This window comes from Pan paniscus, chromosome 6 (genome assembly GCF_029289425.2).
Source record: "Pan paniscus chromosome 6, NHGRI_mPanPan1-v2.0_pri, whole genome shotgun sequence".
Classification (NCBI taxonomy): Eukaryota; Metazoa; Chordata; class Mammalia; order Primates; family Hominidae; genus Pan; species Pan paniscus.
Window position 1 is genome coordinate 185776333 of NC_073255.2, and position 140927 is coordinate 185917259.

The window sequence follows — 140927 nt, forward strand, 5'->3', positions numbered from 1 at the left end:
GGGAGACGGAGGTTGCAGTGAGCCGAGATTGAGCCACTGCATTCCATCCTGGGTGACAGAGTGAGACTCTGTCTCAAAAATAAATAAAATAAAATAAAATAAAATATTGCAAGTACAATGAAGCCTGTGCATTTAAATTGTTTGAGTTGAGTAGCTTTGCTCATATATCTCTTTTTTTTTTTTGAGACGGAGTCTTGCTCTGTCGCCAGGCTGCAGTACAGTGGCAGGATCTCGGTTCACTGCAACTTCCACCTCCTGGGCTCAAGCGACTCTTCTGCCTCAGCCTCCGGAGTAGCTGGGACTACAGGCGCACACCACCACGCCTGGCTAAGTTTTGTATTTTTAGTAGAGATGGGGTTTCACCATATTGGCCAGGCTGGTCTCAAACTCCTGACCTCATGATTTGCCCGCCTCGGCCTCCCAAAGTACTGGGATCATCTTAGCAATGAATGGGACCTCTAGCTCTGAGCAACTACTCTGGTCACAAAGGGTGAAAGTGTTGATGGCTGCATGAAAATCCACCCTCTGTGAAGGAGAAATGTGAAGTAGACACACTACAGCGATGTCTTACTATGTAACAAAGGACATCGTTATAACTAGTTAAGTGCTTAGGAAGGGAAGTCATTTTAAAGGCTTTATACAGAAAAGATAGCATAAATGTTTGGGACTAACCTAGTCCTGCCTTTATCACCTCTAGGAAAGAGAAAAGATAGTTGATAATCTACAGTGCAGAAGACGTGTTCTGAAATGTGGCTCGCTGGTGGAAATGAATTTGCCTAGAGCTTTTCAGACTTAACTTGCCTGGTTCCTCTAATAAAAGTGGACGTGATGTTTACAGTCAGGGCCAGGAAGCAGGGAAGGAAATCACTGACTTCTGGGAGCATGGACTTTACTGGCCTATAAGCTCCTTGAGGATAATCTTAAGTCTGTGAAGTACTCATTTCTGTATCCTGGAAGTGTGCCTAGCAGAGAAAGTACTTGGTAACTGTTCTTCTGAATATGGCCTTCTAAGCACATGTCTCACATAGGCCAATAATGTCCTTTATTTTATGAAGTGCAGTGGAACTTAAAGGTACTAGCAGGTCTGCTTCCACACAAGGTGATGAGCCTCAGCGATCTCTTCCTTAACAAGACAGGGACTAGTCCTTTAGGAAAACAAAGTAAATACTATTTTGAGAATAATGACAGAAACACCTTTTGGGGGTAACTATCTTTGCAGAATACTCGCTATGTGCCAGGCACAATTCTCATCTAATTTTACAACATTAAAATAGAGTTGCCATTATTTTCTTCATTTATATATGAAGAGAATGAGGCTCAGAGAAGTTAAATAAGTTGCTCAAAGTCATAGCTAGTGAGTGGTGATTTTGGGATTTAAACTCAGGTGTATGCAACTGCAAAGCTCACCCTCTTCCTAAACAGTACCTGGCACACAGTAGGTGTTCAATAAATACATTTGGAATGACTGAATTTTCCCCTCCTCCATCTTCATCAGCTTATACTGGCCTCTCCCTGGTTCCTCCTCTGACCTGGCCTGATGTTTCAAAGTGACACTGACCTGCCTTTAAAGGGTTTTATTTGTAGAGAAGGGATCTCGCTGTGTCACCCAGGCTGGTCTTGAACTCCTGGCCTCAGCCTTGGCCTCCAAAGTGTTGGGATTACAGGTGTGAGCCACCATGACTGCCCGATTTAAAGGTTTATTTATTTATTTATTTGACACAGGATCTTTGCTATGCCGCCCAAGTTGGAGTGCAACGGCACAATCACAGCTCACTGCAACCTCCAACTCCTGAGTTCAAGCAATCCTACAGCCTTAGCCTCCTGAGTAACTAGGAGTACAGGCATTAGCCATCATGCCCGGGTAATTTTTATTTTTTATTTTATTATTATTATTATTATTATTATTATTTTTGAGACGGAGTCTTGCTCTGTCGCCCAGGCTAGAGTGCAGTGGCGCGATCTCGGCTCACTGCAAGCTCCGCCTCCCGGGTTCACGCCATTCTCCTGCCTCAGCCTCCCGAGTAGCTGGGACTACAGGCGCCGCCACCACGCCCGGCTAATTTTTTTGTATTTTTAGTAGAGACAGGGTTTCACCGTGTTAGCCAGGATGGTCTCAATCTCCTGACCTCGTGATCCGCCCGTCTTGGCCTCCCAAAGTGCTGGGATTACAGGCGTGAGCCACGGCGCCCGGCCTTATTATTATTTTTTGAGATGGAGTCTCGCTCTGTTGCCCAGGCTGGAGCGCACTGGCGCGATCTTGGCTCACTGTAACCTCCGCTTCCGAGGTTGAAGCGATTCTCCTGCCTCAGCCTCCCGAGTAGCTAGGATTATAGGCCCACGCCACCACGCCCGGCTAATCTTTTTGTATTTTTAGTAGAGACGGGGTTTCACCATGTTGGCCAGGCTGGTCTCGAACTCCTGACCTCAGGTGATCCGCCTGCCTCAGCCTCCCAATGTGCTGGGATTACAGATGTGAGCCACCGCGCTCGGCTAATTTTTATTTTTTATAGGGATGGGGTGTCAATATGTTGCTCAGTCTGGTCTCGAACTCCTGGGCTCAAGTCGTTCTCCTGCTTCAGCCTCTCAGAGTGCTGAGATTACAGGTGTGAGGCACCACGCCCAACCCAATTTCAAGGTGTTTGAAGAGGCCACTGTTAAAATGCACTGCACCTTACCTGGGAGAAAGAGCTCAGCCCTCTTTTGACACCTTAACATGAATCACTTCTCTATCATCCATAACAGTGCAAAAGCTCTGGGATGGGTCCAGGTAAATCTGGATTGGGAAGAAGGGGAGTGGGAGGTAAAGTCTGCAAAGGAGTGAGGGAAGGCAGAAGGCCAGAAGAAAGTGTCTGAAGACAGAATTACTCCTGCAAAATTTTCACAAGGGTCAGGCACTATTTTCTCCCGGGATGCCCAATACATTTGCAGAATTAACAGTAATCAAGCCCACAGTCCAGGTCCTCGCATAGTTTGGGCCTTTAAAGTCGGCCATCCCAGATTGAGGGGGCCTGACCCCTGGGCGAGGCCGCCGCCTCTCAGTTTTGGGGCGGTGGCGACCCCAGTCCGGGAGTGGCCCCGGTAGGTCCCCGCAGGCGGGCAGGAGCTCCGAGGCCATTGGCTGGCGCGCGGGCTGCCAAGGGGCGGGGAGCGCCGCCGAAGGGGACTGTTTGCTCCTACGGGCTGTAGATGGAGCTGTCCGGCCCCGGAGAGGGGGAAGGCGCCTGGAAAACGTTCTTCTTCTCCCTGGCCGGCCCGAGCGGGGAACAGCACTCCCAGGATGCAGTTTGTGTCAACACGGCCGCAGCCTCAGCAGCTGGGCATCCAGGGCCTGGGGCTGGACAGCGGGAGCTGGAGCTGGGCCCAGGCTCTGCCCCCGGAGGAGGTCTGCCACCAGGAGCCGGCGCTGCGCGGGGAAATGGCCGAGGGAATGCCGCCCATGCAGGTGGGAGAACCCCGCCGGCGCCATGGCCGCGCTGCCGTGGGGGCGGGGCGCGGGCTGGGCCGCGGGACCGGGCCGCGCCGTCCTCCGGTAGCCTTGCGGCGCCCTCCCAGCTTCCGCGCCCAGGCGAGGCCCGAGGCGGGCGGGGCACGGCCGGGCTGCGCGGCGGGCAGGACGGAGCGGGCCCGACGCAGGCCCGGAAGGGCAGGCCTGGCCCGCGCGGCGCGGAGCAGCGATCGCCGGGCCCAAGTGCGGAGGCCCCGCGGGGCGGGGGCCGGGACCGTCCTTTCCGGGACCTGGCGGAGCTCTGACCCTATGGCTGAGCCCCGGCTTGGGGCTCCCTTTGCGCCCGGCCGGCGGAGAGCTTCGCGGGCAGTGCTTCCGCCCGGACGCAGAAGTGAATGCCTCGTTCGTGTTTACACGGTGGCCAATTTGACGGGGATATTTTTAAAATGTTTGATTACCACCTTTCGCCAAGTGTAATGAGTAATTCACTCTCCCCCTGCACCGGGTGTGATCCGGGGAGGGGGCCATGGAGAGGTGACTTCGGGGTCTTTCCTGCGGTTGACAAACTTGGCCGCATGTTGGAATGGCCTGGGCAGCTTTTAAGACTCCTGAGCCCTTGCCTCGTCCCAGAGCTCAGGGTCTCTGCCGGGTGAGAGTAGCACCAGGCATTTCTTCAGGCTCCATCGATGATCTCCGTGGGCAGAACCGGTGCTCCAGAATTGGGTATAAAACCAGGGGAGGTGGATCCTCAGAGAGGCCTGAAAGCTTGCCCAGGGAAGAGTCTCTGGGCCCACCCTGGGGCTGGGCTGCTCAGGGGCCCCTCTGCTCACCACCCGGCTCTCAGCCAGGTGCTAACGAGGGAGCCAGGGGCTGCTGTGTTGTGTTTGATCATTTTCAGGGTTAGGGCTTCAAACCCGAGAAAACTAAACTGGGCTCCGGGACTTTCTTAACTTCTACTGTGGACTCTGTCCCCTTCTGTGGGCTAGGGCGGAGTGGAGCCTCTGTGATGGAGGAATGGGTGCTTTCGATGGAAACACCAGCACCTCTTACTGGTATTACAGGGCCTGGCAGTCCTAGGGCCCTGCTCTCCACTCTGCTGTGTCCCGGAGCAGGTCTGCCCTGGAGCAGGGCTGCTCTGAGTCAGAGAGTGGGGCTGGTCTGCCCAGATCACCCCAAGCAGCAGGCCTCCCCTTTTCCTAGCCTGAGAGCCTTTTCTGCAGCCATCGGGAGGACAGAAAATGACACCTCTTCCTGTCCCAGGTGTGAAGGAGAGTCGGCTGCCAGCCCATGTGGTCCAGTGAGCCCTGAGTCTGACACCAGGTCCCAGATGACCAGTGAACTGTCACCAGCCTCAACCAGCCCCCCTTAGCCATAGGTCTCAGCTCTCAATTGCACCAATTAGTTTACCCTTCTGGGGTGAGGGCTCTGTGCTGGAAGATAAAAGGGGGAGTCCCCGGGCCATGGGGCACCCCTTCCCCAGGAAGCAAGGAGGGGTCCCAGAGGAGTTTTTCTTTCTCTTGGTCCTCTTGGGTGTGAGGGACATCCCCTCTTCACCTCTAATGAGTGACCTTTTTTAGTGAACCTATTTTCAATTTGGAAAATGTTTATGAAACAGTAGTTGTATATGGGGGGAAGCTGCTTTTCTGCCCTAGCTTGGGCTCTCCGGTCTTTTCCTTGACTGCAGCCCTGGTAGGAATGTGGTGGGTTTTTTTGTTGTTTATTTGTTTGTTCCGAGACGGAGTCTTGCTCTGTTGCCCAGGCTGGAGTGCAGTGGCACCATCTCGGCTCACTGCAACCTCCGCTTCCCAGGTTCAAGTGATTCTTCTGCCTCAGCCTCCCAAGTAGCTGGGATTACAGGAGCCCACCACCACACCCGGCTAATTTTTGTGTTTTTAGTAGAGGCAGGATTTCGCCATGTTGGCCAGGCTGGTCTTGAACTCCTGACCTCAAGTGAGCTGCCTGCCTTGGCCTCCCAAAGTGCTGGGAAGGTGTGAGCCACTGCACCTGGCCAGGAATGTGTTTTTTGTTACCTGCAGCATCTAGAGCTGCCCCAGCTGGCAGTGCAGGGAGGCGCTGCGGAGTGACCAGCTGTCTCCCTGTGCTTCAGTTTCATCATCTTTAAGGCAGAGATCATCATTCTTGCCCTAACCTGCTGAGAGATTGCTGGGAAGATTAGCGTCAGGTAACTCATCAAAGTTCTCGGAAACATAAAACACTAGGCAAATACAAAGTTCATCATTAAGGCTAGCCCTTGAAGAAATCAGTTGGTCTATTCAAAGAAAGTGGCCTGTGACATTTTAGGCAGGGGTCGCAGCCTTAACTTGCTAAGGGTCTATGTGGGTGAACTAGTGACCAGCCTGACTCACCTAGGCAGGAGATGGGAGAGTGTTGAGTTGGGTGGGTGGGTGAGTGGGTAGCTGTTGCTGGGGGTGTTAGTGTATCCTGAGTTACGGGGGCCTGGCAGAAGAAAGACAACATGTAGCATCTGATTAGTTGACCCCTGTTCCCAGCTGACTTCCCTGGCTCACACAAGGTCTCATCCTGGGTTGTCGCTTTCTCCCTCTGCATACAGGCTCAAGAATGGGACATGGACGCCCGGCGGCCGATGCCTTTTCAGTTCCCACCCTTTCCAGATAGGGCACCTGTCTTCCCCGACCGCATGATGCGAGAGCCCCAGTTGCCCACAGCAGAGATCTCACTCTGGACTGTGGTGGCTGCCATTCAGGCTGTGGAGAGGAAGGTGGATGCCCAGGCCAGCCAGCTGCTGAACCTGGAGGGGCGCACGGGGACAGCCGAGAAGAAGCTGGCCGACTGCGAAAAGACGGCCGTGGAATTTGGGAACCACATGGAGAGCAAGTGGGCCGTGCTGGGGACCCTGCTGCAGGAGTACGGGCTGCTGCAGAGGCGGCTGGAGAACTTGGAGAACTTGCTGCGCAACAGGAACTTCTGGGTCCTGCGGCTGCCCCCGGGCAGCAAGGGGGAGGCCCCCAAGGTATGTGGTGGTCCCTGGGGCAGGGATAGAGGTGAGGAACAGCACAGGTGCATAAAATTCTTGATTTCATTTTGTCAGCCCTTCTCATAAACTTCTCTGGCTCCCCGTTATCCAATTTCAGTGCCTTCTTAAAGCCTGTCTCCACTGAAACAACCTGGTCTTGGACGTTCTACCCCAGCAAGGCTCACTCCATTCATTCCCCACAGTCTGCATTTCTGTCTGGGAGCCTTTGCTCTCGCTGTTCCTAGACCCCTCTGAGTTGTCTGGTTGTCTGCAAGTTCTTGCAGCTCTTCACTCCTTGGTTTTCCCACTTGACACCTACCAGCGACCATGTGTCATTGGCTGTCTTGGTATATGCTCACCGGAATGTGGCTGGAGTCGCACATCAAACCAGGCTGCCTGGAGTTGCTTTCAAGTCGTGGTCACTGACCTCAGGGGGGCCCTTCTTAAAGTTCAGAATGCACACTCCGTATCTTACTCCGTTCCCTCTCCTGCTTTCCTCCCGGATCCTCAACGCTGCTTTTCAGTTCACTGAGAGAACGGAGTCACCCAGAAGAGGCGTCCACATGCAGCCAGCTTGTTCTTCCATCTGCTGCTCGGTGGCCACAGGCTCTGCTTTCCCTTGTTCCTGTGGCTTGACGTCCCCTGCCCACCCCAGGAGGTCACCCCAGCATCTCTCTCCTTTTCCTCTGAGTCATCAGCTCTCCCCCCTCTGCTGGGCTATTCCCACCAGCATGTGACTGTTCTGTCCTGCTGTCCGTCTTTAACAGAAAAGCTGCCTGGGCCCTGCATCTACCTGCATTGGTGCCTCATTTCTCCACTCCTCTTTAGAGCAGAACCCCTTGAAAGAGTTGTCTATACTTGTTATCTCCAATTCTTTCTTCCCCATTTTCTCTCCTTCCCTCCCTTTTCCCCGTCTCTTTATTATAGAATATTCAAATAAAAGTAGACAGAATAGTATAATGGGTCCCCATGTATCCAAATTCCAGCTGCATTAGCTGCTAACTCTTGGCCAGTCTTGTTTCACCTAAATCCCTGCCCACTTCCCCACTCCCATTTTATTTTGAAGCAAACCCCAGACATTAGTCATTTCCTTTGCAAATATGTCAGTATTAGCTCAAAAGGTAAAGACTCTTTTTTTTTAAGTGATAATCTCAATGTTATTACCACCACCACCATAGTAAAAGTTTCAGCCTAGATCACTATCTAGCCAGTGATTAGATTTTCAGTTGTTTCAATTTTTAAAAACATTTTTTTAGTTTGAATTAGGATTCAAGTAATGTCCACACATTATGTTTGAGATGTCTCTTAAGTCTTTTTTAATCTGCGGGCATCTCTTCCATCTATTATTTTTCCTTTCAGTTTATCTGGAAGGAATTGGGCCATCTGTCCTGTTTTGCATCTCGCTGTCTGGATTCCACTGATTACGTCCCCTGTGGTCTCATTTAACATGTTCCTCTATTCTCAGTATTCCAGTTGATTGGTAACTGGATCTTTCTCTCTGGAACGCACTCTGATCAGGCCTTTGCTCACTAATGATGTCCGTGGTGTTACAGCCAGTGGCTGCTTCTCAGTCTTCATCCTCCCTGTCCTGTCAGCAGCATTGTGTGTAGGTGACCACTCTCTCCTTGAAACCCCTTGCCGTGGCTTCTGGGACACCTCTCTCTGTTGAGTCTTTTCCTACCTCACCAGCTGCAGTGTCTCATTGTTTGCCAGTTTTGCCTCCTTTGGCCAGCTTTCTAATGCATGGAGTGGGCCAGACCTCTGTCCTGGCCTTTTGCTCTTTATTTACTCTCCTCCCTCATGACTGCATCCCGTCTCACAGTCTTTATTATTTATTTATTTTTTTGAGACAGAGTCCTGCTCTGTTGCCCAGACTGGAGTGCAGTGACGTGATCTTGGCTCACTGCAACCTCTGCCTCCAGGGTTCAAGTGATTCTCCTGCCTCAGCCGCCCTAGTAGGTGGGATTACAGGCATCTGCCACCATGCCCACCTAATTTTTTGTATTTTTAGGGGAGACGGGGTTTCACCATGTTGGCCAGGCTGGTCTCGAACTCCTGACCTCAGGTGATCCACCTGCCTCGGCCTCCCAAAGTGCTGAGATTACAGGCGTGAGCCACCGCGCCCAGCTAGTCTCACATTATTAAAAGCAATCTGTATGCTGTCACCTCCCAAATAGATGCTTTCTCTCCCCTGCTCCCTTTCTATATGTTGCCCAGCTTTCTTTCTGGAATGCCAGATTCACATTCCTACCTATTAATTCATTTGGATGTCAGTAAATCTTAGATTTAACATGTCCAAAGTGAACTGCGGGTCGCCTGCCTGAGACCTGTTCTACCTGAAGTTGTCCTCATCTCTGTTGATGACGGATGGTTCCATCCTTTCAAGTGCTCAGGCCAAAGCCTTGGAGTCATACTTGTCTCCTCTCTTTCTCACACCCTACTTCCAATCTATTAGTAAATACCCTGATTTTTCTTCAGAATATATCCACAACCTGGCCACTCCTCACCACCTCCACTCCCATCGCCATCGTCTGGTCCCAGGCACCATGGTCTTTCATCTGATTTTTGCCATGGCCTCCTGGTGGGTCTCATTGTCTTCATCCTTGTCCCCCCACCCATACAGTCTATCTCAACACAGCAGCCAGAGTGATCCTTTGAAAATGTGAAGCAGTCACATCACACCTCTGCTTAAACCTCCCAAATGGCTGGGCACGGTGGCTCACGCCCATAATCCCAGCACTTTGGAAGGCCGGGACAGGTGGGTCACGTGAGATCAGGAGTTCAAGACAAGCCTGGCCAACATGGTGAAACCCCATCTCTACTAAAAATACAAAAATTAGCTGGGCATGGTGGCAGGCACCTGTAATCCCAGCTACTCAGGAGGCTGAGGCAGGAGAATTGCTTGAACCTGGGAGGCAGAGGCTGCAGTGAGCTGAGATCTTACCACTGCACTCCAGCCTGGGTGACAGAGTGAGAATCTGTCTCAAAAAAAACCCAAAAAAACACCTCCCAAATGGCTTCCCATCTGATTAGAATAAAAGCCCATGTCTGTTTATGGCCCACGCTCTCTTCCCCTGCCTCTCTGACCTCCTCTGCATCCACTCCCTCCTGCTCACTCCCATCTGTGCTGTTCTGCCAGCATACCACGTGCGCCCTCAGCTCAGGGACTCTCCACTGAGAAGCTCCTGCCCTGAATATCTGCATGGCCGTCCTCGCCTCCTCTTCCATCAGGGTCTGCTGAGGTGCCACTTCATCAGCATGCCCTTCTACAACCATCCTATATGAAAGAACCACGTCCCCCAAGCACACTCGTCTCCCTGCCCTTACTCGAATTTTCTACAAAGCACTTTTGCCATTGACATCTTAAATATTTAAGATATGCTTCTTTTTTTTTTTTTTTTTTGAGACAGAGTCTTGCCCAGGCTGGAGTGCAGTGGCACAATCTTGGCTCACTGCAACTTCTGCCTCCCAGGTTCAAGCGATTCTCCTGCCTCAGCCTCCCGAGTAGCTGGAATAACAGGCATGTGCCACCATGCCCGGCTAATTTTTCTTTTTTTTTTTGAGACGGAGTCTTGCTCTATTGCCCAAGCTGGAGTGCAGTGGTGCAAACTCGGCTCACTGTAAGCTCTGCCTCCCGGGTTCACACCATTCTCCTGCCTCAGCCTCCCAAGTAGCTGGGATTACAGGCACACATCACCACGCCCGGCTAATTTTTCTATTTTTTTTTTTAGTAGAGACGGGGTTTCACTATGTTGGTCAGGCTGGTTTCGAACTCCTGACCTCGTGATCTGCCCGCCTTGGCTTCCCAGAGTGCTGGGATTACAGGTGTGAGCCACCATGCCTGGCCTAATTTTTGTATTTTTTAGTAGAGACGGGGTTTCACCGTGTTGTCCAGGCTGGTCTCAGACTCCTGACCTCAAGTGATCCATCCGCCTCAGCCTCCCAAAGTGCTGGGATTACAGGCGTGAACCACTGCACCTGGCCTTATGATATTATTCTTAAGTTTAGTATTGCTTTTTTTGTCTTCTTGGTTGGTTTTCCCCAACCAGAGTGTAAATTCTGCTCGGTTGCCTGCTGTATCCCTGTGCCTGGAATGGTACCTGGCTTAGACTGGTATGCAAAAAATGTTTGTGGAGTGCCTCTCTCCAGCTGGAGAGCTAACAGCTTCCTGGCAGGGACTGGGTCTTGTATGTCTCCGTGTCTGCTGAGGCAACCACCCCAATGACTTTGCCAGAGGAGTTGTTTGACGTTACTCATTGAGGCTTCACAGAACTGAGTTGTAATCGTGGCTCTGGTTCCTCGGCAAAACATTTCCTGGCACTGCAGCCACAGAGGCTGGTTTTTAGTATGGTTTTGCATATGTCGCTTGTCTAGCACAATCAGCATTTACGTACACACTGCCCTTTTCTTTTGTCTGTTCTGTGTGTCTCAGCGCATATCCTCGTGTGGCACTGTGGCGTGTTCTGTGCGCTGCATTAGGCATTAGAGGAGACTTGACTTGACAAGGGCTCTTACAGAATAATGAAATGGCTTTGGGGTCTGGAATCAGAGGACTTGGGTTTAAATCCTGACTTTGCCACTTACTGGTTTTTTGTTTTTTTGGGACGGTCTCACATTGTCATCCAGGCTGGAGTACAGTTATATAATCATAGCTCACGCAGCTTTGAACTCCTGGGCTCAAGCAATCCTTCCACCTCAGTCTCTCAATTAATTAGGACTACAGGCACATGCCACCACACCCAGTTAAGTTTTTTATTTATTTTTATTCTTTGTAGTGATAGGGTCTTGCTATGTTGCCGAGGCTGGTCTTGAACTTCTGGGCTCAAGCAGTCTTCCTGCCTTGGCTTCCCAAAGTGCTGGGATTATAGGCTTGAGCCACTGCGTGAGGCCTGCTTGTACTGATTTTCCTATCATTGGTCAAATGTATTTTTTGTCGTTTCTGAGCCTCCTTAATTCCTCTTTTGAAGGAAGTGAAGTATAAACAATTCAGTAAATTCCCAGCTGGTTTCTCTGAGTTTCAGGGTTATTATCAATAAAACGAAGATGATAATATCCTTACTTCATGGAGTTGTGAGGATTAATTAATTTTATTTGTAGGAAGACACTATGTAGATTATTGTGTTAGTTACCTATTGCTGTATAACAGATTACCTCAAAATGTAGCAGCCCAGCCTAAAAAATAATTATTTATCATCTCACCATTTCTGTGGGTCAGGAACTGGGGAGCAGCTTAGGTGAGTGGGTCTGGCTCAGAGTCCCATGAGGTTACCGTCAAGCTGTTGAATGGGGCAGCAGTTATCTGAAGGTTTGACTGGGGCTGGAGGGCCTGATTCCGGCATGGCTCGCTCACTTACCTGTTGGTGGGAGGCACGTGGTCTTGGGGGAGGAAGAGGAAAAAGTAAAAAAGACACGTGCCAGATGGACGGGAGGCAACATAATTACAGGAACCAAGCAGGATAAAATTCTAGAAAGATGATTTGACCTTTCGAAGAGGTCAGAATTGTTGAGGATTTCAACAGAAGGTCACTGATGATATTCCAGAGTGTGGTTTCAGAGAATGGAGGGTACAGAGGCAGAATCTAAGGGGGTAAAGAATGCATAGATGGTGAAGAGGAAAAAACAGAATGTGTCTCTTGGGATGTTCCCAGTGAATGGGGAGGGCAGAGTGACCTGAGGGAGCAGCGTGTTGAGGGAAGGTTTTTCTGAGGTTGGAATGACCCTGAAGGACGGAGCCAGTAGAGAGGGAGAAACTGATGACTTAGATTAAGCTTCACAGGCAGGAGGTGGAGGAAGAGGTGAAGGGCACATACCGGCGGCCTTGGATTTGCAAGGAGAGGGGCAAGAAAGGAGCTTGCCGGCGTCTACCTGAGATCAAAGACAGACAGATGTGGGAGGTCACTTAAAGGTCTGGGAGAATGAAATGTTTGAAACAAGCCTCCCGGAGAACATAGCAAGGTGTCAGCAAGAGACAAACAAGAAGCTTCTGAAGCAGCTGTGAGACAGCGGTATGAATTGGTGGTGGATGTCATCTGCGGAGTTCTAGTAACAGAGAATTAAAATGAAGAAAGGGGGCTGGGCGCGGTGGCTCACGCCTGTAATACCAACACTTGGGGAGGCCAAGGCAGGCGGATCACGAGGTCAGGAGATCTAGACCATCCTGGCTAACATGGTGAAACCCTGTCTCTACTAAAATAACAACAACAACAACAACAAAATTAGCCAGGCGTGGTGGCACACACCTATAGTCCCAGCTACTGGGGAGGCTGAGGCAGGGGAATCGCTTGAACCTGGGAGGCGGAGGTTGCAGTGAGCCAAGACTGTGCCACTGCACTCCAGCCTGGAGACAGAGCGAGACTCCGTTTCAAAAAAATAAAAATAAAAAACAAAATGAAGAGGCCAGGTGCAGTGGCTCACCCCTGTAATCCCAGCAATTTGGGAGGCTGAGGTGGGTGGATTACAAGGTCAGGAGTTTGAGACCAGCCTGGCCAATATGGCGAAACCCTGTCTCTACTAAAAATACAAAAATTAGCCGGGCGTGGTGGCAAGCGCCTGTAATCCCAGCTACTCGGGAGGCTGAGGCAGGAGAATCACTTGAACTTGGGAAGCAGAGGTTGCAGTGAGCTGGTATCGCGTCACTGCACTCCAGTCTGGGTGACAGCGAGACTCCGTCTCAAAAAATAAATAAATAAAAATAAAAATAAAAATAAAATGAAGAAAGGGATCTGTATTACTTTTCCCAGGTTGGGGCTTTTCCTGCATCTGGTGGAACGTCCAGTAGTTAAAGATTCTAGTTCTGATTGTAAAGATGGACAGTGAGTTGTCAGTCCATAGGGGTGGGGCCGTGGCACTGAGGTGTAGACATCGCACCTGCGCATGGCATTCTCAGAGTTACAAGCACCTGGTAAAAGGGCTGACATTTCTAACTTACATAAAGGTGCTGCCCACTCACCATGCTGAGTAGTGGTAGCTGTGCTCCTGACTTTGCTTTTTCTAACTCACCCCAAGGTGCCATACAAGCCAGCTTTGGCCCTGTAAATGCAGATACGTAGATGAATGGACTGTAATCACGGGATGGGGGAGGATTGAGGGGTCGGATTTCAGACCGAGAGTGAAAGGCTGGTTCAGTCGGAATGTGAAAGTGGTAAGAGGGAAGGCTGTGTGTCCAGAGGAGGAAGTTCAGTTATCAAAGTCATGGAAGTGAAATTATTTTGGACAATTTGGTCCAAGTTGAGGTCGTGCTGGTGAGTGGCTGAAGTGAGTGATTGCAAACTGAAATCGGCTTTCTGTAACAGATCCGAACACACTTGTCATCAGTCTGACAAGTGACTGACACCACGCGACGACTCGGGCCGCAGTGGAGCTTCCTGGTGTTGGCACTCGCTGCGCAGCACACTCAAGTATTTATTGATTCCCTACTGTATGCTCCTTGATGATCAAGATAGAGTAGTGAACGAAGTGGACCAAGGTCCTGAACCTTAGCACAGGCCTTAGATTTTAAATGCTTTGCTGACAAAGAGGTAACTGTGTGCACAGAGGTGACCTGACCTGAAATACAGGTTTGGTAACCAGGTTTTACTCTACTTGGCTCACGGATACCCACTCTGAGAACCCATTACCCCTCTGTCACCCTGAATACCAAAAGAAGCATATTGACTACTCTTTACCCTCAGGTATCCAGTTGACCTAAAAGTGAAATAACAATGGATGTGGCTAAATGCTTTTTCTAAAAAGGCAGGGTTGACCATCCGTGTTATTGAAAGCATGAGAGGGTCCGGGACAGAGAGGACTGACTCCACTGAGATGGACATTGGGGACTGGGGAGCCACGGAGAGCAAAGGCCGGGCTTTGGTGGGGAGTGGGTCTTGTGGCCCGCAGGAGAAGGGGAGGTGATGGGGAGGAACAGGCAGGAGGCGCTAGATTAACCGCTTGTTGGCTTAGGTTCCAGTGACTTTTGTCGACATTGCTGTGTACTTCTCCGAAGACGAGTGGAAGAACTTGGACGAATGGCAGAAGGAGCTTTATAACAACCTTGTTAAGGAGAACTACAAAACCCTCATGTCCCTGGGTAAGGACGCCTTCTCTCCTCTTTGGTGAGCCATCTCTGCAGAGGGTTGTGAAATGCTTATTCGTCCACGTTAGCACCGCCTAGGCAGGTTGTTTCATATTTTTATGTAATGGAAACTCAGGAAACCATTTGCTTATAATGCTAGTAGGATAGAACAGTTTACAATAGGATAAAAATTTAAAACCCAGTAACAGGGCCCATTACCATAGAACTCAACGTTACACCACTACCACGTTGGATTACAGTAAAACAGCACCATTCGCACCTCACCACGCACCACATCCCAGCAGCCCGCGGTAAGTCATAGCTGGTCTGATGTTGGCTTTCAGAGACCAGCTCTTCCTACAGTAGAAATTTGGGCATCTATCGACTCGTTTTCAAGGTTCTTCATAAGAGATTACCCACCTAACTCGCGTAACTGCTGCCAAAGAGGGACACCCAGGTGGAGAGGGGGAGATGGGGTAGGGGAGAGTTCTCCCTTCCCCTTGCTGGATGCGTTGGTCAACTTCACTCAGCCTTTCCCTCCCTCCTCCTCACTTCCAGACGCGGAGGGCTCAGTCCCCAAGCCAGATGCTCCAGTCCAGGCTGAGCCCAGGGAAGAACCTTGTGTGTGGGAGCAGCGCCACCCCGAAGAGAGAGAAATCCCAATGGATCCCGAAGCAGGTGATGGCAGCAGAAGAGAGTGCGGGGTCCAGGGAAGGGCGAGAGAGGACAGCCGGCTTCCCGCACACTGCTGCCACGGGGCGCCACTGTGTGTGCACCATGGGGCGAGGGTCTTGGGTGGCTCCCAGGGGCCAGTTCTGCCAGAGTCGAAATTTGGTGATCACTTACAGGAAGAGATCTCAGGGCTCAAAATAGCACCCTGGATATTTGTGGTGTGGTTTGTTAAACCCGCGTAGCTCTGGACTCTCAAGTAAGCTGGGTGGAGAGACGAGGAAGGGCTTAGGCTTATGCTACCGCCCCAGGCCCGGGCTCAGAGAGGCTGACAGAGGAGGGAAAAAGGAGTCTGCGGCGCATGCGGGGTTTCGCCCCGGCCCGTCGCCTATTGCTTGGCCTAACGTACAGCGTCATCACCTCATTCTTCGGCCGACACATGCGGCTCACCTGCAGGCTCGCCCTGCAAGCCGCTTGCCTCACTCAAGAAGGAATCTTAAGCCTGAGGAAATCGGGCCCCCCGAGCACATCACACTTGATGAGCTCTTGCTGGGGTGGAAAGGGTGGAAGGCCCTAGGGTTCTAGGCCTGCCTCTGCCTTGGAAATCTTTCCTCAGGGTCAGCTTTCCTGAGCATTGTTGGATTAGGTGAAGTCTGGTGCTCAAACTGTGTTCTCTACCTCATTGGAGGAACTTTTGCCTGTCTGGGCCCTCTGTCCTCCCTTGTTTTTTTGTTTTTTGTTTCTTTGAGACAGAGTCTCACTCTGTGGTTCAGGCTGGAATGCAGCGGTGCAATCTCAGCTCACTGCAACCTCCGTCTCCCAGATTCAAGTCTGCAACCTCAGCCTCACTGCAACCTCAGCCTCCCGAGTAGCTGGGACTACAGGCATACACCACCGCGCCCAGCTAATTTTTGTATTTTTAGTAGGGACGGGGTTTCACCATGTTGGCCAGGCTGGTCTTGAACTCCTGACCTCAAGTGATCCACCCGCCTCGGCCTCCCAAAGTGCTGGGATTACAGGCGTGAGCCACCATGCCCTCCCTTGTTTTTAAGCGGAGAACATTTTCCTGAAACTCATCTTAGAATGCAGCTCTCAAGGCCACACTCTCTCCTCCTCCCATTCCCAGTCTTTCCTTTTTTTGAGATGTGATTTACAGACCATAACATTTACTGTTTTAAAGAATGCAATTCAGTGGCTCACAAAGTCATGCAACCAAAATCATTATCTAATTCCAGAACATTTCTACCATAAGAAACCCCGCACCCGGCAGGGCACGGTGGCTCACGCCTGTAATCCTAGCACTTTGGGAGGCCGAGGTGGGCGGATTAGCTGAGGTCAGGAGTTCAAGACCATCCTGGCCAACAAGGAGAAACCCCGTCCCTACTAAAAAATACAAAAAATTAGCCAGGTGCAGTGGTGTGCACCTGTAATTCCAGCTACTCGGGAGGCTGAGGCAGGAGAATCGCTGGAACCCGGGAGGTGGAGGTTGCAGTGAGCCAAGATTGTGTCACTGCACTCCAGCCTGGGCTACAGAGGGAGACTTCATCTCAAAAAAAAAAAAAAAAAAAAGGCCGGGCGCGGTGGCTCACGCCTGTAATCCCAGCACTTTGAAAGGCCGAGGAGGGCGAATCACGAGGTCAGGAGATCGAGACCAGTCTGGCTAACATGGTGAAACCCTGTCTCTACTAAAAACACAAAAAATTAGCCGGGCATGGTGGTGGGCGCCTGTAGTCAGTCCCAGCTGCTTGGGAGGCTGAGGCAGGAGGATGGCGTGAACCCGGGAGGCGGAGCTTGCAGTGAGCCGAGATTGCACCACTGCACTCCAGCCTGGGAGACAGACTCCGTCTCAAAAAAAAAAAAAGAAACCCCACAGCCACAAGCAGTCCTTCCCTGCTCTCTTTTACTCCCCCCCCCGCCCACCCCGCCCCTGGGAACCACTAATCGACTGTCCGTATCTATGAATTTGCCTGTCCTGAGCATTTCCTCTAAATGGCTCCTTCCCTGTCTTCATCAAGGACTGCAGAAGTTTAAGGTCAGCAGCGGTAGTAACAGCACCTAGTCTTATGGGGTAGCTTTTTACATTTGAAGCACTGTAATCTCAACAGTTTCAGTTGGTTATCAAACCATCACTGAGCATGAGATAGAACAGGGATCACTGTGTCCTTTTTGTAGATGAAAAGGGTAGACCGGAACCCAGAGAGGCTAGACTCATCCACTGAGTTGGTGCAGAGTTGAAGCCAGGATCCCAGTCTTCAGATTCTTTGTCTTCTCTCTTTCCTGGTGCCTGAGCCTCCTCTTGCAGCAGGGGGCGCCATCAGAAGAAAAGGCCCTGTTTGCTGCATGCTGGGCTTCTGTGTAGAGGCTATGTCCTTGTCTTTTATGCACAGTGAGTCCTCAATTAATGTCATTGATAGGGTCTCGGAAACTGTGGCTTTAAAGTGACATATAACACAACCAATTTTTCTTTCTCATCAATGTTATAACTAAACATCATAGAAGGAAATGACGTTATTCGAGGATCTGCTATGTGTCATTTCACTTGAACTCACTGTTTCCAAGAACCTGCTGACTACAGTGAGACTGGCTGTATAAGGAGGTTCTGCACTATCTGTCCAACAATAGAGCTTAGTTGTGCCTTTTTGCCCATCACGGCTTCTCACAAATCATATATATACACGTGTGTGTGCATCTGGCCTCAACCTGGCCAGCTCTTTCTGACTGGGGTGACAAACAAGGACTAATGACTCCCACAGAGAGGTCCAACTTGTGGCCCAGTCCTGATTAGGACCCAGCCAGTTACACAGCTCTAGGTTGTTTCTGAATTCTCTCTTCAGTGTCATCACCCCTCATTTTGCTGCTTGCCTAGCCCTTTTTCTTGAATGTCGGCTTCCTCTCTGCTCCTGAGACCTTCTGCTCCTCAGGGTCCCCCATGGCTCCAATAGGAACCCGAGACCCCTGTCTTCTCCCCTGGCAAGTGCTGTCAGCCATGCTTCTGAGCCCAGAATGTCCTGGTGACCAGCATGCAGAAAAAAAGACACAAAGCAACGTCATTCTCTGTTCCCAGGAGCAGAGCTCCTAGTGCCTGCAGAAAAAAAGACACAAAGCAATGTCATTCTCTGTCCTCAGGAGCAGAGCTCCTAGTGCCTGCAGAAAAAAAGACACAAAGCAATGTCATTCTCTGTCCCCAGGAGCAGAGCCCCTGGTGCCTGCGCAGGATGCGTCCTCCCAGGTGAAGCGTGAGGACACCCTGTGTGTCCGGGGTCAGCGGGGCCTGGAGGAAAGAGCCATCCCCACGGAATCCATTACCGGTGAGTGAGCCAAGCAGCCGTCCACACCAGGGAGGGGAGGGGAGGGGAGAGGGTTAGCATGGTCTGCCAGCCCCCAGAGTTAGCTGTCACATGTGCCAGGCCAGAGGGCTGAGCTCGAAATGGAAGGGCTGTGCATCCAGGGCTGGGCTGAGCCAGGATTCCTCCAGGAGACACAGACGTGGCAAACAGCATTGACAATTTGCTGGTACACCTGGGCTCAGCGTGTTCTGTTCCCTCTCTTCCTCATATTATCCGTTTGTAACTATTCCATCTTTCCCTTTAGAAACAATATCCTGGCAGAAGTACTAAGTGTAAGGCTTCATGGGTGGGGGAACAGGGAGGTCAGGAAGACCTGTTGTTCCCTGACCAGGAAGGCCTTTCATTGTTTTAAACAAGTATTTATGGGCTGCTACCTCTGTGCCAGGCACCCACATACCTGCGGTCCTGTGAGGACCTCCTCTTAGCTGGCATTGCAGCTGGACCCTGTCGTAGGTGAGAACTCTGTCACAGCAGATGTATGTATCAATCAGAGTTCTCCAGAGAAACAGGACCTGTGAGGGTGTGTGTGTAAAAGAGAGATTTATTTTATTTTAAGGAATTGGCTTGTGATTGTGGAGGCCGGCAAGTCCAACATTTACAGGGCAGACCAGCAGGTTAGAGCCCCAGGGAGTCGCTGATGTGGCTGCTCGAGCCTGCAGGCAGAATTCCCTTTTCCTTGGGGGAGGTCTGTCTTTTCCCTTAGGCCTTCAGCTGGTTGATGAGGCCCGCCCACATCATAGAGGGCAATCTGCTTGACTCAAGTCTACTGACTTACATGTTCAAATCTCATCTAAAAATATACCTTCATAGAAACAGCTAAATAATGTTTGACCAAATATCTGGGTACCGTGGCTGAGCCAAGTTGACACATAAAATCAACAATCATGAGACATATTAACATACTGTAGCCCTTTACTTATCCACAGGTTAGAGCTCCACAAACCTCATCCCCCCCTTAGTCAGAGCCTCACACCCATAGGTAAGTGCTTATAGTGTCTGGGTAGAGGAAAGCCCGTTCACTTGTCATCAGGCATGACCCTTGAAAGCATCACAGTATTAGGATCTTTAAGGAGATCTTTAAGAGATAAGAAGACAATAAGGGGTAAATTAGGTTTCAGAGACTCTGTAGAAGAAAGAGAATATAGGGTATTTTTCTTACATCTTAGAAAAATCCCATTCAAAAGATTTAAAGACTTCTTGTAACATTACTTTATACCCCATAAATATATACAACTATAATTTGTCAATATATAATTTAAAAAAAGAGGCTTTCTGGAAGTTTTCATCTTTCCAGAGGAAATACCTCTTTCTGTGGTGGTCTCAGCACCAGAATGGGAACCTCGTTCTAAGGAGATTTAAGTTCCTGCAGCACAGAAAGGCTCTTTCTTAAAGACTGTAATGTTACTCCCCTGCAGCATCCTCTTATTTGCAGCAAAAGCTCCGTTAATTGGGGCCAAGCTGACTTCAACCTTTAGTTAATGAGACTTATGTGATTGTACCTGATGTTTAGGGGAAAGAGATAATTGCATGAAATCAGAGATTTACTCAAAACACAAACTTGCAGGAGATTTCGCATCTTCTAACACCTTTGCCGCTCTTGTTCCCGCGAGTAGACTCCCCAATTTCTGCCCAGGACCTCTTGTCCCGGATTAAACAGGAGGAGCATCAGTGCGTGTGGGATCAGCAGGATTTGGCAGACAGAGATATTCCCACGGATCCCAATTCAGGTGAGAACAAGGTCAGAATGAATATTGAGAGCAACAAGTGTTTTTCAAAAGGAATCATTAAATTAATAATTTGTTGTGTTTATGCAGCTGATACTAAAATTACTTCAGCACTGATTTTTTGTTTTTTGAGACGGAGTCTTGCTCTGTTGTTCAGGCTGGAGTGCAGTGGTGTGATCTCAGCTCACCGCAACCTCCGTTTCCCGGGTTTAAGCGATTCTCCTGCCTCAGCCTCCTGAGTAGCTGAGATTACAGGCATGTGCCACCACACCTGGCTCATTTTTTGTATTTTTAGTAGAGATGGGGTTTCACCATGTTGGTCAGGCTGGTTCTGAACTCCTGGCCTCAAATGATCTGCCCGCCTCAGCCTCCCAAAGTGCTGGGATTACAGGCAGGAGCCACCGCGTCCGGCCATTCAGCACTGATTTTTGAACAATAAAAACAACCAAAAAGCGTCTAAAAGCTGCATATATTTCTGTGTCAGAAAATCATTTACATTTTCTGGAATTTCTCTTGAGTGAATACTAGTTAGAAGTTTCCCAAGAAACTTGTAGGGAGGGTCTAGGCATTCAGGGAGGCATAAAAGAACAATGGAAGCCCCACCTGCCCACGACCTATGTGTGTGTCCATGTGATTGCAGAGCTGAGAAGTCCAGTGTCATTGCCTGGTAGTTAGGACACAAGTCTCATCCTACCCACCATACCAGGGAGAGAGGATGAGAAGTTGAATCTAGGATTCCTCGTACTTTGTCAACTTCACCACAGAGAAATTGAGGGGACCCAGGGCAGAGGGAAAGCGGGGCCTTCCTGCTTCACTGTGGTTCTTATCAGTGACCTCTGGTTGCGGCCTCTGCCATCGCTGGTTTCTAAATCATACCTGTTAGCCATGGCCCTGAGGGCCGTTATCTGGGGCTTTCTTCTGGCCTGTCCTGGCCCCATGGGTTCCTCTGGGGCTAAGTGGCAGAGCTGGGAGATCTGGGTTTTAATCCCGGCCCTGCCACTGCACAGACCTTGGGCTAAGCCTCCTTCTGGCCAACTTGAAATGCAGCGAGCAGTGAGAGTCCATTTAGGAAGGGGCTTATGAGGGTAAGGAGGATGGCCTGGAAATGCAACACCGATACCAAAACATGCCCTGCAGGTTGCAGCCACCGCATGGGATGGTTTTCAAACCTTTGATGGGAGGGCCGAGTGGAACTGAACAAAATCTAAGACTGCCTTCTTTCCATGACAACAGAGTCTCTCATCTCAGCACATGACATTTTGTCATGGATCAAGCAGGAGGAGCAGCCATACCCATGGGGACCACGCGACTCAATGGACGGAGAGCTTGGATTAGACTCTGGCCCTAGTGAGTAACGTCCCCACCTAGACCCTGGGGTTTCTTCTCTGGAGCTGTACAGCTGAGGCGTGGACGAGGGCTGGTCCTCTTCTCAGCTCACCCCTCGTAGGGTGATGTTCTGTTGATGGCAGCGTTTCAAAGTTCTGCACCAAAGCACTCCCATTCTTTTTGGAGTGTGATATTGTATTAGCTCCCCGGGACTGTCATAACAGGGTACCACAGGCTGGGCAGCTTCAACAATAGAAATTTATTCTCTCACAGTTCCACAGGTTGAAAGTCCAAAATCAAGGGGTGGGCTGGGCCTTGCTCCAGACTTCCTCTGAAGTCTGTATGGGATTCCTCCCTCGCCTCTCCCAGCTTCTGCTGGGTGCCGGGAACCTCTGGCACTCCTTGGCTTGTAGATGCGTTGCCGCAAGCCTCTGTTGTCACATGGTGTTCCCTTGTGTCTGTCCTCACATGCCATCTTATAAAGACACCAGTCATATTGGATCAGGGCCTCCCTACTCTAGTATGACCTCATCTTAACTAACTACGTCTGCAATGACCCCGTTTCCAAATAAGGTCACATTCTGAAGTCCTGGGGGTTAGGACTTCAACATATTTGGTGGGGGAGGGGGGAGGGCACAATTTAACCCTTTATGGCAGGGAGGGGAGGAAGGGAGAGGGGCCGGGAGATTGCTGAGCCAGTGTGCCCGAGGCAGTTGACAGCAGCAGGTGGCTCACATGCTGGAAGACACTAGCCAGGCTGCACACGGTGGCTCACACCCATGATCCCAGCACTTTGGGAGGCTGAGGTGGAAGGATCTCTTGAGCTCAGGAGTTTGAAACTAGCCTGGGTAACATAGTGAGACCCACAGGGTCTACAAAAAAATTAACAAATTAGCCAGGCGTGGTGACTTATGCCTGTGGTCCCAGCTACTCTGGAGGCTGAGGTGAGAGGATCGCTTGAGCCTGGGAGGTCATGGCTGCAATGAGCCATGCTTGCACCACTGCACTCCAGCCTGGGCGAGAGCGAGATCCTGTCTCAAAAAAACCTGAAAGAAAAACAAAAAACACTAGAAGAAGTACCCCAGGCATCCCTGAGCTACCATCCCAGAGTCACTGATGAACACACTGAAGCTCAAAGAGAAAGGGAGGATTGTTTTCCCAACAGGTATGGAACCAAATGTCTCACCAGACTTGGGTCTCTTGGGTCTTTCTGAAGCTCCGTTATTGACCTATGACCCTAGGCATATGTTTATGGATTGTTGAACATTCTTAGCTCAGGCTAATATTCCTCGCTAAAACCCAGTACCATCCCCTTGCCCTCAACATGGCTGACCTAGTGTCTTCTGGCTGGTCAAAGGGTTAACAGAATAGCTGCATGTGTGTTCCCTGTCCATATTTCCTGACTTTTTTTTTTTTTTTTTTTTTTTGAGACAGAGTCTCACTCTGCCACCCAGGCTGGAGTGCAGTGGTGCGATCTAGGCTTACCACAACCTCCGCCTACTGGGTTCCAGCAATTCTTCCACCTCAGCCTCCCGAGTAGCTGGGATTACAGGCGCGTGCCACCATGCCTGGCTAATTTTTGAATTTTTAGTAGAGACGAGGTTGCACCATGTTGGCCAGGCTGGTCTCGAACTCCTGACCTCAGGTGATCTGCCCACCTTGGCCTCTCAAAGTGCTGGGATTACAGGCATGAGCCATAGTGCCCAGTGCTGACATCTTGAAGGAGCTTAAACTTCACGTAAGAGCGGAGGACATGGGTTGTTTCTGGTTCTGAACAGCCATTTCAAACTCAGGCAAGCGGATCACACTCTCTATAAGACAACTTAGTTCTAGAAGAGCCAGTGTGGGCCTGGAGGAATTGTCAGGAACGAGATAGGAACAACGTATGTCCTTATTTCAAGTAGAACTGAAAGCGGTCCTCTGTGTAACTGCTGGCTTGGTGGGATGAGATGGGGGAAGCCAGGAAACTGGCGGTGAGCACCGGAAGAAAGCCAGCTCCATCTCTTCCTCCACAGCTGGTAGGCTGCCATTGCTAGCCCTGGCCCGAAGGCATAGGAACTAGTGCATCTGACCTGGGGCCAGGAAATTCTGCCCAAACCCTTCCTTATCCCTCAATGCTGTCTTCTGATTCTTCCCAGTTGGCTAGGAGCATGTGGGCCTAGAGGAGCCTGTTCTTGGGGACTTGTGCTGTGTGGAAAGCAGTCTAGGAAGGCCCATAGAGAACTTGCAAGGATTTGCAAAGGACCCCACCATTTTCCTACTTAAGTTTGGATATCATAGAATGATTTGCCTCATGTTGTTTTATCTTTTTTTTGTTTGTTTAAAGACAGGGTCTCACTCTGCCGCTCAGGCTGGAGTGCAGTGGTGTGATCCTGGCTCACTGCAGCCTCCATCTCCTAGGTTCAAGTGATGCTCCTGCCTCAGCCTCCCAAATAGCTGGGACTACAGGCATGCACCACTGTGCCTCAGTAATTTTTAAAAATGTTTTGTAGAGATAGGGTCTTGCTATATTACCCACGCTGGTCTGAACTTCTGGCCTCAAGCAATCCTCCCACCTGGGCCTCCCAAAGCTCTGGGATTACAGGCAGGAGCCACCAGGCCCAGCCCATGTTATTTTATATTTGAAGGACCTTTGAACCCTAGCATTTGGGAGGAAATGCACAGAATTTAGGAGATAGGAGTATCTGGAAATGGTTCTCTTGCCTGCCCAGTCACGACAGCCTCTTATCAGAACCTCTGTTCTTTCTCCCAAAGTGAGCCTGCTTCCTATTTATCAGTGTTGGAATTTGACACTGGCCTGTCATCTGTGGTTTCTTTGATGTTTAAAACCAACCTAGTATTGTGGTTGCCAGGGACAGCCAGATGGTAGACATGCTATTATGTGGAAGAGTCTTCTGGAAAGGGGATGGAGGGGAGAAGAGTCAGGGTAGAGAACACAGTGCAGACACGGGATACCTGTCCCTGCCAACTTCATTCTCCAGCCCTGGGATATGTAAGAGGGAAATAACTGGTATCCGTTTGACTCAAAGGCAGACCTCAACCCAATTGGATATTACAGTCTTGTAAAAGGGACTCCTGAATTTATTTATTAATGAGTGTATACTGAGTCTCTGCTCTCAGCATGTTAGTGTAAGACAAGAAGAAGATTCAGTTTGCCCAAAGTTAATGTACATCAGTGCCTCCACTGAAGCAGGAAGCGTAGCTAGGACTCTGGAGTGCAGTGGCTAAAAGGTGCTTCCGGAGTGAGAGGTGGTAAAGATCCTGAAGCTGGGCCACCATTCCCAGATGCCAACACCCACAGAATATGACGTGAAAGCACCCTCTTGAAATTCCCACATTATTCACTACAGTGGGTTAAAACAGTGGTTCCAACCTTTCATAGTTGATATTTTTTTAGCAGGTATTTACTTAATGCCTGCTATGTGTTACACAGTATTGTAAGCACTTAGAATAAGCAGTGAAGGGCCAGGTGTGGTAGCTCAGGCCTGTAATCCCGGCACTTTGGGAGGCCAAGGCAGTTGGATCACCTGAGGTCAGGAGTTCCAGACCAGCCTGGCCAACATGGTGAAACTCCGTCTCTACTAAAAATACAAAAAACAAACAAACAGACAAACAAAAAACAACTAGCCAGGAGTGGTGGTGGGCACCTGTAACTCCAGCTACTTGGGAGGCTAAGGCAGGAGAATTGCTTGAATCCGGGAGGCGGAGGTTGCAGTGAGCCAAGATTGCGCCCCTGCACTACAGCCTGGGTGGCAGAGTAAGGCTCTGTCTCAAAAAAAAAAAATTGGCAGTGAAGAAAGACCTTTTCTTTTGTGGGAAGAGGATGAATAAGCAGGCCAGCAAGCAGGCAAGGTAAAGCCAGGATGCAGCAATGCTCTGAGAACAATGGCAGGGAGAACAGGAAGGAGTGTGGACATGAGGCAGAGCAAGGGCAGAGTGGTCAGGAAAGGCCTCCAAGGGGAAGCGGTGCCTGACTGAGTGTGCCCTTGGCAGTGGGAAGGAGCCGGCCGTGGGGTTGCAGGGGGAAGAGAAGACCAAGAAGAGGGAAGTGAAGGCAGGGCCATGGAGGCTTTGGGGAGGAGGATGGAGCCGTAGACTGAGGCACCTGAGCATGTATGACCTATGGGCCCAGTTAGAGTTTGGATTTTATTCTTACAAGAAAGGAGACTAGGCCGGGTGTCATGGCGGGCACCTGTAATCCCAGCTGCTCGGGAGGCTGAGGCATGAGAATCCCTTGAACCCAGGAGGCGAAAGTTGCAGTGAGATCATGCCACTGCATCCAGCCTGGGTAACAAAGCGAGACCCTGTCTCAGAACAAAAAAAAAAAAAAAGAGAGAGAGAGAGACTAATAAAGGGTATGAAATCGGACATGATCTGGTTTACGTTTTTATAGGATTTCAGGAGTGGATTGGCGGGGGGTGCGGAGCCATGTCTGAGGCTCATGCATTTGATGCAGACTAGGTGGAGAGATGCTGGTGGTCAGAGCTGGGGTAGCAGCAGTGCACAGGGAGAGAAAGGACAGATTCAGATGCACTTTGAGAGTGTCACTCATGGGTTGCCTATGGGGGCTGTGGAATCAAGACTGACTCCTGGGTCTGGGTCCTACAGAAGTGGGTGAACGGTAGTACTGTTTGCTGAAGTGCCAAGCCCTGGAAAAGAACCTGTGTTGCTGGTTCTAGTTTGGACCTATTAAAATTTGAGGTGACACTCAAGTAGCAGATCAAGTAGGTGAATATAGGAGTCTGAAGTTCAAGAGAGAGCTTGGGGATAGACTGATTTGGGAGTTACAGGTTGCAGTGACTTCCAACATCAGCGACCTGGAATTGGCCAAACCTCACAGGTTGAGGGCTCATGCCTCCACAGGACCGTTCTCTCTTCAGACACCAGCCGCAAATTTGGGGGTTCTAGGCCACCCTCACTTCTGACCAGCTGGCTACAAATTCTGGGCTTCCCATCACCCTGTCATAATTTGCTAGAATGACTCATAGAACTCAGGAAAGTGCTATATATATCATTACAGTTTTATCACAGCAAAAGGATTCAAATCAGAGCTAGCCAAAAGGAGACCCATAAGGCTAGGTCTGGGACGGTCCTAAGCCTGAAATTTCCATTGTTCCCTCCCTGTGGAGTCAGGATGTGTCACCCTCCCAGCATGTCAACGTGTGAAAATATGCAGAGCATTGCCAACCAGGGAAGTTCGCTGAGCTTTGGCGTTCCGAGTTTCTGTTGGGGCTTCTTTATATAGATATGATTGATTGAATCATTAGCCACGAGGTTCAGCTCAGTCTCCAGCCCCTTTCCCTCCCTGGAGGTTGGGCCTCAAACCCTAAACCTTTAGTCACGTGCTTGGTCTTTTCAGCATGGCAGCCCCATCCTTTGTCATCTCCTTAGCTTAAACTCTCTAAGATCCCACCATAAATAACAAAGGCACCCCTGTCACTCGGGAAATCCAGAGATTTAGAGGCTCCTTCCCAGGAACCAGGGACAAAGGCCAGTCAAGTTATTACACTTAGGTTGTTGAGGACTATATGAGTTCTAGGGACAGTGTAAACAAAGAATTAAAGAGATCTTAGCTCTGAGCATGGCAGAAAACCAGAGGAGCAAGGTGTTACAGAGGCTGGGAGAAGAGAATCTCTTGGGGAGGGTTAACTATGTCAGACACCCATGAGTGGTTGCATATGCAGGACAGGGAAGAGGCTAGGGGATTTGGCAGGTTGGATATTGTTGGTGATCTCGACAAAAGTTTTTCAATGGAGGTTGGGTGTGGTGGCTCACACCTGTAATCTCAGCACTTTGGGAGGCCGAGGCAGGTGGATCATTTGAGGTTGGGAGTTCGAGACCAGCCTGGCCAACATGGAGAGACCCTGTCTCTACTAAAAATACAAAAATTAGCCAGGCATGGTGGCAGGCACCTGTAATCCCAGATACTTGGGAGGCTGAGGCAAGAGAATCGCTTGAACCTGGGAGGTGGAGGTTGCAGTGAGCAGAGATTGTGTCACTGCACTCCAGCCTGGGCAACAGAGCAAGACTTGGTCTCAAAAACGAAAAAGTTTTTTAGTGGAATGGCAAGGGTGCATGCCTGATTGGAATCATCTAAAAAGAATGGGAGGTGAAGAAGTGGTAAGGGCAAGCGCAGTGACTCTTGATGAGTCTTACTATGAAAAGGAACAGAAATGACATGTGAGGAGCTGGGGCAGGGGCCACATGGGCCTAGGGAGGGGGTTCTTTTAAGGTCGGAGATAACTAGACCATTGTCTCGGGTCAGATGCTCCCAACTACTTTAGAACCCTGATTCAAACTGCCTTAAAGAATAAAGAAGCCGGGCACGGTGGCTCACGCCTGTAATCCCAGCACTTTGGGAGGCCGAGACGGGCGGATCATGAGGTCAGGAGATCGAGACCATCCTGGCTAACATGGTGAAACCCTGTCTCTACTAAAAATACAAAAAAATTAGCCTGGCGTAGTCGTGGTGGGCGCCTGTAGTCCCAGCTACTCGGGAAGCTGAGGCAGGAGAATGGCGTGAACCCAGGAGGCGGAGCTTGCAGTGAGCTGAGATCGCGCCACTGCACTCCAGCCTGCGCAACTGAGCCAGACTCCGTCTCCAAAAGAAAAAAAAGAATAAAGAAATTTCTTCTCTTACATAACTGGAAGTCCTAAGGTAGGTCAGGTTCAGGCTTAGTTGATTCAAAGACTCAGCATGTTTTCAAGGACCCAGGTTCTTTCCAGTTCCTTGCCTGACCATCCTCGGTGTGGCTTCATCCCCAGGCTGATAGCACAGCAGCTGCAGCTGTCCCAAGCGTCGCATCCAGACATGAGTGTACAGGAAAGCCTATCTTTTCCTGCACATTCTAAGGAGTGAGGAAATCTTTCCAGAAGCCTCCCAGCAAACTTCCCATACCCTACTGACCATAACTAGGTTACATGCTTGCATGTGAATCACTTACCAGCCAGTGACTGGAAAGGAAAAGCCCTCAGGGCCATGCATGGGTCCGGGGGCGGGTGGGAGGGGCGTAGGATAGAGGAGGAAGGATGCCGTAATCATTCCAGAGTGGAAAAGTAAAACCCACTGGAGATGTGGGCCAGGATGCCAGGCTGTGTGGAGGCCCCTGGAAGGTTTTTTTTTTTTTTTTTTTTTTGAGATAAGGTTTCACTCTGTCACCCAGGCTGGAGTACAGTGGCGCGATCACGGCTCACCGCAGCCTCAACCTCCCAGGTTTAAATAATCCTCTCGCATCAGTCTTCTGAGTAGCTGGGACCACAGGCGTGTGTCACCATACCTAATTTTTAAATGTTTTTTTGTAGAGATGGGGTCTCCCTAGGTTGCCTAGGCTGGTCTCAAACTCCTGGGCTCAAGCAATCCTTCTGCCTTGGCCTCCCAATGTGCCAGGATTACAGGCATGAGCCACTGTGCCTGGCCAGCTTGTGCAGTTTTTCAGCTGCCTGAGTGCAGTCACAGGACTGGAGTTCTCCAGGCAAGCACAACGGCGGAGCAAAGGCAATCACCGTGCCCTAGCAAGTGCCTGGGCTGCCGGGCCTGGAGAGCCAAGTTGGGTCAGGAAGGCAGAAAAAGGTTGGAGGTGGAGGGCATAGCGGGATGGTGAGAACGTGGATTGAGGTTCACACTGGGTTGGAAGACGGTCAGAGTAGGACTGTCTTAGGTGGGCTTCCCGGGAGACAGCCCCTGGAAGTTTATGTGCATATAGTTTCTTTGCAAGTCCTCTGTGAATAACACCTGGGAAGGAGTGAGAGTAGCAGGACTGGGTAGACAGAGAAGCAAACACCCTCAGTGCCGTGGCCACAGAGGCCACAGCGATCTCCCGGGATTCTCTGGAGCTGGGATGACCCTTCCCAGGCATCCTGCACTGATGTGAAGAGAATTCTTTTGGCCTCTGCACCTGGCCAGTGTCCTGCAGAGATGGTTCTCTGCCAGGTCAATTTTGATTGAGACAGAGAGGGAGGGCAGGCCCAGTCTATTTAAAAGTATCATATAAGGACAGACCTCAGTCAAACACCAACGAATATAGGAGGGCTGGGTGGAAACATGGCAGATGTGGCCTGGGAAGTGGCCTCCGGGGAGCAGTTGGGTCCTAGGCAGAGGGGTGTGAGCACGGAGAAAAGGATGCCGAGAAGAGGTGGGAGGCCGTCTCTTTCTTCAGAGCTCTTCCACAGGCTTCCCCTAAATTGGGGAGCAGGACTCCTCTAGGGAGAAAGGAATTCAAACTGAAAACCAGGGAGGTGATGGAGCGTGAGGCATGAGAACCACTGGGCTAGGGGACAGGGTGGGTGGGAGGGGGAAGGACTGGGCCTGACGTCACCATTCTGATGCTCAGAGCCTGGGCTTTGTCTCCCACTGCCCCCCAAGGTGGTGGAGAACTGTGCACTTGGAGGAAAGGGGGCAAGAACCGCATTTCCTGGGGTGGTAAGTTGGGCGGCCACTGCCACGAGTGCAAGGAGGGCCTGTTATGGTGCTGCCAAGGTCCAGGTGGGTCAGGTGCCAGGGTGGGACTCACATGTCCCAGCTGCCCACACCTGCCCAAGTCAGATGCCCCACATGCTTAGTGGAAACATGACTGCCAACCCGTCTGATGCTTATGTTTCCAGCTCCCTGCATTCCATTCCTGAGGGCCTCTAGATGGTTTTCACCTTGGATAAAATTCTTTCCTTCCCATTGAGAGACTGTCCTGAGATAAAAGTGAGCATTGTCAGTGTGTGTGCTGGCTCACATCTGTAATCCCAGCACTTTGGGAGGCCAAGGTGGGAGGATTGCTTGATCCCAGGAGTTGGAGACCAGCCTGGGCAACATAGTGAGACCCTGTCTCAACAAAAATTTATTTTTTATTTTTTATTTTTATTTATTTATTTTTTGAGTCAGAGTCTCGCTCTGTCACCAGGCTGGAGTGCAGTGGCAGGATCTCAGCTCACTGCAACCTCCGCCTCCCAGGTTCAAGTGATTCTCCTGCCTCAGCCTCCCAAGTAGCTGGGACTACAGGTGCGTGCCACCATGCCCAGCTAATTTCCGTATTTTTAGTAGAGATGGGGTTTCACCATGTTGGGCAGGATGGTCTCAATCTCTTGACCTCGTGATCCACCCACCTCGGCCTCCCATAGTGCTGGGATTACAGGCGTGAGCCACTGCGCCTGGCCTTTTTAAATTGTATTTTATTTATTTACTTTTTTGAGAGGCAGAGTTTCGCTCTTGTTGCCCAGGCTGGATGCCTGGGCCAGTGCAATGGCAAGATCTCGGTTCACTGCAACCTCCGCCTCCCCGGTTCAAGTGATTCTCCTGCCTCAGCCTCCTGAGTAGCTGGGATTACATGCATGGGCCACCACTCCCGGCGAATTTTGTATTTTTAGTAGAGACGGGGTTTTTCCATGTTGGTCAGGCTGGTCTCCAACTCCTGAACTAAGGTGATCCGCCCACCTCGGTCTCCCAAAATGCTGGGATTACAGGCGTGAGCCACTGCCACCGGCCGAAAAGATTTGTTTTTTTTAATTAGCTGGGCCTGGTGGCGCATGCTTATGGTCCCAGCTACTTGGCAGGCTGAGGTGGGAGGATCACTTGAGCCCAGGAAGTCAAGGCTGCAGTGAGCCATGATCTCACCAGTGCACTACAGCCTGGGAGACAGAGCCAGACCCTGTCTGGAAAAACAAACAAACAAAAAGCATTGTCCATCAGACTGCAAGTAAGTCTTGTTGTTTCTGGGAAATTCTGCCTTCCAAAATGACTTCTGGACAGCAGGTCCCCTACCCCTTAGCCCTCAGCGTTCTGGAGGGACTTCCTGTCCTTGCCGCGTGCCACCTGCTTGACCCGTTTCTGGGCTCCACAGCAGGGTGGCTTCGAACAGGTCGAAGGGCCATGTAGATCGTGGCCCAGCACCTTGTGCAATCCCTCGTAGTTAGTGGAACTGAGGCTCAGATAGCATGCTCCCTGGGCCCCCCTTCGGGAGCAGTGTGGGGTCCTGGCCGAGAACCCCTGTCAGCATGTCACTTCTTCCTATCTCCCCAGGTGACAGCCTGCTGATGGTGAAGAACCCACCCCCGGCCCCGCCACAGCCCCAGCCCCAGCCCCAGCCACCGCAGCCGCAGCTGCAGTCGCAGCCCCAGCCCCAGAGCCTGCCCCCGATCGCGGTGGCCGAGAACCCGGGCGGCCCCCCGAGCCGAGGGCTGCTGGACGACGGTTTCCAGGTGCTGCCCGGGGAGCGTGGCTCCGGCGAGGCGCCGCCGGGTGGGGACCGCAGCACCGGGGGCGGCGGGGGCGATGGGGGCGGTGGGGGCGGCGGCGCGGAGGCGGGGACTGGGGCAGGCGGCGGCTGTGGCAGCTGCTGCCCTGGCGGGCTGCGGCGGAGCCTCCTCCTGCACGGCGCCCGCAGCAAGCCCTACTCGTGCCCCGAGTGCGGCAAGAGCTTCGGCGTGCGCAAGAGCCTCATCATCCACCACCGCAGCCACACCAAGGAGCGGCCCTACGAGTGCGCTGAGTGCGAGAAGAGCTTCAACTGCCACTCGGGCCTCATCCGCCACCAGATGACGCACCGCGGCGAGCGGCCCTACAAGTGCTCGGAGTGCGAGAAGACCTACAGCCGTAAGGAGCACCTGCAGAACCACCAGCGGCTGCACACGGGCGAGCGGCCTTTCCAGTGTTCACTGTGCGGCAAGAGCTTCATCCGCAAGCAGAACCTGCTCAAGCACCAGCGCATCCACACGGGCGAGCGCCCCTACACGTGCGGCGAGTGCGGCAAGAGCTTCCGCTACAAGGAGTCGCTCAAGGACCACCTGCGCGTGCACAGCGGCGGCCCGGGCCCCGGCGCCCCACGGCCGCTCCCGCCGCCTCCTGAGCGAGACTAGGGCTGGGCTGGGGGAGGGCAGGGCCGGACGGAGTGGATCGGGGGCGGCCTGAGCACCAACCACCTTGCCGGGTGTCCTCAGCCACCGTCTGGAAATCGGCAACAGGCATTGCACTCCGGTTGGGGGTCCCCCAGGGTGGGGCAGGGATCCCCCAGATCTGTCTGGTCTGAATGGACGCCCAGCTCATCTAGGGTGGACCCAGCTGCCGGGGAAGAGCCAGGGGGACCGCGAGGAGCCGAGCGTCCTCGGGCACCGCCCTCACACCCCCTCGAGTGCCCTGGGACCACTGGGCCACAGATGGTCATCAGGGGAAGCCACCAGGGAGTCCCGAAGCCCTTCCGAGATCAGGAAATGAGGTCCCAAGGTTAGGAGACGCCCTGAAAAAAAGCGAAGGCCGAGGGATGTGCTAAGGGTAACACCTTCATGATGACAACACTGCCTCGCGTTTCAATAGCGCTTTATACTTTTTTAAGTGTTTTCTATCCGTTATCCATTTCACCCTTGGCCTATCCCTCTCAGATAGGTGGGGTAGGATTTTCCTGGTGACGGAGTAAAGTGAGAGGCAGGTGAGACGGTTCACCCAATCACACGGGAAGGGGCGCGCGCTGCCCAACCGCGCTCACCGCCTACCTCCGCTGCTCGGGAAGCTGCTGGCCTGGCCCTCCTGGTCTCTCTTCCTTTCCTTGCTCTCACCCACGGACAAAACCAGAAGCGACAGGAGGCCAGCTCCTGGGGTTCCTGGGAGCCGGGAACAGATTGGCTACGGAACGCCCCAGGTTGTGCATTCAGAGGGCTCTTTCTCCATGGGAGCTCCTGGTGCCGCCTCGGCCCCAGCCTGTCCCCAGCCCCTCAATCTGGTGCAGCAGCATCTTGTCACTGCACAACAGTGGCCTGGTCCCCCACAAGCAGCTAGGGCCCCAGGTCAGACCTCACCATGATGATTTGTTCCAGTTCTCCCAGGGCAGAGGGGCGAGGGGGAGAGGCTTTTGCTGTGAGAGTAGCCGTCACGTGTCTCTTCCCAGCAGCGCCGGGCAAGTGGGTGCTAGAGTCTGAGCCTCAGGCTCTCCTGCCCTGGGCCTCCCAATTGGTGCTATCTGTTACTGCCCGTGCTCACGGACATGGCTACAGACCCTGCTGTGCTCCACACCCTGCAGGCGCCTCGGGAAGCGCCCAAAGGATTCCCCTTCTCGTTGGTGCACCTGCTCCATGGCTCCGGGCGCTGCGTCCCGAGGGGCCACAGTCTCCATTTCAGCGTCTTGCATGGCCTGGCACCGGGTGGGGTGGTATGCCCCAGGACCCTTGTTTGTGTCAAAAATGACTTTCCCTGCCCTTGCGGTGGGTCCGGCGTTCCTCCCAGCCGGGATCACAGTGGGCAGCCGGCACCCGGCACCACTTTGGCGAGCGTCCTGCTTCCGCCCTTGCCCTCATCTACGCTGTTCCGCTTTCCTCAGACCCCTTTTTGCCGTGCAAAGGGAATTCTTGACATTAAATAAAAGGTATCCAGATTGCAGACTGCATGTTCACAGAGCTGGGGGTTCTCCAGCTTGCCTACAGTAAAGCCTCAATGAACTGGAATCCAATTCAATGGGATATTTTTTTTTCTTCATTCTGCTTTTTGAAGGAGACAAATCTTAAGAAAGCAAATTGAGATGAGAAATTAGACAGGGTTCAGTAGAGTTTTGTTAGAGCAGAAGGGGACCCTCCAGTGATCAGTTGCTGGGGGAGGGGGGTAGTGTGCCACTTTTAAAAAGCATATGCACAAAGTATTTCCTAATCTAGATCATGGAAAGGTCAGAATGTTTTTTGGTTGCAGGAGTGTGAGGAGAGGGGAGACGTCACTTGAGACATGGGTTTAAAACACCTGGCCGGGCGCGGTGGCTCACACCTGTATTCCCAGCACTGGGAGGCCGAGGCGGACGGATCCCGAGGTCAGGAATTTGAGACCAGCCTGACGAAAATGGTGAAATCCCGTCTCTACCAAAAATACAAAAATCAGCCGGGCGTGGTGGCGGGTGCCTGTAATCCCAGCTACTCAAGAGGCTGAGACAGGAGAATCGCTTGAACCCAGGAGGTGGAGATTGCAGTGAGCGGAGATCGCTCCACTGCACTCCAGCCAGGGCGACAGAGCGAGACCCCGACTCAAAAACAAAACAAAAACACCTGAGCACAAGGCTCAGTCTGATCCCTTTATTTTACCTTCAAGGGGCTGATTCCCAAGGAGACCTAGGGACTGAGCTAGTGAGAGCCAAGCCTCTCTGCTTTCCTGTATCCTAGGCTGGTGGATGCCACTGCACCAAGTACCCCTCAGCTACACCATGAGTCGCCCCAAGCCCTGGCACAGGTTGCTGGAGCATCCCATAGTGAGCCTCATCCCCAGAGCTGATCGGGGATGGTGACACTCAGGATGTTGGCCTCTGCTGGCTCCCAGGCAGCGAAGATCCTCAGTGAAGACCCTGGAGTCCACATCCTGAAGCAGGACAGGGGTTTTGCTTTGGGGGTGGATTTTTATTTTCCTTCTGAGAAAATGTAGTTTATGTAGAGACAAAGTCTTGCTCTGCCATTCAGGCTGAGTGCAGTGGTGCAATCTTGGCTTACTGCAGCCTTGACCTCTGGAGCTGAAGCAATCCGGTTGGGCGTGGTGGCTCATTCATGTAACCCCAGCACTTTGGGAGGCTGAGGTGGGAGGATTGCTTGAGACCAGGAGTTTCAGACTGCCCTTCCAACATAGCGAGACCCCTGTCTCTAGAATAAAGAAAAAAAATTTTAAAACAGAGACAGGCCAGGCATGGTGGCTCACGCCTGTAATCCCAGCACTTTGGGAGGCCAAGGCGGATGGATTGCCTGAGTTCAGGAGTTCGAGACCAGCCTGGGCAACATGGTGAAACCCCATCTGTACTGAAATACAAAAAATTACCCGGCCGTGATAGTGTGTGCCTGTAATCCCAGCTACTTGGGAGGCTGAGGCAGGAGAATCGCTTGAACCCGGGAGGCAAAGGTTGCAGTGAGCCGAAATGGCACCACTGCACTCCAGCCTGGGCAACAGAGCGGGACTCCTCAAAAAAAGAGAGAGATAGGATTTCACTCTGTTGTCCAGGCTGAAGTGCAATGATTCAATCATTGCTCATTGCAGCCACAAACTCCTGGGCTCAAGCAGTCTCTTGCCTCAGCCTCCCCAGTGACTGGGACTATAGGCATGCATGCATCACCACACCTGGCTATTTTGTTTTTCTTTACTTTTTGTAGAGATAGGGTCTTGCTATGTTGCCCAGGCTGGGCTTGAACTCCTGAGCTCAAGCAACCCTCCCACCTCAGCCTCCCAAAGTGCTGAGATTACAGATGTGAACTGCTGCACCTGGCCTTTTATTTATTTATTTATTTATTTATTTATTTATTTATTTATTAGATGGAATCTCACTCTGTTGCCCAGGCTGGAGTGCAGTGGTGCCATTTCAGCTCACTGCAAACTCCGCCTCCTGGGTTGAAGTGATTCTCCTGCCTCAGCCTCCGGAGTAGCTGGGATTACAGGCCCCCACCACCATGCCCAGCTAATTTTTGTATTTTTAGTAGAGATGGCGTTTCACTATGTTGGCCAGGCTGGTCTTTAACTCCCGACCTCAAGTGATCCGCCCACCTCGGCCTCTCAAAGTGCTGGGATTACAGGTGTGAACCACCTCGCCCAACCCAGCCTATTTTTTAAATTGACTTTTAATTTAAAAATCAGTGCAGTCCAGACATGGTGGCTCACGCCTGTAATCTCAGCAATTTGGGAGGCCTAGGTGGGCGGATCATGAGGTCAGGAGTTTGAGACCAGCCTGGCCAACATGGTGAAACTCCGTCTCTACTAAAAACACAAAAATTAGCCAGGTGTGATGGCACACACCTGTAATCCCAGCTACTCAGGAGGCTGAGGCAGGAGAATCGCTTGAACCCGGGAGATGGAGCTTGCAGTGAGCAAAGATTGTGCCACTGCATTCCAGCCTGGGTGACAGAGTGAGACTCCGTCTCCAAAAAAACAAAACAAAACAAAACAAAAACACACACACACACAATGCATGCAATAAAAATTCGAACAGTTTAAAAAAAAAAGAAAAAGAAAAGAGGACACAATAAAGAGTGAAACTCTTTCCTAACATACTTCCTGGAAGTATCCACTGCTGAAAGCTGCATCTGTGTCCTTACAGACCTGTGTTCAATTTCCCAGACATTCAAATTACTTCCTCATTTCAGGATATGCTGTTCTGGGCTTTCTGTCCTCATCAGCCTAGGAAGCTCTAACAGGGACATCTGGATTGTAGCATTCCTTCCTCAGCACTGTACCAGATGATCAGGTACAAGGAGTGCTCTGCAAAGGTTGCTGCTCCAAAAAGCTCAAGAGAGGTAGAACGTTTCCTGAGATGGGTGGACAGCTCAGGGAACTTCATGCTCATGGCCTCAGTTTGTGCCTTACTTTATGGAAAGGGCAAGGCAGGGTGTTAGGAGAATGAGATTGAGGATGGACGGATGGCTGCATTGTTATTGTTTCATGAACATCTATTAGGGAACAAAGAAGAGTAAGACCTAGTCCTTGCCCTCTGGGAGTCTGACGTCTAATAGGAGAGAAGGTATTTGTGAGAACAACACTACTAGAAAGCATATGACTGCATGAGGGTGGGGGCTTGAGAAATATACGCCTGATCTTCTGGAAGGCTCGCTGCAGGACATCCCGCTGAGAAGCTGGGAAAATACTGGTCTGTAGAAGCCATACTGAGCTAGTGATGGTCAAGGCTAAGTCTCCGGTTTCCTGGATCCTGGGTTGGGGGATCCCGCTGCACCAGTGCCCCTCAACTACACCGTGAGTCACCCCAGCCCCCAGCACAGGCCCTAGGAGAGTCCCGTAGGGAGCTCTAACCACAGAGCTGATCAAAGATGGTGACACTCAGGATGCTGGCCTCTGCATTTTGTTCACTTGATTACCTCTTTAGTATTTAGCACGTGTCTAGCCTGGATGGGCACCACAGGGGGTACAAGTGATCGGAGTTGAGCGACAGACATGAAGAGGAAATTGGCACCCTAAGGTGGTACAATTTGCTTGACAGCAGAGTTGATGGGAGGAGTCGGAGCTCATGATACGATAAGCGTGAGATTAACCTTCATGGAGAAGTCAGGGACTAGAGGATGAATTGGATGGGGCAGAGGGAAAGGAGGGAGGACGCGATGTGGGACAAGGGTGAAACACACTGGGGAGAATGCAGCTGGGATTGAAAGGCAGGAGACTGGCAGAGCCACAGGCCGTGGACCAGCTGCTGGTGGTCTGGGCCCCACAGAGCTGCAGCCCCTTGGAACTCTTCAGGAACAGTGAATGCATAGCGCTGAAAGGAGGCCAGAGGATGAAATGGAAGTCTCAAGAAGGCAGGTTTAAGTCGGACACCACCAAAAATGAAAAACACCCCAAAACACACAGGTAAAGGCAGTTATCTTATGATCAAAGATTTGGGCACCATGACCGGCTCTCTGACATCTAGGCCCTGGGTATTGGGTATTGGCAGGGAGTAAAGGGGGAAAGTAGGAAACTTCACACCAGGCTCAGGATGAGCCAGCCTGTGCCTATAATTTCACAGCATTTGTCCAACCAGCTGTTACTGCAAAAACATGCGATAGAGCATCCTAGAGGCCCAGAACCCTGTTTTGGAAGAGCACAGAAGGACGGTTTGGGGGAGGCCATGCCTCCTAGGGAGTCATTAGGGAGGCATATCTTTTTCTTTCTTTCTTTCTCTTTGAGGCAGGCTCTTTCTCTGTCGCCCAGGGTGGAGTGCAGTGGCACGATCTTTGGTCACTGCAACCTCTGCCCCCAGGTTCAAGCGATTCTCCTGACTCAGCCTCCTGAGTAGCCGGGATTACAGATGTGCACCACCATGCTCGGCTACTTTTTGTATTTTTAGTAGAGATGGAGTTTCACCATGTTGGCCAGGCTGGTCTCGAACTCCTGGCCTCATGTGGTCTACTCACCTCAGCCTCCCACAGTGCTGAGATTACAGGTATGAGCCACTGTGCCCGGCTAGGGAGGCATATCTCTAAACTGGTAATTCTTGAGATGAGAGGTCCTGAATATCTGTCAGAATCATACACAGCCCCCAGCCCCCACTGACAAGGGTCCCAGATGTCTCCTTCCATAAGAGTCACTCTGCTAGTGAGATGCTGGCACTGTATCCCAAAGGTTGGGAACCTCTGTTCAAACTTCTTTAGACATATTTTAATTTAATTTAATGTGTTTTTTTTTAGATAGGGTCTCGCTCTGTCGCTCACTCTGGAGGGCAACGGTGGGATCATGACCCACTGCAGCCTTGAGCTCCTGGGCTCAAGCGATCCTCCTGCCTTGGCCTCTCAAAGTGCTGGGATTACAGGCGTGAGCCACTGCGCTTGGCGACTGCCTTTAGTTTTTAAAGGAGCATTTCTTTCTTTACACTGCCCCTATGATAGCCATACAGACATTTAACCTGTCAGTAGAAGCTCTCTCTGCTCTATTGCCTACTACCCAAACTTGCCTAGCTGTGTTCAGCCCTTCCTCCCTCCCTCCCTCCCTTCCGTCCTTCCTTCATTCCTTCCTTTCTCTTTCTTTCTCTCTTTTCTTTCTTTCTTTTCTTTCCTTCTTTTCTTTTTCCTTCATTTATTTCTTCTTTTCTTTCTTTCTTTTTCTTTCTTTCTTTCTCTATAGGGTTTTGCTCTATCTATCTATCTATCTATCTATCTATCTATCTATCTATCTATCATCTGTAGGGTTTTGCTCTGTCACCCAGGCTGGAGGGCTGCAGTGGTACAATCATAGCTCACTGCAGCCTTGACCTTCCAGGCCCAATCAACCCTCCCACCTCAGCCTCCCAAGTAGCTGGGAGCACAGATGTGTGCCACTATGCCTGGCAAATTTTTAAATTTTATGTAGAGATGAGGTCTCCCTATGTTGCCCAGACTGGCCTCAAACTCCTGGGCTCAAGGGATCCTCCTACGTCAGCCTCCCAAGGTGCTGAGATTACAGGCTTGTCTCTTGACCACTTCCAAGCCATGCCCTGTTTTTTTCTACTTTTGTTCTCCAGGGGTCCTGGGCCAGGGGAGCTGTGTCCAAGTCCTGGTCTCTCAAGCCCCAGCTCTGGTTCCACTTTGTCCCTGAAGACTGCTTCACCACTCTAGGTCACACGCTCCCCTGACTTCCCACAGACGTTTTAGAAGTATCTCCAAGTCCAAGAAACTGTGCGGCTGAGAAAGACACAAAGACAGGACGGGAGGCACTCCTTGCCCTCTGGGACTTTCCATTCGGTTTGGGTATACAGAGAGCCATCATTCTTTCACTAGTCAGTGTGCTTCCAGTTGCAATCAACAGAAGCTGACTGGCCAACCAGGAAGAAAAGGGAACATTCTGGAAGGAACCTGGAATCATTCACAGACTCAAAGGAACTGATGAAGAACCAATCTTGGATACTGACAAAAATGTGTCTCTCATTTCTGCTCCTTTCACTGTATTGGGATCATTCTTTCAAACCAACTTATTCTAAAAAAAATGGAGGATGGTCGGGCACGGTGGCTCATGCCTGTAATCCTAGCACTTTGGGAGGCCGAGGTAGGTGGATCACTCGAGGTCAGGAATTTGAGACCCGCGTAGCTAACAGGGTGAAACCCCATCTCTACTAAAAATACAAAAATTAGCCGGGCGTGCTGGCGCATGCCTGTAGTCCCAGCTACTCGGGAGGCTGAGTCACGAGAATCACTTGAACCCGGGAGACAGAGGTTTCAGTGAGCCAAGATTGCAGTACTGCATTCCAACCTGGTGACAGAGTGAGGCTCTGTCCCAGAAAAATTTATAAAGAAAAAAAATGGAGGACAAGATTATTCCTGACTCATATAGTTATAATTCACCAGAGAGGAAATTAGCTTCTTCCTTCAGCTCAGTTAGAAGAAACCCAGGGGAAAGCTTGGACTGGTCCAGCTCAGGACACATCCACCCTGGCTTAATGACTGTGCTATGACTGGGCCCATAGGTGGGCTGGCTTAATGACTGTGCTATGACTGGGCCCATATGATTGGGCTGGCTTGAGCCAGGTGCTCACCCTTCAAACGGTTACTGAGACCAGGCTGGAGTTGCTATGCAAGAAGATGGCAACACACATTTGAATTACATGGGTAGAGCTTAGGGAGGCACGATGCCTAGAGGAAGAAAGGAGACATGTTAGGCTGAAGAAGTTCGTGGGTGCACACCACGGACACATAAACAGCCGGGGAGGCACCTTGAGCCAAGGCGTGTTGATTCCAGGATTCTCACTGACCTGCAGTCTAGCAGGGCATGATCTCCAGAGGATTGTTAGTGTGAGGGAAGGAATACAAAAGACATTGTTCGGCCAGGCCCGGTGGCTCACGCCTGTAATCCCAGCACTTTGGGAGGCCCAGGCGTTTGGATCACTTGAGGTCAGGAGTTCGTGGCCAGCCTGGCCAACATGGTGAAACCCCGTCTCTACTAAAAAATACAAAAATTAGCCATGCGTGGTGGCGCATGCCTGTAATCCCAGCTACTTGGGAGGCTGGGGCAGGAGAATTGCTTGAACCCAGGAGGCGGAGGTTGCAGTGAGCTGAGATTGCGCCACTGCATTCCAGTCCGGGCGACAGAGCGAGACCCTGTCTCAAAAAAAAAAAAAAAAGAAAAAAAGAAATGGTTCATGCCATCTAGGGACTTGCAAGATAGTAATGACAGTGAGACAGAAAGAGTCTTAACGAGTGGAATAAAGCCATGGATTATAAACTTTTTTGAGAAAAAAACAGGCATACATATATGTACTTATATAGGCTAATATGTATGCTATAAATCATACACATGATACAAATTTAAAAGATAAGATAATTTTTGTGTGTGTGAAACAGGGCTTTATTCTGTCACTCAGGCTGGAATGCAGTGACATGATCACAGCTCACTGCAACCTCGACCTCCTGGGCTCAAGTGATCCTCCTACCTCAGCCTCCCGAGTAGCTGGGACTGCAGGCGTGTGCCACCATGCCTAGCTATTTTTTTTTTTTGTAGAGATGGAGTCCCATTATGTTGCCCAGGCTGGTCTCCAACTCCTGGCTTCAAGCAATCCTCCCACCTCAGCCTTCCAAAGTGCTGGGATTACAGGCATGAGCCACTGCACCTGGCCAAGATAAATATTATTAAAACATTATTTTAACAATGTATATTATTTGTTTGTTCAAAGAATACTTTTTTCTTTCACTAAAAATGAGGGTCTGGGGTGAGATGATGTCTAAGGTCATTTTCAGCTCTGCATGTTGCATTCATATTCTACAAATGTAGAGATGCCAGGCTACAAGTACTAAATGTCTATTTTCTTGATTCTTGGAATACCAATGCTACTAATGGGAATAACTGTGAACTTCATTTAAAAGTTTTTTAAGCCGGGTGTGGTGGCTCATGCCTGTAATCCCAGCACTTTGGGAAGCTGAGGCGGGCGGATCACGAGGTCAGGAAATCGAGACCATCCTGGCTAACACGGTGAAACCCTGTCTCTACTAAAAATACAAAAAAAAAAAAAAAAAAAAAAAATTAGCTGGGCGTGGTGGCGGGTGCCTGTAGTCCCAGTTACTCAAAAGGCTGAGGCAGGAGAATGGCGTGAACCCGGGAGGTGGAGCTTGCAGTGAGCGGAGATCGCGACACTGCACTCCAGCCTGGGTGACAGAGAGAGACTCCGTCTCAAAAAAAAAGAGGAAAAAAAAAGTTTTTTAAAACGGACTGGGCGCAGTGGCTCATACCTGTAATCCCAGCACTTTGGGAGGCCGAGGCGGGTGGATCACTTGAGGTCAGGAGTTCGAGACCAGCCTGGCCAACATGATGAAACCCCCTCTCTACTAAAAATACAAAAGTTAGCTTGGCGTGGTGGCACACACCTGTAATGCCGGCTACTTGGGAGGCTGAGGCAGGAGAATCGCTTGGACCTGGGAGGCAGAGGTTGCAGTGAGCCAAGATTTCTCCACTGCACTCCAGCCTTGGCAAGAGAGCGAGATTCTGTCTCAAAACAAAAAACAAAAAACAACAACAATTTTTTTTGAGACGGAGTCTCGCTCTGTGGCTTAGGCTGGAGTGCAGTGGTGCAATCTCGCTCACTGCAAGCTCCGCCTCCCAGGTTCACACCATTCTCCTGCCTCAGCCTCCGGAGTAGCTGGGACTACAGGCGCCCGCCACCACACCTGGCTAATTTTTTGTATTTTTAGTGGAGACAGGGTTTCACCATGTTAGCCAGGATGGTCTCGATCTCCTGACCTTGTGATCTGCCTGCCTTGGCCTCCCAAAGTGCTGGGATTACAGGCGTGAGCCACCACGCCCGGCCAACAACGTTTTTTAAAACAGCATATGTCAAGATTTGAATGTCAGTTGGAAAAAACAAATGGGTAGCTTCTAAGAGACACAACAAAGCCACATTTATCCTGCTGAATTCATTGCAATACAAGGCTTGGGCCTTGCAAAAGTAAAGCAGAGAGAAGAAATTGCCTGTTATCAAGTGCTTGCTGTATGCCGGGCACTTGACTACATAAGCACTTTACATAAATTCTTTCTTTTAGTTCCATCAGCAACCTTAGGATGAGGTGTTCACATTCTCAGCGGAAGACAAGGACACTAGGGCAGAGTAAGCATGAGCCACAGCACTTAGTAAATGAAGGATCTGGGACTAAACAACAATAATGATCATGAGTACTTCTTGAGCTCTTCTTCTGTGCCAGGTACTGTTCTAAGCACTTGACTTGAATTCACTCATTTAATTCACACAACTCTGTGAGCTAAGTACTGTTATCTATTCACCAATAATCATGAGGAAACAAGTACTAAGAAGTTAAAGACCTGACCAAGCTTCACATCTAGTAAGTGGCTGTGATGGTGAATACTGAATCAACTTGATCGCATTGAAGGATGTAAAGTATTGATCCTGGGTGTGTCTGTGAGGATGTTGCCAAAGGAGATTAACATTTGAGTCAGTAGGCTGGGAAAGGCAGACCACCCTCAATCTGGTGGGCACCATCTAATCAGCTGCCAGCACAGCTAGAATATAAAGTAGGCAGAAAAATGTCAAAAGACTAGACTGGCCTAGCCTCCCAGCCTACCTCTTTCTCCCGTGCTGGACCCTTCCCACCCTCGAACATCAACGAACATCAGACTCTAGGTTCTTCAGTTTTGGGACTCAGACTGGCTCTCCTTGCTCCTCAGCTTCCAGATAGCCTATTGTGGAGCCTTGTGAGCATGTGAGTTAATACTTAATAAACTCCCCTTTATATAACATTATATATATATCCTATTAGTCTGTCTAGAGAAACCTAATATACTGGCAGTGCTGGGCTAGGGACCCAGACGGTCTCACTCCCCAGCCCCACTTAGCAAATCACTGTGCCACACTGTCTTCACCCGCCCAGGGGACTGCAGGCGCCACACCATCTCCACCAGCCCACGTGATTGCAACCCTGGTGCCTGGTGCTGCCTCCTTTGCAGGCTGGAAATTTGATCTGAACCTTTTTCCAGACTTCCAGGCTCAGAGTCTGGGATGCTGAAACATGCTCATTTTCAAGAGACTGAGGTATAAATGTGCATCAGCTTCACCTGCATGTTGCCTCCCAGAAGCTACCTGGCAACATGCAACGTCAGAAGGTTGTCTTGTGAGTATAGAAATAGAATAGAGGGAATGAGTTCTACGACTGAACTGTTTAATGACCTCAGCATCCTATATCCTGATATTGTGCCTGTGGAGGATAACATTTTTATTTTATTTTTAAAGACAAGATCTTGGTCTGTTGCCTACGCTGCAGTGCAGTGGTGCGATCGTGATTCACCGCAGCCTTGAACTACTGGGTTCAAATGATTCTTCCACCTCAACCTCTTGAGTAGCTGAGACTACAGGTGTGCACCACTACTCCTGGCTCATTTTAATTTTAATTTTAATTTTGTAGAGACAGGGTCTGCCTATTTGCTCAGGTTGGTCTCAAACTCCAGTGATCCTCCTGCCTTGCCCTCCCAAAGTGCTAGGATTACAGGCATGAGCCACCTCACCCATGACACATTTTTTTTTTTCTGTATCTGACACCAAGAGTTTGTTGGTCTGAGAGATTAGGTCAGACCCTCTGGACAGGATTTCCCTGACTGACCGGTTTCTTCAGCCTGGCCCATTCTTTCTCTAGATTTATTAATGATTCAGTGACGTGCCTGTTGATCTAGTTGCCCTGGAAATAATGCCTCTGTTTGAGATGACATTTCATATCCTTACACTCTGATTCACCATTCAATCATTTACAAATATGAACACTTCTGTGTACAACAAATGGAGGATACAGTAGAGAGACATTTCAGTGGAAGAGATACAGATAATTAATATGTAAATGAGTGAAAAAAAGAGATTACTTCAGATGGTGATAAATAGTATGAAAAATTTCCAGCAGGGTAACGAGATTGAGTATTGAGATGGAGGATGGTGTGGGGCTGTAGAAAGGGGGGACTGGGGATATCTCTCTGAGGATGTAGAATCTGAACTGAGCCCTGCATGTGAGGAAGGAGCCAGTCATGATCTTAAAAGTTTCGTTCTCCGCCGGGTGGGGTGGCTCACACCTGTAATCCCGGCGCTTTGGGAGGCTGAGGTGGGCGGATCACCTGAGGTCGGGAGTTTTAGACCAGCCTGACTAACATGGAGAAACCCCGTCTCTACTAAAAATACAAAATTAGCCAGGCGTGGTGGCGCATGCCTGTAATCCCAGCTACTAGGGAGGCTGAGGCAGAAGAATCGCTTGAACCCGGGAGGTGGAGGTTGCAGTGAGCCGAGATTGTGCCATTGCACTCCAGCCTGGGCAACAAGAGCGAAACTCCATCTCAAAAAAAAAAAAGTTTCGTTCTCAGAGGAAACACTTCACGCCTATCCTGTGAAGTGGAAGTTCATTGCTTGTCTCCAGAGAGACAATGGTATAAATTAGGCAGCTACGGTTGCCGTAGTGTTGCTGGTATTGGGGATTAAGTACATGGCGATTAAATGGTCATGTGGCCGTACTTTCCAACAAAAATTCCGGACACATCGTCTTACATGTAGCATGAGGACTGGAAATATTTGAAATCAGGGTTGTCTTGGACTTTCCAAGGCACATGATTACCATAATTAACAGACTACAGAGGGCTGGCCTGGGCCTGACCCCACGCTCCACACTGTTGATATGGAAACTGTTCCCAGTTTCTAAAAAGCCAAATAACAGGTGAACTTTTGGAATAAAATCACTTGCCTTTTGGAACCATATTTCTTTTCCCCAACAACATTACATGTTCTTTCCTCAGCAAAAAGTCTGAGTTGTACACATTTTTGAATCCCTCAAAGCATTTAGCAGAGTGCTGGGCATACGGAAGACAGCAGGATCCCGTGGCTTTGCCTGAAACGCGGAACCTGGTCTTGACTTTTGAGTGACTGAGCCCTCCTGGTGCCCGCACTCTGGCCGGGAGTGCCAAGCAGCGTTCTCCCTCCCGCCGCACGGGGGCACAATGGGAAGCCTGCACAGCGAGGAAGAGCGGCTGGAGCCGGTCTTGTGCCTGGGAGGTCGCTGCTCCCAGAATGCACCTGGCATCAACACGGCGGCGGCGGCGGCTTCCAGCAGGCTCTGGGGCGCCGAGCGGACAGGAACGCAGCACGGGGGCTCCGAGGCGGGGTCTGGGTGTTGAGGGGCGACTGGAGCCATGGCGGAGTCGGCGCCTGCTCGGGTAAGAGGCACCGGCGCGCGGGCTCGAGGGCGCGTTGGGGATGGCGGAGTCCCCTGCCGGGGGCGGGGCTTCGCGGTTTGGACGCCGCCGGGGTCTTGGTTTCCCGGGGCTGCAGTTGGCGCGGGTGAACGCGGACCCTCCTCTTCGCGACCCCAGTGCTCTGCCCTTTTTTCCCTCCGGTTCCTTCTGCAGCGGGGTCGGAGCCTCGGCGCCGTGCGCCCTTGCCCAGAAACTTCTCTGAAGCTTGCTTTAGGTTGGTGGATTTGTGACCCTGCCCACACATTTTCTCTTTCGTGCCAAAAGAGCCCGTTCCCAGGTTGGAGTGTTTCCAGATTGGTAACGGTCTCCGTCGCTACGAGTGAGCTCTCCCGCTGCCCGGGAGACCCCAGGACTTGCCTCTCTGCGACCACCTCCTCTTCGGTCCGATGTGTTGTCGGTTTCTCCAGTGCTGCAGATTTCTGTCTGGGGATTGCAGCCACAGGTTGAAGTCAGCCTGGGCTGCTTCTCCTTGGGGACGGATGTTATCTACATTGGAGTTGCTGCATTTTGTTTGTAGAGCTGCCCAAACTCTCTCCTTCACCCCCCCCACCCAACACCCCCCTCCCAGCCCACCGACCATCCCCATTCTGGGAATGTCAAGATACGGAGTTTGGTGCGAGGAAAATCCTATTTGTGGAGTCACGAAGCTTTCAGCTATCCATTTGGGTGATTTTAGGCAACTGTGTTCGCTTCTCTGGGTCTCTTTCGTTTTCTTAATTGTAAATCGAGAGTGTTGGAGTAGTTGCTAGATGATCTCTAAGGCTTTAAGTTTCCTTCCAGCTCCGACATTCTCATACTGTTCCCATACTGTTTCAAAGTAGTGGTTAATTTAACAACACCAGAGGGTTTGCAACGGAAGGGGCAGCTGGAATTGAATTGACTTTTAATGAAGTGTTCCTTGGTCTAGAAACACTTCGAGAATCATGTTAGATCTTTGTGAGAATGGAGGGCTAAGGAAATTCTGTGGGGAAAATTTGACCATGAGCAGGGTGCGCTATATTTGATTCTTGTAGAAAGTGCGTTAAGAACTAAGAACGGAGAGATTGGGAGACTTAGAGAACACAGTATTTGCTTTCAAGGAAGTTAACAGTTGAATTGGGAAGACAAGACACAAATGTTTACAATATTAACCTCATCTGACTCCTATAAGCTAGGCTGAGCCAGTCAAAGACTTGGCTTTTCCACAAGATCTAGTTAGTGTTAGAGTCCGGCGAGAGGATTCTGCCACAGTTCTTCCTGCCAGGTCACTCCACAATTACCTACATGTCGTCAGTAGACCTTGTTAGGAAGAAGCCTTAAAGGTCCACCACAGGCCAGGCGCAGTGGCTCATGCCTGTAATCCCAGCACTTTGGGAGGCCGAGGAGGGCGGATCACGAGGTCAGGAGTTCAAGACTAGTCTGGCCAATGTGGTGAAACCCGGTCTCTACTAAAAATACAAAAATTAGCCGGGCGTGGTGGCGGGTGCCTGTAGACCCAGCTACTCGGGAGGCTGAGGCAGAATAATCGCTTGAACCTGGGAGGTGGAGGTTGCAGTGAGCTGAGATCGTGCTATTGCACTCCAGCCTGGGTGACAGAGCGAGACTCCGTCTCAAAAAAAAAAAAAAAAAAAAAGTCCACCACAATCCCAAACTATGCCTTAAATAACATGAATCTGTCGTTGTAGAACTTATTCAAATTGTTCTTGAGCCTGTTTCTCTTCTCAGACATTTCAGGTGTCTCTCATTTAACAGTAAGATCAAGTAGGTGCCCTGATGAAACAACTGAAAATACTGGAAAACCCTGCACATAAATGCATTTGAAATGTATTTTAGTAAAGAATACTTGGAGCCCCAAAACTTAAGCGAAAGAGGAGACTCGAAAGTGATAGAGTTCTGAAGCCAACTTTGAGGGCATTGGCCAAACATTCATCTTTGGTGTTTATGATTCAAGGGACCTGCAAAATGGAACACACATCTCAGAGCCTAAGATGGAAAGTCTAAGAAGCTCCCTAACCCAATCCCATGAAGCAGAGAGTTCAAAGGGTAACATTCTGTGTAAGGGTGAACTGAAAGTAAGGTCTGACCTTCAGATGATTGCAAAGTAAGTTGTTAAACCTTGGCACTGAGATGGCCAGCCACCGTGCCTGGCCATAGTTTCGTTTCTTTTCTTTCTTTTCTTCTTTTTCTTTTCTTTTTTTTTTTTTCTTTTTTTTTTTTTTCTTTTTGAGAGAGTCTCGCTCTCTTGCTCTGGCTGGAGTGCAGTGGAGCAATCTTGGCTCCCTGAAACCTCTGCCTCCCAGGTTCTAAGCGATTCTCCTGCCTCAGTCTCTGGAGTAGCTGGGATTACAGGCATGCGTCACCATGCCTGGCTAATTTTGTATTTTTAGTAGAGATGGGGTTTCACCGTGTTGGCTGGGCTGGTCTCTGAACTCCTGACCTCAGGTGATCCACCTGCCTCGGCCTCCCAAAGTGCTGGGATTACCACCGCATGAGCCACCGCACCCGGCCTAAGGCAGAGGGAATTCTTAAAAGCAACCAAAAAAAAAAAAAAAAAAAGACTACCTTGAAATGAAGTACAGCAAAATGAATGGGGGCCAGCTTCTCAACAGCAACCATGGAAGCTAGGCAAAAGTAGAATGATATTGTCAATAGGTTGAAAGAAAGTAACTATGGTCCCATAGTTTTATATGCAGCAAAAATGTTTCAGAAACAAAGATGTAAAGAAGACATTTTTAGACAAATTAAAAATGACAGTTTCCTACCAATACACTCTTAGAAAAGGAAATTCTAAAAGATATACCTCAGGTAAAATGAAAATTTTCCCAAATAGAAAGTCTGAAAATATGAGAAGACGTGATGATGCATGGAAATGGTTAAATCTAAACAAATAGTGACTTAATAAAACGTAACAATTTCTTGTTGTGTTAAAAACAATTAAAATACATGATGGCATTGATGTAAATATGAGGAAGAGATGATCAGAACTAAAGTGTTTAAAGGGCTTTGTTAAAGGGCCTTCTATGTATGTTTCCCATAATTTCTAGGATACTTGCTAAACAACTCGAAATTGGTTGTATAACTTACAGATCAGAAAGGGGGATAATGGAATAAGAAAAAATTAATGTAAAAGAAGACAAGAAAATAGAGAAGAAAGATGGGATAAATAGCACAAAAAAGGTAAAAATAAATCAAAACTAATGAACAATTACAATAAATGTAAATGAATGAAATGTTCAAGTTAAAAGGCATAGATTGTCAGGATGGGGGAAAAATCCAACTAGATGGTTTAAAAGAGTTACAACCGGCTGGGCGTGGTGGCTCACGCCTGTAATCCCAGCACTTTGGGAGGCAAAGGTGGGTGGATCATGAGGTCAGGAAATTGAGACCATCTTGGCTAACACAGTGAAATCCCGTCTCTACTAAAAATACAAAAAATTAGCCGGATGTGGTGGTGGGTGCCTGTAGTCCCAGCTTCTCAGGAGGCTGAGGCAGGAGACTGGCGTGAACCCAGGAGGCGGAGGTTGCTGAGGCAGGAAAATCACTTGAACCTGGGAGGCGAAGGTTGCAGTGAGCCAAGATTGCACCACTGCACTCCAGCCTGGGTGACAGAGTGAGACTCCGTCTCAAAAAAAAAAAAAAAAAAAAAAAGAGAGAGATACAACTAAAAGATAAGGATATAGAAACAGTTGAATATAAAAGGTCATGAAAAAATATGCCAAGCAAATACTAATGAAAAGAAAGTTGACAAATATATTTAGTGTCTTTAGAGATAGAAGGCTACTACTACTTTTGTAATGGTAAAAGACTCAATTTACCAGCTAGATACAAAATTTCTAAACCTGTATGCACCTAATTACATAGGCTAAAAATATATAAAACAAAACTGACAGAATTGCGAGAAAGATTCACTGTTATAATAGGAGATTTTAATACAACCTTAGTATTTTATCAAATAGAAAAGAATTATAAGGGTGTAGTGCATCCAGTAGAACTTTCCAAGATGATAGAAATGTTCTGCTCTGCACTGTTTAATACAGTGGCCACTAGGCACATGTGGCTTTTGAGCACTTGAAATGTTAGCTAGTATGATTGAGGAACTGAGTTTTAAATTTTATTTATTTATTTTGAGACGGACTCTCACTCTGTCACCCAGGCTGGAGTAGAGTGGTGCAATCTTGGCTCACTGCAACCTTGCAACCTCTGCCTCCCAGTTTCAAGTGATTCTTCTGCCTCAGCCTCCTGAGTATCTGGGATTACAGTCATGTGCCACCACACCCGGCTAATTTTGTATTTTTAGTAGAGACAGGGTTTCATCATGTTGGTCAGGCTGGTCTTGAACTCCTGACCTCAAGTGATCCGGCTGTCTTGGCCTCCCAAAGGGTTGGGGTTACAGGCATGAGCCACTGTGCCCGGCTAATTTTATTTAACCAGCCACATGTGACTAGTGGATATTATATTGGAAGCACAGGTACAGAAATGATTATTTTTATTTTTTTTCTGAGACAGAGTCTCTCTCTGTTGCCCAGGCTGGAGTGCAGTGGCGCGATCTCGGCTCACTGCAAGCTCCGCCGCCCGGGTTCATGCCATTCTCTTGCCTCAGCCTCCCCAGTGGCTGGGACTACAGGAGCCCGTCACCACGCCCGGCTAATCCTTTTGTATTTTTAGTAGAGATGGGGTTTCACCATGTTAGCCAGGATGGTCGCGATCTCCTGACCTCATGATCCACCCACCTTGGCCTCCCAAAGGGCTGGAATTACGGGCGTGAGCCACTGCGCCTGGCCAGAAATGATTTTTTTAATCCATATATCTATCAGTATATAATATCAAAGTGTAGAGACAAAATGAAAACAAAAGAGAGGAGGCAAAAATAAAAAGCTATTGGGAATGAAAATGTGTGCATTCCCATGTCTTTTGGTTGATGCTGGTGTGTAGACTGAGATTGTAGGTAAGGCCATTGAACAGAACACTTCATGCACCCTCTTCATGTGGCTTGGGATTTCTCAAGGGATTCTAGCACCTGGCTGCCTGTGATTTGCCCCACTTGACAGAGAGTGGAGCAGAGACGAACCATCCATGTGCCACCCTCCTTTAACTGCAGATTCACGTGCAAAGTAGATGATGATGTCTTAAACCACTAAATTTGGGGATTATTTGTCATACAGGAGTTGATGGTTGGAATAGATACCTAGGGAAAATGTTAAAACATTGAAAGATATTAAAAATGGAGTCTCAAAAGGCTGGGCATGGTGGCTCATGCCTATAATCCTAGCACTTTGGGAGGCGGAGGCAGGTGGATCATTTGAGGTCAGGAGTTTGAGACCCGCCTGGGCAACATGGTGAAACCCTGTCCCTACTAAAAATACAGAAAAATTAACCAGGAGTGGTGGCACACACCTGTAATCCCAGCTACTTGGGAGGCTGAGGCAGGGGAATCACTTGAACCTGAGACAGAGGTTGCAGTAAGCTGAGATCATGCCACTGCACTCCAGCCTGCAGCCTGGGCGACAGAGCGAGAGACTCCATCTCAAAAAAAAAAAAAAAAAAGGATTTGCATACTATGTTTATGAATTGAAATTCATCCTAAATGTGTCACTTTTCTGTTGGGTGGGGTGACTTATGCCTGTAATACCAGCACGTATAATCGTGCCACTGCCCTCCAGCCTGGATGACAGAGTGAGACCGTGTCTTTATTTATTTGAGACAGAATCTCTCTCTGTCACTGGAGGGAAGTGGTGTGATCATGGCTCCCTGCAGCCTCAATCCCCTGGGCTCAAGTGATCCTCCCACCGCAGCTTCCTGAGTGGCTGGAACTATAGGCACCTGTCATCATGCCTGGCTAATTTTCTTGTCTTTTTGTAGAGATGGGATTTCACCATCTTGCCCTGGCTGTTCTTGAACTCCTGGGCTCAAGCTGTCCTCCCGCCTCAAGCCTCCCGAAGTGCTGGGATTACAGACGCGAGCCACTGTGCCCAGCCATAGATTCCCCAAGTGGGATTGCTAGGTAAAAGGGTTTTTAATGACTTGAAATTTTTCTTCCCCTAAGAGTGTGTAGTATTTTTCATTCCTTCCAGGAGTGTTATGAGAGTCAGTTTACCACATTATAGTCAGCTCTGAATGTTATTCTTTGTGTCTCTTTCATGTTTGTCAGTCTGATGGGTGAAAGTGCTTTCACTTAGTTATATTTGGATTCCTGATTGTAAGGTGGTTGTGTTTTCATTTGTTTATTGACTGCCTGCATTTCCGCTTCCATGAATGATTTACAATCTGCAGTTTTATTTTGGGGTTCTTGATCTTTTTCCACTTCATATTCTGTTTACAAATATTCTCTCCTTGTTTTTAGACTTTGTTTATGTTATCTTTTATTACAGCTAGCATTTTCTCCTACTTTGACATTCTAAGACCTGTTTATTGAGATACCATTTACATACAGTAAAATTTACTCTTTAGGCAGATAGTTCAACAAATTTTGACAAATGTGTAGCCAGCATATTACCAAGATAGAGAATATTTCCATCATCCAAGAAAGTTCCCTCATATCCCTTTATAATCAGTCTTTTTTTTTTTTTGAGACAGAGTCTCATTCTGTTGCCCAGGCTGGAGTGCAGTGGTGTGATCTCAGCTCACTGCAGGCTCCGCCTGCCAGGTTCACACCATTCTCCTGCCTCAGCCTCCCAAGTAGCTGGGACTACAGGCGCCTGCCACCACACCTGGCTAATTTTGTTTTTGTATTTTTAGTAGAGATGGGGTTTCACCATGTTAGCCAGGATGGTCTTGATCTCCTGACCTCATGATCAATCCGCCCTCCTCAGCCTCCCAAAGTGCTGGGATTACAGGTGTGAGCCACTGTGCCTGGCCTATAATCAATATTTTTCTCCTATCCCTAGCCCTTGGCAACCACTTATCTGATTTCTGTCCCTATAGTTTGCTTTTTTCCAAACATGTAAGAAACACAAATGTAGCCTTTTGTGTCTGAATTCTTTTTTTTTTTTTTTTTTTTTTGGAGTTTTGCTCTTGTTGCCCAGGCTGGAGTACAATGGTGTGATCTCGGTTCACCACAACCTCTGCCTCCCAGGTTTAAGTGATTCTCCTGCCTCAGCCTCCCGAGTAGCTGGTATTACAGGCATGCGCCACCATGCCTGGCTCATTTTGTATTTTTAGTAGAGGTGGGGTTTCTCCATGTTGGTCAGGCTGGTCTCGAACTCCCAACCTCAGGTGATCCACCCGCCTCGGCCTCCCAAAGTGTTGGGATTTTAGGTGTGAGCCACCATGCCCGGCCCTTCTTTTTTTTTTTTTAAGTGGTCTTACTTTGTCACTCAGGCTGGAGTGCAGTAGTGCGATCATGGTTCACTGCAACCTTGAGCTCCAGGGCTCAAGTGATCCTCCCATCCTCAGCCTCCCAAGTAGCTGGGACTACAGGCACATGCCACCACGTCTGGCTCATTTTAAAAAAATTGTGGAGGTGGGGGTCTTGCTTTGTTGCCCAGGCTGATCTCGAACTCCTGGGCTCAAGTGATCCACCTTAGCCTCCCAAAGTGTTGGGATTATAGGTATGAGCCACCATGCCTGACCTTTGTCTGATTCCCGTCACTTAGCATGTTGTTAAACATGTCAGTGATTTTGGTTCCTTTTTATTACATAGTAGTAGACTTAGTAGTCGAAGTAGCAGTCTACTACTAAGTAGCAGGCTTAGTAGTCTACTAAGCTATATAGGAAAAATACGCTAAATATATAATACAGTATATAATGAAGTGTCTTATATAGTGTGTCTGTTTCCTAGGGCTGGTGTAACAAACTGGGAAGCTTAAATAACAGAAATTCTGTCTCACAGTTCTGGAGGTTAGGAGTCTGAAATCAAGATGTTTGCAGGGTTGGTTCCTTATGAGTTTTGTGTTTCTCTCCTAGCTTCTGGTGGTCCCATGTGTTTTCTTGGTTTGTGGCAGCATAAGTCCAGTCTCTGCCTTAATCTTGACATGGCCCATTATGTATTGGTGTAACAATACATGAGGCTAGGTAATTCACGAAGAAAAGAGGTTTAGTTGGCCCACAATTCTGGTGGCTGGAAAGTTCAAGATTGGGCAGCTGTGTCTAGTGAGGGCTTCAAGCTGCTTAAACTCATGGCAGAAAATGGAAGGGCAGCAGGTGTGTGTAGAGATCACATGGTGACAGAGGAGGCAAGAGAGAGACCAAAGAAGTCAGACTGTTTCACAACCCACTGTAGTGGGAACTAATCCATTCCTGCCAATGACAGCTCACCCCTGTGGGAGCGCATTAATTTATTTATGAGGGATATGCCCTCATGACCCAAACACCTCCCACGAGGCTTCACCTCCCGACACTGCCACATTGGGAATACAATTTCAACATGGGTTTTGGTGAGGACAAACCATAGTAGACATCTTCTCCCCGTGTGTGTGTGTGTCTGCGTCTAAAGGTCCTCTGTTTTAAGGACATCAGTCATTGGATTAAGGCCCATCCTAATGACCTCATTTTAACCTGATTACCCTTGGAAGTACCTTATTTCCAAGTAAGATCACATCCTGAGGTACTGAGGATTAGGGTTTTACTGTATTATTTTGAGGAGACACAATTCAACCCATAACACTGGATGGATCACAATTTTTTCATCCATTGACTGGTTCGTGAACATTTGAATTGTTCCCATCATGCTAGATAATTCAAAACAGAAGACAAGAAGAAACTAGCTTAATCATTCTTTTCAACCTCTTACTATGTGGAAGAGGAGGGGGCTTATTCCTTTGCACAGATTCTCACCTACGTTCCTGTCTAGAAAAAGTGCTACTGAGCACAGAATGCTGGGCCACAGAAAGAGGAGACTCACAGACTTAAAGTAGAAGCAAAACAAACATGATGGCATGCATATATCCAGTTTAATATTTTGTTTTGTTTCGCTTGTATTTGTCTTTTACATTGAACTTTTCTTTTAATCTCTTGCAGGAGGATGTATTTAAGCATTTGTCTCATGTGTTCCATGATGAATTAACTGACTTGAGTAACTAGAGTAGGTCATGGCCAAACTTAAATGTTCATTTCTGCACCAGTCAGTTTCCTTTTGTCCCATGTTCTCTGGACCACAACCCTTGGCCCCAGCAGTTCTTTCCGAGATATTTCCTCTAAGTGTCTCGGTCTTGGTGGCCTCACTGTGGTTAGAGAAGCAGCCTTGAATAAAGTGTGTGCTTTATTCAAATAAAGTGAAGTTTGCAGAGGGGGTTAGGACTGAAGTGAACGTGCAGGGAGACAGCAGGGGGACAGCTTGGGGAAGACTTGCCCAGTGTTGGTTTCAGTAATTTTAGCTTCTATGACAGCGATTTTCCTACTGTCAGAGACAGCTCATTAAAGTGAAAATTATAAGGAAAATGTCAGTAGACTTAGTCACATCATTTCAGTAAATATTTTTTAAGGATTTATTCACCATCCCAGCTGCTAGAGTGCAAAGATGAATGAATTAGGTCTTGTAGGTCCTGCTAAGGAATTTTGTCTTTATTGTGGGGAGCCATTGAAAGTTTTCAAACAGGGGTGACATGATCAACTATGAAGTCTGGCAGGGATGTGGAAGCAAGATAAGATGTAAGTGACATCTTTTATCATATAGTCCAAAACATTAAATAAAAATAGGTTTAAAAATGAACACTGATACAGGAGTCTCAGAGAATATGCTAAGCGTAAAGCATAGGTAACAGAACATACACGCTATCATTTCACTTTTGTTGAAAAAAAATAAACTAAAAGATGAAAAAAAAACTTTAGAAATACACCAAAATTCAAACAGCTTCTTTCTTTCTTTCTTTCTTTTTTGAGACAGGGTCTCACTCTGTTACTCAGGCTGGAGTGCACTGGCACGATCTTGGCTCACTGTAGCCTCAACCTCCTGGGCTCAAGCCGTCCTCCCACCTCAGTGCCCCAAGTACCTGGGACTACAGGCATGCATCACCATGCCTGGCTAATTTTTTGAACTTTTTTGTAGAGACAGGGTTCGCCTTGTTGGCCAGGCTGGTGTCAAACTCCTGAGCTAAAGTGATTCAGCTGCCTTGGCCTCCCAAAGTGCTGGGATTACAGTTGTGAGCCACCACGGCCAGCCCTAACAGCTTATTGTGTGTGAGAAGATTTTGTGTAATATTTTCTTTCTATTCTTCAGCGTTTTCCAACATTATTAATACAATATCTACGTATAATTTTTAGTATCAATAAAAGACATGCTTTTTTTTTTTAATTAAAAGAAACTAGATAACTCTGAGCACTGATACACTTGAACATTGCTTTCTTTACTTGATGTTTGGAAGTGACATTGACCCTGTGTCTTTGATCCTTCAGCACAGGAGAAAACGACGCTCCACACCTTTAACTTCTTCCACACTTCCTTCACAAGCAACAGAGAAAAGCTCCTATTTTCAGACCACCGAGATTTCACTCTGGACGGTGGTGGCCGCTATTCAGGCTGTGGAGAAGAAGATGGAGTCCCAGGCTGCCCGGCTACAGAGCCTGGAGGGACGCACGGGGACAGCCGAGAAGAAGCTGGCCGACTGTGAGAAGATGGCCGTGGAGTTCGGGAACCAGCTGGAGGGCAAGTGGGCCGTGCTGGGGACCCTGCTGCAGGAGTACGGGCTGCTGCAGAGGCGGCTGGAGAACGTGGAGAACCTGCTGCGCAACAGGAACTTCTGGATCCTGCGGCTGCCCCCGGGCAGCAAGGGGGAGGCCCCCAAGGTAGTCTCATTGAGGATTAAAAGTTATAAGAGAAGGGGGAGCCAGCCCTTTAATATGTAAGCACCTCAGTTGCTGGCTTTTCTGTCATAGCTGTGAGTAGAAGCACTCACGGTGTGCCATTGGTGATTCCAGGTGTCCAGGTCACTGGAGAATGATGGCGTCTGTTTCACCGAGCAGGAATGGGAGAATCTGGAGGATTGGCAGAAGGAGCTCTACAGAAACGTGATGGAGAGTAACTATGAGACACTGGTCTCTCTGAGTGAGTAGCAGTTTTCTCCCTAGAATTCTGTCTCAGACATACTACAATTCCTGGCTGGCAGCCTGTAATTCAGACCACACCTGTGGCTCCTGTGGCTGTGGGTCCTCTGTCGGCCTGCACGGGCGGAGAAATGCCAGTCTCTAGGTCCTCCCGTTTACAGACCTGCACGGGCGGAGAAATGCCAGCCTCTAGGTCCTCCCGTTTACAGACCCGCACGGGCGGAGAAATGCCAGCCTCTAGGTCCTCCCGTTTACAGACCTGCACCGGCGGAGAAATGCCAGCCTCTAGGTCCTCCCGTTTACAGGCCTGCACCGGCGGAGAAATGCCAGCCTCTAGGTCCTCCCGTTTACAGACCTGCACGGGCGGAGAAATGCCAGCCTCTAGGTCCTCCCGTTTACAGGCCTGCACCGGCGGAGAAATGCCAGCCTCTAGGTCCTCCCGTTTACAGGCCTGCACGGGCGGAGAAATGCCAGCCTCTAGGTCCTCCCGTTTACAGGCCTGCACCGGCGGAGAAATGCCAGCCTCTAGGTTCTCCCGTTTACAGGCCTGCACGGGCGGAGAAATGCCAGCCTCTAGATCCTCCCGTTTACAGGCCTGCACGGGCGGAGAAATGCCAGCCTCTAGGTCCTCCCGTTTACAGGCCTGCACGGGCGGAGAAATGCCAGCCTCTAGGTCCTCCCGTTTACAGGCCTGCACGGGCGGAGAAATGCCAGCCTCTAGGTCCTCCCGTTTACAGGCCTGCACGGGCGGAGAAATGCCAGCCTCTAGGTCCTCCCGTTTACAGGCCTGCACGGGCGGAGAAATGCCAGCCTCTAGGTCCTCCCGTTTACAGGCCTGCACGGGCGGAGAAATGCCAGCCTCTAGGTCCTCCCGTTTACAGGCCTGCACCGGCGGAGAAATGCCAGCCTCTAGGTTCTCCCGTTTACAGGCCTGCACGGGCGGAGAAATGCCAGCCTCTAGATCCTCCCGTTTACAGGCCTGCACGGGCGGAGAAATGCCAGCCTCTAGGTCCTCCCGTTTACAGGCCTGCACAGGCGGAGAAATGCCAGCCTCTAGGTCCTCCCGTTTACAGGCCTGCACGGGCGGAGAAATGCCAGCCTCTAGGTCCTCCCGTTTAAAGACCTGCACGGGTGGAGAAATGCCAGCCTCTAGGTCCTCCCGTTTACAGACCTGCACGGGGGGAGAAATGCCAGCCTCTAGGTCCTCCCGTTTACAGACCTGCACGGGCGGAGAAATGCCAGCCTCTAGGTCCTCCCATTTACAGGCCTGCACGGGCGGAGAAATGCCAGCCTCTAGGTCCTCCCGTTTAGAGGCCTGCACCGGCGGAGAAATGCCAGCCTCTAGGTCCTCCCGTTTACAGGCCTGCACGGGCAGAGAAATGCCAGCCTCTAGGTCCTCCCGTTTACAGGCCTGCACGGGCGGAGAAATGCCAGCCTCTAGGTCCTCCCGTTTACAGGCCTGCACGGGCGGAGAAATGCCAGTCTCTAGGTCCTCCCGTTTACAGACCCGCACGGGCGGAGAAATGCCAGTCTCTAGGTCCTCCCGTTTACAGGCCTGCACGGGCAGAGAAATGCCAGCCTCTAGGTCCTCCCGTTTACAGAGACTTTTGGAAAGCTCACAGCATTGTGCCTTTTGTGTTTTTTTTTTTTTTCCTGTGGTCACATAGTCTGTTCTTGATAGTATTTTCTAATAAATAAAATGTCATATACCCTATAGTGTGGTATGGCTAGGGTTCATCATGTTGTTTTCTAATTTATTGTATCTTTTTTTTTTCTTTGTTTCTTTGAGACAGAGTCTTGCTCTATTGCCCAGGCTGGAGTGCAGTGGCACAATCTTGGCTCACTGCAACCTCTGCCTCACGGGTTCAAGCGATTCTCCTGCCTCAGCCTCTCGAGTAGCTGAAATTACAGGTGACCGCCACCACGCCCAGCTAATTTTTGTATTTTTAGTAGAAATGGGGTTTCACCATGTTGGCCAGGCTGGTCTTGAACTCCTGACTTCGTGATCTGCCCATCTCAGCCCCCCAAAGTGCTAGGATTACAGGTGTGAGCCACTGCGCCTGGCCTGTTTTATCTTTTTTTTTTTTTTTTTTTTTTTTTTTGAGACTGTCACCTAGGCTGGAGTGCAGTGGTACGATCTCAGCTCACTGCAGCCTTGACAGCTTGGGCTCAAATGATTCTCCCACCTCAGTTTTCCGAGTAGCTGGGATTACAGGCACATGTCGCTGCGCCTGGCAAATTTTTTAAATTTTTTGTAGAGACGTGGGTCTTACTGTGTCGCCCAGGCTGGTCTTGAACTTCTGGGCTCAAGTGATCCACCCACATCGGCCTCCCAAAGTGCAGGGATTACAGGCGTGAGCCTCCGCACCTGGCCTCTCATGCTGTTTTTAATATTTAAGACTATTTGAGATGGGTGTGGTAGCTCACATCTGTAATCCCAACACTTTGGGAGGCCAAGGTGGGAGGATAACTTGAGGCTAGGAGTTCGAAATCAGCCTGGTCAACATAGTGAGCTCTCTGTTGCTTAAAAAAAAAAAAAAAAAAAAAAAAAGATGATTTGATAACCCTATGTTACCTTGGAAGAGGCAGGCAGCACAGGCTGATCAAAAGCATTTTCTTGGTGTTTGGCCGGAATTATAGCTGGTCATTGTGGTCTCAGTGATTTTTTTCTTGTTGATTAGGAGTGCTGCTTAATAGATATAAGTCTTTATATGCAAAATGTTACCTATTACATAATAAATGTGTTTTGTTTGGTAGACAAAGTCTTTTAAAACCTAGGTACATGGAGGAGTGTCGAGTGCCTGGAGCAGAGTAAGAGGTAAAGGAAATAGAAAATGGGCCAGAAAAGTGACCTTGTAAGCTTGGTTGGGTCACATGCTCTCATTGTGACCTTGTCTGTCCCAGTGCCCATCTTACCTTGCAGTGCCTTAGCAAGGATGAAATTAGATCCCCTGAAAGGAAGCATTGGCAAGACTTAAGCTGCACGCACATGGAGAGGCAGAGGTGGGTGGTGGTGCCATCAAGGGCAGTGGTGGCTCTGTAGCCTGCCTGCCTGAGCCACAGGCCCTCTAATGGAGGAGCACTGGAGGCAGCAGCTAGCCAAGTCAGTTGTTATGATTGGCCAGAATTTTATAATTGTCCCAAACTGCTAGGGGAAACTGACAAGAACAGTAGCCTATGAATCTATATTTCCTCCCTGCCATTGGTCACCTTGGTCATTGGCAGCTGATCAGTGTGCAGTGAGCTTTCGCTCTCTCCTGGGCTCACACTGTGCTGTTTCCCACCCAGAGGTCCTTGGCCAGACAGAGGGAGAAGCGGAGTTGGGTACAGAGATGCTGGGTGACTTGGAAGAGGAAGGTCCTGGTGGTGCCCACCCAGGTGAGTGGCTCTGGAATATTCTGTTCCCCTTCCATAGCCCTCTGTAGCCTAGAGTGAGCTTTCCCACGGCTGAAGTGCCAGGTGCTGACTTGGTGACCTCATCTGGCATCTGCTTGTTCTGGACTCCTTTATGATTGTCGTTAGTTCAGCTGTTACATGTGCCTCAACTCCTACCACCCTGTGGGGTCTTAAAGACTAACGGCCACATCAATCATTATTCTTCATGCCCTACAGAATAGAATACCATACGAGGCGGTAGTCAAAACCTGCTGGAGATTGAGCGTAGGTGTGTCAGAGCTTCAGGAGGGAAGGCAGTGTAGGAAAAGCACTTGTCAGTAGGTAATTTGGGAGGTTATGGAGGAAGAACAGAGCTGGACATGAATTTTTAAGCTGTAGGTTTAGTTTGTGTTTAATCATTCAAATTTGTTATTTAAACACTCTTAATTGAGTATAGTTGTTACAGTGTATTCTGTCGTTTTTCACAGGGATTAAATATAAATTTGTAGACAAGCTTGGAGAACTATCATTTACAGTATTGTTTTATAAGAGTAATACATTTATATTTCCAATCAACATTGGAAAAACTGTACATGAATATAGTTTTATACAAGTCTTGGAACCTAGCCAGTGTCATCCTCCTCCACGTTATCCTAATTCACTTATTCCTGGGGTGCTTCTGAAATTCACAGATGTTTGTTTGGTCCTGAAGAAACCAAAGGTACTAGAATGTGATCTTTTTTGTTGGTCTTCTTCCACTTTGCAGCAGGTGGGGTCATGATCAAACAGGAGCTACAGTATACACAGGAAGGCCCTGCGGATCTTCCTGGAGAGTTCTCATGCATTGCTGAAGAGCAGGCTTTCCTGAGCCCAGAGCAGACCAAACTCTGGGGTGGTCAGGGCAGTTCTGTCCTCTTGGAAACAGGTCCTGGGGACTCTACTCTAGAGGAGCCTGTTGGTAGTAGAGATCCTAGCAGCAGCAGAACTGTGGGCTGCCCGAAGCAGAAATCTCATAGGCAGGTACAGCTGGACCAGGAATGTGGGCAGGGCCTGAAGCTGAAAAAGGACACTTCCCGCCCCTACGAATGTTCTGAGTGTGAGATCACCTTCCGCTATAAGCAGCAGCTGGCCACACATCTGCGCAGCCACTCTGGGTGGGGGTCTTGTACACCTGAGGAGCCAGAGGAGAGCCTTAGGCCCAGGCCACGGCTGAAACCACAGACCAAAAAGGCCAAGGTGCATCAGTGTGATGTGTGCCTGAGGAGCTTCAGCTGCAAGGTGAGCCTGGTGACCCATCAGCGTTGCCACCTGCAGGAGGGGCCCAGTGCCGGCCAGCATGTCCAGGAGAGGTTCTCACCCAACAGCCTGGTTGCCCTGCCTGGCCACATCCCCTGGAGGAAAAGCCGGAGTTCCCTCATCTGTGGTTACTGTGGCAAGAGCTTCAGTCACCCATCTGACTTGGTGCGGCACCAGCGCATCCACACGGGCGAGCGGCCCTACAGCTGCACCGAGTGTGAGAAGAGCTTTGTCCAGAAGCAGCACCTCCTGCAGCACCAGAAGATCCACCAGCGGGAGCGGGGTGGGCTGGCCCTGGAGCCCGGAAGGCCCAATGGCCTGCTTTAAGGGTGCAGCCCCTCGCCCGTCTGGGGGATGGAGGGGGGTGGCATTGGTTCCCCCGAAGAGACACTGCAGTCAGGGACTGAGTTCTTCCTGAGGGCAGTTTGTGATTTGCCTTCCCTTGTCCCAGTACCAAGCCAAGCCCAAAGGCTGTCCTGAAAACCCTGTGGAAGAAGAGTCCAGGCCAGGTCTTCATCCTGCTGCCAAGTTTGCTGTTTCTTGGCACCTTCAGGTCTCTGGTTTTCTCATTCATGCCAATGCTTGTGGGCTGGGGTTGGCGTTCTGACCCCACAGGGACTGGTGGCTGGTTCCAGGGCTCGTCCCAGCATTTCATGTCTTCCCACAGGGTTGAATCGGGCCATAGGGGTGAGCAGCTGCCTGGAAGAGTTCTGGGAAGTATAACCCTCCATTTTTTTCTTGTTTTGTAATCTCTTTGTTTAATAACAAGTAGAAGAAATAATTTAAATGAACTGCTTAGCCCTGCTCTGAAGAACCTTTTTTGGAATTAGATTTTAGTTGATTTTCTAAAGAATACAGCCCAACACTTGTTTTTTACATTTTAAGAGTTGTAGAAGTTGTTCCTAAATTGGGGACTGGACCTACCCTCTAGGAGGGAGTTGTTAATGGGGCTCTTTTAGCCCACTGATGCTTACTTAGGCCGGAGAGCAGGGGACACGGTGCTAGGTTCCCTCGTGCGGTGCTTGGTGCTCTCAAATTGTCTCAAAAGGACCAAGAGGAAAAGAGTCGGAGGGGTAGACCCTGCAGCCCCTGTTGAGAAGAAAGATTCCAGTGAAGTTGCTGATGGTATGGCTGTGGTCTGGGACTTGCGGTGTCTCGGCATACCCCTCTCCTCTTCCCACCTCCTCCTGGCTATGTTCTGCAGCCTCCCAGAGTAGAAAACTACTTTGTTACTTAAGGTTGTTCAGCTTGTACCAGTGGTTATTTGAGTTTGTTCCTATTACACCAATCCTTACTTGAGGTGGTTCGGATTACAGTTTCCAAATGCATTCTGGGATTGCCTGTTCCAGAGAGGGTACAGAAAAAGTACACAGATGGCTTGTCTCAGGAGTGTTGAATGTGTGCCCCGCTGCTGTCTGGGGGGATGGGAGTGGGCTCTGGGGTCATATGTGAACATCCCCTTGGATGATTTGCAGTTGCTTAGAATAAAACTTGCTACTAGCAAAAGAAAAAAAAAAAAAGAGTTCATACTGGATGTTTTTCTCTGCTTGTCAAGAACACTCTTCTGGGGCCAAGGTGGAGGAGAGGCACCTGACCTGGAGTGATGACAGGGAAGGACTGATGGCACAGCCTAACCTGCACTTTTACTTAAACCTAGGACAGAAGACAAGATGTGGCATAGGTGAAAATTTTTAGGGGACTGTACTTATGATGGTGGAGAGCTGGAGACAGTCTGGGTGATGGCTATTGGGAGGGAGGTAGAGTAGGTGAAATGTGGGTACCCCAGGGAGTGCCAGGTAGCTGTTATGAGCATTGGCTTAGATATATGTGTAGCCATCTGGATCCATCTTAAACACAATGCTGAGGGGAAAAGGTAAGAAATTGAGATCTATAATGTAACACCATTTATATAAATTAAAAATGCATGTACACACAACATTTTGTAAGAACACTTAGGACCAAAGGAGACATGTTAAAAGACATTACAGTTTTCCATGGGGAGAGTGAACAAATAAATAGAAGGAAACTTGGGTTGCTGTAAGGCAGGGGTCCCCAACCTTTTTGGCACCAGGACTGGTTTCATGGAAGACAGGTTTTCCACAGACAGTGGTGGGGGATGGGATGGTTTTGGAATGAAACTGTTCCACCTCAGATCATCAGGCGTTAGATTCTCATAAGGAGCGCACCACCTAGATCCCTCGCAAGCACAGTTCACAATAGGGTTCATCCTATGAGAATCTAATGCCGCCGCTGATCTGACAGGAGGCAGAGCTCACCTGCTGTGTGGCCTGATTCCTAACAGGCCATGGACCAGTACTGATCCACAGTCCAGGGGTTGAGGCCTCCTGCTATAAGGTACGGGATCATCTTGTTACAGAAACAACATGGAGGGAATCCTTGTAGGGCTGGCGCTGTGTGAGGTAGGTAGGTAGCTTCGTCAGGAAAACCTTTGCAGTTTCTTTCCTAAGTTTCTTCTGCAGTTTTTTCTTACCCTCAAGCCTTTGCCTTATAGACACCCCCTCTGTCCTGTCCTTAGTTACTCTTACTTCCCAGTTGTTGAGCGTTTTAATGTGAGCAGCCTTGGGCCTTGCGTTGTGGGGAAAAGCGAAGCACAAAATATGGTCCTACTTCTCCAATAAAGTTAAGTTTTCCTTGAGGCTGGGAAATAATTGTATCAAGCAATTGGACTCCTGCTGACACTTGTTGAATACTTGTGTGCTAGGCACTATTCAAGTTATTTCCATGAAAACGAATCCTTATAGTTTTGGGTGGTGAGTATGATTTTACCTAGTTTTCCATATGAGATGTGGGAGGAGGCCTGAGAAGTGAAGTAAGGTGGCAGAGGTGATGGAAACCCAGAGCATCTTGCTTCCGAGCTACACACCTGGCTGTGGGGTGGTGGTGCTTCTGCAGTTAGGAACTCAGTGTCACAGCTGGATTCTGTGTCCTGAAGTGTGGGCTCTCTGCTGGCAGCAGCGGCATCCCCTAGGAGTGTGAAATGTGCAGACTCAGGCTCCACCTAGACCCCCGAATCAGAATCTGCATCTCAGCAAGCACCCCAGGTGATTCTGTGCATGCAGAGGCACTCTCTTATGGTATATGAAAGATTCGCCTCTTCTTGTCTGCTTCTGCCATCCTCCATTGAAAGCCTGTTCTGCCAGGTGCTGAGGAGAAAACAGGAAATGCACTGTCAGAAGGACAGGGATGATCAAGTTAGAAAGATTGAAGTCAACAGGGAAGAATTAAATGCCAAATGTTAGTGACTCATCTATCCTGCCTTTTCTGTCCTTTCTGTTCCCACAGTTAAGGTCCTAGTCATCATTCATCCAAACTTTTCAGTAACCAGTAGGTCTTCTGCTCTTAATCACATCCTTTTTGATTCCAGAGTTAATGTCCTTGCACACAACTGGATGTAGACTTTCCTCAAAACCTTGCAATGGCTTTTAAACCTGTGTCACCCTGCATTTTTTCTCTTTTCACTCTATGCTGCTGCCACATCGGGCTTCCTGTCATTCATTCATTCATTCATTTATTTTTTTAAAAACATTTTTGAGACAGAGTCTCTGTTGCCCAGGCTGAGTGTGCCATCACAGCTCACTGCAGCCTTGACCTCTTGGGCTCAATGGATGCTCCCATCACAGCCTTCCAAGTAGCTGGGACTACAGGTGTGCACAAACCATACCCAGCTGATTTTTGTACCTTTTGTAGAGACAGGGTCCCACTATGTTGCCAGGCTGATCTTGAACTCCTAGGCTCAAGTGATCCTCCTGCCTCAGCCTCCCAAAGTGCTGGGATTACAGCTGTGAACCACCACGTCTGGCCTCCTGTCTTACTGAATAAGCCATGCTCTCTCCCTCTCTCTGCAGTGTCCTTCTCTGAACCAAACACCATTTTTCACTGTTTTGGTTTATAAGTTCCTTCTGTGAAAGCTTCCCTCAACCATTTCTTTCATTGAACAAATACATATTGAGCCCCTGTTATCTAGACACTATTTTAAATACACATCAATGAAAAAAATGAAGATCTTTGCCCTTATTGAGTTTATGTTCTTTCAAAATCAGTTTTCTTCCTTTACTGCACCTTTGCACAGCCCTTTCCTAGGTGAGGACAGTATTCCATTCTGCCTTAGAGTTTTGTTCACTAACAAATAGCTGAGTATCCTCCCTGTGCAGAATTCTACAGAGGGGTACAGGGATAAATCTTGCTCTTGGACTCACAGGCTACTAAGGGAATCTAAGATAGAATAGTAATGTCTTCAGATAAGTGAGGGTAAAAGGCTATAAGCATTCAGAGAACAATTATTTTAGATGTGAGACACTGGGGAAGACTTCGTGATAGGTGGTATTTGAACTGGCCTTTTAAGGATGGGAGGAAGGACATTCGAAATGGAGGTGACATGACCAAGTCAGGAGACATTATGGGACATGTACAGAAGAGGAGTTCATCCAATTTCGGGAGGGTGGAGTGTGAGAAGGAGAGTAGTGGGTGTTAAGAGTTGGGTCAGGCTTCAAGGAGTCTGGATTTTATTCGGTTGATAATGGGGAGCTGAAGAATTTTGAGCAAAAGAGTGACCTGATTCTAGCTGTGATTTGGGAATACTAATAAGAATTATACTGTGCTTTTTTGGGAGTGTGAGGTTTGGGATATGTTAGAAGGTTTCAAGTGAGATCAAGGAAGAGCCAGTGAGGACCTAGCTGATTGGGTGCAGCTGCAGTGGGAAGGGAGCAATAGATAAGACCAAGAAATAGTCACAGGATGTGATGCTGTGGGGATGGAGGGACCATTTTTTTTTTTTTTTTTTTTTTTTTGAGACAGAGTCTTGCTTTGTTGCCCAGGCTGGAGTGCAGTGGCGCCATCTCAGCTCACTGCAAGCTCTGCCTCCTGGGTTCAGGCCATTCTCCTGCCTCAGCCTCCCAAGTAAGTAGCTGGGACTACAGGCGCCTGCCACCACGCCTGGCTAATTTTTTGTATTTTTAGTAGAGACGGGGTTTCACCGTGTTAGCCAGGATGGTCTGGATCTCCTGAGCTCGTGATCTGCCCGCCTCGGCCTCCCAAAGTGCTGGGATTACAGGCGTGAGCCACCGCGCCTGGCCCCAGGAGGGACCATGTCTTACTCCTATCAGCCTCCACAGCTCTCAGCACAGGTGCTTGGCACATAGGTGCTCAGCAAATGTTTGCTGAATAAGAAAGTATAATGGGTGTTCACAGAATAGGGAGCTGGGTGTTTGAAATAGGGAAGGCTTCTATGGAGGAAGTGGGATTTGGTTGTACTTCTGGTCTCCCTCTACTAATGCTTCCTTTCCTAACATCTTTATAATTCTGTGTGGGTCCACCTCCTAATCTAAATTACATTCCTGGCTTGGAGGATGAGGGAGCCACAGGAATTCTGTCTCTGACCTGCCACTATCTCTTGGCTGAGGATGTTCTGGTGGGGACAATGGCACTTGAGTGTGCTGACCTCTCGTTGAGTGACCCTAGGTACTACTTTGGTGGCCCTCAAATTGTGACAACCCTACCTTCTGCAGGTGGAGTCACCCTTGTTACTCCACGGACAGGGCCTCCACTGGATGTTGTCAGTTCACCCAGAGATAATCAAGTCCTGGAAATCTGATCCCCCAAAAAACAAACTCACAAGAGACAGATTAACAATTAAAGATGAATGTAGGCCGAGCGTGGTGGCTCATGCCTGTAATCCCAGCACTTTTGGAGGCCGAGGTGGGTGGATCTCCTGAGGTCAGGAGTTTGAGACCAGCCTGGCCAACATGGTGAAACCCCGTCTCTACTAAAAATACTAAAAATTAGCCTGGCATGGTGGCGGGCACCTGTAATCCCAGCTACTCGGGAGGCTGAGGCAGGAGAATCGCTTGAACCTGGGAGGCGGAGGTTGCAGTGAGCCGAGATCATGCCGTTGCACTTCATCTTGGGCAACAAGAGCGAAACTCCGTCTTAAAAAAAAAAAGCCACCATGTAATTTTAATTTATATCAGAGCTGGCTTGACACCCCGGCTGGTCTGCTCAGAAACCACATTATGGTGCAAAGTGTTCGTTTATTAAATATATTTATAAAATCTGAGCATGGGAATGGGAGGTAGCTGTGGGACCCTGATAAACAGTGCCAAGGTTTTCGAACTGTGATCACCAGACCAATAGAATCAGCATTTCTTGGGAACTAGTTAGAATTGCAAATTTGCATCACTTTCATCCCCTCCTGTTTCAGACCTAGAAATGTTGAGGTTTGTGCCTAGCATCCTGTATTTTTAACAAGAACCCTCAGTGAACATGAGGCACACTCAAGTTTGAGTACCACTGACTTAGAGAAACTTTTTTTCTAAAAAACGAAGACTAGCTGTCAAACATTATAGCACTCTTTCCTCAACAGAGCTCATTAAATCCTAGCATTTTTGTCTCCAGCCCATTTTCCTGACCCTTTTTCTTTCTTTCTTTTTTTTTTTTGAGATGGGGTTTTGCTCTTGTTGCCCAGGCTGGAGTGCAATGGCATGATCTCGGCTTACTGCAACCTCTGCCTCCCGGGTTCAAGCGATTATCCTGCCTCAGCCTCCAGAGTACCTCACCACCACACCCAGCTAATTTTTTGTATTAGTAGAGATGAGGGTTCATCATGTTGGCCAGGCTGGTCTCGAACTCCTGACCTCAGGTCATCCATCCGCCTCAGCCTCCCAAACTGCTGGGATTACAGGCATGAGCCACGGCTCCTGGCCCATTTTCCTGACCCTTTCTGTTTGCATTGGACCTTAACTGTTATTCTATAACGTCACCATTTACTGGTATTTTATAATCCTGAAGAGATTGGACTGATCCCTGATAAGATCCTAGGGATGCTCTTAATGTCTTTAGTGCATACTTGCAGTTTGTGTCTTAGATTGGGATAGTTCAACAAGAATTTCCGAAATGAATAATGCCAAATATTTATTTGATTTGTTACCTTAAAGTAACACGTCCTAACCTTTCTGCAAATTTTGGGGTTCACCTTACTTAGGATATCAGTTGGTGTTTTTTTCTGATAGTTGACCACGCTTTTGCTTGGCTCAAATATTTGTGAAAATAACTTCTCACCCTCACCACCTCCCCCCCCCCCCAAAAAAAAAACTAAAAACAAAACCAAAACCAAAAAACCCCAAACAAACCCAAACACAGAAAGAAACAAAACTGCAGATTTCTAGCGGGAAGAGTTTGCCAGCTTGTTGGACAAAGACTGTGAGATGAATGGGAAATGCAGAAAAGACAGAAAACAAAGCTTCAACTGCGTACAGCACATGTAGTTCAATATGCCTCAGCACAGGCCGAGGAAAATGGGTCCTGCGGTTTATTCAAGATGCCTCAGGGCCTAAATGAGGGATGGACTGATTCACACTTGCTGTGATCTCAGCCTGGACCAAAGCTACAGAAGGGTACTCGTGGGTGGCTGAGGACTTTCACCAGGCGGGCCCCGGGAGGAGGAAGGGACCCCAGAGTCCCCAGGAGGGGAGGGCAGGCTTAGGAAAAAAAAAAAAAAATCCTACCATCTTCACGTTTGTTCTGTCAAATTTAAAAGAGACTTTAAAAACGTTCATGTAAGTTTCCCTGGCTTCTCCCTGGGTACACACGTATCCTTTTTACTTTCCCCAACTCAGTTCTGTGGTGCGTGGGAGGCGCTGCAACAGAGTCTCGGTCCGGACTGGAGCCCCGGCGAGGGCCGCCCCCGTTCCCCACGCAGCTTTCCCTCGCGAGGTTTCGCACTTTCCAGTGCGGTTCCTTCCCCCAGCCCTCCCGGCTCCCGCGTGGCACGCAGAGAGAGGTTGGGCGCCGCGCTGGCCCGGGAGTGGCTTACGCCTGACGTAGCCCCGCTGGAGGCCGTGGCACGCCCGCCCTGGCGTCAACTCCCGCGCCCCGGGTGAGGGTGGGTGGCCGCGCCTGGGTCCCTGACGCCGCGGGCGCTGAAGGCCTCGGGCGGGCGCGGGGCGGCGGCCGCGGGTGTGCGGTCCTACGGGCTGCAGGGGGCGCTGTGCGCGTCCTCAAGCTCGGCCGCCGAGCGCAGCTCTTTTTTAAAGGGCCAGCGGGGCACGTGGCTCGGGACGCAGTTCGCGGCCGCCCGGCAGTAGCTCTCAGGTTAGGCGGGTCCCGCTCCGCTTCCGCCGTCGCCGCCGCGCCGCCCCGGGCCCGACAGGCCGGGTCCAGGGACTGCAACCCAGCGAGGAACGCGGGCAGCCATGGCCGAAGCGGCGCCTGCCCGGGTAAGCGCCCTCGGCCCCGCGGACGCCCGGAAGGCCCAGGCCGCCGCCGCGTGAGCCCGCGCGAGGGACTCTGGCCGCGCGGGGCCGCCGGGTGAGAGGGCCTTGCGCGCAGCCTCCGCGCTCGTTGCCCCCGGCCCATCGCCCAGCCCGCGTCGAAGGCATTGACCGGGCGGCCCAAATGCCAGGCCCGGCGGGCGGGGCCCCGACGTCAGCGGCTGATGATCCGGCTCATCTGCGGCCTCAGCCAGGCCGGGCCCCAGAGTCACGCTCGGCGACGAGGAGGCCGCGCCTTAGAAGCATTGTCCCATTTGAGGCCTCGCGGCCCCCCCCCACAGCAGGCTGGGCGGGCAGGGGTCGCCAGCCCCACGGGACAGTAGCGGAGGCTGAGATGGGAAGGGACAGGCCCAGGGTCACGCATCTGTTAGAGGCGGGAGCCTCACGCCGGCGCAGGGATTTTGGAATTAGACACTTTAAAACGCCTCATTCTACTTTTGCCAAAGAGAAAGATTGTGTCGTTTACAAGAGAGATTGTAGATTTTTTTTAAAAAGATTACTGTAGCAGATTTTATTTAATTTTTTTTTTGAGAGGGAGTCTCGCTCTGTTGCGCATGCTGGATGGAGTGCAGTGGCACGATCTCGGCTCACTGCAAGCTCCGCCTCCCGGCTTCAAGGGATTCTCCTGCCTCAGCCTCCCAAGTAGCTGGGACTACAGGCGCCTGCTACCACGCCTGGCTAATTTTTCTATTTTTGGTAGAGACTGGGTTTCACTATGTTGGCCAGGCTGGTCTCGAACCCCTGACTTCGTGATCTGCCCGCCCCGGCTTCCCAAAGTGCTGGGATTACAGACGAGAGCCACCGCGCCCGGCCATTTAAAAATTTTTTAATTAAAAAATTATATATATACATATGTGTGTGTGTGTGTGTGTGTGTATATATATATATATTTTATTTTTTTTTTTTCTTAGAGTCTCACTCTCACCCAGGGTGGAGTGTAGTGGCGGGATCTCATCTCACTGCAACCTCTGCCTCTGCCTCCCGGGTTCAAGGTATTCTCCTGCCTCAGCCTCCCAATCCCAAGTAGCTGGGATTACAGGCGCAGGTGCCTGTCTCATTTATATCTGTCTAACTATCTATCTATCTGTCCAGATACATATCTATATGAATAAGTTTATTCATAAGAATACACTATAAGTATTCCTATACAGAATTTTTCTCCTGGAGAAGGAAGAATCACATCAGTTTTTTTGGCATCTTCATCTATATAAGTTAGGGCAGTTTAGCAGATTTTAGAATCTTGGTTTGATATAGTGCAGTATGTCCAGTTGGGAGATTATAATCCTTTGGCCATTTTTGACATACTGGAAAACGCTTGTAAAGGCTCAATAGATGATACCTACTATTATTAATACACCTCAGTGAAGGTTTTGAAACCTTGATTTTTCTGGATACTTTTATTAAAGTATAACTTCCTCTCCTTCCTCTTAGTGAGTGTGCTGAGCTTCTTTTTGGGTTCCCTGAGTGCAAGGGAGAGAAAAAGCGTTGAGGATTCTGCAGGTTTATAGTCCTGTTCCGTGGGAAGAGGGGGCCCTAGAAGGTGACATCATCCACTCCCCCTAGCCTGGGGCTCACTGCTTCACTACCTTTCAGATCACTCCTGTCCACCTGCTCCTCCCTTCTTGCAGCACTTGAGATCCCAAAAAACTCCCCAAAAGGGACAGATTTGCCCTGGACTCTTGTTAGCCCATCCTATCACACTGTTGTTGTTTATAAGTATTCCTACACAGAATTTTTCTCCTGGAGAAGGAAGAACCACATCAGTTTTTTCTTCATCTTCACTGTACATTTACTATGATAGGTGTTCAGTAATTGTTATTGAATGAATGAAGCAATTATAGATTACTAGTGCTAAGGACGAGGGGCAGTGAAAATCTCTAGGATGCGTTGTCTATGCTAGAATCTTAAAAATGAGAGAGACTCAGGCATACAGAGGATGCATATCGAGAGCTGATGTGAAGTTGGAAGAGGGCCGGGTGGGTCCTCGGAATCCACAGGAGGCTGGCATGGCTGGAGCACGACAGGAACTGGATGGCTCAAGGTCAAGAGAGGTCGGCTGGGCCATGAAGAAGTCTAGATCTTATGCCAGGTACACTGGGAAGCTATTGAAGAGTTTTAAGCAGGGGACTGAAATGATCTATTTGTGTTTTTAAAAGATTACCAGGCCGGGAGCGGTGGCTCACTGACTCACGCCTGTAATCCCAGCACTTTGGGAGGCTGAGGCGGGCGGATCACAAGGTCAGGAGTTTGAGACCAGCCTGGCCAATATGGTGAAAGCCTGTCTCTACTGAAAATATAAAAATCAGCTGGGTGTGGTGGCGGGTGTCTGTAGTCCCAGCTACTCGGGAGGCTGAGGCAGGAGAATCGCTTGAACTTGGGAGGTGGAGGTTGCAGTGAGCCAAGATTGTGCCACTGTACCCCAGCCTGGGCGACAGAGCAAGACTCCGTCTCAAAAAAAAAAAAAAAAAAAAAATATTAACAGTTACTCTGTGGAAAGTGTATTGTCGGGGAGAAGCCTGGAAGTAGGGGAGAAGGCTGGAAGTGGGGGAGAAGGCTGGAAGTGGGGGAGAAGACTGGAAGTGGGGAAATCAGGTGGGCAGGACCGCAGTGGCCCAGGCCAAGCAAGGTGATGGGAACTTGGACTAGACACTGGCAGTGGAGAAGGAGAAACATGGATGGATTTGAGGTAATTTTGGAAGTTAGGACCTGATGGTGATTTAACCATGAAGGATAAATGAAATTGAGGAGTGAGATGTTGATTTGTCTCTCCAACAAGGCTTTTATCGGCACCAACCAGGACTGTGCCCATTGCGCATGCACAATGAGGGCTTGTGAATCAGATACCAGGGTAAGCTGAGGCACTTGAGAAGCTTTTTCCAAGGCACTGAAGGACAACAGAATAAAAGAGGTCGAGGTTAAAAAAAGGCCATATGAACTATTTATACCATATCCCTGAGCCAGAACCATCACCATAATCACTGTCATTGTCTCAGTCTGCTCAGGCTGCCTTGGTTCCCGGCAGGGCTCTTTTCCTGGTTTGCAGACGGCTGCCTTCTCATTGTATCCTCACGTGGCATACAGCAAGATCATCTCCCTTGTGTCTCCTCTTACAAGGGCGCTAATCCTATTTATGAGGGCTCTGCCTTCATGGCCTAATTGCCTCCCAGAAGCTCCACCTCCAAATACCGGCATATTGGGGATTAATGCTTCAGCAGATGGATTTTGAGGGAGACACAAACATTCATTCCATAGCAGTCATTGTCATCTTAGCCCTGCAACATGGGACTCATGTTTATTATCTGTGCTGTGCTACACATTGTACTAAGTGCTTTGTACACAGATTTTTCTTAATTCTCTCAGTGCTATTGTATAGGTACTATTATTATCTCCATTTTCTAGATAGGGAAGGGAAGTTGGAAGCTGTTGAAAACACCTTGCCCACAGTTGGCCAGCTTGTAAGTGGCAGAGCTGAGTTGCACCTGGGCTGTCCACTGGAGAGTCATGTTCTCTGTGCCACAAAGCCTTGTCCCTTCATTTTTAGAAGAGGAAACCGAGACCCAAGAAGGGGAGTCACTTGTTTGAGACTGCACGTGGTTGCTCAAGCCTGTGGGGCATGCCCCGTCTCCATAGCTAGCGTGTAGGACAGGAGCCGGGGCTGTTTTTCTTCCACTTTCCCACTTGCTGACACGTTGGTCCAGCCACTATCTCTTGTATCAGTTAGGCTGGATTCCTAACTGATACCCTAGCCTCTCCCTCTCCCCGCAAGTCTGCTGCTAACTCAGGAGCCCAAATGGGACTTTACCATGGCAGGTGTCATTTCTGAAGTGTGTTTTTGAGGTGGAAGTTTTGATTGTATAATTCTCATAACATCTCTCTTTTCTCTTCTTGTGAGCAGGCCCCCGAGACAGACAAGCACACAGAGGACCAGAGTCCTTCGACACCCTTGCCCCAGCCAGCCGCTGAGAACTCGTACCTCTACTCCACGGAAATCACACTGTGGACGGTGGTGGCCGCCATTCAGGCCTTGGAGAAGAAGGTGGATTCCTGCCTGACCCGCTTGCTGACTCTGGAGGGGCGCACGGGGACAGCCGAGAAGAAGCTGGCCGACTGCGAGAAGACAGCTGTGGAGTTCGGGAACCAGCTGGAGGGCAAGTGGGCCGTGCTGGGGACCTTGCTGCAGGAGTACGGGCTGCTGCAGAGGCGGCTGGAGAATGTGGAGAACTTGCTGCGTAACAGGAACTTCTGGATCTTGCGGCTGCCCCCGGGCAGCAAGGGGGAGGCCCCCAAGGTAGCACCGGGACACCCTGGGGTGGGGGAGCTCTAGGGGCTGAGCCTGTGAGTGTGTGGGTGAGTGAGTGCGACACTTATGGTTCCAGGTGCCCGTGACCTTCGATGATGTGGCCGTGTATTTCTCTGAGCTGGAGTGGGGCAAGCTGGAGGACTGGCAGAAGGAGCTCTACAAGCACGTGATGAGGGGCAACTACGAGACGCTGGTCTCCCTGGGTAAGGCCACGGAGGGAGGATCTGGGCCTCTGTCCACAGGTTGTCTGTGGACAGTCTGTGTCTTTGCTTTGGCTTTTGGTACTTTGGGCATCTCTGCATCTCTGTGGGCATGTGGGGTCCAGCTCTTCCTCATTTCTTGTTCTGTGCACAGATTATGCAATCTCCAAACCAGACATCCTCACCCGGATAGAGAGGGGAGAGGAGCCTTGTCTTGACCGGTGGGGCCAGGAGAAGGGGAATGAAGTAGAGGTGGGACGTCCAAGGATGATGGGCACTGGTAAGTATAGGAGCAAGATGTGGTTGGGGGGCCACCAGGGGCTAGCTGTATCATTGCCTACCCTCTCGGGCTTCCCAGACAATCAGGGAGGGCAGGAAGGGAGCATAGACCATTAACCCAAAGTGGGACCACTCTGTACAAGGCCACCCTGGGCAGGAGTGGGTGGCCGGCTTGAGCCATAGGGTTTCTATATCTGTCTGAGGTGGAACATCACACTCACCTTACGTGGTTGTGATGACCGAGTGATAAATGTTAAGCATGTACACACTGATGACTTTATAATAGTGGAGACTGGCCGGGCGTGGTGGCTCACGCCTGTAATCCCAGCACTTTGGGAGGCTGAGGCGGGCGGATCATGAGGTCAGGAGATCGAGACCATCCTGGTTAACATAGTGAAACCCCTTCTCTAGTAAAAATACAAAAAATTAGCCAGGCGTGATGGCAGGCGCCTGTAGTCCCAGCTACTCAGGAGGCTGAGGCAGGAGAATGGCGTGAACCTGGGAGGTGGAGTTTGCAGTGAGCCGAGGCTGCGCCACTGCACTCCAGCCTGGGTGACAGAGCAAGACTTCATCTAAAACAAGAAATAATGGGTACTTAGTAATACCTCCACCAGCAGCACTGCTGCCTCCTGGCATCTTCACGTGTGTCCATGTCCCCGCTATTGCTTGTGCCCCCTATTGCAGTCCCACAACCCCAGCCTGTGGCAGGAAGGCGTGTCACGTGCTGGCTTCCATTTGTGTACATGGCCCTTGGTAGGAGGGCCAGGCATGCCCTGTCCTTGTAGCTGGTATATAGGACAGTGGTTCCAAAGGGGACTGCACATCACAATCCTCTGGGGAGCTTTTTTTTTTCAATTAAATTTTAATAAAGTAGAATAGCACAGTGAATCTCCAAATGATCGTCACCGAAACTCAACACTCTGCTGGGTTTTGCCACATGCGCTTCATCCATCTGTTTTTTCCCTTTTCCTGAACAATGACCACATACCATGATCACACCCACAGAATATCAGAATATCATCTAATACCATCTAATACCTAGCCTTTGTTTTGTTTTCCCTAGTTGTCTCAAAAATGTTTTCTGTGGGTCTTTGGATCCTAATTGTAATACACTCAAGTCCACATTTTACATTTGGTTTACGTCTCTGAAGTATATTAAAAAAACTTATGACAATCCCCCCAGTCTTTTTCAACAGCTTTATTGAGATATAATTCATATACTATATAATTCACCTGTTAAAGTGTACAATTGAGTACTTTTAAAAAAAATTTCAACTTTTAATTTGGATATAGGCATACACCTGCGGGTTTGTTACATGGGTATATTGTGCCCAGGTAGTGAGCATAGTACCCAAGCTTTTCAATCCATTCTCCCCTCTTTCCCTTCCCCCTGTAGTAGTCCACAGTGTCTATTTTTGCCAGGTTTATGTCAATGTGTGCTCATTGTTTAGGTCCCAGTTATAAGTGAGAACATGCAATATTTGGTTTTCTGTTCTTGCATTAGTTCACTTAGGATTATGGCCTTCAGCTTCATGTTGCTGCACAGGACATGATTTCATTCGTTTTTATGGCTATGTAGTATTCCATGGTGTATATGTACCACATTTTCTTTATTCAGTCCACCACTGATGGACACCCAGGTTGATTCCATGTCTTTGCTATTGTGAATAACATTGTGATGAACATATGTGTGCATGTATATTTTTGGTATAATGATCTATTTTCCTTTGGGTATATACCCAGTAACAGGATTGCTGGGTCAAATGGTAGTTCTGTTTTAAGTCCCTTGAGAAATCTTCAAACTGCTTTCCACAGTGGCTGAACTAACTTACATTCCCATCAACAGTGTATAGGCATTCCCTTTTCTCTACAGCCTCACCAGCATCTGATGGTTTTTGAGTTTTTAATAATTGCCATTCTCACTGGTGTGAGATGGTATCTCATTATGGTTTTGATTTACATTTCTCTGATGATTAGTGATGGTGAGCATTTTTTCATGTTTGTTGGCTGCTTGCATGTCTTCTTTTAAGAAATGTCTGTTCATGTCCTTTGCCCATTTTTTGCTTGTTGATTTAAGTTCCTTATAGATGCTGGATGTTAGACCTTTGTCAGATGCATAGTTTCCAGATATTTTCTCCCATTCTGTAGGTTGTCAGCTTACTCTGTTGGTAGTTTCTTTTGCTCTGCAGAAGCTCTTTAGTTTAATTAGGTCCCACTTGTCAATTTTTGTTTTTGTTGCAGTTGCTTTTGAGGACTTAGCCAAAAATTCTTTGCCAAGGGCAATATCGAGGAGGGTATTTCCTAGGTTTTATTCTAGAATTTTTATAATTTGAGGTCTTACATTTAAATCTTTAATCCATCTTGAGTTACTTTTTGCATATGGTGAAAGGTAAGGGTCTAGCTTCATTCTTCTGCACATGTCTAGCTAGTTACCCTAGCAACATTTTTTTTTAATTTTATTATTATTATACTTTAAGTTTCAGGGTGCATGTGCACAATGTGCAGGTTTGTTACATATGTATACATGTGCCATGTTGGTGTGCTGCACCCATTAACTCGTCACTTAGTATTAGGTATATCTCCTAATGCTATCCCTCCCCCCCTCCCCCCACCCCACAACAGTCCCTGGTGTGTGATGTTCCCCTTTCTGTGTCCATGTGTTCTCATTGTTCGGTTCCCACCTATGAGTGAGGGCATGCGGTGTTTGGTTTTTTGTCCTTGTGATAGTTTGCTGAGAATGATGGTTTCCAGCTTCATCCGTGTCCCTACAAAGGACATGAACTCATCATTTTTTATGGCTGCATAGTATTCCATGGTGGATATGTGCCACATTTTCTTAATCCAGTCTATCATTGTTGGACATTTGGGTTGGTTCCAAGTCTTTGCTATTGTGAATAGTGCTGCAATAAACATACGTATGCATGTGTCTTGATAGCAGCATGATTTATAATCCTTTGGGTATATACCCAGTAATGGGATGGCTTACCCCAGCAACATTTATTGAATAGGGAAGGGAGTCTTTTCACCATTGCTTTTTTTTTAGTCAGACTACAGGTGCACGCCACCATATCCGGCTAATTTTTGTATTTTTTCGTAAAGACAGAGTTTCACTATATTGCCCAGGCTGGTCTCAAACTCTTGGGCTCAAGCAGTCCACCTACTTTTGCCTCCGAAAATGCTAGTCAGCTTTTTTAGTTACCCTGAGATTCAGTCTGCACTGAAAAGGCAGAATGGATGCTTAATTCTTGCCTTTATCAGTTTCAGAATGAATGAAGAGTTGCTGCCTTAGTAGCCTCCAAAGGTGACCCATGACTTGGGCTTCTTTTTTTTCCTGAGTGTTATTGTGACTTCACAGATGATTGGATATTTCATATGTGCTAGGCCTTTGCAGCCATGATTTTCCTGCTTAAACTGTCCCATCTTTAGCTAGTGGGAGCCTCTTTTTTAAGTTGGCCCATAGGTTATTCTGAGGTGACCTCAGTGGCTTTCAGACACCATAAGGTGTGCCAGATTTATGTGTGTGCTTCCTGCTCCAGACCTGGAATCAAAATGTCTCTGGATTTTTGATTTCTATTGGTGAGGAGTGGTATTTAGAGATTACAATGTGAGTGTTAATTGTTGCTGATTTTTGGCACTACTTCTAGGCCTGTTCAGAAAATACATATTTTTGGAAAGAAAAAAGAAATCATGAGTTTATACATTGATATTTCTAATTCAAATTTAATGTTCTTTGGTTTTTTTTCTTGAGACGGAGTCTCGCTCTGTCGCCCAGGCTGGAGTGCGAGCTCACTCACTGCAAGCTCCACCTCCCGGGTTCATGCCATTCTCCTGCCTCAGCCTCCTGAGTAGCTGGGACTACAGGTGCCCGCCACCACGCCTGGCTAATTTTTTGTATTTTTGGTAGAGACGGGGTTTCACCGTGTTAGCCAAGATGGTCTCGATTTCCTGACCTCATGATCTGCCCGCCTCGGCCTTCCAAAGTGCTGGGATTACAGGCGTGAGCCACGGCGCCCAGCCTGGTTCTTTGATTTTATATTGTTTATCACTTACCTTTTAGGTGGAAATCTTAAATTCTCAACGAAATTTGCATAATTTCTTAAATGATCTTATATCCAATCCTACCACTTCATTATCCTATAATTTATCTTACAATTTCAAAACAGTGAAGCCATAATACTATTAACAATTAGACTTCCATTGAAACACAAGATTTCTTTGCAGCTCTTTTTGTCCTCTGTATACATTCTCTGCAGGACTTATGGGCAAAATAATGCCTTTTAAAGTCACTTGAAATATTTTCTCTATGTAGTTATGTCACCAGCTTGGTATACAGTTGCATTCATTTGTTTATTTTTAGATTTTTTATTGATTATTCTTTTTGGTTTTTGATTTAACTTAATTTTTTGAATATGTAAGATATTTTATGTTTGCGAAGGCAAAATGATTTAACGGGGTAGATTCAAGGAAGTCTCGTTTCCATCCTTGTGGCCTCTCACTATAGATAATCATCTTGATTCCTTTCTTATTTATACTACCATGTTTCAATAACAGAGATATATTTGTATTCCCACCCCTGTCTTATTCAGTAGGTTGTGGAGATCACCTCATATGATTATGTACAGATCTTCCTCAGTTCTTCTGTTGATTCAGAATGTTCTGTGGTATGATAGTTTATTTAACAGTCTGTACCTTGGACATTTAGGGTATTTCCAGTATTTTGCTGATATAAATAATGCTGCAGGGAGTACGTTGTGCATAAATCAGTTCATGTTTTTGCCAACGTATCTTTTTTTTAAATTTATTTTTTGTGAGAAGGAGTCTCACTCACTCTGTTGCCCAGGCTGGAGTGCAGTGGCACGATCTCGTCTCACTGTCATTTGAACCCTGACTCCTGGGTTCAAATGATTCTGGAGCCTCAGCCTCTGGGGTAGCTGGGACCACAGGTGTGCGCCACCACGCCTGGCTAATTTTCGTATTAGCAGAGACGGGGTTTCATCATGTTGGCCAGGCTGGTCTCTAACTCCTGACCTCAAGTGATCCACCCTCCTCAGCCTCCCAAAGTGTTGAGATTACATATGAGCCACTGTGCCCAGCCCCAATGTATCTTTGAGATGTAATCCTGGAAGTTGGATTTCTGGGTCAAAAGGTAAATGAATATGTTATTTGGGGAGAATTTATCTCCAAATTCCCCTCCATAGGGCTCGTATCATTTGCATTCTCATCTGTGTTGTGAGAAAGGTTCTCATGCCAACAGAGGGCAAACTTGTAGGATTCTTTTCACTGTAATAGTAAGAAGTCTGTCAGTGTAGTTTTAATGGCACCTCTCTTACTGAGTGTGGATGAGTTTTTTTTTTCCTTTAGAACTCTTTCTATTTTAATCTCTAATTTTTATGGGTACATAGTAGGTGTGCATATTTATGGGGTACATGAGATATTTTGATACAGGCATACAATGTGTAATAATGACATCAGGGTAAATGGGATATTCATTACCTCAAGCATTTATTATTTCTTTGTATTATAAACATTCCAATTATACTTTTAGTTATTATAAAATGTACAATTAAATTATTGTTGACTGTAGTCACCCTGTTATGCTATCACATACTAGATCTTATTCATTCTATTTAACTATATTTTTTACCCATTAACCATCTCTACTTCCCCCCTCCCACCTTCCCCCAACCCTTCCCAGCCTTCGGTAACCATCATTCAACTTCTCTGTCTCCATGAGTTCAATTGTTTTACTTTTTAGCTCCCACAAATGAATGAGAACATGAAAAGTTTGTCTTTCTGTGCCTGGCTTATTTCACTTAACATGATGTCCTCCAGTTCCACCCATGTTGTTGCAGATGACAGGATCTCATTCTTTTTTTATAGCTGAATATTACTCTATTGTGTATATGTACCATCTTTTCTCTGTCCATTTGTCTGTTGATGGACACTTAGGTTGATTTCAAATCTTGACTATTGTGAATAATGCTGCAATAAACATGGGAGTGCAGATACCTCTTTGATACACTGATTTCCTTTCTTTTGGGTATTACTTAGCAGTGGGGTTTCTGGGTCACGTGGTAGTTCTGCTTTTAGTTTTTTTGAGGCACCTCCATGCTGTTCTCCATAGTGGTTGCACTAATTTACATTCCCACCAACAGTGTACGAGGGTTCCCTTTTCTCCACATCCTCGCCAGCATGTGTTATTGCCCGTCTTTTGGATAAAAGACATCTTAACTGGGATGAGATGATATGTCATTGTAGTTTTGATTTGCATTTCTCTGATGATCGATTATGTTGAGCACCTTTTCATATACCTGTTTGCCATTTGTACTTTTTTTTTTTTTGAGACAGGGTCTCACTCTGTTACCCAGATGTGACAGGAGTGCAGTGGCACAATCAGAGCTCACTGCACCCGATTTCCTGGGTTCAAGCGATTCTCCCACCTCAGCCTCCCAAGTAGCTGGGACTAGAGGCATGTGTCACCACGCCCAGCTAATTTTTGTATTTCTTGTAGAGATAGAGTTTTGCCATGTTGTCCAGGCTGGTCTTGAACTCCTGGACTCGAGCAGTCTTCCTGCCACAGCCTTCCAAAGCACTGAGATTACAGGCATGGGCCACCATGCCCAAGCTGTATGCCATCTTTTGAGAAATATCTATTCAGATCTTTTGCCCATTTTTAATCAGATTATCTTTTAATTGGGTAATTAGATTTTTTTCCTATAGATTTGTTGGAGCCCCTTAGATATTATGGTTATGAATCCCTTGTCAGATGGATAATTTGCAAATATTTTTTCCCGTTCTGTGGGGTGTCTTTTCACTTTGTTGATTGATTCCTTTGCTGTGCAGAAGCTTTTTAACTTGATGTGATCCCGTTTGTTCATTTTTGCTTTGGTTGTCTGTGCTTTAGGGTATTACTCGAATCTTTGCGCAGAACAATGTCCTGGAGAGTTTCCCCAATGTTTTCTTGTAGTAGTTTGATAGTTCGAGGTCTTATATTTAAGTTTTTAATCTATTTTGATTTGATTTCTGTATATGATGAGAGATAGGAGTTTAGTTTTATTTTTCTGCATATGGATATTCAGTTTTCCTGGCACCATTTATTGAAATAACCGTCCTTACTCCAATAAATGTTCTTTTTTTTTCCTTTTCTTTTTTTTTTTTTCTTTTTTGAGACGGAGTCTCACTCTGTCACCCAGGCTGGAGTGTGGTGGCACAATCTTGGCTCACTGCAACCTCCACCTCGCGGGCTCAAGCAATTTTCCTGTCTCAGCCTCCTGAGTAGCTGGGACTACAGGTGCCAGCCACCACTCCCGGCTAATTTTTGTATTTTTAGTAGAGACGGAGTTTCACCATATTGGTCAGGCTGGTTTTGAACTCCTGACCTCAGGTGATCCACCCACCTTAGCTGCCCAAAGTGTTGGGATTACACGCGTGAGCCACCGCACCTGGCCTAATACGTATTCTTGACACCTTTGTTAAAAATGAGTTAGCTGTAGATGTATTGGTTTATTTCTGGGTTCCCTCTTCTATTCTATTGTTCTATTTGTCTTTTTTTATGCCATTACCATGCTGTTTTGATTACCGTAGATCTGTAGTATAATTTGAAGTCAGGTAATAGATTCCTCCAGTTTTGTTCTTTTTGCTTAGGATGCCTTTGGCTATTTCAGGTTTTTCATGGTTCTGTATACACTTTAGGATTATTTTTTCTATTTCCGTGAAGAATGTCTTTGATATTTTGATAGGAATTGCATTGAGTCTGTAGATTGCTTTGTGTACTGTGGACATTATAACTAATTCATTCTTCCAATCTATGAACATGGAATATCTTTCCATTTTTTGGTGTCCTCTTCAATTTCTTGCATTAATGTTTCATAATTTTCATTCTAGACATCTTTTACTTCCTTTGTTAAGTTTTTTCCTAGGTATTTTATTTTATTTATAGCTATTGTAAATGGGATTATTTTCTTGATTTCTTTTTCAGATTGTTCACTGTTGGCATATAAAAAGGCTACTGATTTTGTATATTGATTCCGTATGCTGCGACTTTGCTGAATTTATCAGTTCTAATAGGTTTTTTTGATGGAGGCTTAGGTTTTTCTTTCTTTTTTTTTTCTTTAGACAGAGTTTCGCTCTGTTGCCCAGGCTAGAGTGCAGTGGCATGATCTTGGCTCACTGCAAGCTCCGCCTCCCAGGTTCATGCCATTCTCCTGCCTCAGCCTCCCGAGTAGCTGGGACTACAGGCACCCATGACCACGCCCAGCTAATTTTTTGTGTGTTTTTTTTTAGTAGAGACGGGGTTTCACTGTGTTAGCCAGGATGGTCTCGATCTCTTGACCTCAGGTGATCCGCCCGCCTCGGCCTCCCGAAGTGCTGGGATTACAGGTGTGAACCATTGCGCCCGGCATAGGTTTTTCTAAATATAAGATCATATAATCTGCAAACAAGGATAATTTAACTTCTTCCTTTCCAGTGTGGATGCTCTTTATTTCTTTATCTTGTCTGCTCTAGCCAGGACTTCCAGGATTATGTTGAATAACAGTGGTGAAAGTGCATGCTTATCTTTTTCATCCTTATCTTGTTCCAGATCTTAGAGGAAAGGCTTTCAGTTTTTCCCCTTTGAATATGATACTGGCTGTGCATCTGTTGTATATGGCTTTTATGGTGTTGAAGTATATTCCTTCTTTACCCATTTTTTGGATTTTTTTAATCATGAAAGTATGTTGAATTTTATCAAATGTTTTTTTAGCATCAATTGAAATGATCCTGTGGTTTTTTTCTTCGTTCTGTTGGTAAGATGTATCACATTCATTGATTTGCAGAGGTTGAATGATTCTTCCATCCCTGCCTGGGATAAATCCCACTTGGTCATGATGAAAGATCTTTTTAATGTGTTGTTGAATTTGGTTTGCTGGTATTTTGTTGAGGATTTTTGCATCAATGTTCAACAGGATATTGGCCTGTAGCTTTCTTTTTTAGATGTGTCTTTGTTTGGTTTTGGTGTCAGGGTAATACTGGCCTCATAGAATGAGTTTGGAAATATTCCCTCCTCCTTTATTTTTCAGAATAGTTTGAATAGCCTTGGTATGAATTCCTCTTTAAATGTTTGGTGAAATTCAGCAGTGAAGCCATTACGTCCCTGGCTTTTCTTTGCTGGAAGGCTTTTTATTGCAACTTTGATCTCATTACTTGTTATTGGTCCGTTGAGGTTTTGGACTTCTTCATGGTTGAATCTTGGTAGGTTGTATATGTCTAGGAATTTATCCATTTCTTCTAGGTTTTTCAATTTATTGGCATATAGTTGTTCATAATAGTCTCTAATGATCCTTTAACTTTCTGCAGTATTTGTTGTAATATCTCTTTTTTATCTCTGATTTATTTGGGTCCTCTTTATCTTAGTCTGACTAAAGATTTGTCGATTTTATCTTTTCAGAAAACCAGCTTTTCATTTCATTGATCTTTTGTATTGTTTTTTGTTTCAATTTTATTTATTTATGTTCTGATCTTTATTGTTTTTCCACTAATTTGGAGTTTGGTTTGCTCTTACTTTTCTGTTTTTTTAGCATGCATGATTAGGTTGTTTATGTGAAGTTTTTCTACTTCTGTAATAGAGGTACTTATTGCTGTAAACTTTTGTCTTAGTATTGCTTTGCTGTATCTCATAAGTACCATAGGTCAATTTGATATGTCATGTTTCTATTTTCATTTCTTTCAAAAAATTTCTTTCTTTCTTTCTCCTTTTTTTTTTTTTCAGACAGGGTCTTGCTCTGTTGCCCAGGCTGAGTGCAGTGGTGTGATCACAGCTTACTGCAGCCTTGTCCTCCTAGGCTCAAGCAATCCTCCTACCTTAGCCTCCCAAATAGCTGGGACTAAAGGTGTGTGCCACCATACCTGGCTAATTTTTGATTTTTTTGTGGAGATGGGGTCTTGCTCTGTCGCCTAGGGTAGTCTCAAACTCCTGGATGCAAACGGTTTCCCCACCTTGCCCTCCCAAAGTGCTGGGATTACAGGCGTAAGCTGGCCTCAAAAAATTTCTTAATATCCTCCTTAATTTCTTTACTGACCCATTGGCCATTCAGGAACATATTATTTAATTTACATGTGTTTATATAGTTTCCAAAGTTCTGCTTGTTATTGATTTCTAGCTTTATTCCATTGTAGTCAGAGAAGATACCTGGTATGATTTCAATTTTTTGAATTTTTAAGAACTTGTTTTGTGGCCTAACATACAGTCCATCCATGAGAATGATCCATGTGCTGAGAAGAAAAAAGTGTATTCTGCAGCCATTGGATGTAATGTTCTGTGAATATCTTTAGGTTCATTTGGTCTATAGTGCAGATTAAGTCCGGCGTTTCTCTGTTGGTTTTCTTTCTGAATGATCTGTCCAGTGCTGAAAGTGGGGTGTCAGAGATGCCAGTTATTATTGTATTGGGGTCTGTTTCTCTTTTTAGCTCTAATAGTATTTGCTTTATATATCTAGGCGCTCCAGAGTTGGGTGCACATATATTTATAATGTTATTAATATATCCTCTTGCTGAATTTACCCCTTTAGCATTATATAATGAACTTCTTTGTCTCTTTTTATAGTTTCATCTGAAAATCTATTTGGTCTGATATAAGTCTAGTTACTCCTACTCTTTTTTGGTTTCCGTTTGCATACAGTAGTTTTTCTATCCCTTTATTTTCAGTGCACATGTGTCTTTATAGGTAAAGTGCATTTCTTTAGGCAACAGATCATTTGGTCTTGTTTTATTATTTATTCAGACACTCTGTGCCTTTTGATTGGAGTTTAGACCATTTACATTCAATGTTTTTATTGATAAGTAAGAATTCTCTCCTGCCATTTTGTTATTTGTTTTCTAGATGTTTTGTGGTCCTTCTATCCATCTGTCCATTCAATTTCTTCTTTTTTATTTTTTGCGTATCTGTTTTAGGTTACCATGAAGCTTGCAGATAATATCTTATAACCCATTATTTTACACTGATGATAGCTTAACACGGATTAAAAAGAAACAACCTGCAAAAAAAACAAACAAGTAAAGAAAAAAACTAATAACTCTAACTGCATCCCCCTGCTTTTTAACTTTTTGTTGTTTCTATTTATATCTTATTGTACTGTCTATGTCTTGAAAAGTTGTAGTTTTTAAAAACTTGGTTCATTTAGCATGCATGATTTTATTATTGGTCTGGTGAGGTTTTGGATTTCTTCATGGTGGAATCTTGGTAGGTTGTATATGTCTAGGAATTTATCCATTTCTTCTAGGTTTTTCAATTTATTGGCATATAGTCCTGGGAGGTGGAGGTTGCAGTGAGCCAAGATCGCACCATTGCACTGAGACTCTTGTCTCAAAAAAAAAAAAAAATTGGTTCATCTTTAGACTTTCTACTCAAGATATGAGTAGCTTACACATTACACAGTACAATTACAGTATTATAATATTCTGTGTTTGTGTACTTACTATTACCAGTGAGTTTTGTACCTTCAGATGTTTTTTTTTATTGCTTATTAATGTCCTTTTCTTTCTGATTGAAGTACTCCCTTTAGCATTTCTTGTAGGACAGGACTGGTGTTGATGAAATCTCTCAGCTTTTGTTTGTCTGAGAAAATCTTTATTTTTCCTTTATGTTTGAAGGATATTTTTGCTGGATATATTATTCTAGGATAAAAGCTTTTTGCCTTCAGCACTTTTATTTTTAGTTTTTTGGAGACAGAGTCCCTCTGTTGCCCAGGCTGGAGTGAAGTGGCACAATCTTGGCTCACTGCAACCTCTGCCTCCCAGGTTCAAGTGATTCTTGTGCCTCAGCCTTCCAAGTAGCTGTGACTACTGGCATGTGCCACCACATCTGCCTAATTTTTTTGTATTTTTAGTAGAGACAGGGTTTCGCCATATTGGCCAAACTGGTCTCAAACTCCTGAGCTCTGGCAGTCCGCCCACCTCAGCCTTCCAAAGTGCTAGGATTACAGGCATGCGCCACCACGCCTGGCCCTTCAGGACTTTATGTCATGCTACTCTCCTGGGCGTGATGGCTCACGCCTGTAATCCCAGCACTTTGGGAGGCCGAGGCAGGTGGATTACGAGGTCAGGAGATCGCGACCATCCTGGCTAACACGGTGAAACCCCGTCTCTACTAAAAATACAAAAAATTAGCCGGGCATGGTGGCGGGCACCTGCAGTCCCAGCTACTCGGGATGCTGAGGCAGGAGAATGGCCTGAATCCAGGAGGCAGAGCTTGCAGTGAGCTGAGATTGCGCCACTGCACTCCAGCCTGGGCGACAGAGCGAGACACAGTCTCAAAAAAAAAAAAAAAAGTCAGGCCACTCTCTCTAAAACTTGTTAGATTTCCACTGAAAAGTCTGCTGTCAGACGTATTGGAGCTCTATTGTATGTCATTTGTGTCTTTTCTTTTGCTGCTTTTAGGATCCTTTTTTAATATCCTTCACCTCTGGGAGTCTGATTACGAAATGCCTTGTGGTAGTCTTATTTTGGTTAACTCTGCTTGGTGTTTTCTAACCTTCTTGTACTTGAATATTGGTATATCTTTAGGTTTGGAAAATTCTCTGTTACCATGTTTGAGTAAACGTTTTTTTTTTTTTGCGTGTGTGTGTACAGAGTTTTGCACTGTTGCCCAGGCTGGAGTGTAGTGGCATGATCTCGGCTCACTGCAAACTCCGCTTCCCAGGCTCAAGTGATTCTCCCGCCTCAGCCTCCCAAGTAGCTGGGATTACAGGTGCCCACCACTGCACCCAGCTAATTTTTGTAGTTTTAGTAGAGATGAGGTTTCACCATGTTGGCCAGGCCAGCCTCAAACTCCTGGCCTCAAGTTGATCCACCTGCCTCAGCCTCCCAAAGTGCTGGGATTATAGGCGTGAGCCACTGTGCCTGTCCATGGCTAGGGCTGTTCTAAATGCTTCCTCTGTGAGGGGGCGTCAGCTAGGTTGTGCCCGGTGTTGCTTTCTGCTGTGACAGGCAGCACTGAGTTCGGATGCGAAGTCCTCCGATCACTGCGCTCTCCCTCCCCTAAGCGCACACATTCTGTCTCTGGTGCCACGTGGCTGCTGCGGGGGTATGGAGGAGGGTTGGTATCGGCAGTTCAAGACTGTCTTTCCCACCCTCTTCAGTGCTTCTTTCCTTCATATGATGTTACAATCAGGTACTGTGACTGCTCATCTGGTTTTTGGTTTTTTTGAAGGGCTTTCTTGTGTGAATAGTACTGAATTTGGTGTTTCTGAGGGGAGATAATTGCTGGAGGGTTGTGTTTGACCATCTTGTTCCCTCCCTCCCTTTTTGAGGCAAGATGTCACTCTGTCATCCAGGCTGGAGTGCAGTTGCATAATCATGGCTCCCTGTAGCCTTGAACTCCTAGGCCTAGGCTCAAGTGTCTTCCCACCTCAGCCTCCTGAGTAGCTAGGACTACAGGCATGTGCTACTATGCCTGGCAGTTTTTAAAATTTTTGTAGAGACAGGGTCTTGCTGTGTTGCCCAGGCTGGTCTCAAACTCCTGACCTGAAACAGTCCTCCTGCCTTGGCCTCCCAAAGTGGCAGGATTACAGGCATGAGCTGCCGTACCTGGCCCTGTTTTTTAATATGTTTAAGGGCCATTTAAATTTCTTATTCTGTGAATTATTTATGTTTCTTGCTCTAGGAATCTTTTAAAAAATGCATATTTCCTAGGCCCACCCCGAACCTACTGATGAGATTCCCAGGGGTGCTCCCCAGGGGATGCTGCTATACTAGCCTAGTATAGGACTTGGGTTTGGGAACCCCCATTGTAGTGTTCTGAGCCAGGAGTCCCTAAAGAGCCAGATTTGCGCGTGTGTGTGTGTGTGTGTGTGTGTGTGTGTGTGTGTGTGTGTGACTGAGTCTCACTCTGTTGCCCAGGCTGGAGTGCAGTGGCACAATCTCAGTTCACTGCAACTTCCACCTCCCAGGTTCAAGCGATTCTACTGTCTCAGTCTCCTGAGTAGCTGGAATTACAGGCATGTACCACCGTGCCCGGCTAATTTTTGTATTTTTAGTAGAGACAGGGTTTCATCATATTGGCCAGGCTGGTCTTGAACGCCTGACCTCAGGTGATCCGCCTGCCTTGGCCTCCCAAAGCACTGGGATTATAGGCGTGAGCCACTGTACCCAGCCCCTCCCCCCCCTTTTTAATCACTCTTTATTCAAAATATATCAGCCCTTTTACTTACAGAGAAAATATGAAAGTAAACATTTGTTCTCTTGGCCTCCGTAACGAAACCTGTATTCAGAATATGTCCACTTTAAAAAGAAATAAAAGATTAGTAGAGTATCAAGCTGAAACGTGGGAACTTTGGCATGTATTGTTTCTGTGAGTCCAGTTCTTTTTTTTTTTTGGAGTTGGAGTTTCTCTCTTGTTGCCCAGGCTAGAGTGCAATGGCTCGATCTTGGCTCACTGCAACCCCTACCGCCCGGGTTCAAGTGATTCTCCTGCCTCAGCCTCCCAAGTAGCTGGGATTACAGTTGGGCGCCACCATGCCTGGCTAATTTTTTTTGTATTTTTAGTAGATATGGGGTTTTGCCATGTTGGTCGGGCTGGTCTTGAACTCCTGACCTCAAGTGATCCACCTGCCTCAGCCTCCCAAAGTGCTGGGATTACAGGCATGAGCCACCGTGCCCGGCCTGTTTCTGGGAGTCCAGTTCTTTCATCCCTCTATAGCCGATGCCTGCCTACTCTGGGCACTGGTTGTCACCACCACAGTCTACTCTTTTTTTTTTTATTCCCATTTTACAGATACACTTTAAAATTTATTTTAAAATTTATTTTTTGTTCTGAGTGGTGTACTCTTGTGTGTCGTCACTTGTAACAGCTGAGCTCATGGCAGTTTCTGGGAGACGGTGCTGCTGTCTCTCCTGCCGTTCATTCGTTCTTTTTTTTTTTTTTTTTTTTTTTGAGACGGAGTCTCGCTCTGTCTCCCAGGCTGGAGTGCAGTGGTGCAATCTCAGCTCACTGCATGCTCCACCTCCCAGGTTGATGCCATTCTCCCTGCCTTAGCCTCCCGAGTAGCTGGGAGTACAGGTGCCCGCCACCACGCCTGGCTAATTTTTTGTATTTTTAGTAGAGACGGGGTTTCACTGTGTTAGCCAGGATGGTCTCGATTTCCTGAACTTGTGATCCGCCCGCCTGGGCCTCCCAAAGTGCTGGGATTACAGGCGTGAGCCACTGTGCCTGGCCCTCTCCTGCCGTTCTTTCAAAATCATCTTCAATGAGGTTGCCTTCTTGGCCTGTGCTCCCCTTTATTCATCTGGGGGCACTGGAGGCCAAGGAGCTGCGTGGAGTCTTCACCTGATGGAACTGATGGAAGTGGCATTTTTGGAGAGGCCTGGGACTGCCCCAACTAGGAGCACTGCTGACTTGCAGGCTGCTTGATCCTGGGGGTGCTGCCCCTTTGCCAGTGCTGTCCCCCAAATCCAACTGCAGTGGAATCTGGCTCTTCCTCCCAATATTTAAAAAATTATTCTTAATTTTTTTCGGCAGGGTCTTGCTCTGTCACTCAGGCTGGAGTCGTGCAATCATAGCTTACTGCAGCCTCAACTTCCCGGGCTCAGGTGATCCTCCCACCTCAGCCCCCTGAGTAGCTGGAACTACAGGCGTATGCCACCACACCCAGCTCATTTTTGTATTTTTTTGTAGAGGCAGGGTTTCACCATGTTGCCTATACTGGTCTCAAACTCCTGAGCTCAAGCAATTCTCCCATCTCGGCCTCCCAAAGTGTTGGGATTACAGGCATGAGCCACTACGCCCGGCCTTATTTTCAATTCTTAGTGGCTCACGAACAGTCAGGATTCATATTTTCACTTAGACTGTTCTGTTTCTCATTCTTTTTTGAGGTTTCATCCTGCTCAGTCACCACCTTGTGATGCTTGGGGCTGTTTAGTAGGATGGATGATGTGTTTGTTGTAGGAAGGATCCAAAGATGAAACTTCAGAGGATGATCCACTGAAATTTTTAGGATCTGCTGATGAAGCAACCGTCTTTAGGCTTGTCATGAAAGTAACATTTTTAGGGGCAGTGTAACCCGTTGGTTTATAACTCTCCCGTACGTAAAGGGGAATCGGTAGCAGTGTTAGCAGGCACAGACTCAATTGGATTATTACTTTTCATCACTATTTTACCTTTTGATAACATTCTAGCTGGTTTTACCTCTTCTGTTAGAAGAGAACCTCAGTTGAGGTAGAGTGGACAGGACCCCACTTGGGTTACTTTTTATTTATTTATTTATTTATTTATTTATTTGAGACAGGGTCTGGCCCTGTTGCCCAGGTTGGAATGCAACTGGCACAATCATGGCTCACTGCAGCCTCATACTCCTGGGCTCAAGCCATCCTCCTGCCTCAGCCTCCCAACTAGCAGGGACTGCAGTCATGTGCCACCATACTCGGCTTTTGGTTGTTATTTATTTATTTATTTTTTGAGATGGAGCCTCGCTCTGTCGCCCAGGCTGGAGTGCAGTGGCACGATCTCGGCTCACTGCAAGCTCCGCCTCCCGGGTTCATGCCATTCTCCTGCCTCAGCCTCCCAAGTAGCTGGGACTACAGGTGCCCGCCACCACGCCCAGCTAATTTTTTGTATTTTTAGTAGAGACGGGGTTTCACCGTGTTAGCCAGGATGGTCTTGATCTCCTGACCTTGTGATCCGCCTGCCTTGGCCTCCCAAAGTGCTGGGATTACAGGCGTGAGCCACTGCTTCCGGTCTGGTTGTTCTTTTATCTCTGACAAGGCATTGTTCTCTGGATGCTTAAGTTTAGGAAGATCCAGCGTGGTAAATTCCAACCCAGGTTTGGAGGTAGAGCCACTTTTTCCATGATTCTGGGTTTCTTGTCTGTTCCCCTCTGATGCCCATCCAATTTCAAATTCCTCTTAGCATCAAGTGGACAAATGATGTGAGCCATTTGCTGATTTCATCTCTGATGGTAGCATTCTGTCAACTCTTACTGTCAGCCTCTTGCTCATCATAGTTTTTTTCTTATCATCTTTTTTTGCTTAAAAAATCAGAGCTTTGGCCAGGCACATTGGCTCACTCCTGTAATCCCAGCACTTTGGGAGGCCAAGAGGGTGGATCACAAGGTCAGGAGTTCAAGACCAGCCTGGCCAAGATGGTGGAACCCCATCTCTACTTAAAAAATACAAAAATTTGCCGGGCGTGGTAATGGGCATCTGTAATCCCTACTACTCGGGAGGCTGAGGCAGAGAATTGCTTGAACCTGGGAGTCGGAGTTTGCAGTGAGCCAAGATTGCGCCACTGCACTCCAGCCTGGGCAACAGAGCGAGACTCCACCTCAAAAAAAAAAAAAAAAAAACTTCAAAAAAAAAATCAGAGTTTGATTTCTTGTGTGAGAGGACAAGTGCTCATTTCGGGGCTTTACCATTTGAAAGTCTTGCTAACAGCTGGGTTGGTTACGATCACTCTGGGAGGCGGGCACTGATTAAACATGTATATAGACACGGGTTCTAAGAAGTAGGCGTAGGGATGGAGTTATCTTGAAAGACAACTTCTGAGGGGAAAACCTTGACGCCCCTAACGCCATATCTTCAGTTGTGTTTCTGCCCTGCCTTGGGTCCCCTATGCCATAAGAGCAGCTTGGAGGAGGAGGAGGAGGCCCGACTGCGGGAAGTGGTGACCACCCCACTGGCTGGTGGGACAGGCATGGTGTTTCTCTTTCCTGCCTTAAAATGCCAGATTCTGTCATGACCTGCCTGGTGATCATTACCGTGATTTCCTGTCTGCTGAATTCCTGTGCTGCAGTTTCCTTCTCTGGGACATGAGGCTTTAGACTGGAATCTAGCTGCCAGGTATTTGGTGGGGTCCACCTCACTATCATGCCCTGTGCTGGAGCTGAGGCCCCAGGATCGCAGTGACTCTGCCTTTCCCCAGAGGGTCCCTGGTCATCTGGGCAGGAGACCTCCATGTTGTGCTCAATGTCACTGATTTACATTCTCCAGGCCTCCCTCCGTATCCAGAGCACCTCACCAGCCCACTTAGCCCTGCCCAGGAGGAGCTGAAAGAAGGGCAGGCCCCCAAGCAGCAGCAGGACTCAGAGGCGAGAGTGGCCCCTGCCGGGCCAGAAGCAGGTGAGTGAGGACAGTGAGGCGGCAGGATGAACAGTGTCCTGAGGCAGCACGCGATCACCAAGCGATGGTGCTGAGGAAAAGCCCTGGAAGCGTGGGGCTGGGAGAGAGGGCTGGGAGACTGGTTGGGCTGGGCTGGACAGGCTTTCTAGGAAAGAGGCCCCTGAGACAGGCCTAAAAGAAGGTAGGTTTTGGCATTTTCAGCTTGAGAAAACAGTCTGTATAGAGGGGTGGGTTCCTCTGCGTGTTGGGGGCCTGGGCACATGGGTCCAGTGGAGTGAGGGGAGGGGGTAGGTGGGTGTGTTGTGCCTCCCCAGGGTCTTTACGAGGGTCCCATCCACGGGGCAGTGTGTGTCCTGTGCCTAGCGCGGCGCCAGCGTGGTGTTTCTCAGTAAACGCCCTCTTTCTGAAGACCTACTGGGAACTCTGGCTTTAGTCATCCTTCCAGACTTCTTTGTCTGCTTTTATTTAAAGGCAGTCCCTGCCTGTCCTTTCACAAAAATGTATATCAGGGCATTTAGCGGAACACTTGGCAAACAGTCCAGAGCTCTGTTCTCTGTCGAGTGTCCTCTGCGGGGCTGGCTCCTCCACCTGGTCCTGCCGCTGGCCCGACTTTCCGTCTCTGGTTGCTTTCCCTGCGGTGATTTCTGGGTATCTTCCCCACTGGATCATCCTCCCTTCCCTGGGTTTCTCTTTCCAGCCAGTGTGTAAGTCTGGGCTCTGCTCATGGAGTTGGAGAGATGGGACCCTCTTAGGTGGGAAGGCAATGTTCCTGCCCCATTGCAGACCTGGAACGGTGTCCGGGAGCCTCCCAACCCTCTTCTTTTCAGGCTCATCAGGGTGACAGATGCTGAGGGACAAGTCATTAGCACTGGCCTGCAGGAGTGTTGGGGACATGGCCTTCATAGCTCTTGTCTCACCTCTGAAGCCCTCGGGACAGAAGCCCTAGGCCTCCTTTCCCTGACAGGGACTTGCGCACGTCCAGGGCTGCTGGGGAGATGGCTGTGCACGCTGCAAGCCGCGGGTGTACAGCAGCCGGTGTTGGGAGAGGCCCTCGCCGAGTCTTTCTCACGTGGCCCCCAGCTAGCACCAGCATTTTATCCTTGATTAAGCCAGAAGAAGAGTCTTTAGATGGGGAGTCTCCAACCTTCCCCACCAGGGACATCCTGCCAGGCATGGGGCCTGGGGAAGAAGGGCGGAGGCACCTGTGGCCGCAGCAGAGCCCCACAGGAGCGTGGGGTCCTTTTGGGAGTGGGGTGGGGTTGGGGTTGGGTGGTGGGACCTGGTGAGGGGCTTCCTCCTGAGGGTTCTCTCCCTCCCTCTCCAGCTTCTATCTCCCTGGGGACTGTGGGGACCCAGATCAGTCTGGGGTCCTTCCTGGTCTTTCTCCATTGTGGTGTGGTCTGGTCTGGCCTGGCTGGAAAGGCACTGCATGAAAACCCAGGCATCAGATCCCAGGCATGTGGTCCGATGATGATGGAAAAGCTGTCCACGTGGTCTTGGCGTGGCTGGGCTCCCAGCCCCGCCATGTCCACAGTCTGTGTCCCTCTGCCTAGAGTCTGTGCTTCCCTGAGAGGGCAGGGTGCCAGGACCCTCCCTCACATTAGGGACCCCTGAGAGCTGGGTGCTGAGACCTGGGGTCTCACGTCTCCAGCACATTGCTGTGATCACCTGCCACTGCCTTGGTTGTCCTTGTCACTGCTGTCGCAGCAGCTCCTTGGCTCCACCCAACCCGGGAGTTGAGTGAGACTCACACAGACCCAGGCAGGAATCTCAGGTCCCAGTGCCTCCTCTCTGTCACCAGTGAGTGTAGTGGCAGACAGGTCGTGGACGCTTTGTGTGGATTTGTCATGTGGATGAGCAGCTGAGCATGGGTGCAGCACTCACCATCTCTAGTCCACAGAGGCCTCTTAGGGTGGTCTGGGGGCATGCAGGGCCCCTGGGGTTCATTGTCTTTTACAGATGGTAACTAATGTCACCAGAACTCTTGGGGGTGGGGTCCTGCCACGCTCTCTGCTGTGCCCAGGGTCTCTGCTTCTGTGTCCCACTCCAGCTGACCCCTGACCTCCGGGCTCCCTGGCTCCTGGCCTTGCAGTTTGATCTCCCCTCCCCTGATGTCCTTAGCTTGGCCTCCAGGAATGAGGCAGATGACAACAATCAGGACTGAGTGACCGTTCGAGGCAGTGCCTGTGTGGCAGGGCTCAGTGAGCAGGACCCCTGCAATGTGCTGTGAGCACTGTGGGGAGATAGGGCCCGGGCTGAGGCTGGAAGCCAGGACTGGGCCGAGTGACCTGGGGGACAGGGTGGTGAGGTCCACTTGGAAACCAACATAGACTCCTTTTGCCAGGTGGTGGTGTGGCCATCAAGACAGAGGCACAGTCTGAAGACGAGATGACGCCTGAGCGGCTCTTTCTGGGGGTGTCCCGAGGCCAGACCGAGTGTAGAATCCCCCGAGGGCCCAGGAACAGGCCTGGGGGCCCCAGCCGTCATCAGGCCCAGGGCATGCCCAGGGTGCGGGCAGGGGAGCCACGGCCACTGGGGGCCGGTGGGGAGATGCCCCGAGTCCTCTCCCGCCGGCGGCAGCGGGCATTCCCCTGCCCCGACTGCGGGCAGAGCTTCCGCCTGAAGATCAATCTGACGATTCATCAGCGGACCCACGTGGAGGAGGGGCGGCAGGAGGCCCCCGGCCGCTCGCCCACCAGCTGCGGGGACAGCCAGGCCATGCTGGAGCCGGGGGAGGTGGTGGTACCCGGCCCTGTCATCCGCTGGCTCCCCGAGGAGCCTGAGGGTCGCCGCTCCGTGGCAGGGGGCCGTGCATTGATGGGGCGGCGGCCTGCAGCCAGCAAGATGTACCACTGCAGCGAGTGCCTGCGCTTCTTCCAGCAGCGCAAGAGCCTGCTGCTGCACCAGCGCCTGCACACCGGCAACGGCCAGGGCTGGCCCACCTGCCCCTACTGCGGCAAGGCCTTCCGCCGGCCCTCGGACCTCTTCCGGCACCAGCGCATCCACACCGGTGAGCGGCCCTACCAGTGCCCCCAGTGTGGCCGGACCTTCAACCGCAACCACCACCTGGCCGTGCACATGCAGACCCACGCCCGAGGCCAGGTGGGCCCACACTTGCCTGCCGCCTCTGCCCGCCACGGGAGCCTGCCCCTGCCCTGGCCCAGCCGGAAGGAGGAGGGCTGACCTGGCAGGAGCCCACAGAGGACCCCTGGCGGGGTCTCTCCCCTGTGCCTGACGCAGGTTCTTCCTCTTCCTGGGATGGAGAGAGGTTTGTTGTTTTTACCCATTCAAATGGGAAGCTAGCCGCCCTTCTGGTGACAGTGTGTGTGACCTGGTGCTTTCTGTTTCCTGTTTGCACTCTTCGCTGCCTTTTCTGCATTCCTGACTTATAAAAGATTCCTTAAGGCTTAAGGGATGCTTTATTTTTGATAGGGCCTCTGGTAGGTACCACAGCCAAGAGGACCAGAGATCATGGCCATTCCAGTATGGGGGCGATAGAGACATCGGGGACCTGGGATTTTTGTTTTGTGCAGAGATCTCCTGCCTGCTGTCACCATGAGAAACAGTGGAGTGGAGTGGATGGATGGCCTGACCTGAAGAAAGGGCCCTGGAAAGTTTTCTACTTTGCTATTTTGAAATTTTTTTCCCTTATAGAGACTTTCAAGTGCTTTTGTAAATGTGTGTAGTTGTTAATGGAACTTTGCCTTTTGCAAAGTTGGAAAGAGCCAGCTTTTCCATGTGAGGCTCGCAGAGCTGAAAGGGGAGCTACGTCCACCAGCCTGTGGGTCTTTTGTGTTTTTTGTTGTTGTTGTTGTTGTTGTTTTTTTTTTAAGATGGAGTTTCACTCTTGTTGCCCAGGCTGGAGTGCAATGGTACAATCTCCGCTCACTGCAACCTCCGCCTCTTGGGTTCAAGTGATTCTCCTGCCTCAGCCTCCTGAGTAGCTGGGATTACAGGCGCCCACCACCACTCCCGGCTAATTTTTGTATTTTTAGTAGAGACGGGGTTTCATCATATTGTCCAGACTGGTCTCGAACTCCTGATGTCAGGTGACCCGCACACCTCGGCCTCCTGAAGTGCTGGGATTACAGGCATGAGCCACCACTCTTGGCCCAGCCTGTGGGTTTTGATGGGGATGTCTTGGCTGCTGTCTTGGAAGCACAGTGTCTCCCCATGTGTGTGTTTCTTGGCCCAGAGTGACTCCCAGTATTCCTAGTCCTTCCCCACAGGATAGTCACATCCGTTATTTACTTTTGTTGTCAGCTGGGAGGGGAAACTGAAGCCTGGACACTTCTCCCCAAGGGCTCAGTGTTCATGGGTGTGTAAGATCCATTGACTGGACCCCAGAAAGCACCCTGAGGGGCAGTGCAGAGAGAGCCCAGGAAGCCCCTTCACTAGAGGAGGCCCTTGGTCTGGCTGAGGACCACGTCCACCCTGGGCCTCCAGGCCTGCTTTTCACATTAAAGGCGGGGCAGTCTCCTCTCAAAGGAGTTCTCCCTTGAGCACTTTGGGCTCTGGGGCAGAATTGGGCTAGGAGATCTGGGTGAATCCTTTAGTCACAGCTAGTCTCATGTTCCTCTTCTGTCAAAGGGGGTCATGGCCCCAGTGTGTCCTACCTCAGAGTTGTCAGGGTCAGAGTAACAGGCACTGGGACAAATATGAAGCCTAGCTTTGTGCTTCCTTTCAAATTCAGGGCCTCCTTTCTACTCCATTCCAGCCTTTTTTTTCCTGTCAGAATCCCTCAGGAAGGACCTTTATCTTCTGGAGTGAGTGGCAGTTCCACTGGGTTCAGTGAAAGACTCACCCATGGGGCTCTGTTCTCCAGGAGTCCTTTGTATTTTGGTGAACAAATTCTTACCAAAGCATGAGATTCGGACTGTAGAAGTTCAGGCAATAATATGACGCCTCATGGGGCAGTCTGGAGGTCAGCTGGCTTCTGGTGTCTCTCATCACACCACTGCGGATGCTGTCTGTAGAGCAGCTTTGGTGTGGGTGACTCTGAAGCTGGAGTGATGGGACCCCAGCTATCCTTGTTTTTTACCGCCTTGTCTGGCACTGTGACCACCCTTCAGGGCTGCTTCTGGGGGTCTTGGTCCCTGGATGTGCCATTTCCTTGCCCTTCTGACCCTCACACTTCTTCCAAAGTCTTGAGCAGAGTTGGGGGCCAATGGTAGCATTGCTGTCATCTCTGGGAGGAGGGTGAGTATACAAGTCAGTGACAGTTCAGCCAGGCTCCCTTGGGTTTGGGAAGAGGCACTGCCCTTCTGTGCTGTGGATCCTGCTTGTCTGCTCTGGAGTCCCCCCACCCTTGCCAGGAGCTTCACAAACCAGAGACGGGCTGTCAGCAAGAGCTCAGACAGAATGTGGTGCAAGTGCAGGTGCACGAGTTTAACCCTCAGCTGCAGGAGCTAGTCTCAGGTGTTCTGGGGTTACCTCAGGCTAAGAATTTTGCCGACTTTCTGGGCTTGTTTGGCTAATGCCAAATGTCCCTGCTTAAATATCACAAGGTGCTGATTCTCCTTTTTTCTTTTTTTCATAGCAATGTGCTCAAACTTTGAGCTAGGTCTTGTGAGTTTGCCTAGCACTCAGACCTGTTTAAGTAACGTTCTTTACATTGAAACAAGTCAACCGAAGCTTTGTGGTGCAGGAGCTGAGGGTGCCCCAGACTCGGTGGGAGCCCTGGTTGGGCCCCAAACTCTCCCAGCAGGGTCCTCGGTTTCCTCATTTGTGAAATAAATGGGTGGGCCACGACGTTAATAAGCCCAAGAGAACTGTGAAGGTGGTAGTCCCTTGCCCTAATTGGTGCTCAATAAAGTTGGCATAAACGAGTGCGTGCGCGTGATCTGGTTTCTGCTCTCTGGGAGGTGAGTGGCCGTGCGGGGCGGTGGCAGCTGGTGACACCTGCGGGCTGTTGGGCACCAGCCCGGGGCGGGCGCTCACACCTGTCGGGCGTGCACAAAGGCCCGGCGCACGCTGTGGGGGCGGGGCCTCCCGGGTTGGCCAATGAAAAGCTGGCACTGGGTCGGAGGCGCCATCCAAGTGGGGGCGGAGCTTCCACCACCGGCCAGTGGGGATCTGGCTTCGGGATGTGGGCGGGGCCCACCCGGTCGCAACCCGTTGAGTGTCTGCACAGCTGCCGTCCTGACGCGTTTTCCGCGTGTCCCGAGTCCCGGCGGCCCCGCGAGCTCGGTCCGTGCGGGGAAAGCAGGGCTGACGCCGTCTGCGGAGAGGACTGCGCAGCCGGGCTTGTGTGGGGCCGCGCGTAACGGCAGCGGCTACTCCCTGCCCAGGCCGGCCAGCACAGGGCCATGGCCGAGGCGGCTGCGCCTCCGGTAAGGGCGACCCTCATGGAGCCTTGGGGACGTGGAGCCGAGTCCTGAATTCGCCAGGAGGATGTCCCACCCCCCACCATCTCCGGCGACCTCCTGGAACTGGGGAGGGCTCAGCCCGGGTGGCAGGAGGAGGACAAGGACTCCTAAGGCCACACGATAAACGCCCTTCTCGCTCTCCGTTTCCTTGCCTGTGGAATAAGGTGATTGGCAAACACAAGATTTGGAGGTTCCCTCCAGCCCTGATGTCCACTGGACCCGGTTCTGGGGGGACAGTGGACTGTGGACGTCTTCATTCCAGACTCTCCAAGGTTCCTCTTTCTGGACCCGCCTTTTGGCACCGCCCCCAAGTCGACCATCTCAAAGATCCACCCCTCCCTCCAAGCTGAGACCAGTGCCATGGCCTGGGGAGGGATGTCCGCTGCAGTCTGCGGGAGCCAGAGTCTGGCTCCTGGCTGTGAGGTGGGCTCTAGACTTGAGCTCTGATTCCAGTCAGGAGGATTCTGATGCCTGCCCACTCTTTCTAAAATTCCCTGACAAGTCCTTCTGGCTGCTGCTGAGGGGATCTGCATTGTGAGGACTTTTGGTTAGGGGCTTCAGGCTCAGGCCTGACCTAGGCCATTGCTGGCCTGCATAAGAACTGTTGAGATTTTCATAGGTTTTTAAAGGTAGAGGGGCCATCTCCTAGTATAAATAGCTTTGCAGTGGTTTTGGATCCATTCCCGGGTGGCACATTTGTGGCAGGGCATTGCAGGGAGGTGAGTATGTTTGCCCCTAATCTGTGAAGACGGTGCTGCCTCCTCTGAGCTCCACTTCATTGTATCAGACAGAGGCCAGACTTGAGGATGGATAGCCATGCTGTGAGGGGAAGGAAAGGGCCAGGTATCTGGTGTCTGGTACCTGGTATGTATGGGACGCTTTGCTGAGTACGTTTATTGGGGAGGTCTCTGAGAAACTCAGTTGCACAGAATTGGATTAATCACAGTCTTTGGTTCATAACACATTCAGATCACTGGTCCATAGCCTTTATATTTGTTTTTAAGAATATAACAGGTGCTCATGTCATACACCATGAGTGCTTTTTCATATCTTCAGTGCATTTCATCCACACAGCCACCTTAGGAGTGAAGGAAGTTAGGAAGTCCCCATAAGTGAGAAAACAGATCCTTGGATAAGTAATGTGGCTTGACCTCAGGTTGTGCAGGATTCAGATGGCAGGAGAGGCACTGAGTCAAGTTCTAGGTGAGTTCCATTTCCAGGAGCGCTCCCTTTATACCTCAACTGTTCCCTGCTGAGGCATTCCTGGATTTAAAATTTTATTTCTAGCAATACACAATACATTTTCCACCTCCTGTGAACAGGGTATTCCTTGTAATGTTTCCTTGTTCTTTCCTTTTCTGCTTTCAACTTTCTCTGGCCCCTGCTGCCTGGCAGCTAGGAGGGTGGAGACCACCCTGGGGCTGGTTGACAAGGCACCTGGATCATGGGGATGTGGTATCAGGCAGGGCAGGAAGTCACACCAATAGATGTCAGGGTGGATGGGCCTTAGAAATCACCAAGGCAGAACAACAGGCCTTTCTCCCCTTGAGCCCACTAAGGGGTGTGGGCTTGTTCTAGAAGAAGGTGAGGAGTCAGATTGCTGCCTGGGTGTGCACTGGACCCCAGGTCCCCTGGCAGGTGTTCTGGACTTGGGCTTCTCACCATTTCTTGGCTCCTGCTGCTGGCCGTGTTCCCTAGTTGGTTGAGTAATTGGCTGAGTAAATAGAGCCAGTGAGTGGTAGAGCTGGGATCCACTCTCTGTTCATTTATGATGGTAATGTTATTTATGTCATTTTCCATTGCCCTGGGTCTTGGTTCAGGATTCTTCTTGTGGGGGCTTTGTGCTGTCCAGTGTCTGCTGTCTTTGACTATTAGGTGGGGTCTGTTTGGGGGTCTGACCAGTGAGGCCGCCTGGCACTCAGAAGACGTCTCCCCCATTCCGGAGAATCCTGACCTTCCTGTATTTGGGAATGGCTCTGGGCTGCTCTCCTTCTGGTGGCTGACTTGCGAACTTGTGTCTGGTTGCAGGACTGGCATTGCGGACTGACCTCCAGGGAGAGGCCCAGATCCGATCTGCAGAGATCTCCCTTCCGGCTATCGTGGCTGCTGTTCAGGTGGTGGAGAAGAAGATGGAACCCCAGGCTGCCTGGCTACAGAGCCTGGAGGGATGCACGTGGACAGCCAAGAAGAAGCTGGCTGACTGTGAGAAGGTGGCTGTGGAGTTCGGGAACCAGCTGGAGGCAAGTGGGCCGTGCTGGGGACCCTGCTGCAGGAGTACGGGCTGCTGCAGAGGTGGCTGGGGAACGTGGAGAACCTGCTGTGCAACAGGAACTTCTGGATACTGCAGTTGCCCCCGGGCAGCAAGGGGGAGGCCCCCAAGGTACAGGAGCTGGGTGTGGGAGGAGAGGCCCTGCCTGGACTCTGTGGGGTCGCCATATGCATAGCGGAAAGAGCCCCTTGGCTGCTGAAGCCTGCCCTCTGGGCGTCCAAGGCAGTCACTAGTTGACTTTAAAGGGCTTGAAAAATGTCAGAAGAAAATTGTGACACAGAAAAATGTCTGCTTTGGAAGATGGAATGGGGTTTGTTGGGAGAGATATGGTTGTGCAGCAGTGGTTGTACATGGTCTCTGAGAGTGAGGACTGGCAGAAGTAGGAGATATGTGTGCCTGGGAGAGGGGAGAACCCAGGAGCCCTGATCCTAGATCCCATTAGTCACTGGTTCTGCCCTTTAGCTGAAGGCAGTGTGATGGAGTTGAGTTTGTATTTGCTTAGTAGTTTGGCCTGCGATGCCCTCTGCTTCGGGGGAAGGGAGAGGGGAGGAATTGGTTTTGGCTGCTCCGTGAAATGGTTGTTATTCATGGTGGGTGCAGGCAACCTGTACTTCCAGGTGCCTGTGACTCCTGAAGACACAGTCGGGTATTTCTCAGAGCAGCAGGGTGGCGGCCTGGAGGACTCATAGAAGGAGCTCTGCAAATGTGTTGTGAAGGGGATCTGTGACACCCTGAGCTTCCTGGGTGAGAGGCTGGCCTCTGGGGGCCTCCACACCTTGGTTTTACTCCTTTATTCAATCGCATGAGACTCCTGAATCTCAGAGCAGGAAGCATGTGGAGATCATTTCTTCAGCCCTCTGTCTTCAGGCAGGTAGAAGGTATCTGTCATTATCATTTTGAGGTTTTATGTAATGAAATGCAGAGGTTATGTGACTTGTTCCAGGTCTCGTGGAGTAAATAAACTGGAATCTGCTCCTCGCTGTCCTGCCCTTCACATGGTGCCAGAGGCAGCTCCTGCGTGCACACCTGTGGCTCACCAGCCTGTCTGCTCCTGGGGAGCTGGGGCCTCCCCTGGTTTACATCTGCATCTCTAGGACACCCACGCTGCACTCTGCACACTGAGTTCTCAGGAGATTCCTGCTGAGCAAAGAAGGATGAATTGTAGGCCTGCTTCTTTTTTTTTTTTGAGACGGAGTTTTGCTCTTGTTTCCCAGGCTGGAGTGCAATGGCGTGATCTCAGCTCACCACACCCTCCGCCTCCCGGGTTCAAGTGATTCTCCTGCCTCAGCTTCCTGAGTAGCTGGGACTACAGGCATGGGCCACCACACCTGGCTCATTTTATATTTTTAGTAGAGACGGGGTTTGTCTATGTTGGTCAGGCTGGCTGCGAACTCCCAACCTCAGGCGATCCGCCCGTCTCGGTCTCCTAAAGTGCTGGGATTACAGGAGTGAGCCACCGCGCTTGGCCAGGCCTGCTTTTAAGGATGCCCCAGGTCCAGAAAATCAGGGCCAGCCCTGGGAAGTTCGCTCCTTCAGGCAGGTGTGCATCTTCATGTGAGACTTGATCAGACCTGGGTTTTTGTATCTACCCCACTCGGAAGCTCTCCTGCGTGAACCTGGAATTCTCACTGCTTTGGGCAGGTGAGCAGTTGGCTTTTTGTCCAGCCTTTCCCCTTGTTGGGAGACTGAGGCCCAGAACACAGTGCCTTCCCTCTCTTTGCCTGGCTGCAGAGGTTCCTCCTTCAGAAAAGGGTCCCAGTGTGCTGTGGGAGGCAGGGTGAGGAGGCTGTCCGGCCTCAGGCGAGGAAGGAGAAGCACATGGAAGGAAGGGCAGCAGGAAGCCTGAACCTGACTGCCATGAATGGCCAGCCCCAATCTTGGGCCTCAGTTTCCTCATCTGTCTGGACTAGGTGACTTGTCTGTGTGGGCAGTGGATGGGAACCCTTCCTCTTGGCCTCATGGCACTCACTTCTAGCCCACGAAAACTGAGAGGCCTTGCCCACCCTACTCTCCATGCCCCTTCAACACACGCCTTGAAGAGGCTGCTCCAAGCCTGGCAGAACACCCTCCCTTTCCAGGCCTGCAGAGGACAGCCCTGCCACTGCCCTTTTCCTCCCCACAGGCCAGGCCACCACCAAGCCAGATCTGGCGCCAGTGGAGAAAGGAGACAGGGAGGCAACTGCAGCCTGCCCAGTGCGGAGAGGGGCCAGAGCCCGGGCACTGGTGAGTCCCTCAGGGTGTGGGCCTGGGCCTCTCCACCTGCATCTGGTAAGGGCATCTGGTGTCAGAAGGCCCCCCTGGAGAAGGAGAGGCAGAGGTGGGGGGAAGTGAACTGCTGGGCCTCACAGCTGGTGGTCAGGGCCAGACCCGGGTGTTCTGACACCCAGAGAGGGCCTGGGCCATTTCCCATACTCCATGTCCCTTTGGAGCCATCGCTTGGCCTGAGACCAGTCTGGAGCTTGAGGGGAAGGGCAGAGGGCATAGCAGATACCAGGAACCTGAGACAGGCCGTCTTGATGCATGCAGGGTTCCGGGAGGAGCGACAGGCTGGCGGCCTCCGTGAGACCTGCCCTGACACTGCGTCTGCTCCCAGGGCCCTTGGTGCCTGCGTGCATGTCCTCCTCACTTTGCATCCTAATCCCTGCTTCCTCTCCAGGCTTCACTCTCCTTGGATGAAGGGACTGAGTCTTGCTGTGATATCCCCCTCCTCTAGCACCTTACACAGTGCCTGGCATGTACTGAGATTATAAATAATAAATAATTATTAAATGAACAGTGAACCAGAATAGAAGCTCAGTTTCCTCCATTTTTGAAATAATAGCATTGGATCAGAATGCAGTTTTTTTTTTTTTAAAGGTGAGAACCCTTTATTCCAGTGACAACCAGAAACATATAACATGGGGGACAATGGGACCATTCTAGTTGAAGGACAGGAACCCTGGAGCTGGTTGCTCAGAACACAGTGGATCATGCCAAGATACTGCTGCTTGCTTTCTAGATTCTTAGATTTGGGGAGGAAGGCTCCCCTGTGAAGCAGACTCTTTGGGTAGGTAAATTAAGTCACAGTGAGCCCAGAGTGGGGAAGAAGGTGGGGGTTGACAGGGGTACTGAGTGGCTGGCATGTAGGTCCAAGGCTAAAAGTGGCATTTCCAGGCACCTGCAGGGGGCAGGGGCACCAGAGAGAGAGCAGGGTTGAGTAAGGGGTGGGGTGTGGCAGGATGCAGGTCACATAGCCCGAGCTGGGGAGCCCTGAGCGAGAGGCCAGCTGGGCAGAGCGTGGCTCTTTGGTGTCACTGAGCGCTATTACAGCAGCAGCCTGGCCAACAGCTCCTCCCCTGTGGTGCAGGGAGGGGAGCTGAGCCCAGGCACTGCAGCCACCCCGGTCTTGGGCTGGCCCCCCGCAGCAGGTGTGGGCAGGACTGGGGCATGTTCAGAGGCTGCGGCCGGTGCCACAGTCCCCAGGGCTGAGCAGCTCCTAGGGGGATGCAAAGCAGCAGGCAGGGCCTGGCCAAAGAGCCCCAGGCATGGCTCTGCCATGAGGCTGGGCTTGCACCTGAAGGCAGCTCAAGGAAGCGTGGTGGGTGGAGGAATGAGGCCTGCTCAGGGGATTAGGGTTGCCCTGCGGTCTGGGTAGTCCTTGCCATTCTAGCAGTTACTTCTTGTTTTCCATTCTCTGTAAACTTTTCCAGATTTCTCCAGGAGAGAGCTTTGTTTACCCCCCAGGACTGGGCCTCACTCCTAAAAGCTGCTTCTAAACCCTTTGCGTGCAGGCCCCAGACAGTGTGGGTGCAAGAAATCCTGCAGGCCCCAGACAGTGTGGGTGCATGACTGCTTTATCTGTTGGATGTTTCCACAGGCGGGCTGTTGCTGCCAGAATTCTAGAAGCAGTGTAAACGGGCTGCTCATTCATTAGGTACGGGCAGGGTCTGGGCACTGCACTTTCAACACTTTCCTCCCGTGATTCTGGTGCCGTTAGTTTGAAAATCACGGCTCAGAGATCCCTCTGAACAGAAAGTGACCCGCCTCTAGCCATTGAAAGTGTCTATGTTTTGATTATGCAAATGGATTCTTACACGAATATGTTCTTACTAAGCAATGTGGAGGTCACGGGTAAAGCTAAGCGGCTCTCTGCTGGCCGCCCGCCCAACCCCAGGCCCCTCCCAGGGTAGCCACTGTGATCATTCTGCTGCATAACCTTTCAGGCTATTTTCTCATGCAAATACTTATTTGTGTGTACTGTAGAAAAATACAGGGGTTAAGAACACACAGACATACACTACGTATCTTCTGCAGTTTGCTGTTTTCACTCAGCAATATGTCTTAAGGATCTTTTCGTGTTGATACATTTTGATCAATTTCCTCTCGAAACGGTTTCCAGGGCCCTGGTTAATTGTGGAGCCAACCTGGTGTGTGGCAGCCAGGTCGGGCTGGTGTCTTCAGAGTGGCTGTGTCAGAAGTGCCTCGTGTATGACAGAAGTAAGTGAGCTGTGCCCTGGCTATAAAATCTGGCAGCGTTGAGCGACTGGACAGCAGTTAGATATGGGTGGCTTGGAATGTTCTCCATTCATTCATTTATTTAACAAAAAATGTGCCTACCCTGTGTCAAGCCTGGAGCAGGAAGAGGAGCAGTAACTATTCCCTGACTTTAGATAGGCCTTAGAGGTGGGCACAGATTGGTGAGGTCGCCCAGTCCTTGAAGGACACCCACCTGAGGGCACTGTAGGATCTGTATTTGGCTGCTGTAACAGAGACTGAAGAAAACAAAACCAAACCCGCAGCTTCCACACGGCAGGGGGTGTTCTCCCTCCCGACAGAGCTTGTTTGGCAGCTCACAGGCCCAGGCTCCTTCCAGCCTATCGCTCCACCATTCCTGGGGCCAGGCCTTGTTGCTGTGGTTTGAGATGGCCCGTGACCATGCCCGCGGCCCTGTTGAAGGAAGCAAGGGGATGGGCTGGGGGTTGGGGTGCCCTTTCCCTTTAGTTGATGCCTTTCCCTTTAAGCAAACACATTGGTATCTTGTACATTTAGTACTTACTGTGCACTTTATAAACATTGACCCATTTAAGCTTATTCCAACTCTCAGTTTCCTCAGATCATAGATGAAGAAACTGAGGCACAGAGAGGCCGAATCCACTGTCAAAGGTCCGGTAGCTGGAGGAGGCAGCGCCCCTCACATCCATTAGTCAGACCAGCCACAGGGCACATCTACTTGCAGGGAGGCCCAGCAACAAGGTCTGGAGTCTCGGAGGCCACATGCCTAGCAAGACACCAAGTGCTCTGTTAGTGCTGAAGCGGGGTGGATGGCATTGGAAGATGGCTGGTCATCCCCGTCACAGCTCACAGCCCGTCATTCACAGACCAAGCTCCCCTGGCTTGACTCGCTGCCATGTCACACGTCCCCAGGATGTGCTGTGCCTTTGCTGGGACCTACAGTTCTGTTGGGAGTCTCTTTGGTGTCATGGTCCCAACTGAGGCTGTGAGAGGAAAGATGTCCTGTGACACCTGCTGCCCTCAGGGCGTCTTCCTCCTTCCCTTAGACGCAGGCCAGCTGGAACATCCCCAGGCGTTCTGTCCTGGATCAAGCAAGAGGAAGGGGCAAGTGGGAGGAGCCAGCAGGGCCCACAGGAGACCACTGTGGCACACCTGTGCTCAGGTAAGGCATGCTGGGCCATGTCTCCCCAGGCCTGTATCCCTGGGCCTTAGGAGACATGGCGTCCCCTGGGGGGCCTCACAGCACCTCTAGTGGGGCCTTCTTCTGGGCGAGGCTCCTGAGGGAAGGCAGTGCGCAGCCTTGGCTGTGTCTCTGCAGAATCTTGTGTGCTTGCTGCGTGGTGTCCTCCCATGCAGTTGCACGAAATCATTCTTTTATTCCTGATCCTGTTTCCTGTTTATTTCATGAACTTGTCTGTAGGCAGCATGGTGCTGGGCGCTGCAGGGGCTCATTAATGCGTGAGACACAGATTCCACTCAGGAGAGAGAAGACGAACACAGACACAGTACACAGTGGGAAGGGGCACTGCCATGTCTGCAGCCAGAGAGCCCTTTCAGAATCTGACCCAAAAGATGGCCAGTGTTCTAAGAAAAAGCACATATGCTTACGATGTGCAAACAGCTGAAGGTGTTCTTTCAACTATAGTAAAAGGGGTGTCTCGGTGGCCACAGGCGGCCCAGATGAAGGTGCTGCTGGGGAAAATGTCACCACGCTGGTCTTGGGAGGCTCCATGAGAGGGAGGTGGGACTTGAGAGGGGCTTAGAGCCTGGGTGAGAGGCAAAGAGAAGGCCAGAGACCTTCTGGGTAGAGAGGACCCTCGGGCCAAGGCTCAGAGGTGGATGAACGGGGGAGCCTTAGGTGGAACAGCACAGGGTGGAACCCGGCAGAGGACAATGGGAGCTGATGGAGGCTAGGCCAGAGTGGGGCCTTCAGTGATGCTTGAACCCCAGGCTTCAGACTCCAGAAGAGCCAAGGGCAGGTGGCCCGGCTGCAGAGCCTGTGGCAGGCAGGCCTCACTCACTATACCCTTCTGTGTCTTTTGCCTGCAGAGACCTGTCTGGGCCGCAGAAAGAAGAGGAGTCTGGAGGTAGGGTCCAAGGGCCACGAGCCAGTTTGGGCTGCTGGAGGGGGGCCTGGCAAGGAGGGCTCTGGGGGAAGCACCTGTGGGGGTCTGCTTCCTGACCCCAGGGAGCTAGAGGCCTCCCTCCCTCCAGGCCCCCCGAGCCAGGCTGAGCCAGCCGCTAGGGGCACGGAGCAGTGCCCACCTTGCGCCCAGTGTGGCCAGAGCTTCGGCCGGAAGGAGCTCAGTGCGCCGCACCAGCGCGTGCATCGTGGCCCCCGGCCTTTCGCTGGTGCTCAGTGTCCCAAGAGCTTCACGCAGCGGACCACCCCCGCCAGCCACCGTCGGGCGCACGTGGCCGAGTGCACCTACACCCGCGCCCAATGCGGCAAGACCTTCCTCCAGCAGTCGACGCTCACACCCACTACTGCGCGCACATCGGGGAGAAGCCCTACGAGTGCGTCAAGCTCTTTGGCCGCCTGTCCACGCTGCTGGAGCACCGGCACACGCACACGGGTGAGCGGCCCTTCCAGTGCGCGCAATGTGGCTGCTGCTTCAGCCGCCTGTCCACGCTGCTGGAGCACCGGCACACACACATCAGCGAGAAGCCCTTCCAGTGTGCGCAGTGCGACAAGCGTTTCACGCATCTGGCCAACCTGACCATGCACCAGAGAGTGCACTTGGGTGAGCGCTCCTTCCAGTGCGCCCAGTGCAGCAGGAAATTCACGCAGAAGCCCGGCTTCCTGCGTCATCTGTGTGGCCACTCGCAGGAGAAGCACTATCCTTGCAGCCCTTGTGGTGAGAGCTTCACCTGTCCCTCCTGGCTCGTGCGTCACCAGGACAGCCATGCTAGCCAGGCCTCTCCATCTTGCCTGGTTTGTGAGGGACTCCTCGACCGATGAGCCGCCCACGGGCCTCAGGGGTGCAGTGTGGGGGAGCACCCCTAGTGATCCTTCTGCCGCACTCAGATTTGAGGGCACTGGTACAGAGCTGGGCCTCAGGAGGTGCCCTGGGGACAGGCAGCGGGGCAGTTGTGATCAGGAAGGTCTTGGGTGGGGGTCCCTTGCCCAGTTCTCTTTCTCGCGTGAAGATGGAGAATGTGGGTAGCACCCAGAGAGCTCCCTAAAGGGGCTCTGAGGGCGCAGGGGCAGTTGGTGCCCCTTAAATCTGAGCAACCTCTCCTGGGGGCCACTTCTTGGCCAGGTCAAAGTATTCTGGCCATGGTCTTGGCTTCCCGGGGGAGGGCTGTTCTCCCAGGCACTAAGATTGCCCATGGGCCTTCTCGTTGCAGGGAGGCGGCTGGGATAGAGGCCAGTCCCAAACACCTGAGCCTCACTGAGGGGAAGGCCTGGGCTTGGAGATGGGGTGCGCAGGAGTGACTGGCTTTGCCTTGTTCTATTAGGCGAGTGATTTTCAGAGACAAAGGTCCAAGTTAGGGGACGTAATTACTCAGTGCTTTGAAGGGACATCCAAGGTGCTCACTCTTAGCCATAGCCGTTGGTTTCCTGGATGCTGACTGTGAAGATTCTAAAGTGCTTCCTAGGGTGGGCAGTGGTGGCAGGAGGCCTTGGACGGAGTCCAGGCCAGACCCAGCCTCCTGTTTAATAGGCTGAGCCCAAGCGTCCCTCAGATGCGAATCCAATAGCCTTGGTGAGTTGTAAGATTTCATGGAAACTTTCCCTGACTTCTGCCTCCCCCTTGCTCCCCATTACCTGGGAAAGGCAGCTTTGTGGGCCATGTGTCCCAGAAGGGCCTGGGCTGGCTGTGGCCCAGTGCTCAGGACCAGCCATCTTGGCCCTCACAGGGCACTGTCCAGTTGGTGTAATATTTGTCTTCAAGCCATTGTTGGAGCAGGCAGGCAAAGGGGGCTTTCTGAGGATCCAACGTGTGCCAGCCACTGGGATACAAAGACTGAGGCCTGGTTCCTAGCTGTGGGGCTGGGAAGGGTATCTGACATCAATGGTGGCACCTGGCAGAGGACACACAGACAACAGCAGGCAGCATGGGCTGCAGTAAATGTTGCAGAAGCACCTAAAGGTTGAGCAGAAGGGAGGTAGGAAACCGGGACGTGGCCTGCCAGCAGCTGAGAAGCCCCCCTGAGATCCTGGCGGCCCCGCCACCATCTGAAGATTTAGGCCAGTCCCTTGGGCTTTTCAGGCAGGCCCTTATGGTGGCCGGCCAGTTTGGGACCCTCCCATTTTGATACATTAGTTCCCCCTCAGCTACTGGAGATCTCAGCCACAACTGGGCTCCAGCCGTGACCTAGACTCCGCCAGGATCCCCTAGATCCTCAGCTGTCAGATAATCCCCTGTCCCCCTCCTCCTCCCCACTCAACCCCCAGTGCTTGACATGAATGCATGTGTGCTTCCTAGGACTAGAGGCCGGTGCTGTCTCTACCATTGCCCTCGCTTTAAGGGGCACACGAGCAGATGGTAGCAAGCCCTGGAGAGCAGCACTCGGGCAAGTGAGGTGGCTCTGGCACTGCCCCTGGACTTCCATGTTTGTAGCTTGAGTTGGTTTTAATTGGAAGTTCTGTGATTTACATAATCACTTACAATCTCTGTAAATAAGGAACTATTTATGAGGAATTGTAAATTTCCTCTCTCCCCCTTCTTACCCTGTCTGTGATCTTGTCTGTGATGCAGTAATGATATTCCACTCTAGGTTCCCATGATCAGTGGTGAAATATAGTGATTTTCACCTGTGCTTCCATTCTGAAGTTCTGGAAAGAAGTACTGGATGGACTGAAGTCCAGGACAACGTCCCAAAGAAAGGCAGAGTCCAGGTGGGCTTGGAGGACCAAGCCCTGGATGAGCACTGGAGGGCAGAGGCCTCAGTGTCCAGCACTGTGCCCTGCACATGGAAAGCCCCTACGTTTGTGGAATGAATGAATAATAAAAATGTTTTCATAAGTGATGCCATTCTCAATTTTAATGTCATTGATCTGATAATGCAAATTTTAACAGCACATCTTTACCACTTCCTGCCTTAAATAATAGTTGTTAATACATTTCCAGTATTTCATTGAATCTAAGATCCATTGATTGTAAGACACACCCTTATTTTCTACTTCACTAAGCAAGGAAAAAATGTGTCAATTTCACCATGACTCTTCTCAGTGCAGGATGATAACTAGGTGGTGACATGTGAGCCACTGTTACTATTCTTGACAATGTCAGAGCAACTGATTCATTTCTTTGTTGAGACAGGAGTGGAGTGGCACAATCACGGCTCACTTTATCCTTGACATCCCAGGGCTCAGGTGATCCTCCCACTTCAGCCTCTCGAGTAGCTGGGACTACAGGTGCACGCCACCATGCCTGGCTAATTTTTTTTTTTTTTTTTTTTTTGTAGAGACTGAGTTTCACCATGTTGCCCTTTCCCAGGCTGGTCTGGAACTCCTGGGCTCACAGTCTGCCCACCTCATCCTCCCAAAGTGCTGGGATTACAGGAGTGAGCCACTGTGCCCAGCCAAATGATTCTTTTTTTTTTTTTTTCTCCCTGAGACAAAGTCTTGCTTTGTCGCCCAGGCTAGAGTGCTGTGGCACCGTCTCAGCTCACTGCAACTTCCACCTCCTGGATTCAAGCAATTCTCCTGCCTCAGCCTCCTGAGTAGCTGGGATTACAGGCACGTGCCACCATATCAAGCTAATTTTTGTATTTTTAGTAGAGACGAGTTTCACTCGAACTCCTGACCTTGTGATCTGCTTGCCTTGGCCTCTGAAAGTGTTGGGATTACAGACATGAGCCACCATGCCTGGCCAATGATTCATTTTTAACAAAGGTCCTAGAAGTGTAAAAGTGAACCAAGAACAGCATTGGGTCCTATCAAGATGGGCCACCAATACATCACATCCTAGACAGCTCTTGAATTTGGAATCCCATCATTTCTCTTGGCACCAGGGAGGTCAGTTTTGTGACAGCAGCTCCCATCGTCAACCCCAGCTACAGACAAATCACCCTGAGACACCTGAGCCTCCCTCACCTTAATAAAGTGAGGCATCTATTGCAGGGAGGATCCTCTGGTCCTTTAGGTCCTCTTGTCTCATGTAGCAAATTTATTCTAGGATTCTGCTACGGGCTGAATTTTGCCTCCCCCTCCCCAAATTCATATGTTGAAGGCCTGACTTCTAGTATGATGGTATTTGGCGATGGGGCCATTAGGGAAGGTAGTTAGGCTTAGATGATGAGGTTATTAGGGTGGGGCTCTCACGATGGAATTGGTGCCCTTACAGGAAGAGGAAGAGACACCAGAACTCCCTGTCATGTGAGGGTGGAAGAGTGTCCTCACCAGGACCTGGGCATGCTGGTGCCCTCTTGCCAGCCTCCAGCACTGCCATGAATTTCTGGTGTTTAAGCTGCCCAGTGTATGGATATGTTGTTATGGCAGCCTGAGCCAACCAAGACAAGTTCCCTCCCTCAAGAGCTTCCTGATCCCTTCCTCATTACCGCACCTTCTAGAATTTCCACTTCCTTTACTCTAGGCCATTGTCATGCCCAAGCTCCGAGGAGCCATGTCAGTAGATGATTAGGACCTGTTCCGGGTCTCCTTCCTAGAGCACAATCCAGAGTCCTGGGGGAAGGTGTCCATACCAGTGCCCTCTCCAGCTTACATCCATCCTGTCCCTGACAATCCAGAGCTACATGTTGCTCTGATGGCAGCTGGCTTGGGGTTGTGGTTTCAATTGTGTCCTCCCAAAGATATGCTCAAGTCCTAATCTTCAGTACCTGTAAGTGTGACCTAGGTTGGAAATAGGGGTTTTGCAGATATAATTAAGATGTAAGTTAAGATGAGGTCACACTGGAGTAGGATGGGCCCTTAATCCAGTATGGCTGGTGTCCATGTAAGAGGAGAATGCCATGTGAAGGGCACAGATGCGGAAGGACATCATGTGATGGTGGAGTGAGTTTGGAGGGACGTGTCTGCAGGTCAAGGAAGGGTGGTTGCTGGTGACACCAGAAGCGAGGAGAGGGATGTGGAACAGGTTCTCCCTTGGAGTCTTCAGAGGGAGCACGGCCTTCCTCGCACCTTGATACCACACTTGCAGCCTCTGGAAGTGTGAGGGAATACATTTCCATTGTTTTAAGCCCCGCAGTGTGTGGTCCTTTGTTTCAGTGGCCCTAGGACACTCATGGGGTGAAGACTGTGCTTCTCCACTGGGCCAGGACGAATGGGGCAGTGGAGGCACAGCTTTGAGGAGGAGGGCGAGGCTGGGCCCTGCTCCAGGAGAGGCTATTACTTGTTCTCCAGGGGAGAGGCAGCTGTTCCACTTTCTCCTGGCAGGAATAAGGAGAAAACAGAATAGCTTTTCCGCCCTCAGCCCTGCTTTACCATCTGGAAAGTGCAGGGAGATTGGGTGGGGGTGGGGTCCCCGTTTCTCAGGCTTGTCTATCCAAATCTCCCCATCCTGGACCCCATGTCCCACTGTCCCATGTGGACTCTGACTCTGACCTGGGCAGCCCGTTGCTGTCCCTTGTCTCCTTCCAGCCTTCTGCACAGACTGCCCTGTGGCTACAGGATGTGAGAGCCTCTTTCTTTTTCTTTTCTTTTTTTTTTTTTTTTTTGAGACGGAGGAGTCTCACTCTGTTGCCCAGGCTGGAGTGCAGTGGCGCAATCTGGGCTCACTGCAAGCTCTGCCTCCCGGGTTCACGCCATTCTCCTGCCTCAGCCTTCCCAGTAGCTGGGACTACAGGTACCTGCCACCATGCCCAACTAATTTTTTTGTCTTTTTTTAGTAGAGACGGGGTTTCACTGTGTTAGCCAGGATGGTCTCGATCTCCTGACCTCGTGATCCGCCTGCCTCAGCCTCCCAAAGTGCTGGGATTACAGGCGTGAGCCACCGCACCTGGCCAAGAGCCTCTTTCAAAGCCCCTTAATGACCTTCTGGTATTCAGTTTGTCTCAGTTGGCGGTTGGCTGTCCTGAGCCCACTGTTTCATTTATGCAAAGCGTTCATGTTGTGAATGGAAGCCAGACAGACCCCTTGCTATCCTCATCTTTATCATTGCCCTACACCAGGCACTGGCAACTGCAGCTTCGAGCCGAATCTGGGCAGCTATATAATTTGCAGGGCCCAGTGCAAAATCAAACTGTGGGTCCCCTTATTCAAAGGCAGGAAGAAAGTACCATGGAGGATACTAAAATACTAAGCTTCTTCCTTTCTTCCACACTCTCTCTTTTGACCTATCATAGTGTTTTTTGTTTGCTCTTTACTGTCATTCTGAGTAAAGAAAAGTTAAAACATTAATTGTTAATGTAAAACAAAAATTAAAAACATTATGAGCGTGTGTACCATTCATCTTTGTATTATGAACTGATAGTTTTATATGCAAATAGAAGAGCATTTACTGGGATGCAGAATCACTGAAATCACATGATTCCACACAAGTAAACAATATTTGTAGTTCACACATGCATATGCGTTTCATTCTTACAAGAACCGTGGAAACTGCCCAAAGTTAACTTCATTGTTTTCATTTCACTTCCTGCTCCATGCCCGTTCTACCAACACTCTCTATCTTCAGTATAACCAGGAGCAAAGGACTAAGGGAAAAGGAGCCATGGGCTGCCCTCTCTTCTTCCTTCTAGCCCAACATTTTCAGAGTAAGTAATTGGCTAGCACATGTATGATAATACGAGTAGCATGGGGAAGAAAGTGTCTGATACATTTCCTTGGTTGCTTGTGTTTCTCCGAACACCATGTGATATGGCTTGGCTGTGTCCCCACCCAAGTCTCATCTTGAATTGTAATTCCCACAGTTCCCATGTGTTTTGGGAGGAACCTGGTGGGAGTAATTGAATCATGGGGGCGGGCTTTCCTGTGCTGTTCTAGTGATAGTGAATAAGTCTCATGAGATCTGGATCTGATGGTTTTAAAAACTGGAGTTTCCCTGCACAAGCTCTCTCTTTGCCTCCAATCCATCTAAGATGTGACTTGCTTCTTCTTGCCTTCTGCCGTGATTGTGAGGCCTCCCCAGCCATGCGGAACTGTAAGTCCATTAAACCTCTTTCTTTTGTAAATTGCCCAGTCTTGGGTATGTCTTTAGCAGCAGCGTGAAAATGGACTAATACACCATGGTATTCTTTCTGTATTTGAACCAAGTTCTGGTCCCAAAGGAAAGTAGGACCTCTTGGGCTGTCAGAACCCTACTTTCTCGGTCATAGATGGAATGTGCTTACCTTGTATATCCCATTGGGTCTTGCTGGACTCCATGCATTGTGGGCCTTCGGAATGCAATGGGGCACCACAAGCACTCTATATGCAAATTGGGCTGCAAGGAACATGCTGTGCTCATCTCTGCTCCTGACATGCTCATTGTCCTATTGGATTTCACCTGCAAAACACAAGTTCAAAGGTAAGATTATGAGTTTCCTGATGGCGACAGCAGAGCATGATAGCAAACTCGGGTCTTTCTAAGCATGGGGTTCTGTGCCACTGCACAGGTTCATGCCCATAAAGCGCTCCTGATCTAAGTGGTGCTTGAGAGGTGTTAGTATCGCCTGTTACAGGCACTGCTGAATAGAGCAGGAGTTCCAGACAGAGTCCTGCTCTTTTACTATGAAATCACAGTGCAGTTGGGGGATGTGAGTTTATGTATTCAATAATTCATTTCAGTAGCGTTTTCCATGCTAAGTCCTGTACATTAGATATATCAAATATGCGGGATCTGCAGTGAGAGTCCATGCTCTGAGATGTGTGTGAACGTGCATGCGTTAGATGTGTGAAGGGCTTGAATGGCTCGAATCCAACACAAAGCAGCAATAATGAAATAGACTACACGTTGATGTGGGAACCCAGGAGAGGGGTAGACTGGCCGTCAAGAGAGTCAGGGATGAGCTCACAGGAGCATGACGCTTGTGCTCGGTCTCAAAGAATGAGTAAATGTCTTCAGGGACTCTCGAAGGCGTGAATCCCGTCCAAAGGCCTCAGCCACCCACCTCCGCCGCCACCTCTGCTACCATCCTGCCTCAAACATCATGCTCCACAGCCAGGCCTTCCCCTGGCTCCCTGCACTGCCCACTGGGGGCCTCCCTCATGGCCAGGGTAAACGGCCCATCTTTCTACCTGGCCACGCTGGCCATGCTTCCAGGCCTCTGCTCTCGCTGGTCCTCTGCCTGAGAGCCCTTCCCTTCAGACATTCGCATGGCTTGCTCCCTGCTCCTTTCAGATCACTTGCAGATGTCACCTCTGAATGCTCCATCTAAAATACCACCCTACCTGCTGCTGGGGCCCCTTCTCTTTCCCCCACTCTGCTTTATGTGTCTTCACAGCACAGATTTGCACCTGACATTAATTATTTGACTATTATCTTTTTTAAAAAATTATTTATTTTTTGACACTGGGTCTCCCTCTGCCACCCAGCCTGGAGTGCAGTGGTGTAAATACAGCTCACTGCAGCCTCAACTTCCTGGGCTCAAGCAATCCTCCTGCCCCAGCTGTCAAGTAGCTGTGACCACATGCACATGCCACCACACCTGGCTAATTTTTGAATTTTTTGTAGAGATGGGGTCCCACCGTGTTGCCCAGGCTGGTCTTGAACTCCTGGACTCATATGATCCTCCTGCCTCTTGCTCCCAAAGTGCAGGGATTACAGACGTGAGCCACTGTGCCCTGCCTGTTTGATTATTATCTACTCCATGAGAATGGGGATTTTGTTTTGTTCCTGCTTGATGCCCAGTACCTAGAATAATGCCTGGCACATAGTAGGTGCTTACTAAATATTTGAATTATGAAATGAGTGTTTTGTGTCTGTTTCTACTAAAATGTAAATTCTTTGAAAGCAAGCACCATGTTCTTCATCTCTGCATCTATCCTGTTTAGCACAGAGCCTGGCACAGAGGAGATGCTTCATAAACATTACCTGATCTCTTCAAATGGCAACATAACATTCCACTAAGTGAATGCTGTTAACCATTCCCCTACTACTAGACATTTAGAGTTTTTTTTCTAGTTTTAAATTAAAAATAATACAGTGATAATCTTAGGTTTCTTATTTTTCATGGGTGTTTATTTATTTAAAATAGATTCTCAGAAGTGGCATGACTGAGTCAATATAATAAATACAATATTGCCAAAATTGCTTTCCAAAAGGGTTGGAGAGGATTGAAAATGTGGAAAATCCCATTTTACCCTTGCCATCTTAAAATGTTAGTGCTAGATAACAAACAAACAGAAACAAAAACAAAACAACAACAAAAAGTACTGTGTTGACGGTATTGGTCAGCCCGGGCTGCTAAAACAAAATACCATGGACTAGGCAGCTTGAACAACAGAAATTTATTTCTCACAGTTCTGGAAGCTGGAAGTCCAAGATCAAGATGTGGGCAGATTCTCTCCTGGCTCTCCTTAGGGCTCTTCTTCTGGCTTGCAGACATCCTCAACATGTTGGGGAGAGAGGGAGAGAGAGTGGGAGAGAAAAGGAGAGAGAGAGAGAGATGTGGAGATGTGGTCTCTCTTCATGTAAGGGCACTAATCCCACCCTGGGGCCCCACCCTCATGACCTCATGTAAACCTAATTAGCCTAAAAGCCTAAAAGCCCTGCCTTCAAACAATATCACTTGGGGGATTAAGGCTTCACCATATGAATTTTGGAGGACACAGACATTCAGTCCATAACACTAACCAAGAAAAGTTTCTGGGAGGCAACAGCATGACCAGATTCATTTTGTGTGTGTTATGGGTTGAATTATTTCCCCCTACCTTTTTTTTTTTTTGAGATGGAGTCTCGCTCTGACGCCCAGGCTGGAGTGCAATGGCACAATCTCGACTCACTGCAACCTCTGCCTCCTGGGCTGAAGGAATTTTCCTGCCTCAGCCTCTCCAGTAGCTGAGACCACAGGCGGATGCCACCACGCCCAGCTAATTTTTGCATTTTTAGTAGAGACAGGGTTTCACTGTGTTGGCCAGGCTGGTCTCGTACACCTGACCTCAAGTGATCCGCCCCGCCTTGGCCTCCCAAAGTGCTGGGATTACAGGTGTGAGCCACCACCCCCACCCCCCAACAAATTTATATGTTGAGGTCCCAAACCTCAGTACCTCATAATGTAACCATATTCAAAGATGAGGTCTTTAGAGAGGTGATGAAGCTAAAAAGAAGCTGTTAGGGTGGGGCCCCAATGTAAGAGGACTGGCGTCCTTATGAGAAGGGGAAGAGACACCAGGATGGGCACACACAGAGGAAAGGCGTGTGAGGACACAGCGAGAACGTGACCACCTGCACGCCACAGAGAGGCCTTAGGAGAAACCAGTACCACTGACACCTTGATCTTGGGCCTCCAGCCTCCAGGACTGTGAGAAAATAAATGTCTGTTGTTGAAGCCACCCAGTCTGTGGCGTCTTGTTATGGCAGCCTGAGTGGATTCATGGTGGGTCAGTTGCTGATGTTTTGGAGAGTGAACAGCTCATAGGACACGGTGAACCAGCTGCAGCTTCCTTCGGGCTGCGTGGAGGCTGCCAGCAGCACCCCACAGGATTCTTCTCTGTGTGGATGCTCCTGGGGGTTTGCTGAATGCTGTGGGCCCCAGGAGGTACTAACTCTTTTTGCTGGCGGGAGAAGGCGTCCCTCCAGGGGCTTGGATTGGCCTTTATCTTTCCAGAAATATTTGCTGAACCCGAGTCATGTGCTATGTGTTAGGTGATGGGGCTACAAGGCAAGTAAGGCAGGGTCCCCAAGGCTTAGACCAGCGGGGATGCCTGTAAGAAACAAATCACTACACTCATGCTAGAGTCAGTGTTTTGGGAAATTTAACTTAGGGTTCCTGGACATTGCAAGTATGTGTCCTTTTTAATTTGTATTTTATTATAATATACAGACAACTGGGTTTGGGAATCATATTACTCCTGTTTTTTTTTTTTTTTTTTTGAGATGAAGTCTCACTCTGTCTCTCAGGCTGGAGTGCAGTGGTGCCATCTTGTCTCACTGCAAACTCCGCCTCCTGGGTTCAAGTGATTCTCCCACCTCAGCCTCCTGAGTAGCTAGGATTACAGGCACCCGCCATCATGCCCGGCTAATTTTTATATTTTTGTAGAGATGGAGTTTCACCATGTTGACCAGGCTGGTCTTGAACTCCTGACCTCAGGTGATCCGCCTGCCTCGGCCTTGCAAAGTGCTGGGATTATAGGCGTGAGCCACCATGTCCGGCCACTCCTAGTATTTTTAAAAAATATTGTGGGTGTTTTAGTATTTTATATTTACTTTTTGTTAGGAAAAAAGGTACATGTTTGTGTGGGAACATAGAGGCCCAATGGGAAGGGGGCAGAGAAGAAGGAGGTGAGGTGTGACCCCATCACAGAAGGGGTGACACGTAGGCTCTGGTGAGTTTTTGTTCTTGTTACATTCTCTTCCTTTTTAGAAAGGTAAGAAAATATTGACACAATAATATATCTACATGGTTCAAAATTCCAGTGGCACAGAAACAATGGTATCTCCTCTCACTCTTGTCCCCAGCCACCCACGTCCCCTCCTCGCAAGCAACTGATGTTCCCAGTTTCTTGTAGATCTTTCTAGAGTTTTTTCATGACATAAATGCAAACATGTCATCTCCCCTTTTCTTCCCCTCTACTAACAGTAGCAGGCTATGGCGGAAACACATTGTCCTTGCTTGCTTTTCTGTTTCTTCTTGGCAATCTTTCCCTATCAGTACATAAAGAGCATCCCCATTTGTAAAGGGTTGCCTGGCATTCAATTGTACGGCTGTATGTAATTTATTTAACAGTCCCCAGATGAGGGACAATTAGGTTGCTTCTGATGTTTTATAATTTAAAATGATGTGGCTACGGAATAACCTTGCAGACATCATTTCACAGTTGTGTTCACAGACCTCTTAGTTTCTAGAAGTGTAATTCCTGGGTCAAAGTTATGTGCTTTTAGCATTTCAAAAGTTCTTGCCAGGTGCCTCCTTAGAGGTTGTATCAGTGTACACTCCTACCAACAACGCAGAAACATGCCTGTTCCCCATACACGCTGAATCCCTAGTGTGGTATCAGACTTTGTAGTTTTTAGCATCTTAAAGGAGTTTACCTGGAGGTCTTGGAGAATGAGGCTGGGGGAGGAGAGGGAGCTGGGGTTGCAGCTGTTGTGAATGAGGCCAGAAAGTCAGGGAAACTGGAATGGGAGGCAGGGAACTCTAGGCTGTCCAGTGAGCCGTGCTTACTCTCTGCTGCAGTAACAACACTAGCCATCGTTTATGAAACATTTGCTATGGGTCAGGCACCACTCTAAGGCTGTAAGCCTGGAGTCAGACTCTTGTTCTGAAAAGGGCCAGATTGTACATGTTTCTTATTCTATAGGCAAAATAGTCTCTGTTGCAACCACTCAGCTCTGCCTTTTTAACAGGAAAGCAGCCACAGACACCAAAGAAATGAACCAGAGTGGCTGTGTTCCAAGGAAACTTTATTTATGGATGCTAAAATTTGATTTTCATATAATTTTTGCATGCCACAAAATATTTTTTGAAGCAACAGCAAATATTTATTGAACACTTACTCTGTGCCATTAAAAAAAAACAACAATTGTTTCATTTACTTTTCCCCAAGTCCCATGAGGGCCCATTTCCCATCCCCCCAACCAAGCCATTGAGAAGGGTAAAATCCATTCTTAGCCTGTGGGGCTGTGCCCCGTGACAGACCACGGTTTGCTGATTCCTGCTGTAGAGGTTCTCATTTAGACTGGATAAAGAAAATATAGTACACGTATACCCTGGAATACTATGTAGCCATAAAAAAAATGAGATCATGTCCTTTGCAGCAACATGGATGGGGCAGAAGACCATTATCCTAAGTGAACTAACAAAGGAACAGAAAACCAAATACTGGATGTTCTCACTTAGAAGTGGGAGCTAAACATCTTCACATGGATACAAAGAAGGGAACAACAGACACCAGGGTCTACTGGAGGGTGGAGGGAGGGAAGAGGGTGAGGATCAGAAAACTACCTATTGAGTACTATGCTTATTATTTGGTGACAAGATAGTCTGTGCACCCAACCCCCACGATATGCAATTTACCCATATAACAAACATGCACATGTACCCCGAACCTAAAATAAAAGTTAAAAAAAAATGAAGGTTCTCATTTAATCCTCACAATTGTAGGACCTTCTATTTTATTCTTTTTGAGGTAGGGTCTCGTTCTGTGGCCCAGGCTGGAATGCAGTGCTGTGATGATGGGTCCCTGCAGCCTCAACCTCCCAGGCTCAAGCAATCCTCCCTCCTCAGCCTCCCAAGTAGCTGGGACCACAGGCACATGCCACCACACTCGGCTAATCTAAAAAAAATTTTTTTGTAGAGTTGGGGTCTCTCCATGTTGCCCAGGCTGGTTTCAAACTCCTGAGCTCAAGCAATCCTCCAGCCTCAGCCTGGAGGCTGGAATTACTGGTGTGAACCACTGCGCCCCGCTGTAGGGCTTTTACATCCCCATTTAACAAATGGCAAAACAGAGTCCTAGGCAGGTCCAAGAGAAAAGAGGTCTCAGCACTCAAGGAGGCGGCCACACTCACGGCTCCAGCTGGACCATCAGTAAGGAGGACCGAAGGACTCCCACCCCGCTGCGGAGCAGCCCTTTCCGCCCCGCTCCCAGAGCACTGCGGCCTCCTCCTCACTTGCTTCCTGCAGGTGAGAGGTGGTGGACAGGACCTGTGAGGGTCTGGGCCAGCCTCCTGGCCTCATAGGTAAGGAATGGGGTTTTGTGTGGTGTGTGCGTCTCAGCCTTCACGGAGCATTCCTAGCAGTTCTCTACTTCGCCACATGCAGTGAGGTCCACTTATTTTCTCCTGATCTGGGCGATTTCCTTCCCTTCCCTTACTCAGCCCTCCCTCTTCCTTGGGGAGCCAAGGTCTCCAGGGAAAGCTATTTATTTCGTGGCCAGAGAGGCCGCAGCCCTAGCAATCCCAGGAACCCCCACATCTGCGCAGGCCAGCCAGGCTGGAGAAGCTGGAATTTCACAGCCTGGAGGTGATCAGGCCCAGTCAGGCGGCTTCACTCTTTTCTCTGCAGTCCCTGCCCTGGATGCAGGGACCAAGTAACCCCCTGCGTGGGGACTGTATTAATTCCCTAGGGCTGCCATACAGGGTATTACAAATGGAGTGGCTTGAAACAACAGCAGTTTATTCTTGGACAGTTCTGGAGACCAGAAGTCAGAAGTGGAGGTGCCAGTCAGGCCTGCTTCCTCGGAGATGCTGGGTAGAGCTCTTCCTTGCCTCCTCCCGGCTTCTGGCGTGGCCTTGCTCCTTGGTGCTTTTGGCTTACAGACATTTGCTCCAGTCTCTGCCTCCATCTTCCCATGATATTCTTTCTGTGTTTGTGTCTGTCTCCTTTCCTCTTCTTACAGGGACACCAGTGATATTGGATAAGGGCCCACCCTAATGACCTCATCTTGAGCTCATTATATCTGCAAAGACCCTGTTTCCAGATAAGGTCCCATTCACAGGTACCAGAGGTTAGGGTTTCAACGTATCTTTTTAGGTAACCCATTCAATCCAAAGCAGGGACCTTGTCTCTTGGCGAACATGCACAGTGAAGACCACCCTTGAATACCAGAGTTCGTCTCTTAAGTGGGCTATAATATGAAAAATATGGGAAGGCATTTATGTGCGAAAGCCAGAATAGGGAGAAGCCACCTGGATTTGAACCCCAACTTCTTGACCTACAGTCCAGTGCCCTAAGCTGTGGCCCCAACACATCAGCAGTTCTTATGGGTCCTTTTCTCCAGTGGGGTCACACTCAGGGCCCATGTTGACTATTAATTCTGCAAGGAGTTCCTGCTGTACTGTAGGCCTTGGGCCTCGATGCCTCTCTAAGATCCTCCCCCATCGTCTCACCCAATGCTGTGCAATGACCATCCTTGAACTTTCTTGTCAAGGCTGCACCTGAATCCATTGCTCTTGCTGCCATTTTCACATGGAATTCCTTCCCACCTGCCTTGTTTAAGTAAGCCCTTCAGAACGCAAAGCCCATTTTGAATAGGGAACATGCCATTACCCTAGTTTTGGTCAGGTGTGTAATTTACACCCTCTCCTCTGTATTCCAAGAGCTGTTATCATGAATTGCCATGACAGGCATTTCCACTAAACTTTTAGCTCCTGAGGCTGGGAATTGTGTGGTTGTTAGAGTCTGGGACACAGGAGGCACCTATTAGTGCTCATTGAATTAATGCATGAAACTCATCAAGGAATCTGGCTGTGCAGGGCTTCCCATGGCTCTGTTTAGCAGAGGCAGTAGGTTGCTAGTCTTTCTTAATATGTTCCACTCTGCTGAGAATACTGAGAGGCCCCTAGGGCTGCAGTGAGGGTCCCCCATGGCCATGTCTCCTGACTTCTTTTAGAGAATCACTTTTCTCCTCATACTATAGACATATATTCTGAGTGGAAGCAGATATATTCTTAGAAGACCTTACTCCTGAAATGGTTATACCCCTTACATATCTTAATCCTTGGTGGCAGTGGCTGCTCATGGATAGGCACAGAACCCAAGCCAAACCAACCAGAGTCCTTCTCTAGAATTTTTTAGACTCAAGTCTTTTTCTCTCTGGCAATCAAAGTGTGGAGCTATGAACCTACAAATGTTGGAGGCAGGGTCTCAGCTGCGTGGAGAGTTGGGTTTGAGACATTAAAGCTAACTTAAGAGGGAACCAAAGAATAAAGCTACAGGGAGAGAGTCCTGAGAACATTTGAGTTCCTGGAAGTCAGCTTCTTGTCTGATATTTACATTATATTTTATTTTCTATCAGCTGAAATTTAATCTCTGCCACTTACCATCATGTTAATACAACACGATTCCAAAGCTGAAATAATATTAATAGGAAACATAATGGCAGCAGGGGGTATAGCTCAGTGGTAGAGCATTTGACTGCAGATCAAGAGGTCCCTGGTTCAAATCCAGGTGCCCCCTAGTTTTCTTCACTTCTAGAATGCATCTTTTGGGAGACAGTATTTGAGACAAAAAAGGAGATGAAGGAGAAACAATGAAAGAAGCTTAAGAAGAGGGAGAAATGGATGCTGGGTAAAAAGAATCAACAACTGTCCACCAGAGGGAGTGATATGGTCAGGCTGAAATCTGAAAAAAAATATCTAGTTTGGCCCAGCAATGTCTGAGTTGGAGGAAAAGACAGGAAGAGATGCTAGACCACTGCAATAATGATGTGCTGAGCAGAGCTGGACTGAGTATTGTTCCTTCTCAACAATTAGCCTCACTGAAGGTCTAGTCCCAAAGCCCTTGCAATCTCTTGATATGGTTTGGTTCTGTGTTGTCACCCAAATCTCTTATTGAATTGTAATCCCCAGTGTTGGGGTAGGGATCTAGTGGGGGGTGATTATGGGGCAGATTTTTCCCTTGCTGTTCTTGTGATAGCGAGTGAGTTCTCATGAGATCTGGTTGTTTGAGAGTGTGTAGCACTTCCCCCTTTACTCTCTTTCTTTCCTGCCGGCCATGTGAATATGTGCTTGCTTCTCACACCCCTTCTGCCATGATTGTAAGTTTCCTGAGGCCTTCCCAGAAGAAGCCTGTACATCCCACAGAACTGTGAGCCAATTACACCTATTTTCTTTATAAATTACCCAGTCTCAGGTATGTCTTTATAGCAGTGTGAGAACAAACAAATACACTTCTCTTTCCCTTCCCCCATGCTGTGGACAAAGATATCAACAAGAAAATTTTTCTTTGCTGGTCTGCACATAAGCTCAAGCTCAAAAGAGCTGTTGGCCTGGCGTGCAGAGACCTCTCCTGGAGGCCTGAGACTAGGATGATGATCATGTTGTCCCTTGGGTACTCTGTATATATCTGCAGTGGGAACAGTTCTCTGGCCCATGAGCTCCTTGACTGCCAAAACAAAGTCTTCATCAGCTAGGGGTTCACAGAACATGACACAGATTGGAACAGGCAGGAGCTCAATAAATGTTTGTTGAATACACGAACTAGTGATGACCTTTTTAAAAATTTTTAAATTTTAAACTCAAGGGGTACATGTACAGATTTGTTACATGGGTATATTGAGTAATGCTGATGTTTGGGCTTCTAATGATCCCATTGCCAAACAGGTAGTTTATTAACCCTTCTCCCCCTCCCTCCCTCTCCCCTTTTGGACTCCCCAATGCTTATTGTTCCCATCTCTCTGTCCATGTGTATCTAATGTTTAGCTCCCACTTATAAGTGAGAACATGTGGTATTTGGTTTTTTGTTTCTGTGTTAACTCACTTAGGATAATGGCCTCCAGCTGCATCCATGTTGCTGCAAATGATGTGATTTCATTCTTTTTTTTGTGACTCTATAGTATTCCATGGTATATAGGTACCACATTTTTTTTTGACAAGGCCTTGCTTTGTCACCCAGGCTGGAGTGCGGTGGTACAATCATGGCAATCATGGGTCTCTGCAGCCTCAACCTCCTGGGCTCAAGCAATCCTCCCACTTCAGGCTTCTGAGTAGCTGGGACTACAGGCATGCACCACCATGCCTGGCTATTTTAAAAAATTTTTTTGTAGAGATGGGGGTATCACTATGTTGACCAGGCTGGTCTCAAGCTCCTGGACTCAAGAGATCCTCCTGCCTTGGCCACGCAAAGTGTGGGATTATAAGCATGAGCCACCATGCCTGGCCCCATATTCTCTTTATCCTATCACTGGTGATGGGCACCTGGGTTGATTCCATGTCTTTTTTTTTTTTTTTTTTTTTTTTTTTTGAGACAGAGTCTTGCTCTGTCCCCTAGGCTGGAGTGCAGTGGCACGATCTTGGCTTACTGCAACCTCTCCCTCCCAGGTTCAAGCAATTCTCCCGCCTCAGCCTCCCAAGTAGCTGGGATTACAGGCACCTGCCATCATCCCGGCTAAGTATTGTATTTTTAGTAGAGACAGGGTTTCATCGTGTTGGCCAGGCTGGCCTTTGACTCTTGACCTCAGGTGATCTGCCTGCCTTGGCCTCCCAAAGTGCTGGGATTACAGGCATAAACCACTGCACCCGGCCTTCCATGTCTTTGCTATTGTGAATAGCGCTGTGATAAACATACAAGTGAAGGTGTCTTTTTGGCAGAACGATTTATTTTCCTTTGGGTATATACCCAGTAGTGGGATTGCTGGGTTGAATGGTAATTCTCTTTGTAGTTCTTTGAGAAATCTCCAAATTGCTTTCTACAGGGGCTGAACTAATTTACCTTCCCACCAATAGTGTATAAGCATTCCTTTTTCTTTGCAACCTTGTCAACATCTGTTATTTAAAAATTTTTTAATAATAGCTATTCAGATTGGTGTGAGATGGTATCTCATTGTAGTTTTTATTTGCATCTCTCTGATGATTAATAATGTTGAGCATTTAAAAAACATGTTTGTTGGCTACTTCTATGTCTTCTTTTGAGAAGTGTCTGATCATGTCCTTTGCCAACTTTTTAATGCAGTTATTTGTCTTTTTCTTATTGATTTCTGTTTCTCATAGATTCTGGATATTAGACCCTTGTTGGATGCATAGTTTGCAAATATTTTACCCCGTTTGGTAGCGTGTCTACTCTGTTAATAGTTTTTTTTTGTTTTTGTTTTTGTTTTTTGCTGTGCAGAAACTCTTTAGTTTAATTAGGTCCCACTAGTCAATTTTTTGTTTTTGTTGCATTTGCTTTTGAGGACTTAGTCATAAACTCTCTGCCTAGGTCAATGTCTAGAAGAGTATTTCCTAGGTTTTCTTCTAGAATAAGACATTTAAGTCTTTAATCCATCTTGAGTTAATTTGTGTTTATGGCGAGAGGTAGGGGTCCAGTTTCATTCTTCTGCATGTGGTTAGCCAGTTTTCCCAGCACCACTTGCTGAATAGGCTATCCTTTCCCCATTAAAAAAAAAAACTATTTTGCTGAAGATCAATTGGTTATACATGTGGCTTTATTTCAGTGGTCTCTATTCTGTTCCATTGGGCTATGTGTCTATTTTTGTACCAGTACTGTGCCATTTTAGTTACTGTAGCCTATACCATAGTTTCAAGTTGGGTAATGTGATGCCTCCACCTTTGCTCTTTTTACTTAGGATTGCTTTGGCTACTTGGGCACTTCTATGGTTCCATATGAATTAAGTTAAATTTATTTATTTATTATTTATTTTTAAGACAGGGTGTTGCTCTGTCACCTAGGCTGGAGGGCAGTGGCAAAATTTTGGCTCACTGCAACCTCCACCTCTTGGGCTCAAGTGATCCCTGCACCTCAGCCTCCTGAGTAGCTGGGACTACAGGTGCACACAACCATGTCCAGCTAATTTTTGTAGTTTTTGTAGAGATGCGGTTTCACCATGTTGCCCTGGCTGGCCTGACACTCCTGGGCTCAAGCAATCCACCCACCTCAGCCTCCCAAAGTGCTGGGATTATAAGCATGAGCCACAACACCTGGCCCCATATAAATTTTAGAATAGTTTTTTCTAATTCTGTGAAAAATGATGTTGGTAATTTGATAGGAATAACATTAAATCTGTAGATTGCTTTGGGCAGTATGGCCATTTTAATGATATTGATTCTTCCAATCCATGAAGATGGAATATTTTTTCCATTTGTTTGTGTCATCTGATTTCTTTTAACAGTATTTTGTAGTTCTCTTTGTAGAGATCTTTCAACTCCTTGGCTAGATGTATTTTTGCATGTGTGGCTATTATAAATGGGATTGTATTCCTGATTTGGCTCTTAGCTGGAATGTTGTTGGTGTATAGAAATGCTACTGATTTTTGCATGTTGATTTTGTGTCCTGAAACTTTACTGAAGTAGTTTATCAGGTCTAGGAGTCTTTTGCTAGAATCTTTAGGGTTTTCCAGTTATAGAATCATATTGTCAGTGAAGAGAAATAATGTGACTTCCTCTTTTCCTATTTGGTTGCCTTTTCTTGCGTGATTGCTCTGGCTAGGACTTCCAGTATTATGTTAAATAGGAGTGGTGATAATGAACATCCTTGTCTTGCTCCAGTTCTTACGGGGAATGCTTCCAACTTTTGCCCATTCAGTATAACATTGACGTGGGTTTGTCAGAGATGACTTTTATTATTTTGAGGTATGTTCCTTTGATACCTAGTTTATTGAAGGTTTTTGTCATGAAGGGATGTTGGATTATACTAAATGCCTTTTTCTGCATCTATTGAGATGATCATATGGCTTTTGTTTTTAATTCTGTTTATGTGTTGAGTCACATTTATCGATTGCATATGTTGAACCATTCTTTCACCCCATGAATAAAGCCCTCTTGATTGTGGTGAATTAGCTTTTTGATGTGTTGCTGAATTCAGTACGATATTATTTTGTTGAGGATTTTTGTGTCTATGTTCATCAGGAATAATATTGGTCTATAGTTTTATTTTTTTGTTGTATCTTTGCCAGATTTTGGTATCAGGGTGATACTGTTTTCATAGAATGAGTTAGGGAGGTGTTCCTCCTCCTGAATTTTTGGGAATTGTTTCATTGGGATTGGTACTAGCTCTTCTTTGTACATCTAGTGGAATTTGGCTGTGAATCCATCTGGTCCAGGGGATTTTTTTGGGTAGGTTTTTAATTACTTATTTAATTTGATTACTTGATATTGGCCTGTTCAGGAATTCTGTTTCTTCCTGGTTCACTCTTGGGATGTTGTGTGTTTCCAGGAACTTATCCATTTCCTCTAGATTTTCTAGTTTGTGTGCAAAAAGATGCTCATAGTAGGCTCTAAGAACCTTTTGTATTTCTGTAAGATCAGTTGTGATGTCTCCTTTGTCATTTCTGGTTGTACTTATTTGGATCTTCTCTTTTTTCTTTTTTTTTTTCTTTTTTGAAACGGAGTCTTGCTTTGACACCCAGGCTGGAGTGCAGTGGCGCAGTCTGGGCTCACTGCAAGCTCCGCCTCCCGCGTTCACGCCATTCTCCTGCCTCAGCCTCTCCGAGTAGCTAGGACTACAAGCGCCCGCCACCACGCCCGGCTAATTTTTTTGTATTTTTATTAGAGACAGGGTTTCACCGTGGTCTCGCTCTCCTGACCTTGTGATTTGCCCGCCTCGGCCTCCCAAAGTGCTGGGATTACAAGCGTGAGCCACTGCGTCCGGCCTTTCTTTTGTTACTTTAGCTAGCAGTCTATCAATCTTGTTTATCCTTTCAAATTACCAATTTTTGGTTTTCTTGTTTCTTTTTATGGTTTTTTGGGGTCTCAATTTCATTTAGTTTTGCTGATTTTGGTTATCTTTTCTTCTGCTAGCTTTGGGTGTAGTTTGTTCTTGTTTTTCTAGTTCCTTTAGGCGCAAGGTTAAGTTTTTAATGTAACATCTTTCTATCTTCTTTATGTAGGCATTTAATACTGCTTTTGCTGCATCCCAGAAGTTTTGGTATGGTGTGTCTCTACTTTCTTTGTTTCAGATAATTTTTTAATTTCTGCCTTAATTTTGTTGTTTACAAAAAAGTCATTCAGGAGCAAGTTGTTTAGTTTTTGTGTATTTGTGTGGTTTTGAGAGTTCCTCTGGATATTTATTTCTATTTTTATTCCACTGTGGTCTGAGAAGATGCTTGGTATAAATTTTGAGGTTTTAGAATTTTGTGAGACTTGCTCTATGACCAAGCACCTGGTCAATCTTAGAGTATGTCCCATGTGCAGAAGAGAAGAATGTACATTCTGTGGTAATTTGGGTGGAGTATTCTGCAGACATCTATTAGATCTAATTGGTCAAGTATCAAATTTAAGTCTGGAATTTCTCTGTTAGTTTTCTACCTCCCTGAGCTAATTCTGTCCGTGGGGTGTTGAAGTCACCACAATTATTACATGGTTGTCAAAATCTTTTCTTAGGTCTAGAAGTAATTGTTCTATAAATCTGGGTGCTCCAGTGTTGGGGGAATATATACTTAGGATAATTAAGACTTTTTTTTTTTTTTTTTCTGAGCTGGAGTCTCACTCTGTTGCCCAGGCTGGAGTGTGGTGGCATGATCTTGGCTCACTGCAACCTCCACCTCCTGGGTTCAAGTAATTCTCCTGCCTCAGCCTTCTGAGTAGGTGGGATTACAGACATGCATCACCATACCTGGCTAATTTTTGTATTTTTTAGTAGAGATGGGGTTTCACCATGTTGGCCAGGCTGGTCTCGACTCCTGGCCTCAAGCAATCCACCTACCTTAGCCTCCCAAAGTGCTGGGATTATAGGCGTGAGGCACCGTGCCTGGGCCAGGATGGTTAAGCCTTCTTGTTGAATTGAATCCTTTATCATTATATAATGTCCTTCTTTACTCTTGTTAGTTTAAAATCAATTTTATCTGATAGAAGAATAGTGACTTCTGTTCTTTTTTTGTTTTCCATTTGCATCATAGATCTTTCTCAGTCCCTTTGCTTTAAGGCTGTGGGTGTCATTACGTGTGAGATGGGTATCTTAAAGACAGCAGAGGAAGGGTCTTGTTTTTTTAAAAATCTGATTTGCTACTCTATGCCTTTTAAGTAGAGTGTTTAGGCAGTTTACTTTCAAGATTAATGTTGATATGTGAGGTTTTGTTCCTGTCATAGCATTGCCATTTAGTTGCTTTGTAGTTTCAATTGTGTAGTTGCTTTATACAGTCTGTGGGCTATGTGCTTGCATGTGCCTTTGTGGAGGCAAATTTCATTCTTTTGTTTCCATGTTTAGAACTCTGTTAAGCATCTCTTGTAGGGTCAGTCTGGTGGTGACAAATTCCCTTAGCAATTGCTTATCTGAGAAAGACTTTATTTCTCTTTCGTTTACACAGCTTACTTTGGTGGGATATAAAATTCTTAGCTGGCATTCTTTTTCTTTAAGAATGCTAAAAATGGGCCCCCAGTCTCTTCTGGCTTGTAAGGTTTATGCTGAGAAGTCCACTGTTAGTCTGATGGGTTTTCCTTTAGAAGTAATATAACCCTTTTCTCTAGTTGCCATTAAGATTTTTTTTTTCTTTCACTTTGACCTTGGATAGTCTGGTGACTATGTGCTTGGGGATGATTGTCTTGTGTAGTATCTCGCAAGAGTTCTCTAGATTTCTTATATCTGCCTGTCAATCTCTCTAGCAAGATTGGGGAAGTTTTCCTGAATTATACCCTCAAATATGTTTTCCACATTGCTTACTTTTTCTTCTTTTCTCTCAAGAATGCCAGTAAGTCATAGATTTGGTTGCTTTACACAATCCCATATTTCTTGAAGGCTTTGTTCATTTAAAAAGAATACTTAAAAAATATGTGTGGGTTGAGTCAAAAGAGTGGTCTTTGCGCTCTGAAATTCTTTATTCTGCTTGGCCTAGTCTGTTGTTAAGGCTTCCAACTGTAATTTGAAATTCCTGTAGGGAGTCTTTCAATTCCAGAAGTTTTGTTTGGTTCTTTCTTAATATAGCTATGTCTTCTTTCAAATCTTGGATGGTTTTTCTGGCTTCTTTGTGTTGGATTTCAACTTTCTCTTGGATCTCATTGAGTTTCCTTGCCATCCATATTTTGAATTCTATATTTGTCATTTCAGACATTTCATTCTGGTTAGGATCCATTGCTTAGAAGCTGGTGGGATACTTTGGAGGTGATGAAACACCCTGGCTTTTTGTATTGCCAGAGTTCTTGTGCTGGCTCCTTTTCAGCTGAGAGAGCTGATGCTTTTTTTTTTTTTTTAATTTGCTATCATTTAGGTGGAGGTTCTTGATATTTTATTCTTTTATCCCTTAGGGGTATGACTCTGGTGTATATTGTGTGTGATTGATTGGTTGGCTATGTTTCTGGGTGCTTCCAGGATACCAAGGCTCTGTATTGTTCCTTGGATGCAGATAGGTAGCTTTCTCAGATGTTGCTTGTAGTAGTGATGTAATTTTGCTTGGTGGTGTAAGTCAGGCTGCAGTCTAGTAGGTGCGCTTAAGAGTAAGAGCCGACAGGGAGGGGTGGGAGTAGAGGCAATGGAAAAATGAAAAGAGCGCCCTCTTCAGGCATGCATTCATCTTCAGTGGGGTGGAGCAACTGGAGAAGCTGTCTCTTTCTACCCCCAATAGGAGGAGCCACTGCTGAGTAGGCAACAGTGCACCGAGGAGGGGCACCAGGGATAAGAGATGACCCCCTCTTGATGTCTGTTCTGGGCTTTGGTGTGCCTCCTACAGAAGTTAGCATGGTGCTTGCATTTCCTTTGACCTAAGGGTGGCTTTGACATTCTGTGCTCCCCACCTTCTTAGAGGGGACCATGCCAAGAGTTAGATTTCCACGGGAGTGGAGTGCACTGCCCTCTAGCTTCTCAAATGGTGGTGGGGCACTTTCCCCCAACTGACCATGAGAGTAGGCTGGGGCACCCAGCCATGACACATGCAGACTGGTTCCAGGTCACAAAACTGCCCCTGGCAGCCAGTCTTGCCACCCAGGAGAAACCTTGGCTTCAGCAGCTCTCCTCCTGCTGCAGCCCTGCAATGGGAGAGAGCCTAATTCCTGCACCTACTGCTGGGCACCTCCATGTTTGCTGCTCAATTCTGGCTGTGGAGGGCTTTCCCCCCATTCCAAAGCAAGTGCTCCAATGTCTAGCCTGAGACTAAAATGCCTGTTATGGCCACTGCTGCCACGTTGCCAAATAATGTCTGTAAACTCTCAAAATGGTGCCAGCTGTGAGCTTGTGACTGGAGAGGGTGGAGCCCCTCTCAGGAAAGCATGGAAAAAAGCTGTGGGGAGTGTGGTTTGCTTGACTCTCAGTCTCACAGAAACCTGTGGCAGGGCACTGGATATTGTTCTAGGTATGCATAGGAGAGTCTGGCTTCCTTGTCCCTCAGCTGGGCAGTGGCCACGGCCACATCAGTTTAAATTCAGGCTGAAGGCGGGGCCCAACCCAGTGTTACACCCTCAAAATGGCATCTTGGGCCTAGGACCAGAGAGAGAATGGGGCACCACCCAGGCAAGCAGTGTGAGCAAGAAGCTGTGGAGAGTGCAGTGCGCTTGCATCCCAGTCTCAACAGCAGCTCATAGCAGTGTAGCAAGTACCCTCCTGGATGCATGGAAGTGCCCATTCTCCCTCCTCCCTCCTTGGAACAGTGCACCAGCTGCAGCCATGTCTATAGATCCCAGGAATCTGAGACAGCAGGTCATTGCTGGGGAAAAGCCATACAACTGTGTTGACTAGACTCACCTGTGACCGCTACTTGGCACTTAACGTTGCCAGGCAAGCCTGTTAGTTTATGTAATACTCTTGCCTTATCACCTCCTGAGACGGCTATTTTACCTCTTCTATTCTCTTCTCAAATCCTCAACATGCCCTTCTCATCTTCTATTGTAGTTGAATATGCAACAGTTGTCAGAATCAAAATGGAATCACTTGCGTTAAAAAACCCTTACAAATAGAGTCGGGGAAGGGCACGAGGGAGGGTTCTCCGCACCAGTGCCTGATAAGAAGGACTATCACAGAAGACTGCAAAACCCACAAGGTTCCACAAAGGTAACTGCAACCTTACACACACAAAATATACTTTTGTGAGAACGTCTGTCCAGAAACTGCTAATCTTGGACTGGCACCCTCTTATTGTTGATCCTTAGTGCCAAGGATAATTGTCTGAAAGCAATTATATAATTCGCCTTACTTTTTTTCATTAAAAACCTTTGTCTTTACCTCCATGAATACACACATAGTTACTATGGCACACATATCTCCATTGCAATGCTCTATTTCCAATAAGCAGAATTTTTAGAGTCTCCCTCTGTATTTCTTAGTTTGACAAAATGGTGTCTCGAGTGGGACTGAAGTGAGCTCAGCTTGAATGGGTTGGTGGCTCCGGAATCAAGTGTGGTACCACCTGAGCTCTTTGCACTCTGCTTCTGTCAGTTACCTTTTCTGCCCTGGTGAATCTCGAGTTTTTGGACTCCCTGTCTTTGGTGAGTTCTTTTTTATTTTATTCATGTTCTGATTTGGTTATAAGGCCACCTCAATAAAGAACTTTGCATCTGTCCTGGGATGACAGAAGACTTTGTTTTTCTGGCAAACCATTTCTGGTATAAGAACAATGTCCTTCTGGTTTCAGTACTCTGGTTTCTAGAGAATTTATGTTCTGTCTGGTTCTCCATGCCTGGTTTAATATTTTGTTTGGTCTGTGCATTAGTCTGTTCTTGCATTGCTATAAAGAAATACCTGCGACTGGATAATTTATAAAGAAAAGAGGTTTGATTGGCTCACAGTTCTTCAAGCTGTACAGGAAGCATGGTGCTAGCACTGCTTGGCTTCTGGGGAGGCCTCAGGGAACTTTCAACAATGGCCGAAGGTGAAGGGGAAGGAGGCACTTCTGTGGCTGGAGCAGGAGCAAGCGGGGCGGGGGAGGTGCTATACATTTTTTTTTTTTTCCAGTTTCCAAATGGTTATTTTATCAGATTTTTTGAACATTTAATTTATCCTGTTTGCAATCTAAAGTAGTTACCTGAAGTTTGCTGTTTTGTGTGTATGTGTGTGTTTACTTTTATTGTATATTTTTCTAAACTCTGGCGTAATTTTCTGGGGGCGTTCAGACTGCCAAAATACAAGTCAGGAGAGGGCGTTTTCTTTGTGCTGCCAATTCTGATCATTTAAATTTTGGTTTGGTTTGTGACTTTTTTGTTTTTGAAGTCTGCGTTATTTGTAACAATTGTACTTACATTTTTCTATATTCTCTAACGCCAGAGTTTTCTTTTTCTCCCCCCTCCCCCCCACTTCTACATTTACAGTTGAACCATATTATTAGGAAAGGCGCCTTACTGAAAAGATCAGGATAGGAGCTCTGACCATTCGTCAGTGTTTCCCTAGAGTAAAAAAAAAAAAAAAAACGAAAAAACCAAAACCTAAAGAGCGTCTTTCCTCTGTGTTTTTTTTTTTTTTTGTTTTTTTTACATCTCTTGTGCTGCATCAGTAGACAGAACTTGGGTTCGTTTTATGAAATGCAACATCTAACCCCTTGTTTTCTGGGAAAAAGAAACTGTAATGACTTGAACTTGAGAATGTGGATACCGCCTCACTCTCACACACTCATTCTCAGACTGTAAAAAACCCCTCACCCTCCTTCTAGCCGGCAAGCATACAGTACCGTGTGGCAAAGGTACAGGGAAGGTGGGCTTGAGACCCAGGCTCCATCTTTCTCCTCAGTAGCAAAGGCCAGGCTGCCTTTTACAACAAAGCACCACAGCTGAACCCAGTCCCGCCTCCTCCCCGAAACCAGGCATTCCACTCGGCACCGGCCAAAAGACAGAAAAACTACTTCTAGCCTCTCCTGGGAAGAGATAGCTTTTCTTTTCTTCTTTTCTTTTTTCTTTTCTTTTCTTTCTCTCTCTCTCTCTTTCTTTCTTTCTTTTTTTATATGTAACTCCATTGTTTTTCTCTTTTCCAAGATAGCCAATGTTATGGTTTTCTTCGAAGTCAGTGCTTACTTAGCTCACTAACAGTGCTGCTGTTGGCGGCGGCGGCTGCGGCGGCTGCTGTGGCAGGATTTTCAATGTGGTGTGTTTTCAAGCCTCACTCACTCATCCTCTCATTCCCAAACATTCAGCATCCGTGCACACTCCTCACTTCCAGGTTTTTCAAAAGATTGGAGATTTCCAGTGGGGGTCCTCAGGTTATCATCCCAGTGGTAACAGATCAAGCTTGGTCCTTCAGTTTCCTCAATTCTTTTGTTGCCCATGTAGCAAGGGTTTTTGCTTGTTCGTCTTCGATCTCCGCCCTTCAGTTAACAATTCATGGATCAGTGGCCTAGCTTCTACTAATTTCAGTACATCCTTCCCAAATGCTGTATATAAGTCCCCTATTAGTCCAGCAGCACAAGCTACTACTCCGTCTGTATGATCCTCATCTCCAGCAATGTGGTCAATGAAAAGTTCTCAAGAGAACTCACTCACTCACTATCATGAGAACAGCACCGAGGGGATGGTGCTAAACCATTCATGAGAAACCACCCCCATGATCCAGTCGCCTCCCACTAGGCCCCTCTCCAACATTGGGGATTACAATTTGACACGAGATTTGAGTGGGGACACAGATCCAAACCGTATCAGTCTGCATACTTGGCTTAAAATTTTTATGAACACTCTTACTTTTGGTTTCATTTTGGTCAGGTCACATGTATCTGTAAGTGATTTGGCTCTTTTCTCCCTTGTTTCTGAACATGTTCTGAGAGGAAAAAAAAAAACATTCTAAATGGTGGGCATAAGATGACCAATTAAAAGCTACTAGGTGGTCACTGCTATCTGTCATGCCAGTTCAAATTACTCACATTCTTTGACAGGATTTCTAGGATTTATTTTTGCCCTTGAGAGATAAACAAGAAGTGGAACGCGATTATCAAATTCTAAAGGCATACCACAAAAACCTTCCTTTGGGATTCCAGTCAGCTGTATTATAGTTGATTCTCATGCACATTTTAAAACTGATGGGCAAATTACACCAAGAAAAATGTAGAGCACAAATGGTCATTATTCACAGGCTCTAAGAAAACTGCAACCAACTATAGGGTTAACATGTAGATTCTTCCAAGTTCTCTGTCTACTTTTTTCTGCTTATTTTGACTCTGATGACTTTTCTCCTGGCATTAGGATGAATTCACTGGTTATGGCATTCCAGCCTCTCTCTCTCTCTATTTAAATATATATATTTATGTATATTTAATAAATATATTTAACATATATATTAAATATATATTAAATATTAAATATATATAATATTATATATATTAAATATATATACTTAAATAAAGATAGGGTCTCACTCTGTCACCTAGGCTAGAGTACAATGGCATGATCATAGCTCACTGCAGCCTCCAACTCCTGGGATCAAGTGATCTTCTTGCCTCAGCCTCTTTTTTTTTTTTTTTTTTTTTTTTTTTTTGAGACGGAGTCTCGCTCTGTCGCCCAGGCTGGAGTGCAGTGGCGCGATCTCGGCTCACTGCAAGCTCCGCCTCCCGGGTTCACGCCATTCTCCTGCCTCAGCCTCCTGAGTAGCTGGGACTACAGGCGCCCGCTACCACGCCTGGCTAATTTTTTGTATTTTTAGTAGAGACGGGGTTTCACCGTGTTAGCCAGGATGGTCTCGATCTCCTGACCTCGTGATCCGCCCGCCTCTTGAGTAGCTAGGACCACATTTGAGTACAATCACACCCAGCTAATTTTGTTATTTTTTTGTAGAGACAGGGGCCTCACTATGTTACCCAGGATGGTCTTGGACTCCTGACCTCAAGCCCTCCTCCTGCCTCAGCCTCCCACAGCTGGGATTATAGGCATGAGCCACCATGTCCTGCCCCTAGCCAAGATTATTTAAAAAGGAGTCTTAAAGGGCTTTCAAATCAATAGCTTTACAAATTACAATAGCTCCATGACAACTAACAACCTAGACACCTTTTGGAAATGAAAATTCAGGTTTGCCCAACTAACAACTACTCAAGGTGATGGAAAAATTAATTAAAGGATTGACATTCTAAAAGAAAAGAACTAAATAAATATTTATAAAAGTTAGGCTACCAGATCAAACAAGTCAAAACCTTGAGCTCAGAGTAATAATATAAGGAAGGTATCTCCATCCAGCATAAAAATTGCTTTACCAGCCAGGCACGGTGGCTCACGCCTGTAATCCTAGCACTTTGGGAGGCCGAGGTGGGTGGATCACGAGGTCAGGAGATCAACACCATCCTGGCTAACACGGTGAAACCCGTCTCTACTAAAAATACAAAAAAAAGTTATCCAGGCATGGTGGCGGGCGCCTGTAGTCCCAGCTGCTCAGGAGGCTGAGGCAGGAGAATGGCATGAACCCGGGAGGCAGAGCTTGCAGTGAGCCAAGATAGTGCCACTGCAGTCCGGCCTGGGCAAAAGAGCAAGACTCTGTCTCAAAAAAAAAAAAAAAAAAAAATTGCTTTACCACATAGGGGCAAAGCAATTAAATGAGCACTCACAGAAAATATATAATAATTAACCCAAATACCTTTTAGTTTATGTGACTTACATAAATCTTTGATAAATAAGCTAGTTTTAATTTGTTGATAAAAATAGAAAGGCCTTTAAAATGGTCAGCATATACTTTTGCCTGGGTTTGCTGGCCAGATAAGATTATTTTATTTTATTATTATTTTTTGAGACAGTGTCTTATTCTGTCATCCAGGCTGGAGTGCAGTGGCATGATCCTTGGCTCATGGCAACCTCTGCTTCCCAGGTTCAAACGGTTCTCCTGCCTCAGTGTCCTGAGTAGCTGGGATTACAAGTGTCTGCCACCATACCCAGCTAATTTTTGTATTTTTAGTAGAGACAGGGTTTTGTCATGTTGGCCAGGCTGGTCTCGAGCTCCTGACCTCAGGTGATCCACCTGCCTCAGCCTCCCAAAGTGCTGGGATTACAGGCATGAGCCACTGTGCCTGGCCTGGCCAAATGGGATTATATTTGCCTCTGCTAAATGGTTTAAGGTCATAAAACTAGAAGCCCTGCCCCCAAACAGAATAATCTTTTTTTTTTTTGTAACTCTTTGATAAATAAGACTAATTTAACATTGTTGATTTAGTAAAAACAGTTGTATCTTCTGAGGTATTGGCAAAATATCCACATATGTAAAGTTACTTGTTACTCAGGTGAATACCTGATATTCACAGGCTACAGAAAAGGGCTAACAGGGAAATGACTTAAAATGATGACTAGTTATGTCTACTATTTTAGTTTTCGTAAGTAATCTGGGTATAATTGTTTAAAATAAATCAATATAAATGGGATTCACATTTATAAACTTTTCATGCAATTTGAAATCTTAACATTATTAAATTAAGTGATACTAAATGTCTGGGTTATTTTTAAGTAAGACAAAATACTAAAACATACATTGCTAAACATAAATATAAGTTTATTCTCGGCATCTTAAATTTTATAGGAAGACTAAATAAATTTAGATCTACTAATACAAAATAAAAATTGTGTTATGGGGAAACATACTTCTAAAAATTATAACATGGTTCTCCATCTATAAAATACTAATATGTGACAGGCAGCTCAAAATTTTTTGCTTCCTAGGTTTTCACTAGAATTTAAGGTTACTAAGAGTTAAAAATTCTAATTAATATATATGATTCTGTCTACAAAGTACACAAAAATCATTTGATGAGAAAAATTAGAAGGGCTTTAAAAATGTGTTCTTTATTGAGAAAAAAACAGTAATTTTGTCTAATTCAGAGATTATTTAAAGGCTGTTTCAAAATATGTGTTTAGGAATGAAATAGAAGCAATATAGAAAGTAACCAGTAAGTAGGAGAGAGAGATGAAGAAACTAATAGGTATGGAACTGTAATTTTGGTAAGGAAGGTTAAAAAGAAAAGAGAATAATTTTATATGAGAAATAATCTTGTGTGGTATATTTTTGTCCCAAAGTAAAACGACTACTTATTTGGGAAAGAGGAAGTATAGGACAAAGCAGAAGGTCTAAGCATGTCATGGAAGGTCTGTGCAAGTCGTGAAAGGTTTGTGAAGGATGCATTTATGAAAGAACTTTTTTGTGTGTGATCAAGTAGGCTATAATTAGAAGGGAATTATTAAAATTATTTCTAAACATTGAGGTTTTATGTTAAAAATTACTAATACAAAACTAAAAATGTGATCCCTTATGTTAGAACAAGGTTTTCTTGAAGTAAAATTACAAGAAGTTTTGATTTTAATTATGAAATGTTTAACAGCTGTATTCTAAACTGCAGCCTCTTCCTGTTTTATGGTTTCTATTTATGTCACATTTTGTCCTGAGATTTATTTAATTTCCCTAGTTTCAGTTGAAAATGCTGTCTTCATCATTTAGAATGGTAATTTTATTTCTTGAGGTAGAGTTTTCCTCTACCTCAAGGTTCATATCTCAGAAATTCAACTTCCCAGGTTCATATCTCAGAAGTTCAACTTTGGCTGTGTCTCCCTGCAGGTGATTTGCAAGTAATATATTCATCTTTTTGCCTGGCTGGGGTGATAATTTTAACTTTTTCATCAGCTCAGTTCTCTAGTTCTAACTCTGCTGGTATGGCCTGACACTGAAATACTTATCTTGAAGGTCTAGAAGAGAAATGTTTTTGTTTAATATAACTTGATTTCTTGATGTTTCTGAATTGTTCCATATAACCAGGAACTTCCTATGCTTTTTTTTTTTTTTTTGAGATGGAGTCTCACTCTGTCACCCAGGCTAGAGTGCAGTGGCGTGATCTCGGCTCACAGCAAGCTCTGCCTCCCAGCTTCATGCCATTTTCCTGCCTCAGCCTCCCAAGTAGCTGGGACTACAGGTGCCCGCCACCGTGCCCGGCTAATTTTCTGTATTTTTCAGTAGAGACGGGGTTTCACTGTGTTAGCCAGGATGGTCTCGATCTCCTGACCTCGTGATCCACCTGCCTCGGCCTCCCAAAGTGCTGGGATTATAGGCATGAGCCACTGCACCCGGCCGAACTTCCCATGCTTTTACCAAGAGCCATGCATTCTGCTGCTCAAGATACTAGTTTTTTGTTTACATTCCTCTATAATGTGTTGTACACTCATAACCTTGGACACACAATCTTATTAAGTTTAAAGAGCTTTTTCATCAGGTTCAACTTCCATGTTATATAAGTGAGCTTCCTGTAAGAATAAGCAATCACATTTCAGGATGTTTGTCTGATCTTTTTGGTAACTGTTCTAAGAAACAATCTTTATTAGGTTTTTGATTACTTAGGAAAACTGAGCTTTGAAAGCTTTAAGTCTACAAAAAATCCATGTAACTTTCTGTATTGCTTTTGAAATTTTTGACTATCACTATGGTTAAATGAATGACTATTATTTCACAGTGACCTGTAATCCTGTTTTAATCAGGGGTTTAAAAAGTTTTGGCATCTTTGACAGGCTTTCCCAATGTAAAAATTCTAAATTAAGTCTTTTTGATCTTGAATTTGCTTTGCGATTTTTCCAGTTGAGCCCCAGGA

At 48.3% G+C, this 140927-nt stretch overlaps 4 protein-coding genes and 1 non-coding gene across 13 annotated transcripts; all 5 read left to right on the top strand.

Moving 5' to 3' along the window:
- Window positions 1-3141: 3141 nt before the first annotated feature.
- On the top strand, window positions 3142-33908 carry ZNF282 (zinc finger protein 282). The gene is made up of 8 exons (XM_034965176.2): window positions 3142-3442; window positions 6018-6437; window positions 14379-14505; window positions 15049-15168; window positions 18348-18467; window positions 20120-20233; window positions 21464-21577; window positions 31563-33908. The coding sequence occupies exons 1-8, from the start codon at window positions 3278-3280 to the stop codon at window positions 32396-32398; spliced, it is 2016 nt and encodes a 671-aa protein (XP_034821067.1). The 5' UTR covers window positions 3142-3277; the 3' UTR covers window positions 32399-33908.
- Window positions 33909-45744: 11836 nt separating this feature from the next.
- On the top strand, window positions 45745-62665 carry ZNF212 (zinc finger protein 212). Of its 5 annotated transcripts, none has more exons than XM_008973950.4 (5): window positions 45745-46121; window positions 56469-56858; window positions 56991-57117; window positions 60405-60494; window positions 61258-62665. In XM_008973950.4, exons 1-5 carry the CDS (start codon window positions 46098-46100, stop codon window positions 62112-62114), a joined length of 1488 nt encoding a protein of 495 aa, XP_008972198.3. In that variant the 5' UTR covers window positions 45745-46097; the 3' UTR covers window positions 62115-62665. The 5 variants fall into 5 exon arrangements, with proteins under 5 accessions (XP_008972198.3, XP_054971482.1, XP_063462204.1 ...); XM_055115507.2 differs by having other exon boundaries at window positions 45976-46121; window positions 61261-62665; XM_063606134.1 differs by having other exon boundaries at window positions 45976-46121; window positions 56474-56858.
- Window positions 62666-67638: 4973 nt separating this feature from the next.
- ZNF783 (zinc finger protein 783) lies at window positions 67639-98766 on the top strand. Its single transcript, XM_003820502.5, has 6 exons — window positions 67639-70018; window positions 73968-74360; window positions 74449-74575; window positions 74727-74852; window positions 92810-92938; window positions 95283-98766. Exons 1-6 carry the CDS (start codon window positions 69995-69997, stop codon window positions 96119-96121), a joined length of 1638 nt encoding a protein of 545 aa, XP_003820550.3. The 5' UTR covers window positions 67639-69994; the 3' UTR covers window positions 96122-98766.
- On the top strand, window positions 96072-111043 carry LOC112436708 (transcriptional repressor RHIT-like). Of its 5 annotated transcripts, none has more exons than XM_034965177.2 (7): window positions 96072-96206; window positions 101335-101686; window positions 103698-103798; window positions 105954-106051; window positions 107113-107228; window positions 108116-108153; window positions 108281-111043. In XM_034965177.2, the coding sequence occupies exons 1-7, from the start codon at window positions 96197-96199 to the stop codon at window positions 108784-108786; spliced, it is 1221 nt and encodes a 406-aa protein (XP_034821068.1). In that variant the 5' UTR covers window positions 96072-96196; the 3' UTR covers window positions 108787-111043. The 5 variants fall into 5 exon arrangements, with proteins under 5 accessions (XP_034821068.1, XP_024785144.2, XP_034821069.1 ...); XM_024929376.3 differs by lacking the exon at window positions 96072-96206 and adding an exon at window positions 98985-99270 and having other exon boundaries at window positions 101335-101546; XM_034965179.2 differs by lacking the exon at window positions 96072-96206 and adding an exon at window positions 99334-99470.
- A 12897-nt stretch (window positions 111044-123940) lies between these two features.
- On the top strand, window positions 123941-124012 carry TRNAC-GCA (transfer RNA cysteine (anticodon GCA)). The gene has a single exon. It is a non-coding gene; the product is annotated as a tRNA-Cys (tRNA).
- Window positions 124013-140927: the final 16915 nt, after the last annotated feature.

Excerpts from the sequence above, each read along its gene's own strand:
- ZNF783 (XM_003820502.5), top strand. The coding sequence starts at position 69,995 with ATGGCCGAAGCGGCGCCTGCCCGG. Across the intron at positions 74,361-74,448 it reads GCAAGGGGGAGGCCCCCAAG|GTGCCCGTGACCTTCGATGA; the intron begins GTAGCACCGGGA and ends TTATGGTTCCAG. Across the intron at positions 74,576-74,726 it reads CGAGACGCTGGTCTCCCTGG|ATTATGCAATCTCCAAACCA; the intron begins GTAAGGCCACGG and ends TTCTGTGCACAG.
- ZNF212 (XM_063606134.1), top strand. The coding sequence starts at position 45,976 with ATGCACCTGGCATCAACACGGCGGCGGCGGCGGCTTCCAGCAGGCTCT. Across the intron at positions 46,122-56,473 it reads CGGAGTCGGCGCCTGCTCGG|GAGAAAACGACGCTCCACAC; the intron begins GTAAGAGGCACC and ends CCTTCAGCACAG. Across the intron at positions 56,859-56,990 it reads GCAAGGGGGAGGCCCCCAAG|GTGTCCAGGTCACTGGAGAA; the intron begins GTAGTCTCATTG and ends TGGTGATTCCAG.
- ZNF282 (XM_034965176.2), top strand. The coding sequence starts at position 3,278 with ATGCAGTTTGTGTCAACACGGCCGCAGCCTCAGCAGCTGGGCATCCAG. Across the intron at positions 15,169-18,347 it reads CCCAATGGATCCCGAAGCAG|GAGCAGAGCCCCTGGTGCCT; the intron begins GTGATGGCAGCA and ends CTCTGTCCCCAG. Across the intron at positions 18,468-20,119 it reads CCCCACGGAATCCATTACCG|ACTCCCCAATTTCTGCCCAG; the intron begins GTGAGTGAGCCA and ends TCCCGCGAGTAG.
- LOC112436708 (XM_034965177.2), top strand. Across the intron at positions 103,799-105,953 it reads GGGCCAGAGCCCGGGCACTG|GGCCCTGGTTAATTGTGGAG; the intron begins GTGAGTCCCTCA and ends AACGGTTTCCAG. Across the intron at positions 108,154-108,280 it reads GAAAGAAGAGGAGTCTGGAG|GCCCCCCGAGCCAGGCTGAG; the intron begins GTAGGGTCCAAG and ends CCCTCCCTCCAG.